The sequence below is a fragment of the Budorcas taxicolor genome, chromosome 8 (genome assembly GCF_023091745.1).
Source record: "Budorcas taxicolor isolate Tak-1 chromosome 8, Takin1.1, whole genome shotgun sequence".
Taxonomy (NCBI): Eukaryota; Metazoa; Chordata; class Mammalia; order Artiodactyla; family Bovidae; genus Budorcas; species Budorcas taxicolor.
In genome coordinates this window covers 80,108,274-80,252,452 of record NC_068917.1, presented here as the reverse complement: position 1 = coordinate 80,252,452, position 144,179 = coordinate 80,108,274, and the positions used below count along the sequence as shown (strand labels likewise).

General features: G+C 41.8%; 1 protein-coding gene and 1 non-coding gene across 2 annotated transcripts; one reads left to right on the top strand and one right to left on the bottom strand.

Moving 5' to 3' along the window:
* Positions 1-39,231: 39,231 nt before the first annotated feature.
* Positions 39,232-103,653, top strand: SLC28A3 (solute carrier family 28 member 3). The gene is made up of 18 exons (XM_052645327.1): positions 39,232-39,309; positions 68,865-68,963; positions 72,484-72,566; positions 75,482-75,573; positions 77,428-77,617; positions 78,671-78,815; positions 80,068-80,181; positions 81,892-81,969; positions 84,672-84,752; positions 88,186-88,266; positions 90,164-90,289; positions 91,931-92,061; positions 94,032-94,200; positions 94,597-94,794; positions 100,612-100,693; positions 101,342-101,440; positions 101,677-101,797; positions 103,527-103,653. The coding sequence occupies exons 1-18, from the start codon at positions 39,232-39,234 to the stop codon at positions 103,651-103,653; spliced, it is 2,094 nt and encodes a 697-aa protein (XP_052501287.1).
* Positions 51,821-51,893, bottom strand: TRNAG-UCC (transfer RNA glycine (anticodon UCC)). Its single transcript has one exon. It is a non-coding gene; the product is annotated as a tRNA-Gly (tRNA).
* Positions 103,654-144,179: the final 40,526 nt, after the last annotated feature.

Here is a 144,179-nt window from a genome sequence, read left to right as displayed (position 1 = left end):
AGGAACCCTAAGAAGGCTGAGAAAAACTTTTTCCTCCTTCATAATTCTCAAGCACACCAACATTTAAAACTGCTAGTAAGCTATTTTTGGTTATTTTAATAGTTAATATTCTTACAATGCAAAAAGTTCCAAAAGTGCAATAAGATTTTGGCAGCTGGCTACACCTAATATAGAATAAGATGCTATAATTAATAAAGCATATTAATAAATGCTACTATTAATAAAATTAATAAAATGCTAGCAACCCAACAGAAAAAGGGGTAAGAGTCATGAACAGACATTTTTTAGAACTGCCAACAGCATATGCAGTGAAAGTCACCCAGTCGTGTCTGTTTCTTTGTGACTCCATGGACTGTACAGTCCAAGAAATTCTCTAGGCCAGAATACTGGAATGGTTAGCCTTTCCCTTCTCCAGGGGATCTTTCCAACCCAGGGATCGAACCCAAGACTCCTGCATGGCAGGTGGATTCTTTACCAGCTGAGCCACAAGGGAAGCCGATAAACATATGAAAAGATGCACTATCTTGACAAATTAAGCACACATCAGTCTGTTCCTTAAATATATATACCCTAAGCATTCTTGCACTTGGGCACCAAACATACTCAAGATCCCAGACCAGAGATCGAACTTGGGCCCCCTGTACTGGGAGCACAGAGTCTTAGCCACTAAACCACCAAGAAAGTCCCAGTAACTGATGATTGTTAAAAAACAAAATTTGACTGAGTAAATTTTTAAAGATCTTATTGGCTTTATTCACTGGTTCATGAATCAGCAGCATCTCATCTAGCAGACAGAAAGGAGCTTTGAATAGCTCAGAAAATAAAAGTTTTATAGCAGAAGAGGGGAGGACAATGAAGCTACTAGCAAAGAGGGGATTGTTTCAGGCAAGGTTATGTGTTTATCCAGCACTATTCACTAAATAAACCAAATTTTCCCCATTGATTTGATGATATGCCATCTTTTTTGTATAATAAATTCCTATTTGTATCCGGGTTTGAAGAATCCATTCTTTCTCCATCTGTAGCCAAAGATAACCTGTAGCTTTGGAAGACAAAGCAAAAATAAAAAAGTAAATATTCTGCCCACTTTATTCTACATTAGCTCCTTAATGACTTTGCTAAGACAACTAACTGGTTTTGAGTAGCTAAGACAGCTAGTTAGAAGTATTTGGAATGTAAATGCAAAATCCACCTAAAGATGGTCCATGAAGATCAGAAAGCCCTTCCCAGTTGCATTTCAACAATGCCCAGCACAGTGTTGGAGCCCGGGGCAGACCACTCCCAAATATGCCTCATGGCATATTCATTGTTTTGAAGGAGGAGAAGGGGACAACAGAGGATGAGATGGTTGAATGGTATCATCGACTCAATGGACATGAGTTTCAGCAAGGTCCAGGAGTTGCTAATGGACAAGGAAGCCTGGCGTGCTGCAGTCCATAGAGTCACAAAGAGTCAGACATGACTGAACGACTGAACTGAACTAAAAGTTACTTAAAAGATGTGATACACACACACACACACACACACACACACACACACACACACACATATATAATACTACTCGATCATAAAAAAGAATGAAAGTTTGGCATTCACAGCAGCATGGATGGACTTGGAGAGTGCTATTATAAGTGAAGGTCTTCCCTGGTAGGAATCTGCCTGCAATGCAGGAGATCTGGGTTCTGATCTCTGGCTTGGGAAGATACCCTGGAGAAAGGAATGGCTACCCACTCCAGTATTCTTGCCTGAAGAATCCCATGGACAGGGGAGTCTGGTAGACTACAGTCCATGGGGTCGCAAAGAGTCGGACATGACTGAGTGACTAACACACACGCTCACACACACACACTCTCTGTGAAATAAACCAGACAGAGAAAGACCCATACTATATGATATCACTTATATGTAGAATCAAAAAAACATGACAAATTAGTAAACATAACAAAAAAGCAGACTCACAGATAGAGAGAACAAACTAGTGGTAACCAGTGGAGAAGGGGAGCGGGGCAACATGGGTGGGCGAAGTGGGAGGTACAAGCTATTGAGTGTACGACAGGCTCAAGGATGTACTGGACAACACAGGGAACACAGCCAATATTTTGTAATAACTGTAAATGGAAAGTGGCCTTTAAAAACTTCATTAAAAAATAGCTGCTTAACAAACAGTTGATGCAAGAAAGGCACTTTGACCATTCTCTCTGTTCCTTGAAAGCAGGAAATAAATCTCCACGTGAAAGGTGCCCTCCCTACATCTAGAAGTAGAGGACACCCTTATTCTCAGAGATGGGGAATTTGAACTGGGAGGCTTTTTTAAGCAAACCTGGCTACATCTTTAATTTACTACTTCAAGCCCAAACTCTGTTTAGTTTCTTCACTAAGAACCCAAAGCCAAAATGTCTTGTTCCATCAATTCCTCACAAATTTATTGGTTCTTTGTCTAAAAAGTACAAAAGTTGCCTGCCTTAACCACTTCTTAGGTTCATTTTCCACCAGACCTCCACACAAATTAATTAAAATTTGTATTAGTTCAGCCACAAGATGATCAGAAAGAGGTAGAGAGAGATAGTTCCCCCTCCAGGACAACAGCTTGATGCTGAATTAACAAAGCACATAATCTCCAGGCAGTCAGTTTGCTTCAGTTTGCCAGCATGAGCAAAAATTTCATCTGTAAATGGGGTTTTTGTCTCAACCCCATGAAAACAGGACTTCACGGAGCAAAAAACTTGGCTTTGAACCCAATGTGAGCGGATGCCTTCCTTAGGCACCTCCACCCACAGGAGCATTTCCTTCTTCCTTAACCTCAAGGGCCAGTCTGAAAAAAAAAAAAACAAAAAAAAAAACACCTTTTCAGATTTCCTTGGCAAATTTTGCTTTCAGTTCACTTCTCCCACAAATCTTATTAAAATGCTCTTCTCTGTTGAAGGATGTGAAAAACCTTGAGAATTCTAAGTGTGATAGTTAGGCTTTCTAACTACTGTTCCATCACCCAGTTAGTGCACCCTTGCTATGTAAAAGGGACTATGCCAGTAATTATAAACAATATAAAGACAAATGCGATATTATCCCATTTCTGAAGATTACAGCCCACTGGATAAACAAACAGCCACAGTACAAGTCATAACATGATCAAAACCATTCTGGCAAGGGCAAGGGGCTTGGCTGGAGAGTATTTTTATATCAACTTTAGCATGCAACTCAGTTTTTCTGGGTCTCCCTTTTCTCATCTGAAAAACAGAGGAAAATCCATATCAACCTCATGTAAGTATGAGAGCATTTCTCCTAATGAGAGAAATAAATGAAACACGCACATAGACAGTATGCTACATTGCCTAGTACACAGAGGGCACCAGATACAGGAACCATTCTTATTTCGAAGAGCTATAGGAGTCTGCTGAATGGACCATTCATTACATCTTGGGCCTTTCAGAACAAATAGTTTTCACAAAATTGGAGACATAGAATCCAGATAAAGGCTACAATTTGGGAACCAGACTGAGGCCAGTTAGGGTAATTCCAAGGTGCCTGAAGGGTGTGCTCTGCTTTCTGAGAACAGTCTGCAAAGGCAGCAGAGGACAAGAGAAGACCAAAAAGGATGAAATTAGTGTTAGGAAAAATAAAAAGTTACCCGCCATTCCAGTCTAAAAGGATCAAGCCTTTAGCTACTGCAGCTGCCCAGGACAGTGTGCCCTGAGGGGAATTCAGGATGGAAAAAAAAAAACAAAACAAAACAAATCAGGAAGCAATCTGTGCTTTAAATATACTAGCCCCTAGATAGTTAAGATGCATATCTAAGGGAAATTGTCAAATGACTCCAATTTCTTGCATCTTCCCATACACAGAAAAGCACCGAATGATTAACCTGAGATGTCTGGTTTTTTTAATTAGCAGTAACAATTTGATGCTTGACTACATGCTTTTTCTAACCACTAGCCACCCTTATTGACCCTTAAAGTATGGTTAACATGATCAAGGAAGTGAATTTTTTATTGTATTTCACTTTCATTAAGTTTAAATCTAAACAGCCCTTAGGTAACTAAAGGCTACCACATTGGACAGCAAAGCTCCGTCATATTGTCAAACCTGCCTTGAGCACACTATTCATGGAAGATGGTGGTCAGATCATCAAAAAGGAGAGAGCTGGGACTTCATAAAGATGCCAAGACAAGCTGTGCAAACTGTGTTTACGGCAGCTTGCTAGTGACTGCTCATTTTATACATTGAGAAGAAGAGAGAAACAAACAAAAACTTCAATCAGATCTGTTCAGAGCAGTTTTCTTTAAGAAATGGGCTTACTATTTTTGCGCTTGTTCATCCAGTCACTTCCCACACTTTAATCAGAATCCTGCAGGCTGTTTCTTACACACACACATGCACACAAACACACAAATGGGACCAAAAAAAAAGATGAACATGGACTTTTTTGAGATTTGTCAGACATTTTTCTTAGATGGCTCTAAACTCTGTTTTATCTAGTCTTGCAAAAAGTCTGTGCTCCAAAACAATGAAACTATGGTCTAGCCTCTCACCTTTTATCAAAATAATCTTTCAATAATATATTCAAATAATTATGTCAGACTATCATAAGTATCAACAGTGTCTTGGATACAGAGTGTTGAGTCTAACTCCTCCAGAGATAGAAAGTGATGAATGGGTCCGTTTCCAGCAGTTGTCCTGGAACCTTGAAACAGCAAATAGTGTCAAGCAGAGATGGAAGCAGGTCAATAGAACAATAAATCATGTCTAAACAGGGATTATAAACAATCCTCATAATGTGGATGAGACAAAACTGAGATCTAAAAAAGGTTAAATGACATGTCCAGAACAGAAATATCACCTCTGTAAAATGAACTGGGTCTTCTGACCCCAGATCCAGGGTTGCTGCTGCTTTTATTTTTAAGCAGAGGATGGAAACAAGGGAATTTATCTTTATGATTTGTTTTTTGGAATGTATACTCTCTTGCATCCTTGATAACTCAACTGAAATCATAGAAATCTAAAATGAGATTATCATAACATTCAATTATGACATTTATAAATGGGATTATGGTGACATACGAAGTATGAAAGGAATGTTGTATTGATTTTATTATTATACATATTATATAATTAAGCTATGAAAAAGTAATTTTTTTAATCCTGGATGGTGCTAGGTTTCAAATTTTGATCTGTGCCAGGACTTGTGCTGTTTGTTTATTTATTTATTTTTGCCCACACCAAGCAGTCTGAGGGACCTTAGTTCCACAACCTGTGCCCTCCATAGTGAAAGTATGGGGTCCTAACTGCTGGACTGCCAGGGAATTCCCACTCGTGCCATTTATTTTAAAACACAGTGGGACATGAGTACCCTGACCACCCATTCTGACTCAGAATATCTGGGGTGAGGCCCATTCATCTTTTTTTTTTTTTAATTCTTAACAAAACCCACAGTTCTATATAGCCCAAAATTTGAGGATTCTTATATAAGGTATAGGTGACTGAGAAGGAGTAGTAAGGTAGGAGGGAATCCAGGAAAGTGATGAGTCACAGACGCCAGAAGAAGGTCCTTCAAAAAGTAAAATGGAGGTTGAGAGATAAAGAAGAGATGCCGAGAAGTAGCCATTGGCAAAGTGAAAGAAAGAAAGAAAGTGAAGTCGCTCAGTTGTATCCGACTCTGTGACTGCATGGATTATAGCCTACCAGGCTCCTCCATCCATGGGATTTTCCAGGCAAGAATACTGAAGTGGGTTGCCATTTCCTTCTCCAGGGGATCTTCCTGATCCAGGGATTGAGCCCAGGTCTTCTGCATTGTAGGCAGACAGTTTACCTCACATTGTAGGCAATGTGAAGATCGTGGAAATTTTGACAAGAGTAGCTTTGGATAAGTGAGAACATCAGCATGTGCTTGGCATGCAATGAGGAGGAGAATGAGGGAGACAGAGGAAGCAAGGTGACAACAAGCAAATTTTGGGGAAAAGCTGAGCTGAAAAGGGGGCAGAGAAATAGGATCCTGCCCAAAAGCAGAACAGGTTCCAGTAGCTTGCATTGCAGTGAGCATGCTTGGTTTGATCATCTCCAGCCATCTCCTGTTCACCTTGATGAGGTTGTTACCTCGTGAGCAGTGTACCTGGGCCATGGCAGTCGTCTTGAGTCCGAAGACTCACACAGACTGCAGAGGGCCCTCAGACTGCGTGGCTATGGGTATAGACAAGCACTCCAAATCTGCAGAGATGCAGCTGGAAAAGGCTGAATGTTTCATTCATGCATAAAGGAATGTAAGTACAATAATACTGCAGTACCTGTGGCTTTGTCATCCACAGAAACCACAAACATTTTCATATTACAATTGTTCCAGATATCTAAAGATATTGATTCCTTTTCTATTACTTGGAGGTCACGGTTGCTAATTTCTCAGGTCTCAAATGATTAACAGATTTACCAACTAGATCTGTTATTTAATATATTATAATAATACAGGAATATATAAAATGACCCTAGTAATTTCACCAGACTATCAGAGGGGTGCTCAGCAGAAAGTTAATCACACCCAATTTAAATGACGGTAACTCCTAAATTTCTGTCTTCAACTCTGACTCTGCCTTAGCTCCAACCTTGTAAATTCAGTTACTTCCATGACTCTTCCACGTGGGTATCTAGTAGGCATCTCAGTATGAACAATACAGACATGGCTTTGGGGCTGTGTTCTGGGGTTTCACACTTGCTCCTCTCCCTCACCTCAGAGTTCTTCCCATATCCTCCCAGTTGTTAAAGCCCCATTTTATTTATTTATTTATTTATCTATTGGCTGCGGAATGGCTTGCAGAATCTTAATTCCCCACCAGGGATTCAATCCCTGCTCCATCAGTGAAAGCACCTAGTCCTAACCAGTGGACCACCAGGGAATTCCCCTGAATCCCAAACTCTAACACCAAGTTAGTGTACTCTGCCTTCACTTATCTTCAGAATATCTAAAATTCTCTAGTCAATAAGCTTTAGTCACAAAATAAGGGACAGAGGACAAAATGTTTGGATGACATCACTGACTCAATGAACATGAGTTTGAGCAAACTCCAGGAGATAGTGAAGAACAGGGAAGCCTGGTGTGCTGCAGTCCGTGTGGTCGGAAAGAGTCAGACATGACTGAGCGACTAAAAAACATCAGCACAAAACAGTGATAAGCCAGATCTCCCCCGGAAAAAAGCAAATGCATGCATGCTTAGTCAGTCGTGTCTAACTCTTTGCAACCCCATGGACTGCAACCCACCAGGCTCCTCTGTCCATGGGGATTCTCCAGGCAAGAATACTGGAGTGGGTTGCCATGCCTTCCTCCAGGGGATCTTCCCAACCCTGGGATCAAACCCGGGTCTCCCTCATTGCAGGCAGATTCTTTACCATCTGAGTCACCAGGGAAGGCCAGAAAAGCAAATGGATTCTTATATTTGGAGAAAGGGGTATAATAAGATTGAATAACTAGGATGAACTTCTTCAGCAAATTTCCAAACCAGAAATTTCCCCTAGTAGTTACTACAAATAATTTTTTTTTTCCAGAGTTGAAAATCTACTATTGTCTGTTCTTTTGAGATCTACCCTAGTACCTAGGGTGGGACAGATCAAGGAGGGGCAGAGTGGAAGACAGAAACACGTTTCTTTAAAATGGGTTTATCCACGCCCAGTCAGCAAGAGTCATTAAGGCACTCTCCTAGGTGAGCTGGGGAGAGAACTTGGGGTCTGGCCCCCCACTGGGGGAAGAAGTACCAGGGATCATCTGCAGTTCCCATGGTAGGTACAGAGATCACAATTTCCTGTTCCTTTTCTGAAATGCTTATATTTGTATAACTCAACAAGTGTGCAATGGCTGTTGCACTGAATTAGCCCTGTGACCCTATTTGCAGGTTTATTCTTACAGGTCAATCTGTGTTTTTAAAGATAATAATTATTATTGATCTATTTTTGGTTACATTGTGTCTTGGTTGCTCCACTCAGGCTTTCTCTAATTGCAGCGAGAGGGGGCTGCTCTATCATTGCAGTGCATGGGCTTCTCATTGCAGTGGCTTCTCTTGCAGAGCACAGGATCTAGGTACATGGGCTTTAGTAGTTCATCACAGCGTCTCAGTAGCTATGGCATGCAGGCTCTAGGGCCTGCAGGTTTCAGTAGTGGCCCATAGGCTTGAGTTGCCCAAGGCATATGGAATCTTCCCAGATCAGAGGTCTAACTCATGTTCCCTGCCTTGGCAGGCGGATTCCTATCTACTGTGCATGCCTGCTAAGTAGCTTCAGTTGTGTCTGACGCTTTGCAACCCTATGGACTATAGCCTGCCAGGCTACTGTGCCATGACTTCCTCCAGCGGATCCTTCCGACCCAGAGATTGAAACCACATCTCATATCTCCTGCATTAGCAGGCAGATTCTTTACCACTAATGCCACCCAGAAAGCCCAACCAGGAAAGTCCTAAAAGATCAATCTTGTTTGGGATTAATTGTTGACAATCAGCTCATTTAAAAAATGTTTCTTGGGAATTCACTGGTTGTGCTTCATTACGGTGGGCCCAATTCAATCCCTTGCCCCAGGAAGATCTGCAAGTGGTGCAGAGTGGCCCCCCCAAAAAAACTTTCTTGAGAAAAAATAAAAAGTAAAAAAAGAAAGAAAGAAATATAAAAAAACAAAGCAAAATAAAAGCAAAAAGTGTTTCTTGAGAGGAAGAAAACTAACATTTACTGAGTGCCTACTCTGTTCCAGCCATCTTGTTGGGGGTTTTAAGTGTGTCATTCATTTAATCCTCATAATGAAATGTCAGAGCTCTTGGGATTACCCTTGATCAGTTTTCATCCTCTTCACTCTACATGTCTATATATAGCCAACTCACATTTCTATCTCCAGCTTGATTTCTGAGGGCCGCTATCAGAACTCACTCAAACTTTTCTCCGCATCTCCACATCTACATGACCCATGGAAAATCTCAAATATTTCCATGACCCTCCTGCCCATCCCCTCACCTCAGCCATTAAACTCTGGTATGGTCTATCTCAGTAAATGACAGTGAAATCAACTTCAAGGCTCTGTATCTTTTTTTCAAATTGCCACTCCCCATACCTTCTTCTTTAATGAAACTCTCCCAGTAGCTTCTGTGGTTCTTAGACTAGAATACAGATGCCTAAAGGGAACACTTCCAAGACTTTTGCTTTGTTTTCTCCCATTCTAGCCTCAAAGACCTTGAAGTTCTAGATTCCTTTCCAATCCAGGAACTTTATCACCTCCAGCCCCATAGAGATTTAACATGAGATTAGTCTCTAAGTTTTTTGCAGTTTAATACGGGGCCTGAGCATTCATTCCTAGGCTCTAATATATGTCATAGCTTAGACATATATATATGTCTAATATATGTCATGCCTTAGTCTCAAAGACATTTTAGTATGACATCCCTTATTTGTGGAATCTAAAAAGAAATGATACAAATGAACTTATTTACAAAACATAACCAGACTGACAGACTTCAGAGAATGAACTTACGGTGGCCAGGGCAAAGAATTATGGGAAGGGATAGTTAAGGAGTTTGGAATCGACATGTATACACTGCTATATTTGAAATGGGTAACCAACAAGAACCTACTGTATAGTGCAGGGAACTCTGCTCAATGTTATGTGGCAGCCTCAATAGGAGGGGACTTTAGGGGAGAATGGATATATTTATATGTATGGCTGAGTTCCTTTGGTATCTACCTGAAACTATCACAACATTGGTAATTGGCTATACTCCAATGCAAAATAGAAATTGGGTTTAAAAAAAATAAAATGTTAAAGTTTTTCCAAAGGTCACCCCCCCAAAAAAATAAAAATTAAAAAATTAAAAAAGGCATTTCAATTTGAGTACTCTGGTTTAGTTCAGTTCAGTTCAGTCGCTCAGTCGCGTCCGACTCTTTGCAACCCCATGAATCGCAGCATGCCAGGCCTCCCTGTCCATCACCAACTCCCGGAGTCTACCCAAACCCATGTCCATCAGGTTGGTGATGCCATCCAGCCATCTCATCCTCTGGCGTCCCCTTCTCCTCTTGCCCCCAATCCCTCCCAGCATCAGGGTCTTTTCCAATGAGTCAACTCTTCGCGTGAGGTGGCCAAAGTATTGGAGTTTCAGCTTTAGCATCAGTCCTTCCAATGAACACCCAGGACTGATCTCATTTAGGATGGACTGGTTGGATCTCCTTGCAGTCCAAGGGACTCTCAAGAGTCTTCTCCAACACCACAGTTCAAAAGCATCAATTCTTTGGCACTCAGCTTTCTTCACAGTCCAGCTCTCACATCCATACATGACCACTGGAAAAACCATAACCTTGACTAGACGGACCTTTGTTGGAAAAGCAATATCTCTGCTTTTCAGTATGCCATCTAGGTTGGTCATAACTTTCCTTCCGAGGAGTAAGCGTCTTTTAGTTTCATGGCTGAAATCACCATCTGCAGTGACTTTGGAGCCCAGAAAAATAAAGTCAGCCTCTGTTTCCACTGTTTCCCCATCTATTTCCCATGAAGGGATGGGGCCGGATGCCATGATCTTAGTTTTCTGAATGTTGAGCTTTAAGCCAACTTTTCACTCTCCTCTTTCACTTTCATCATGAGGCTTTTTAGTTCCTCTTCACTTTCTGCCATAAGGGTGATGTCATCTGCATATCTGAGGTTATTGAGATTTCTCCTGGCAATCTTGATTCCAGCTTGTGCTTCTTCCAGCCCAGCATTCCTCATGATGTACTCTGCATAGAAGTTAAATAAGCAGGGTGACAATATACAGCCTTGACGTACTCCTTTTCCTATTTGGAACCAGTCTGTTGTTCCATGTCCAGTTCTAACTGTTGTTTCCTGACCTGTATATAGGTCTCTCAAGAGGCAGGTCAGGTGGTCTGGTATTCCCATTTCTTTCAGAATTTTCCACAGTTTATTGTGATCCACACAGTCAAAGGCTTTGGCATAGTCAATAAAGTAGAAATAGATGTTTTCCTGGAACTCTCTGGCTTTTTTGATGATCCAGTGGATGTTTGCAATTTGATCTCTGGTTCCTCTGCCTTTTCTAAAACCAGCTTGAACATCTGGAAGTTCACGGTTCACATATTGCTAAAGCCCTTCCTCCCAAACACATCCACAAATGGGATAACAGTACAAATATAAAGTTCTGCAACTCACTTTTTTTTTCACCATACTCTGCAGAATCCTTTTATATCATAAGTCCTTATAGACATGCCTTATTCTAACTTCTACTTATTCTCTAATGGTATGAAATACTATAATTCACCATTTCTCCTATAAACCATTCTAATGTTTTTCTGTTAATAAGTCATCATGAATACATTTGACCATCTATCCTTTAAGATTTGTGTATTTCTGTAAGACAGATTCTCACACATGTAATGTTGGATCATATGAAATGTGAATTTTAAAATGTTTATCTGTTCTGTTCGGCTGCCCCAAACCAAAGTCGAGAGTTGGAAGACATATTAGAGGGCATGGGGTCAATTATGCTAACAGAGGAGGAATCTTGGAACAGAAAGGTGACACATGGAGATCAGAACAGGGTTAGGATGAGAGCACAGGTTAGAGATACTGATTTGGGAAGTGTCACAAAGGTAGGGGCAGGGGCGAACTGGGAATCTAGAGCAAGATGACATCCAAATAAGCAATCACTCCCGCCCCAGGGGAAGCAGAAGGACAGTAGCAATTGGAATGAAGAGAATCAGGCTGGAGAGAAGGTCAAGGAAAGTGTAGCGCCATCAACAGAGCCAGGGGCAGAGAACTTAAGGAGAATGAGACTTAGGGAAAGACTCTTGGATTTGGCCAGGAGGGTTTTTTTGTTTTTTTGGCAGAGTAGTTTGGTCGGATACTTATCAATGATGTGTTCGAGATTTCAACACAGAAACAAATACCACTTATTGCCTATGTTCTTTTGAAGCCCTTTAACCCACCCAAGATAGAGGGTAAGGAGCCAGGGTCACCCAGATGGTGAGGGGCTGAAGCCCGTTTTCTACACTGCCATGTTCCCCTGCCTCCTGCACCACAGGAAACTGCTTGTCTCTCCTGAATCACAAGGATCTGACTTCCAAACATGTTGAGTCCGCAAGTCTTCCCCTATCCCCTTCTAAGGGCTTATGGGGTGTCCAAAAAACTCACTTAATGCCCAGGTACCACCCACCCAGCCAGCCTCACAGACCACGCCCAGCAGGACATGCCCACTCTGGGCCACATTCACAGCCTCCCGCAGACCTTTGAGCCAGGCTGACCTGGAGCCCCTGATTGGCTCATTGCTTGTATCTAGTGCCTGCTAGGCACCCTGCTTACTAAAGGCATGATGAATGATCTCTATAAGAATTATTAGAAAATGTCTCCTTTCTGGTTCTTTATTTTGCACATTCATTCAAAAAACTTGCTCAATTCTTAATAGTAAGAGGCAGTCCCACCTCCCATTGATGGAGAACTTGTGGAGGTCTCTGCCTACTGCTAGGCTCAGAGGAGAAACATCTGAAAAGACATAGCCTTAGCATCCAAGGATTTCAGAGACTAGCAAAAGATTTAAGAAAAGTAGATAATCACTGCAAAGTGCATTTAGCTCTGGATACAATACCACTTTGCTAATCTTGTTTAATCCTCACAGCCTCAAATAAATATGTAACAGGAATCAGTGGTACAAATGAAATTAAGCAAACTCCACATGTGAGTTTTAAAATTCTCCATATAGCCCCTTCACTTCTTTTTTAATGTTAAAAAATATTTATTTGGCTGTGTCAGGTCTTAAATTGTGGCAGGCAGGATCTTTGTTGTGTCATATGGGATCTTTCATTGCAGCACATGACTCTCCAGGTGTGGCCTGTGGGCTTAGTTGCTCTATAGCATGTGGGATCTTAGTTCCCTGACCATGGATTGAACCTGTGTCCACTGCACTGGCAGGTGAATTCTTAACCACTGGACCACCTTTTACTCCCTTTTTGCTTAGAGTAATTGGCTGCCCAGCTCTCTGCGTCTAAATTTTTCTTCCTTCCATTGATCTTGCTTTGATTCTCTATACATAGAGCAAGTATGCTGCCTTGTGCAAATCATTAACGATGCTGAAAGTCAATGCAGTATAAAATGAAAGCACAGTATAAGAGGGGTGTGAAAGTTGGAGGTGGGTAAGTAGGTGGGTATACCTGAGAGTAGGTGGATCCCAGAAGCCTGGCCCATGTCACCTGGGGAAGCCAAAAAGTCATCACAAAGGAGGAGGCCCCTGAAGGGGAGAGGCTTGAAGGGCGGGGTGAGTTTTGCCTTGTGAATTACAAGTGGACAGTAAATGAGGACGTGAAGGTGTGGGGGTGATGTTCCATACAGAGGAATCACATGTGCAAAGCATGACCTCAAAGGACCTGTAGCATGACCTCAAAGGACCTGTAGCATGACCTCAAGGAGTTCAGCCTGGCTGATCACATTGTTGTTGAGAGATAAAAGACAATCCCTTCGGGGGGGTGGGGGGTGGGGGGGAAGGACCAGGACTTTACCTATTTGGCTTAGGTGTTTTATTTCCCCTGTGAGCAATGGGGAGCTGTTCTGGAATATTGGATGAAATGTCACATGTGAAATACTTCTTGGGCAGTCACATGAAGATAAACTATTATAGAAAAGAACTAGAGGCAAGAAGTTAGCAAAAAGTTATGGCTATACTTTAGGTGAGAGGAGGTGATTGTCTGAACTGAGCAGGTACTAAAGGTAATTGAGTGTAAGATGTGAGAATAAACTTTCCCCCAAAGTTCTGACTTGGGAAGCAGGGTGAATGGCAGTGCCACATACAGATAGATGAAAGGAGACAGGAAAGGGAACCTGTTTGGGTGGTTGGTTTCAGGGTTGGTCACACTGAGTTGGTAGTGCCTATGAGACAGCCAAGTGGAGATGATTCCAAATATGGGTGTGGAGCATCTGCCTTCTGCAAGTTTGGACTTTATTTGCTTCCTTTGGGGGCTTCACAGGTAGACCTAGTGGTAATGAACCTGCCTGCCAATGTGAGAGACATAAGAGACGCAGGTTCTTCATATCCTCCTTCTCTCTCTCTCCACTAGTTCTTATGGGATTATGGATCTTTAAGAATGATGCTGAAAGCTCAAGATGCTTTCTCCAGAACTGCATGTGTGGATGTGTGCATAAGCAAAATCCTCCTGTGTTTTTCCCTGATTCTCACACAAGGAACATTCTCATAACACTTCTGTTAAACTGTCCTACAGTTTAACTCAATTCTGATACTGTCTACCTGGAGACAGCATCAAATCCCATAGGTTAAGGGCTCAGTCCTTCAAGACCTCCCACCCTCCCATTTCAGATGCCAATCACGAGTCCATGATGTCACCTGTGCTTCTGGTCAGTACAGGTTCCCATGGCACTTTTATCAGGTTGGATTAATTAGAAAAACCCCAAGAGTCTCCATGGCTTGATCTTTCTGGCGACCAGCCTTCATCCTGGAGCTGCCCAGGAGCCCACCCAGAGTTGCCTCAGTAGAACAAAAGATGTTCTTCATGTTTAGGAATTTACAAGAGTTTCAGGAGCTCTGTGCTCGGAAAGGGGGACCAAATATGTATGTGTTACTATAAATCACCATATCACAACTTGCATGCAGAATGTTTGGATGACTTCTAGAGATTCCTTTCAGAGAAAGTCTGTAAATCAGTAAATCATACATCTGTGGCAGAAGCCCTGGGGACACTAATTCCCCACAGAATTGGGTGGGTGGAGGAAGGGAAGTGACAAAGGCAACTAAGAGGGAGTGGCCAAGGGAGGAGGAGTACCAGGAAAGGACAGCGGAGTGCAGGGTAACCGCAACCAAAGTGGGCCAAGATTCAGCAGCACAGTAAGGATTGCCCAGGGCTTATGGATTTGCAGGAAGGAGGAGTCACTGGTGACCTCATTGGATGAGGCTCCTATAGTGTGATCAGGCTCAAGATGTGGAGACGTGACCTGCAGAGGAAGTGGATTTAAGGAGTGAAACCATTTCTTTCATTAAGGGTCTGTTCAGATCTGAGGTCATTATCCACAGATCGGCACTGAGTGCCCTGCGCATCTGAAATGCTTTTACCAGTGACAAACAACCAGTAGCCTAGATATTTATCTAGACAGTTCGTCTCTTAAGAAATGAAAATTGGGCCTAAGAATAGAACATTTGGAGGAAAGAGTGAGGAGATCTGAGAGGGCAGTGAGTAGAGAAGAAAAATAAAATGAACAAAGAGAATTGTGAGTTGGTCTATGTGGATTGTTGGAGGATGGAGGGAATGAAAAGAGCTCACCCAACTGGAAAGGTATCTTGAAACCATATAATCAGTGGTAAGTTTAGGTGGGGTTGGGTGGACCATGACCTAGAAGCATTCACAGGTGCACTCCACACCCCCAGGGTCCATTAAGACAATTTGATAGTTAACCTCAGGTATGGGGGTAAATGGGCTTCCCTGGTGGCTCAGTGGTAAAGAATCTACCTGCCAGTGCAGGAGATGCAGGAGATACGGGTTCAATTTTTGGGTCAGGAAGATACCCTGGAAGAGGAGGAAATGACAACCTGCTCCAGTGTTCTTGCCTAGGAGATCCCATGGACAGAGATGGTCTGTGGGGTCGCAAAAGGGTCAGACACGATTTAGTGACTAAAAACAACAATGAGGGTAAGGGCTTGGAAATAGGGTGTGTGCTCTCGAGTCAAGATAACTGAATGGGTAACTAGTCTCATGCGTGCCAGGAATACATTCTCAAAGGTTTTCATCATTGTTAGGGGACTATCAGAGCATAAAAGCCACCTGGTCCTCATGATTAATAAACAATATCTATTATCTACAAAGCCATTGACAACAGAGAAGTGATTCACTGCACAGCACATTTCTGGGTAGGATCAGCAGAAAGATAGGGAGGATTATTTGGGCCCAAGATGGTGTCCATTATGCTAACAGCCACACATGGGTTCTCATTTTTTTTTCCTTTAGAGACTAAAATTTGAGTTATTTTCTATTTTACACATGAAATCAGAAATTAATAAACTTGTTGGGTAAAGTCATTTCACTTAGAGACAATAGACACGTAAGATATGACAGTTTCCTGTCAGCAAAGAGAGCAGAAATGTGTTTGGCTTTAATTAAAGGATAAAAAAATTATTACTCAGCTTTAAAAATATACATGCATTTAAAATAACCCACATCTGCAGTGAGGCTAATCCACTGCACATGGAGGTTATAATTGTAAAATGGATGAAAGAGCAACAGAAAACTTAAAAAAAAAAGAAGAAGAAAGAAAAAACCTTATTGTACAGAAGAGTGTGAAAAAACAGCCTTGTGCCTTGGTTCTTGGAATTAATGCTTCCTGTTTATGAATTACTAATTCTTCTCAGAACCATATGGAAAGTCCCTTTGTTATTGGGTGTCACTGTGTGGACTCAAACAAATGCCTGAGCACCCACACTTCAGAGTTTGTCTCCACTTCTTACTCATCATCTGGATCTCCTGATCCACTCCATATTATCAGGCTCACTTCACAGGCGTCTTGGGGCCTTAGCAGAACTTCTTTGATGAAGATTGCAAACTTTCTGTGCACTTAGAAAATCCTATGTATCATTTTAGTTGATCAATTTATAATTATTTATATCTATATTCTTAGCTATAAGAACAGCACAGTTAATACTTCTACGATAGTTCAACCATTAGCTGAAATGCTTTTCTTACCAATTCAGTCAATCTTTATAACATATGAATAAAGAAAGACAGGCTGAGTCGATAGGTGACAGAGCTAGAAATGAGCCCATATAATCTGGTTGTTAACCATGACCACCTTGTTCTAACCTAAATACTCACCACCCAGAAAGTGCAAGAGTAGCATAAACAACAACCATGTCCCCACCAAGAAAAACTAACAACTTTCAATCCAATTTGCTTTATGACATTTCTTTGTTAAAGAACCCAAATAATGCACACAGATAGCCAACTCTGTTGTCAAGGGTCCCCACAGCCACTGACCAGCCTTGCTTGTATTACTCTGAGACAATCACTGTCATAAATTTAATGCTGTTCTTCCAATCTGATCTGTAGTGATGCCACAGGCACTTTCAAGTAAACCAATGTCCTCTATTATTACCTGTTTCCTACCTGTTTAAGGAACTCTAGACTTCAAAACTTCCCCACTAAAAAACCCTACACTGTTTCAGTCAGTCAGTTCAGTTGCTCAGTCAGGTCTGACTATTTGCGACCCCATGAATCACACCACACCATGTCTCCGTATCCATCACCAACTCCCGGAGTTCACTCAAACTCATGTCCATCGAGTCAGTGATGCCATGCAACCATCTCATCCTCTGTTGTCCCCATCTCCTCCTGCCCCCAATCCCTCCCAGAATCAGACTCTTTTCCAATGAGTCACCTCTTCACATGGGGTGGCCAAAGTATTGAAGTTTCAGCTATAGCATCAGTCCTTCCAATGAACAACCAGGACTGATCTCCTTTAGGATGGACTGGCTGGATCTCCTTGCAGTCCAAGGGACTCACAAGAGTCTTCTCCAACACCGCAGTTCAAAAGCATCAGTTCTTCGGAGCTCAGCTTTCTTCACAGTCCAACTCTCACATCCATACATGACCACAGGAAAAACCATAGGCTTGACTAGATGGACCTTTGTTGGCAAAGTAATACCTCTGTTTTGAATATGCTATCTAGGTTGGTCATAACTTTTCTTCCAAGGAGTAAGCATCTTTTAATTTCATGGCTGAAATCACCATCTGCAGTGATTTTGGAGCCCCCTAAAATAAAGTCTGACGTTGTTTCCACTGTTTCCCCATCTATTTGCCATGAAGTGATGGGACTAGATGCCATGATCTTCGTTTTCTAAATGTTGAGCTTTAAGCCAACTTTTTCACTCTCCTCTTTCACTTTCATCAAGAGGCTTTTTAGCTCCTCTTCACTTTCTGCCATAAGGGTGGTGTCATCTGTATATCTGAGGTTATTGAGATTTCTCCCGGCAGTCTTGATTCCAGCTTGTGCTTCTTCCAGCCCAGCATTCCTCATGATGTACTCTGCTATAAGTTAAATAAGCAGGGTGACAATATACAGCCTTGACGTACTCCTTTTCCTATTTGGAACCAGTCTGTTGTTCCATGTCCAGTTCTAACTGCTGCTTCCTGACCTGCATATAGGTTTCTCAAGAGGCAGGTCAGGTGGTCTGGTATTCCCATTTCTTTCAGAATTTTCCACAGTTTATTGTGATCCACACAGTCAAAGGCTTTGACATAGTCAATAAACCAGAAGTAGATGTTTTTCTGGAACTCTCTTGCTTTTTTGATGATCCAGCAGATGTTGGCAATTTGATCTGTGGCTGCTCTGCCTTTTCTAAAATCAGCTTGAACATCTGGAAGTTCATGGTTCACATACTGAAGCCTGGCTTGGAGAATTTTGAGTGTTACTTCACCAGTGTGTGAGATGAGTGCAATTGTGCAGTAGTTTGAGCATTCTTTGGCATTGCCTTTCTTTGGGATTGGAATGAAAACTGACCTTTTCCAGTCCTGGGGCCACTGCTGAGTTTTCCAAATTTGCTGGCATATTGAGTGCAGCACTTTGACAGCATCATCTTTCAGGATTTGAAATAGCTCAACGGGAATTCCATCACCTCCTCTAGCTTTGTTCGTAGTGATGCTTTGTAAGCCCCACTTGACTTCACATTCCAGGATGTCTGGCTCTAGGTGAGTGATCACACCATCGTGATTATCTGGGTCATGAAGATCTTTTTTGTACAGTTCTTCTGTGTATTCTTGCCACCTCTTCTTAATATCTTCTGCTTCTGTTAGGTCCATGCCATTTCTGTCCTTTATCAAGCCATCTTTGCATGAAATGTTCCCTTGGTATCTCTCATTTTCTTGAAGAGATCTCTGGTCTTTCCCATTCTGTTGTTTTCCTCTGTTTCTTTGCACTGATCACTGAGGAAGGCTTTCTTATCTCTTCTTGCTATTCTTTGGAACTCTGCGTTCAGATGCTTATATCTTTCCTTTTATCCTCTGATTTTTGCTTCTCTTCTTTTCACAGCTATTTGTAAGGCCTCCCCAGACAACCATTTTGCTTTTTTGCATTTCTTTTCCATGGGGATGGTCTTGATCCCTGTCTCCTGTACAATGTCACAAACGTCCGTCCAGAGTTCATCAGGCACTCTGTCTATCAGATCTAGTCCCTTAAACCTATTTCTCACTTCCACTGTTTAATCATAAGAGATTTGATTTAGGTCCTACCTGAATGGTCTAGTGGTCTTCCCCACTTTCTTCAATTTAGGTCTGAATTTGACAATAAGGAGTTCATGATCTGAGCCACAGGCAGCTCCCTTGTCAATACAGTTCAGTTCATTTCAGTCGCTCAGTTGTGTCCGACTCTTTGTGACCCCATGAATTGCAGCACGCCAGGCCTCCCTGTCCATCACCATCTCCCAGAGTTCACTCAGACTCATGTTCATTGAGTCCATGATGTCATCCAGCCATCTCATCCTCTGTCGTCCCCTTCTCCTCCTGCCCCTAATCCCTCCCAGCATCAGAGTTTTTTCCAATGAGTCAACTCTTCACATGAGGTGGCCAAAGTACTGGAGCTTCAGCTTTAGCATCATTCCTTCCAAAGAAATCCCAGGGTTGATCTCCTTCAGAATGGACTGGTTGGATCTCCTTGCAGTCCAAGGGACTCTCACGAGTCTTCTCCAACCCCACAGTTCAAAAGCATCAATTCTTTCGCGCTCAGCCTTCTTCACAGTCCAACTCTCACATCCATCCATGACCACAGGAAAAACCATAGCCTTGACTAGACGGACCTTAGTTGGCAAAGTAATGTCTCTGCTTTTGAATATGCTACCTAGGTTGGTCATCACTTTCCTTCCAAGGAGTTAGCATCTTTTACTTTCATGGCTGCAATCACCATCTGCAGTGATTTTGGAGCCCCAAAAAATAAAGTCTGGACATTGTTTCTACTATTTCCCCATCTATTTCCCATGAAGTGATGGGACCAGATGTCATGATCTTCGTTTTCTGAATGTTGAGCCAACTTTTTCACTCTCCTCTTTCACTTTCATCAAGAGGCTTTTTAGCTCCTCCTCACTTTCTGCCACAAGAGTGGTGTCATCTGCATATCTGAGGTTATTGATACTCTTGTTTACTTTTGCTTAGATTACCATTCTTGAACCAGGGATTGAGATAAAACCTACACGGAGCTACAAGAACTAATGAGGCTTCAGTTTTAATGCTGAAGCCAGATGGTTATTGTTGTTTAGTGCCTAAGTTGTGTCTGACTCTTTTCAATCCTGTGAGCTGCAGCACGCCAGGCATCCATGTCCTACACTGTCTCCCAGAGTTTGCTCAAACTCATGTCCATTGGGTCGATGATGCCATCTAACCATTTCATCCTCTGTTGCCCACTACTCCTCTTGCCCTCTTTTCCAGTGAGTCAGCTCTTCACATCAGGTGGCCAAAGTATTGGAGCTTCTGCTTCAGCAACAGTCATCCCAATGAATATTCAGGACTGATTTCCTTTAGGATTGACTGGTTTGATCTCCTTGTAGTCCAAGGGACTCTCAAGAGTCTTCTCCAACACCACAATTCAAAAGTATCAATTCTTCGGTGCTCAGTCTTCTTTCTAGTCCAACTTTCACATCCAGATTATGTGCAGAATATTCAGATTGGACAGGGGAGAAGCAAAGAGTGCCTTTACAGAAGTTGGCTTCTGTCTCTGCCCCTAAGGCAAGAGCTCAAGGCAAAATTCTTGGCTTGGTCTCTGGGTCCTTCTCTTGGTTGTAGGCCCCACAAATTAAGACGGGGATCTTTGTTTTGTTCACTGATAACACTTAAGTGTCTAGAATAGTGTCTAGTTCATGACAGGCTCTCAATAAATGTTTAGGAACTGGAGATGCCAAAAGCAGAAGAGGAACAGTGGGGAAATCTCAAGTCTTCAAGGCAGACAGCATAGATTGGGTTGTCTGGCTCTAGCAGGTTCTAGCTCTGTGACCTGGGGCATGGTGTTTAACTTCTGAGGTCCTTGTGATTCTATAGGCCTGGACAGGGAAGGTGTTCCACCATGGTTCACTGGGGGGACAAAGCAATTCTGCCTGGGGCACCCATTGCCCTGTCTCTGCTGTTTGCCAAGGCTGTACTCAGTCTCCACTCCCTGATCACCTCCTCACTCAACTCTGAGACGCGGAGACCTCAGCACTGACAGGCTCCTTTGTAATCAGCTGCCGTCATTTAGGAGGAGCAAAGAGAGGCAGGGATTGGAATCTGAATTCCTATTTACTTCCTGTGACTAAACTGCACAGAGAGAGTCATGGGGAAAACCCAGTCTGCTACGGCTAGTGACAGGCACTGCACGTATTTACAAAGTCCTTGCTCAACTTCGACGTTTCCCTGACTCAAATCAACCCTGAACGGAGACAAGTAAACGTAGCCCTTTCACAGAACCTGAGCCCCATGTTTTACAGAAACATTCAATATCCAAGCTGATAACTTTGTAAGGATTTTTGAACAATTAAACTAATATTTATCAAATATTTACTATATCTGAGGCACTGTTATAGGTCCTGAAGTTGCATCAATGAACAAAAACAAAGGTCTCTGCCGTAACAGAGCTTATGGTCTATCAGGCAAGCGGGTAATTGGTGTGGTCAATAAGTACATTTTACTGTTTTGTTAAGTGACAGTGCCATGGAATTTTTATTCTGGAATAAGAATTATGATCATAACAGATTTAAAAGATTTAGTAAACAAATATTTGTTCACTAAATCCTGAAAAGAGTAGAATCAGGGCAGCCCTCAGTTTTATTTTAGAAGATGTTAAGAAAAATAAGACCAGTGTGCTGCCCACTGACAGGGAAACATCACTTTTATCTTACACGCATGTGTCCCAGGTTTTAAATCACAATCATGCTGAACAACATCTTAATACCCTGTTTTGTGTCATCTTTCTTCCCCACATGGCACACATTTAAGGTCCCCTTCACCCTGCCCACCTCTGTTCCCAGGCTCATGGTGAGAAAATTGAGAGTCAGAGTCTCTGAGCAACTGACTCATTCAGGTTCTACAAGGAGTTTATTAATGGAAGAGTCTGGAACTTGGGTCCTGACACTTTAATGGGTTCTAGAAAATTCTGAGAGAGATGGGAATACCAGACCACCTGACCTGCCTCTTGAGAAATCTGTATGCAGATCAGGAAGCAACAGTTAGAACTGGACATGGAACAACAGACTGGTTCCAAATAGGAAAAGGAGTACGTCAAGGCTGTATATTGTCACCCTGCTTATTTAACTTATTGCAGAGTACATCATGAGAAACGCTGGACTGGAAGAAACAAGCTGGAATCAAGATTGCCAGGAGAAATCTCAATAACCTCAGATATACAGATGACACCACCCTTATGGCAAAGTGAAGAGGAACTAAAAAGCCTCTTGATGAAAGTGAAAGAGGAGAGTGAAAAAGTTGGCTTAAAGCTCAACATTCAGAAAACTAAGATCATGGCATCCGGTCCCATCACTTCATGGGAAATCAGTGAGGAAACAGTGGAACACAGTGGCAGACTTTATTTTTCTGGGCTCCAAAATCACTGCAGATGGTGATTGCAGCCATGAAATTAAAAGACGCTTACTCCTTGGAAGAAAAGTTATGACCAACCTAGATAACATATTCAAAAGCAGAGACATTACTTTGCTGACTAAGGTCTGTCTAGTCAAGGCTATGGTTTTTCCAGTAGTCATGTATGGATGTGAGAGTCGGACTGTGAAGAAGGCTGAGCGTGGAAGAATTGATACTTTTGAACTGTGATGTTGGAGAAGACTCTTGAGAGTCCCTTGGACTGCATGGAGATCCAACCAGTCCATTCTGAAGGAGATCAACCCTGGGATTTCTTTGGAAGGAATGATGCTAAAGCTGAAGCTCCAGTACTTTGGCCACCTCATGCGAAGAGTTGACTCATTGGAAAAGACTCTGATGCTGGGAGAGATTGGAGGCAGGAGGAGAAGGGGATGACAGAGCATGAGATGACTGGATGGCATCACTGACTCAATGGATGTGAGTCTGAGTGAACTCCGGGAGTTGGTTGATGGACAGGGAGGCCTGGTGTGATGTGATTCATGGGGTCACAAAGAGTCGGACACAACTGAGCGACTAAACTGAACTGAAACTTACACAACTGGAAGTCTAGAATCTCATGGGCTGGATTGGGATGAGGGCAGGAGAGGGGAGATTATACAGAGATATATACAGAAAATACAACAAGAATAGCTAATTTATTGAGTCCTGAAAGTGTCAGGCTCTGGTCCAACAATTTCACAAATATTATTATTAGGTCCTCAAAAAACCCTAAGAGGTCTAAGAAATTGAGTCTCTGAGGGACAGCCTAATCGCTCAAGAACTCAGCCTTGAAGAGGGAAATTTGGGTTAGAACCAGGTAATCTAACTTTAGGGCTTCCAGGTGGCTCAGTGGTAAAGAATCTGCCTCCCAATGCAGGAGACACAGGCTCGATCCCTAGGTCGGGAAGATCCCCTGGAGTAGGGAATGGCAACTTAACTGCAGTATTCTTGCCTGGGAAATCCCATGGGCAGAGGAGTCTAGCAGGCTACAGTCCATGGGGTGGCAAAAGAGGCGGCTTCTGTTTTAGCAACTAAACAACAACCTAACTTTAGAGCTTTTATGAAAAGTGACACCAAGACATCCATATGCAAAAATAGAAATGTTGTGTACTTCACATTGTCCCACTTCAGAAGTTCATAATATCCGGTGGACCCACTTAAAACAAATTGTCCATTTGGACTGAGATTGGCCTGATCTTTTTTGTTTTTTAATTTTTTAAAATTTATTTATTTTAGTTGGAGGCTAATCACTTTACAAGATTGTAGTGGGTTTTGCCATACATTGATATGAATCAGCCATGGGTGTACATGTGTTCCCCATCCTGAACCCTCCTCCCACCTCCCTCCCCATCCCATCCCTCTGGGTGATCCCAGTGCACCAGCCCTGAGCACCCTGTCTCATGCATCGAACCTGGACTGGTGATCTGTTTCACATATGATAATATACATGTTTCAATGCTATTCTGTCAGATCATCCCACCCCCACCTTCTCCCACAGAGTCCAAAAGACTGTCTATACATCTGTGTCTCTTTTTCTGTTTCGCATATAGGGTTATCGTTACCATCTTTCTAAATTCAATATATACGCATTACTATACTGTATTGGTGTTTTTCCTTCTGGCCTACTTCACTCTGTATAATAGGCTCCAGTTTCATCCACCTCATTAGAACTGATTCAAATTCTTTTGAATGGCTGAGTAATACTGAGTAATATTCTTTTTAATGGCTGAGTAATACTCCATTGTGTATATGTACCACAGCTTTCTTAGCCATTCATCTGCTGATGGACATTTAGGTTGCTTCCATGTCCTGGCTATTATAAACAGTGCTGCAATGAACATTGGGGTACACGTGTCTCTTTCAATTCTGGTTTCCTCGGTGTGTATGCCCAGCAGTGGGATTGCTGGGTCATATGGCAGTTCTATTTCCAGTTTTTTAAGAAATCTCCACAGTGTTCTCTATAGTGGCTGTACTAGTTTTCATTCCCACCAACAGTGTAAGTGGGTTCCCTTTTCTCCACACCCTCTCCAGCATTTATTGCTTGTAGACTTTTGGATCGCAGCCATTCTGACTGGTGTGAAGTGGTACCTCATTGTGGTTTTGATTTGCATTTCTCTGATAACGAGTGATGCTGAGCATCTTTTCATGTGTTTGCTAGCCATCTGTATGTCTTCTTTGGAGAAAGGTCTGTTTAGTTCTTTGGGGCCTGGTCTCTTTCTTCTGCCATTTCACTACGCCCCATGCCAGTGTGTTACCTGTGTCCCACGAACTTGGCTCCATAGAATATCCCGCACCCCATCTACTGTCCACTCACTTATTTAAGACCAGCTGATCATCTTTGCTCAAGAGGTCTCCTAATAAGGCTTTTCAAATCCTGTCATTCCTTTTATACTTGCATTGTATAAAATGTAGCTTCTCATCAACTGGGGCTATTTTGTTGCCTTGAAATGCTGTTCCTATTGGATGATATAAATGCTTACTTTTCTCCATAACTTTCACCCTAAGGAATTCTTCCCTGGTGGCTCAGACAGTTAAGCGTCTGTCTACAATGCAGGAGACCTGGGTTCGATCCCTGGGTCAGGAAGATCCCCTGGAGAAGGAAATGGCAATCCACTCCAGGACTATTGCCTGGAAAATCCCATGGACATAGGAGCCTGGTAGGCTACAGTCCATGGGGTCGCAAAGAGTCGGACACGACTGAGCGACTTCACTTCGCTTCACTTAAGTGGTTACAAGCATGAGGGGATTTTTCTAGAGTTTTCTTTTTAAGAATGGTTATGAACTCGTGAATTTTTGTAGACGTGATATGGTTCCACTGTAGTAAACATTGCCCCTTTGGATGTTAAAATCGTCTTAACTTTGATTACTTTTCAGATCATGTTTAGATGCAACCTCAGGTTTAAAAACATCCTTGTTTCTAGAAGTCATAGGTGCACCTGTCTGGTTCTTTTCAGGAAGATGCTATGTAGAAGCCTTCCGAGCCCCTGTATAGCTGTGCTGTCTCTGCACTCCCTCCAGGCCAGGCCCTGTGCCCTGTGATACCCGAGTCAGTCAGCACCTTCAAGAAGATTGGATGGCCCCAGGCAGCTCACCTGAGGAGCTGAGAGTCGAACTGTGAGAATGAAGCAGTCCAGGGACTGCTCCAAGTTCAAGCAAAAAATGCTCCAAAGCCAGAACAGAGCCGCAAAGCCCTGGCAGATTTGTAAGCAAGGAAGAGAGTAGAACAAAATGAGGCAGACGAGGGCCAGGCAACCTCCCGGGTTCCTCCACTGGCAGAACAGTGATGAACAGTTTCTCAGTACCTGCAATTCTCACTAGAGACACTGGGAGTAGGATTTCTTTTTTTTTCTTTTCATAATTAAAATTTGTATTGAGTGAATGAGTGAAAGCTACCCAGAATGACAGGTTTTGATGACTGTTAAATCAGGTGGCGGCTGCTGCTACTAAGTCACTTCAGTCGTGTCTGACTCTGTGCGACCCCATAGATGGCAGCCCACAAGGCTCCCCCATCCCTGGGATTCTCCAGGCAAGAACACTGGAGTGGGTAGCCATTTCCTTCTCCAATGAATGAAAGTGAAAAGTGAAAGTGAAGTCACTCAGTCGTGTCCGACTCTCAGCAACCCTATGGACTGCATTCAATAGGCGCCTCCATCCATGGGATTTTCCAGGCAAGAGTACTGGAGTGGGTTACCATTGCCTTCTCCGTTAAATCAGGCTAATGAGTGCTAATAAAGCAATTGGTAAGTAAGAAACTAAAGTTAACAGAAAAACTCAGAAACAGAGGTTTTCTTGCATATTTTTACATAGTTTTCTGTGTTTGTGAGTGTTACACTACATACGTAGGACATTGTCCTTTCCTGCACAGTAGATTGAACAGACTTAAATACCAGTATTTCCCTGTGTTCCCAAATAATGCTGCAACTTCCAGATGTTCTACCACTGCTCTAAGAGCCCTGACACTATCTCAGGCTTCTGCCAAAATGTGAAATAACTGGGTAATGATGGTTGAGGCTGAAAATATGAGCTCAAGGTGTGTTTTAAACATTTACTTTTAGAATTAGAGCAACTTTTAAGGGCCACTTACAACTTTTGGGGTACATCCTTAAATTTTTAAAGTTCAATATCACCCACATCCAAGGTAAGAGAAACCCAAGTAAGATGGTAGGCGTTGCAAGAGGGCATCAGAGGGCAGACACACAGAAACCATAATCACAGAAAACTAGTCAATCTGATCACACTAGGACCACAGCCTTGTCTAACTCAATGAAAATAAGCCATGCCCTGTGGGGCCACCCAAGACAAGCGGGCATGGTGGAGAGGTCTGACAGAATGAGGTTGACTGGAGAAGGGAATGGCAAACCACTTCAGTATTCTTGCCTTGAGAACCCCATGAACAGTATGAAAAGGCAAAATGATAAGATACTGAAAGAGGAACTCCCCAGGTCAGTAGGTGCCCAACATGCTACTGGAAATCAGTGGAGAAATAACTCCAGAAAGAATGAAGGGATGGAGCCAAAGCAAAAACAATACCCAATTGTGGATGTGATTGGTGATAGAAGCAAGGTCCGATGCTGTAAAGAGCAATATTGCATAGGAACCTGGAATGTCAGGTCCATGAATCAAGGCAAATTGGAAGTGGTCAAACAGGAGATGGCAAGAGTGAATGTCAACATTCTAGGAATCAGCGAACTAAAATGGACTAGAATGGGTGAATTTAACTCAAATGACCATTATATCTACTACTGCGGGCAGGAATCCCTCAGAAGAAATGGAGTAGCCATCATGGTCAACAAAAGAGTCCAAAATGCAGTACTTGGATGCAATCTCAAAAATGACAGAATGATCTCTACTCTTTTCCAAGGCAAACCATTCAATATCACAGTAATCCAAGTCTATGCCCCAACCAGTAATGCTGAAGAAGCTGAAGTTGAATGGTTTTATGAAGACCTACAAGACCTTTTAGAACTAACACCCAAAAAAGATGTCCTTTTCATTATAGGGGACTGGAGCAAAAGGAGGAAGTCAAGAAACACCTGACCTAACAGGTAAATTTGTCCTTGGAATACGGAATGAAGCAGGGCAAAGACTAATAGAGTTTTGCCAAGAAAATGCACTGGTCATAGCAAACACCGTCTTCTAACAACACAAGAGAAGACTCTACACATGGACATCACCAGATGGTCAACATCAAAATCAGATTGATTATATTCTTTGCAGCCAGAGATGGAGAAGCTCTATACAGTCAACAAAAACAAGACCAGGAGCTGACTGTGGCTTGGGTCATGAACTCCTTATTGTCAAATTCAGACTTAAATTGAAGAAAGTAGGGAAAACCACTAGACCATTCAGGCATGACCTCAATCAAATCTCTTATGATTATACAGTGGAAGTGAGAAATAGATTTAAGGGACTAGATCTGATAGACCGAGTGCCTGATGAACTCTGGACGGAGGTTTGTGACATTGTACAGGAGACAGGGATCAAGATCATCCCCATGGAAAAGAAATGCAAAAAAGCAAAATGGTTGTCTGGGGAGGCCTTACAAATAGCTGTGAAAAGAAGAGAAGCAAAAATCAGAGGATAAAAGGAAAGATATAAGCATCTGAATGCAGAGTTCCAAAGAATAGCAAGAAGAGATAAGAAAGTCTTCCTCAGGGATCAGTGCAAAGAAACAGAGGAAAACAACAGAATGGAAAGACTAGAGATCTCTTCAAGAAAACTAGAGATACCAAGGGAACATTTCATGCAAAGATGGGCTCGATAAAGGACAGAAATGGTATGGACCTAACAGAAGCAGAAGATATTAAGAAGAGGTGGCAAGAATACACAGAAGAACTGTACAAAAAAGATCTTCATGACCCAGATAATCATGATGATGTGATCACTCACCTAGAGCCAGACATCCTGGAATGTGAAGTCAAATGGGCCGTAGAAAACATCACTACGAACAAAGCTAGCGGAGGTGGTAGAATTTCAGTTGAGCTAATTCAAATCCTGAAAGATGATGCTGTGAAAGTGCTGCACTCAATATGCCAGCAAATTTGGAAAACTCAGCAGTGGCCACAGGACTGGAAAAGGTCAGTTTTCATTCCAATCCCAAAGAAAGGCAATGCCAAAGAATGCTCAAACTACTGCATAATTGCACTCATCTCACATGCTAGTAAAGTAATGCTCAAAATTCTCCAAACCAGGCTTCAGCAATATGTGAACCATGAACTTCCAGATGTTCAAGCTGATTTTAGAAAAGGCAGAGGAACCACAGATCAAATTGTCAACATCTGCTGATCATCGGAAAAGCAAGAGAGTTCCAGAAAAACATCTATTTCTGCTTTATTGACTATGCCAAAGCCTTTGACTGTGTGGATCACAATAAACTGTGGAAAATTCTGAAAGAAATGGGAATACCAGACCACCTGACCTGCCTCTTGAGAGACCTATATACAGGTCAGGAAACAACAGTTAGAACTGGACATGGAACAACAGACTGGTTCCAAATAGGAAAAGGAGTACGTCAAGGCTGTATATTGTCACCCTGCTTATTTAACTTCTATGTAGAGTACATCATGAGAAACGCTGGGCTGGAAGAAACACAAGCTGGAATCAAGATTGCCAGGAGAAATCTCAATAACCTCAGATATGCAGATGACACCACCCTTATGGCAGAAAGTGAAGAGGAACTAAAAAGCCTCTTGATGAAAGTGAAAGAGGAGAGTGAAAAAGTTGGCTTAAAGCTCGACATTCAGAAAACGAAGATCATGGCATCTGGTCCCATCATTTCATGGCAAATAGAAAGGAAAACAGTGGAAACAGTGTCAGACTTTATTTTAGGGGGCTCCAAAATCACTGCAGATGGTGATTGCAGCCATGAAATTAAAAGATGCTTACTCCTTGGAAGGAAAGTTATGACCAACCTAGATAGCATACTGAAAAGCAGAGACACTGCTTTTCCAACAAAGGTCTGTCTAGTCAAGGCTATGGTTTTTCCAGTGGTCATGTATGGATGTGAGAGTTGGACTGTGAAGAAAGCTGAGTGCTGAAGAATTTATGTTTTGAACTGTGGTATTGGAGAAAACTCTTGAGAGTCCCTTGGACTGCTAGGAGATCCAACCGAGCCATTCTGAAGGAGATCATCCCTGGTTGTTCTTTGGAGGGAATGATGCTAAAGCTGAAACTCCAATACTTTGGCCACCTCATGCGAAGAGTTGACTCATTGGAAAAGACTCTGATGCTGGGAGGGATTGGGGGCAAGAGGGGAAGGGGACAACAGAGGATGAGATGACAGGATGGGATCACTGACTCGATGGACGTGAGTCTGAGTGAACTCTGGGAGTTGGTGATGGACAGGGAGACCTGGCGTGCTGCGATTCATGGGGTGGCAAAGAGTCAGACACAACTGAGTGACTGAACTGAACTGAACTGACAATTACTTGAGGCATCTCTATTATTCTAAGTCACATAACTTGACCTAGAAATGACAAGTTTTACTGGTTTAAAGATATATTATGTAAAAGAAAACCCCTATTCCAAAAACCTTAATCTTTTTAAGTAGCATAATCTTTGCTGTTGTTAATAAGTCCATCCCAACTCTGCACATGAATAGTAAAATATGTTTGGAATCTGTATTTAACCACATGGGGTGGAGGTGGGGGCAGGAAATACATGGAGTAACGTAGTTTCAGAGATGTAAAAAATACAAATTAGGGTTTCTGAGTTCTCTGGATGTCCAGTTGTTGGGACTGCATGCTTTCACTGCTGAGGATGCAGGTTCAATCCCTGATCAAGGAACTAAGTAAGAATCTGCAAAGCTGTGTGGCACAGCCAAATAAATATGAGTTTCTGGGGCAGGGAGCAGCCAGGCCAGGGGGAGGGGGTTGCACAGTATGTTCTGGTGACACCTGGCTGTCTGTTGGCCCCAGCCCCACAGATCTACTTCCTCAAAGGGGGATATTAGACCTTTTAACTGGAATATCCTGAGCATTGCATGGACATAATACTTATTTCACAAGACAAGGTTGAAGGTAAGAGAGCCCTCAAGAGACAGAGTGGGAACCAGTGCTCACATCGGCTATTGGCCAGCTGTTGAACATGGCAGCCCTGTTAACAGTCCTTCTGTTCCTCAACCTTGGAAACGCCTGCCATGCATCCAAGTGTGTTATCCTCACCAATCTGCATTTCACAGCCCCACTGAATGTCTCCTACAGATCTACGAGGCCTGCCCAGCCCATCTACACTACAAAGGGGTCCCTGCAGAAGACAGTCCCAAGTCTGACATTAGCTCCCACTTTCAAGAAGCCATAGGCTTCACAGAATGTCAGGGAAAGAAAGGAAAGGCCCTGGTCCACCGTGAAACTGGGCTCCTCCATTCACCTACCATCTGCAAGGTTAACCTCACAAAGACCAAGCAGTTCTGCCTGATGGAGGCCTTCAATCCCATCAAGAAGAGGAGGAGTGACTGCCTCCTCTTCAGCCTCCCAGGCCAGCTCCTGCACTATGGCTCTGAGATCCTGCCTTCCGAGCCACCCCTCAGCTCCTTCCTGCGGAGGGAGGCAGTCGGTTCTTCATTCATGGCCGCCTCACCATCACTGAGCCCTGTCGTGCCGGGCTCCCGCTGCATGTGCCAACTCCATGCTGGTACCAGTGCTGACCCTCCTCAGGGTCTCAGAGCTCAGCGGGAGCCCACAGCCACAGCACTGCCGTGCTAGGACTGGGTTGGGGCACCAGCCCAGCCAGGAACAACTGTGGTTTTGTTTTCTAAACTCACAGATATTTCAGACCCGTGCAACACTGAAAACCTCAGGTTTTCATGTCATACTATCCCCGTGGAAGAGTGAGTGGTCACCAGGCTTGCAAATGAGCTTTACTGACTTCAGGGATAGGTTCTCAGGACTGAAGGCAGGCCCAGCCGTTATGAGAACACAGTGTATGTGGCTCCTGGGCCTCCAGACGTCCTGTCCTTAGGACTGCCCAGTTCTTGAACTTCAAAGTTCACTTCTTCATTGCCTTAAGCATAAGGCAATAAGTACCTGCAGGAACAGAGGGTGGGGAGCCAGGAGGGGAAAGCTGTTGTTAGACTAGAAGAAAAGGAAGCTATGAAGCCAATTCATTTTCCACCTTATTTAACTTTGGAAATCTCTGTCTGTGCTTCTTCAGGGCATAAGCTGTCACCATCTGGTCAGGCAAGTAACCCTACAGGGTTTGTAAGGACACCATATATATGCTGATTTGAACTCTCCCTCAAATGCTATTGAGATTCCTTCATGGGTCCAGTGGAGGTGGTTGGCTGAATCAGCAAGACATCAGCTCTCTGACTTTGCTTTTCACTGTGGGTTCTTTCTGGGACCTAGACCTTTAGAGTGATTCTTATTGTTCTTGAAACTTTCTTGTTGTATGTCTCCTCAAAGCAGCTCATGTGTCATTTGAAGTCATTCTTCAGACTACAGACCACAAATCACCCTTTAAAGTGAAGAAGGAAAAGTGTAACTACTGTGTGTTCTGAGTCAGTGGCATTGGAAACATTCATTTCCCCAGCTTGCCCTCCTTATGCCTGCCTGCCTCTTCTCTCATGACACTTGTTTTTTTCCCTGCCCCTGGGAGTAGGTTTCATGCTATTGACTTCTGAGGTTCGCAGATTTCACAATTTGATACTATTTGTTTCATCTATAAGCTATTTCTCCAGGATAAAAAGCAATTTCTTAAAATCATACAGGTGTGAAGAAAAGCAGTATGTTACTGATTGTTGTTGTTTTTATCGTGCAAAATAAAAAAGTAAAAGGGAAACATGTATATACAAATTAATTTCCCTGTCCACACACATGACACAGAGGTTAAATTTATAATTAGCATATATGAATAATTCACATCTTTTTGTATCTTTTTATTTTGTAACACCTCATTAGCTTTATATAATACCTCAATAGCTCTCATATACATTTGCGTGTTGCTTTGCTCTGAACCACTAAGGAATAAATTATAGACATCATACCCCTTTATTCCTCCATATTCCAAAGTCTATTTCCTGAGTTCATTCTAAAGCATAACCATAGTATCATTATCAATATGAGGAAATTTAAGTTTATACCTTACTATGACCAAAATTCAAATGTGCTCAATTGTCCCTATGTTGGTCTTTATAACAAACCTTCCCCTTGGTACAGGACTCAGTCCAGGATGATGTACTGCATTTATCTGTCAAATATCTTTGGTAGTCTGTAATCTGAGATGGACTCTCTGTCTTCTTTGTCTTCTACAAACATAACAATTTTGAGAAATATAGTCCAGTTATTTTGTAAAACATCCCCCAACTGGCCCCAATTAGACTCAGGTTATACATTTGGGGCAATAATTCCACAAAAGTGATGTGGTGTCCTGCTCAGTGCTCATATCAGGAAGCACAGAATGTCACTTTCCCCCATTTCTGGTGACTATTTGGTAAGGTGGTGTCCTCCAGGTTTCCCCATTGTAAAGTTTCTCTTACTTTTTCTTTGATTAACACATACTTTGTGGGGAGACACAAAGAAGCACATAAATGTCCTTCTCATCAAATTCTGCCAGCCACTAACTTTAGCATCCATTCATAATTCTTGCCATCACAGTTGCAAAATGGTGAAGAAAACACATTTGAGTGGTCTCTTCTCCACAGATTGCAATATTTTTTTATAGTAGCAGCCTTATTTAGCTGACCATCCAAAACCACCTCCCATGGCCTTGCAAACCGTGTCTTGTTTTCTCATGCACTGAAAAAGAACGAAGAATGTTTCCCCTGGGTTGCCTTTTGGGGCAGCTGCTGGCAGATTTGCCCTGGAATCTTGAGTGTGTGCCTTCTTCCTACAATGCACCAGACACTTTCCATGTGGTACCCCATCAAACTCTCCCAGTAGGCCTGTTAGACGTTTTGCAGGTAACAACAGATATTTAGAGAGGTTTCTGGTGAGTAATTTGCCTGAGGTTCCAGCTAGTTAGCGTTAGTAAGAGGCAGAGCCTGGGCTGGCAGCTAGACTGAGCCCAGAGCCTACATGCTTAACTGCTACCTTACACTGATCCAAAACAAACTCAGGGCTTGTTCGTGGCAGGACCAGGAGTAGGGTGAGCTGGGCAAGGGGTCTGGGGTACAACATTTAAGGAGGCTCTCACTCTCAGGTCCTGACCCTGTACTCACTGAGGGTGAATGGCCCCTTAAAACATGCACCCTAGATTCTGCTTATTTCACCCTCCTCCCTGTGCTGGTTCTTGGGCAGGGCCAGCTATGGGCGCTAACCTCCTTCTCAGTTCATTATACAGTTCACACAGATTCCTGGGACAATGGGAATGCAGGGGTCTCCAGTTTCCTCCTTTGGTCAATAGACAAGCTATTCAGCCTTGAGTCTGCTCTGCTCTAAGTGATGCTAAATACAGAGACTAAGGTGGGTACCATCCCTGCCCTCCTGTCATTTGCAGGTCCAAACATTCACTTCCAGTGGAATCAGATATGACAGGTCAACTCTTGGGGCTTCTTAGGAATTACCTCAGTGAAGCACTGGCACATCTTTTGGGGATTTTGAAGTATGCAGATGGATTAAACTCAGCTTTTTTTCCATTTTATTAAGCTTTTTCCATTCATCTTGGTTGTAGTTTGCTTTTCCCACTAGTAGACTGAACACTTTTGGGTATTAACTCAGTTGTGCTTCTCTTGGGCTTTATTTCCTTCCAGAACTTAGCTCTTGACAGGTCTAGGTTTCAGACACTTAGGCTCAAATCACGATGTTGCCACTTACTAGTTATGTTCTTGGAAAAGTCACTTCGTCCCCTGAGCCTCAAGTGTTTCATCTGTGAAATGGGGCTATTAGCACCTCATTTGTAGGGCTGTTGCAAAGATGAAATGGAAGCACTATAAGTACCTAAAAGGTGCATGACAATGATCAACAGATGCTAGTTCTCTTCCCTTTTGCTTTACTGGCCCACCATTGTACCGAGATCATCTGTCTAAGGATTATAACTAAAGTGATCCATAAGGCCAAGTAATTGTAAATCATGTGTGGGCATTATCCAGGCAGCAGATTCTACACCTGGCCTTTCCTATAGCAGCTCTATAGTGGGGGTGTTGAAAAGCAAAATCTAACTTCAAAGATGATTTTGTTGGAGAAACATCTCAAAGTATTTTCTATTTCAAACACACATTCAGTTCAGCTCAGTCGCTCAGTCATGTCTGACTCTTTGCAACCCCATGAATTGCAGCACGCCAGGTCTCCCTGTCCATCACCAACTCTCGGAGTTCACTCAGACTCATGTCCATCGAGTCAGTGATGCCATCCAGCCATCTCATCCTCTGTCGTCTCCTTCTCCTCCTGCCCCCAATCCCTCCCAGTGTCAGACTCTTTTCCAATGAGTCACCTCGTCACATGGGGTGGCCAAAGTATTGAAGTTTCAGCTTTAGCATCAGTCCTTCCAATGAACACTCAGGACTGATCTCCTATAGAATGGACTGGTTGGATCTCCTTGCAGTCCAAGGGACTCTCAAAAGTCTTCTCAAGTTCAAAAGCATCTTCTTCACAGTTCAAAAGCATCAATTCTTCAGTGCTCAGCCTTCTTCACAGTCCAACTCTCACATCCATACATGACTACTGGAAAAACTATAGTCTTGACTAGACAGACCTTTGTTGGCAAAGGAATGTCTCTGCTTTTCAGTATGCTATCTAGGTTGGTCATAACTTTCCTTCCAAGGAGTAAGCTTCTTTTAATTTCATGGCTGCAGTCACCATCTGCAGTGATTTTGCAGTCCCCCAAAATAAAGTCTGACACTGTTTCTACTGTTTCCCCATCTATTTCCCATGAAGTGATGGGACCAGATGCCATGATCTTCATTTTCTGAATGTTGAGCTATGAGCCAACTTTTTCACTCTCCTCTTTCACTTTCATCAAGAGGCTTTTTAGTTCCTCTTCACTTTTTGCAATAAGGGTGTGTCATCTGCATATCTGCAAAGGCGGTGCAGGAGCAGCTGAGAGGAGCTACCCCATGCCCGAGGCCATGGGCGGTGGCAGGGAGGTGCTGGCCAAGAGGAGCTACTCCACGTTCAAGGTCAGGAGGGGCGGCAGTGAGGAGATACCCCTCGTTCAATGTAAGGAGCAGCGGCTGCACTTTCCTGGAGCAGCTGTGAAGAGATACCCCACGTCCAAGGTAAGAGAAACCCAAGTAAAACACACATTATTGCTTTTCTTTTTCTCACTCTTGGATTCTCTCTTAATCTAACTAACCAACTCAAAAATTCAAGTTGGTTAGACTAAGGTTTGTAGCCATCACAGGATTACATTTTTAGTTTACTAAACTACTTCAAGATGTATATAAAAAAAATGTTAATCTGTAGTACGTGAAATGTCCTTCCAGGGATGACAGCAGGAGCAGATAAAAATCATGCTGAAACATGTAATACATTGTTCTCCACATGGGAGAAATGTTATGGACAATTTTTTTAAATTCATTTTACTCTTTTTGGAAGTATATCACCAAAAGGAAAAGAATGATCTTACTATAGAACTACATACATGAAGCAAAGTCTACTATCATGTGTTTATAATTTTTTACTTGCAAATTTTTAATAAATTTGAAGGGGCTTGGAAGGTTTTTTGTTTTTCTTTAATATTTGAGTTTGTATATACAGTCCATGGTTTTGGGTCTAAAAGCCAACTTTTATGGAATGGAATAGAACATAGATCCCTTGATTAAAAAGTCTAGTGATTTGAGTATTCTTGCCTGGAGAATCCCAGAGACAGTGGGCCCCCGTCTATGGGGTTGCACAGAGTCGGACACGACTGAAGTGACTTAGCAGCAGCAGCAGCAATGAAAATAGCTGATGCAGTGGAATTAAGAGACAATTTCCCAGGCCTTGGCACAAATTATTCCTTACAAATAATGATTCTGCATAACTGGGGAATGATTTAATATGTGGTCTTGGTAAGCTGCAAGGGTCTTTCATCTCATTTTCTGATCACAATGTCTATCTCCAAATTGTTTAAAATGCGCCTTAGCTTCTACCAAGGTACCATCAAGTGATAGTCCCATGAATAGTCCCAAGTTAATTCTTGTGCTGCCAAGAAAGTCAGAATTTTCATTACTTCTAAAAGCTTTTAACCAAAAGTTTCAGATACATAGCATTTTAAGTTAAAACTTCTCTGGAAATGACTATTTTTGCATTTTAGCATCCTACTTGTACATGCAATTTGCCCTAAGTAGCTCTCAAGTTTTCCTTTTAGCTGGTATTGCCTTAGAATGAAATGAACAGGTCATTGTGCCTTTTAATCAACACTGTAGTGTGATCTTGCTTGCACTGTGACCTGCTCTCAAATATGCTTGTATCTTTTCAAACATGCTGTCTACAGCCTAGGGGAAGAGAAAATACTGGGTTGTTGCCTTTTAAAAGTTTCATATAACAATACCTGTAAGAATGTCAAGACATTTGAATCACATTTCTGCAATTACAACCATAAACAGAAGAATGAAGGTTTTTCTTTTTCTTTGGAGAATAAGGATCCTCTCCAACTATAAACTAGATTGAATCTTGAGCAGCCATAGACAATACAGAAATGAACGGGCATGTTTGTGTGCAAACAAAATTTTATTTATGAACACTGAAATTTCAATTTCATATAGTTTATATATGTCATGAAATATTCATCCTTTCAATTTTTTCAACTGGTTTAAGATCTAGAAACCATTCTTAGCTCTGGGGCTGCCTAAGGACAGGCAGAAGGCTGGGTTTAGATCTTGAGCTGAGTTATAGTTTGCTGTAGTGAGCAGCAGAGCCAGGATTTGAACCCAGGCAGTATAGGTCCAATGAGCTTTTAACATACACACACACACGTGTGTATATATGTTCATATCATCATATTGTATATATGTATACATGTATATGTGTTCATATATACACATATGTGTGTATACATATATTCAATATGATGATAATGATAGTAAATCACACTTTTATAGAAAATTTAGCAAAGGATGAAAGAGAAAATAGCAACCACCCATAAAACCACAACCCAGGACTTCCCTGGTAGTGGTGGTACAGTGGATAAGAGTCTGCCTGCCAATGTAGGAGTCACATGTTCGATCCCTGGTCCAGGAAGATCCCACGTGCCATGGAACAGCTAAGCCCATGCACCATAACTACTGAGACTGAACTCTAGAGCCTGGCAGCCACAGCTCCTGAGCCCACGTGCTGCAATTACTGAGGCCCGTGAACCACAAGGATGAGTAGCCCCCATTCACCACAGTTAGAGAAAATCTGAAAGCAGCAATGTAGACCCAGTGCAATCCCAATAAATAAATAAAATAAAACATGCAGAGGATTAAAAAAAAACCACAACCCAGAAATAACCACTAGTAATATTTGATACAGAGAAGGCAATGGCACCCCACTCCAGTACTCTTGCCTGGCAAATCCCATGGATGGAGGAGTCTGGTGGGCTGCAGTCCATGGGGTCGCTGAGGGTCAGAACTGAGTGACTTCAGTTTCACTTTTCACTTTCATGTATTGGAGAAGGAAATGGCAACCCACTCCAGTGTTCTTGCCTGGAGAATCCCAGGAACGGGGGAGCCTGGTGGGCTGCCGTCTCTGGGGTCACACAGAGTCGGACACGACTGAAACGACTTAGCAGCAGCAGCAGCAGCAGCAATATTTGATATCTTCTTCCATTCTTTGTCTACTGTACACAGCATTCAATTTATACATTTTAGTTTTTCACTTAACATAAACATTTTTCACATTTCCACACAGGCCTCATAATTATAATAATGAATAGATGCACAATAGTTCATTTTAAATGTACTAGGGGAGATTGCTGTTTTGGGGGGAAAAAATCCCATAGCTAAAAATTTCATAGAGGAAAGAATCTTTTAAGTTGGTCACTTTTCATTTACCTGCTACATCTTTGCATTTCTAGGAGCTGGATTTATTTTTAAGATATTTTGATCTAGACCATTTTTAAACACTTAGAAGTCTTAAACACTAGACCACCAGGGAAGTCCCTCTAGGAGTTGAATTTTTTGAAGCGACCCTGTTTGCTGGCAGGGGTAGAGTAAGAAGGCTTTGGAATCCACCAGACCTGAATTTGACTTTTCATTGTCCATTCATTAGCCAAATGGCCCTGAGCAAACCATTAACTTTTGTTACTCCGAGATTAACTGAGGTGATGTTCAGGGACACCTCAGTTTTCCTTTGTTTCAAGATAAATCAAGACCACCATATGTAATGTCTAGAACACAGACCCAGCACAGAATCCTGGTCACTTGGTAATAGCCAGCCCTTATGTTTCCTGCCACTCACCACTCCCAGTGCCCAACACTAGCCCAGGAATTAGATTCTTTCACTCAAGACTGTAGAGAAAATGTTCTTTTCAGTTTTGAGCACCACAGGAGTCTTCTTCCCTGAGTGAGAATGGACCGGCAGGAATGGGGATAATGAGAAGGATTAATAAGGTAGGTGGACCTGCCCTGAAAGCGTCCACCCCGCCCCTCGCCACTCCTGCCCCACCCCCAACCAGGAGATTTAGATCAAAGTTCCCAAACTGAATCGATGGCCTGGTGCCTATGACAGCAGGTGGCATTCTGACTTCAGCAGAGGCTGTGTTTGATTTCACAGGTACAGCGGATCTCCAGCCCAGACGTCTGAAAAGACTCCGGAGCCGAAGTCCATGAGCAGCCAAAGCTCTGTGGAGCTGCAGAGGGTGGCGGCCCTCCCAGCCCAGGGTTGCAGCAACAGTGGCTTTCAGGTGAGCAGAGCTTTTGTTTTATATTTAAGACCAAGTAATTAATGTTCTTTCCTGGCCTTTCTGGCAAGTTTCTTCACTAAAGCAGAGGTCTTATTGTAATGCAATAAGGTTCTTAATGGTTCTCTTTAAGCCTATTATTCTTTCCTTCTTGGGTTGACAAACCTGAAAAGTCTCTCAACTGAACCTGTTTTGATCCCTGACCTGCCCTATCACCTGAAAACAACACTTTCCTCTCCTGCTTGTGTTTAGGGCTCATATGGCATGGATATAGTATTTACATACAGTTTCCCAAAGAACTGGTGAGTGGGGAAGAATGGGGAAGAATCTAGATCCTGAACGTAGTCAGCACCTCAGAGTTCCTTCCTCTCCCTCTTTCTTTAAGTATACATGTGTATTCTTTTTTTCCCACCAAAGTTCAAACTTTTTATTTTGTATTGGGATATAGTAAATTAACCAGATTGTGGTAGTTTCAGGTGAACAGCAAAGGGACTCAGCCCTAAATATCCCTCAACCCCTTCTCCCACCCAAGCTGGCATATAACATTGAGCAGAGTTCCAATCCTTGCTGGTTATCCATTTTAAATACAGCAGTGTGTACTTGACCTTCCCAAACTCCCTAAGTATACCTTTCCCCAGCAACCGTAAGCTCATTTTCTAAGTCTGTGAGTCTCTTTGTTTTGTAACTAAGTTCATTTGTATCATTTCTGTTTTGATTCCACATATAAGGGGTGTCATACAATATTCCTCCTTCTCTGCCTGACTTACTTCACTCAGAACGGCACTCTCTAGTTTCATCCATGTTGCTGCAAATGGCAGTGTTTCATTCTTTTTAATGGCTAAGTATTATTCCATTGTGTGTATGCACCACATCTTCTTTATCCACCCCTCTGTCAATGGACATTTAGGTTGCTTCCATTTCTTGGCTTTTATAAATGGTGCTGCAATGAACACTGGGGTGCATGGATACTTTTGGATCATGTTGTTTTTTTTTTTTTATGAGTATATGCCCAGCAGTGAGATTGCCGGGTCATATGGTATCTCTATTTTTAGTTTTGTAAGGAACCTCCATACTGTTCTCCATAGTGGCTGTACCAATTAACATTTCCACCAACACTGTAGGAGGGTTCCCTTCTCTCCACACCCGCTCCAGCATTTGCTGTTCGTGGATTTTTTGCTGATTGCCGTTATGACTGGTGTGAGGTGATATGATTTGTATTTCTCTAATAACTAGCGGTGTTAAACATCTTTTTTGTGTGCCTGTTGGTCACGTATATGTCCTCTTTGAAGAAATGTTTATTCAGATCAGAGTTCCTTTTTCTTAAACCAGGTATTAAATCCCCTGTCAGATCAGGCCTGGGTACCTGCCCCACACAGCTGGGTTTTGCAAACTGTCTTATGTCATCAACCAAAACTCACTGAGTGAGTAATGCTGCTTGGCCCAGGTCCATATGCCACAGGAGACTGTCTCCAGAAAATACCAGGCTTTCTGACTGGGTCTGGGACAGGGATTTTTCAAGGCTCTTCCCAAGCATGCTTCCTTTCCTAAGCTGACACTCAACCTGCGAAGCCATGTGAACAGATGTCAGAAATCCCCTAGGTTTTAACTTCAACACACAAGCAAAACAAATGTTTAAGCAATAGCAAAGAAAGGAACAAGGAAGGTAAAAGCGTTTGACTCAACCCTGAGTTGTCCTGAGTCTTCCGCAAGTTATTGTAACTTCCCTGATCCTCAGTTTCATCATCTGCGTATTTATCACAGTCATGCTCATCTCACAGGGTGTAAGTATAGGGGAGAGAAAATCTTTCCCTCTTCTGTCTTAGATTCAGCTCCTAAGGTCTGTGACTTAAACTGACAAATGGGAGATTAAATAGTAGAAAAGGCATACAAAGTGTATTAATATTTTTAATTTTCTGTACACATAAATTTCACAGAAAGAAAGTAAAAATCCCAATGAAGCAGTAAGACTCAGAATTTTTTAAAAGGATGATAAATTGTGGAGAAGTGTATAGACAAAGGAAAGCAGGATTGCGCTTCTAGGGTCAATAAATTGTGGAGAAGTGACTAGGAAATATGTGGCAGTAACTACTGGAAGACAAGATTAAGATACCTGTGAGATGTCTCCTCACAATCTCTGCCTCCAGTGGTACAGATTGTTCAAGTACTGACCAGGTTATCTGTCCAGTGCTAGACCTTCAATAAGAATTTCCAGAGACACCTATTTACTCAGCATGGTTGTTAACTGCCCCCTAGATATGGCCACCACCAGGGAGAGAGCCAATTCAACAGGAATAACAAACTATTCTGTATCACAGATGTTCAGAGAACATCAGGTGTCGCTTAAGGGTAGGCAAGGATTTCCCAGATAAACAGGGAAGGTTGTGAACAGAGCATCTCAAACAAAGAGAACTGCCTGTGCCCTGGCCCAGGACCTGAAAGAGCCTGTGTGCTCTCGGTAGAGAGGATGTGGAGCTGGTGGGGTGAAGGGAGTGGGGGAGGCTGGTGTTAGACCATGTGGCCTCCAGGTGTGCTCATCAGATATTCAAGAAGGAAACGATCAAAATTTATATGATCAAAGTATTAAAGTGCTCCAGCACTACTTAAAGGTGAACAGAAATGGGAAGAGATTTGTGTGTGGTTGAGATACCAGTTAGGTTAGTCTGATGGTCAGAACCAGGTTATAGGCAATGGAAACTGATGCTGGGTGACAGTATTAATACTAATTAGAGGCCCCCCTGCAGTGGGATTGTCAGGGAGTGGAGTAAGAGCTCCCCTGCCCGTGAATATTTCCACGACTTCCTCTGTAATATACGTAAACGACGTATGTACTATATGGTTTCTTTAAAAACGGTCTTAATTCACTCAGGCTGCTGTAACAAAATATTGTGTTGGCCAAAAAGTTCATTCAGGCTTTTCCCATAAAATCTCACAGGAAAACTCAAACGAACTTTTTGGCCAACCCAATATCTCGGACTAGGTGGCTTGCTATTGTTCAGCTGCTAAGTCTTGTCTGATTTTTTGCAACCCTATGAACTACAGCACGCCAGGCTTCCCTGTCTTCACTGTCTTCTGGAGTTTGCTCAAACTCATGTCCATTGAGTCGATGATGCTATCCAAGCAACTCATCCTCTGTTGCCCCCTTCCCCTGCCTTCAATCTTTCCCAGCATCAAGATCTTTTCCAACGAGTCAGCTCTTTGCATCAGGTGGTCAAAGTATTGGAGCTTCAGCTTCGGTCCTTCCATGAATATTCAGGGTTGATTTCCTTTAGGATTGACTAGTTTGATTTCCTTGCAGTCCAAAGGACTCTCGAGAGGCTTCTCCGGCACCACAGTTCAAAAGCATCAGTTCTTCGATACTTAGCCTTCTTTATGGTCAAACTCTCACATCCATTCATGACTACTGGAAAAACTGTAGCTTTGACTATACCAACCTTTGTCGACAACGTCCCAAACAAACTTTTTGGCCAACCCAGTATCTTGAACTGGGTGGCTTATAAACAGAAATGTATTTCTCGCAGTTCTGGAGGATGGGAGGTCCAAGATCAAGGCATCAGCAGATTCAGTATCTGGTGAGGCCCCCATCCTCACAAAGACAAAAAATACCAGGGAGCTCTCTGAGGTCTTTTTTTATAAAGACACTAACCCCATTCACAAAGGCTCTGCCCTGTTGAGTTAATCATGTCCCAAAGTTTCCATCTCCTGACATACCACTCAGGGCATGAAATTTTCAAAATAGGAATCTGGAAGTGGGGGGCAGTGAGGCATAAAGTAGCAAGCCTAGCACAATGTGCACATAATAATAGAAGCTCTTGGTACTCAGGTTAAAGAGAACGACACATCCACATTTCTAGCTTGAGATGTCAACTTAGAAGTGATTCCCTTTACAGAGATAGAAAATCTAGGAATCAGGTTGGAGCAAGGAAGAGAATGACTTCATTTTGAGGCCTGTTGTTTGAAATTCAGATGATACTGAACATTCAGATAAAGATGGAGATGAAGCAGGAAGCTTCATGCACACCTGCAACAGAGCCTGGAAGGGACACTAAACTTTGGGGGGGCTGTTAGCAGAGAGGTGGGCAAGGGCGTGGATGAGACCATGGGAAGGGAACCCAGGGAGCGCCAGTGTATCAGGAACTGGAAAGTCACAGGAAGAGAGGACAGAACCAGGTGAGGGGGGAGAGTCTGGGGAAGCTGAGGGGAAAAGAACTGCAAGGTCAAAAGCAAAGACTCCTCCATGGAGGAGACAAGTTCATTTGATTTGCTAACTTGGATATCACTGATCACTGGGGGCAGGGTGGGGGCTGGGGACAGTTTGTGTTGTAAGTAGGCATTAAGAGCCTGGAGAAAATGAGGATAGAAAAGACATTCCTCTGGCAGAGGGGAGAGAGGTGGGCTCAGAAGAGGCAAGATCAGAGTTGCAGGCAGGGTTTTTCCAATCACTGTAAAATGTAACATGCAGAAAAACACATGAAACCAGATAGACAAGGTATGAAAAAATACCAACCAGGTCAAGGAACAGGACATTGTCATCCCTCAGCTCGGACAGTCCCATCCTGCACATTTTGTTCAACTGCCTCCCTCCCTCAGTATAGCAAAATAAAATAGGGAACTCTAGCCAACATCTGGTAATAACCTACAGTGAAATAATCTGGAAAAGAATATATAGAAAGAACTGAATCACTTTGCTGTACACCCGAAACTACCAAAACATTATATAAATCAACAATAATTCGATTTAAGAAAATGAAATAATGTGGTGATTCTGAAAAACAAGTACCTCCCCCCTTTTCCGGGGTTTGTTGTTGCTGGTTGTTGCTGTTGCCATTATTGATCCTATTGGTTTGTTTATTGAATTAACTGAACTAATTCTATGGAGTCTGCATTTATTGTCATGTGTAGCCACTCAAGGCTCTGTTCAGTGAGTTTAATAATTAGTTATGGATCTGACATAAATTCCCAAGTGCCTGAAACCAATCAATGTCCCCGTCCATGCTAGGGGCTCTGTGACTGCTGGGGAGGTTGTCCACAGTCCTCCGGCAGGCCCGCTCCAATTCCATGCTTACTCGACTCTGCCTCTGTTGAGTTTCCACATCAGCCAGAGATGAGAAGTTTTATTTTTCTCAGGTCTTTCTCAGGCATCCCTGGGCTTCTAGTTTTCCTTATGGATATCTCATTCTCCAACTTTTCCTTTACATTTTTGTTTATCTTGCTGTTTTCTCCAACAGTCATCACCATCTCAGGCAGCTGCCTCCGATGTTAAACCATGGCCCTCAGGGAAATAGTATTGGGTGAAGGATGACTCAGGAGACACAGGTTTGATCCCTGGGTTGGAAGATCTGCTGGAGGAGGGCATGGCAACCCACTCCAGTTTTCTTGCCTGGAGAATCCCATGGACAGAGGAGCCTGGTGGGCTACAGTCCGTAGGGTCACAAAGAGTCGTACACGACTGAAGTGACTTTGCATGCATACACATACACGAATGCAGACTCAGATTAAATAAAAACAAGCCTTGTGAGCGGGAATTGCCAAGGAACTGCAAGACAGGTCAAATAAGGGCTGTGATCTTGAAACTAGACTTTGGGAGGGTGACATTCCCATTTTTTCTCTTCCTTAGGATGCTAGGCTGCTTAGTTTTCACTGCTATTTCAGTTGTTTTTCAAGGTCATCATGACTCTGGGGAGAGTGGAATAGGACCAGAGAGTTCAGACACCACAAAGCCTGCAGTACTGAGATTCAGTCATTGTATTTGGAAAAAATACTCTCTGGATTGTCATAAGCCTTTGGTTAACTTCCAGAGCTCCAAAAAAGTGATTTTGACAATTTTGCCAGTGTTCTTGTTGCCTTTGTGAAGGTGAGGAATTTGAGATGTTCTTACTCCATCATTCCTGCCAATGGTACCAATAATCTTAGTTTATATATATATATATTTTTTAATTTTGGTGAGGTCTTCTTTTCTGCATGGGCCTTCTCTCCAGTTGTGGCAAGCAGGGACTACTCTCTAGTTGCAGCTCCCTGACTCTAGAGCATAGGCTCAGTAGTTGAGGCACACGGTCCTAGTTGCTCCAAGGTGTAAAGGATCTTCCCAGATCAGGGATTGAACTGGTGTCTCCTGTATTGGCAGGCAGACCCTTTACCACTGACCCACGAGGGAAGCCCAATAACCTGAGATTTAAATAGCAAAGCTAGACATGTCATAAAGGAGTATGTGTATGATTAAATGATGAATGGTTCTAGCCACATCTGAGGTTTCAGGAGAGTGAGAGTAGCTTTGGGAGGCACGCACCGTATGATCAGTCATGAGTTCAGCAAGGACTAAGGTTCTGAGGCTTTCAGCCATCATGGCTGCCTTTTACCAAAACTGGGGAAGAATTCAGGCATCTAATGATCACAGGAAAAGGAAAGGAGAAGAGGGAGATTAAATGCTTTATTTTCCTTCCATGAATATCCCTTCTGATTCTAAGAGGCTTCTTTTGAGGTTCTACATGTTGATTGCATGGAGTAGAACCTGATTTGTTATCTATCTCTGGTCCTGATTGTCATGCAGATGTCATGTCAGTGATGACTGAAAGCCCTTGATCAGTCATGGGAACACCAGTTGAAACTGGCTCACAGGGTACCGTGTGCTGCCAACACAGCCCCAACCTCCAGACCTCTAAAGGATGGGCTGCCAAGGTTTTCAGGAAAATGTTCTTACCTCAGTTAAGACAGATCCAAGACTGGTTACCAGCCTTCCTGACTCTCTCTCTCTTTTACTACTGATTATAAAACTTCCACTCCATAAGCTCTTAATTTAAAAGGAAGACAGTGATGCTTGCAGACCCATTTTATCTAGACACTGTTGGTGTTGATGACAAACTAGGCCCCGGATGCTAACTGAACTGTTATTTGTCAAAAAATATCAAAGGTGGGAGAATTTGAAATTTATATAGAACAGATTATTGGGAGCATGAACCCCAAATCTCTATCATGCCACAGAAATTTGGAATTTTGTCTTCATATTGCAGATTTAGGCAGACGAAGAACAGCATGATTTTCACTTAAAGCCAGGCTCTAGAGTTGGAGACATCTAAATTCACTCCACACATGGGCTAAGACCTTTGGCCCAGAAGCCATTTATAATCATGGCATGCCTGGTCATACTTTCTTTTTCCTTTGAAAATCAGAAAGAAAGAGAAGGTAAATGTCTTATATCCTTTGACAGTAAATAGAAGTTTCTTATGAAAATCCTGGGAGTCACAATGTTAAGAAAACTCTCATGGGTTTTCAGGAACAAAGGAGATGATTACTGGGAATGATTGTCAGGAAATATACCTGAAGACATCTTGGTGTTCCTTCCAATCTCCTGGTTTTATAAATTCAAGCCTTTGTTTGTCTCATTCCTTCCAAGAGCCAAAACTCTTTCAACATAAAGCATAACATTTATTGATTCAACAAAAATTTATTGAGTTCTGACCTCGTGCCAGACATTATGCTAGGAGCTGAAAACAGGGAGCCTCTGTTAGGTTAAATTAGGTAACAATGGCAAAGTAACAGAACATAGTATGTAAAAAGTGCTATTCATGATGCAAGGAGGTGATCTCCCCTAGACTGGGAGTTGGAGAAAGTTTCCTAAATGTTCAAAATGAGTATCTACAGGCTTTCATTCCCTCACTAACTCATTCTACAAATATCTTTTGAGCACCTACTCTGAGCTGTTGCTGTTTGGTGTTCAGTCGCTATGTTGGGTTCGACCCTTTTCCCTGTCCTTCACTATCTCCCAGAGTTTGCTCAGACTCTGAGTCCATTGAGTCGATGATGCTATCCAAGCAACTCATCTTCTGTTGCCCACTTCTGCTACTGCCTTCAGTCTTTCCCAGCATCCGGGTCTTTTGCAATGAGTTGGCTCTTCGCATCAGGAGGCCAAAATACATGAAGCTTCAGCTTCATCATCAGTCCTTTCAGTGAATATTCAGGGTTGATTTCCTTTAGAATTGACTGGTTTGATTTCCTGGCAGTCCAAGGGATTCTTACACATCTTCTCCAGCACCACAATTCAGAAGCCATCAGTTCTTTGGTGCTCAGCCTTCTTTATGGCCCAATGCTCACATCCATCCATGACTACTGGAAAAACCATAGTTTTGACTATGCAGACCTTTGAGCTGAGTGGAAGGAAAATGCTCATTAGGGCCCAAAGTGTATAATTCCCCAGGCCACCATGTCAAGAACTATTTTTCTCATATGACATTATATGGAGAAGTCAAGGCCCTGAATGAAAAGATATGAGAGACACGAACAGGAAGATGGAGAGGGTGGTAACGAGAGGAATACAGGAATAGAGGACAGTTCTTTATTCACCTCATGGCTCTTTGCTAATTTCAAAATCTTGGTCCCAAGAATCTAAAGCCAATACATTTACATTTAAAACTGATTTTCTATAGTCTGTGGACTTAGGAACATTCTCAAATAAGTTAGCCAGCCAGATTATAAGAGGTTGCCACTAAAGTCATGGAATAAATTCCTCATTAAGAGGGAGGGATAAATTAGGATCACATGTACACACTACTGGGCTTCCCTTGTGGCTCAGCTGGTAAAGAATCCGCCTGCAATGTGGGAGACCTGGGTTCAATCCCTGGGTTGGGAAGATTCCCTGGAGAAGGAAATGGCTACCCACTCCAGTATTCTGGCGTGGAGAATTTCATGAACAAAGTCCATGGGGTCGCAAAGAGTCGGACATAACTGAGCGACTTTCACTTTCACTATACACACTACTATATATAAAATAGATAAACAACAAAGACCTATTGTATAGCATAGGGAACTATAGTCAAAATCTTGTAATTATACATACATACATACATACATATATATATATATATATATATATATGAGTCATTTTGCTCTACTCCTGAAACTAACATGCATTATAAATCAATTCAGTTCAGTTGCTCGGTCGTGTCCGACTCTTTGCGACCCCATGAATCGCAGCACGCCAGGCCTCCCTGTCCATTACCAACTCCCAGAGTTCACTCAGATTCACATCGATCGAGTCAGTGATGCCATCCAGCTGTCTCATCCTTGGTCATCCCCTTCTCCTCCTGCCCCCAATCCCTCCCAGCATCAGAGTCTTTTCCAGTGAGTCAACTCTTTGCATGAGGTGGCCAAAGTACTGGAGTTTTAGCTTTAGCATCATTCCTTCCAAAGAAATCTCAGGGCTGATCTCCTTCAGAATGGACTGGTTGGATCTCCTTGCAGTCCAAGGGACTCTCAAGAGAAGCAGAAGATATTAAGAAGAGGTGGCAAGAATACACAGAAGAACTGTACAAAAAAGATCTTCACGACCAAGATAATCACGATGGTGTGATCACTCACCTAGAGCCAGACATCCTGGAATGTGAAGTCAAATGGGCCTTATAAAGCATCACTACGAACAAAGCTAGCGGAGGTGATGGAATTCCCATTGAGCTATTTCAAATCCTGAAAGATGATGCTGTGAAAGTGCTGCATTCACTATGCCAGCAAATTTGGAAAACTCAGCAGTGGCCACAGGACTGGAAAAGGTCAGTGTTCATTCCAATCCCAAAGAAAGGCAATGCCGAAGAATGCTCAAACTACCGCACAATTGTACTCATCTCACATGCTAGTAAAGTAATGCTCAAAATTCTCCAAGCCAGGCTTCAGCAATACATGAACCATGACCTTCCAGATGTTCAAGCTAGTTTTAAAAAAGGCAAAGGAACCAGAGATCAAATCGCCAACATCTGCTGGATCATGGAAAAAGCAAGAGAGTTCCAGGGAAACATCTATTTCTGCTTTATTGACTATGCCAAAGCCTTTGACTGTGTGGATCACAATACACTGTGGAAAATTCTGAAAGAGATGGGCATACCAGACCACCTGACCTGCCTCTTGAGAAACCTATATGCAGGTCAGGAAGCAACAGTTAGAACTGGACATGGACCAACAGGTAGGAAAAGGAGTATGTCAAGGCTGTATATAAATCAACTATACATCAATTAAATATATATGTATATTTCTCCATGAAACATGATCAGAAAGTAACCCATTAATATGAGATAAGGCTCTTTGCATCATGAGAAAGTGTCAGTCATAGTCTAAAAGGGGCCAGAACAGGCATTAACAGCTCCCCTTCTGGACCACACAGTTACCTTACTCTGCTGACCTGCTCAGCTTTGGAAATGTACTGATCATCCTACACTGTTATCCATATTACTTTATAACTTTGCCAGCTTTTTAAAAATCTTTATTTTTCTAATTCTAGTTATTGCTTTCTGAGTCTCTCGTCCACTCAAGACAAGGTTCAGGAACATTTACAAGGAGTAAGTTGGTTAGAGAGTACTGGTCTGACTTGGGCAGCCAGGGAGGTTTGAAACAAAATATTTGCTTAATTGAGGGGCAGATGCAGGCAAGCAAAGCAGGAGAGAAGCAAAGGTCTAGAAACAGGGTATGTTGGATCCAGCAAGGAGGGGCAGATTCAACAAAGGACGTTTCCAAAAGACTGCATATTTGTGGCTTTCTGATGCTCCACACAGCCACTTCCTTGTTCCCTTGCAGAGCACAAGGTCTTTAGGTCAGGGAAGAGGGAAGAAAGGAGTAGGGAAGGAAGAATTTAGAAAAGCACAGGTGGGAGTAAGAAGTAGACTGCAATGTTCCAAGCACTGGCCATAGCATATGTGACTTTGACCTTGGCTGGAGATGGCAAAGGGCCCCTCATTAAGGAAGAAGTAGGAGAGAGAAAGGGGGTGAACTCTTGAAAAAAGCCAGACTGTTGGGGGTTGGGGGAAGTGAGGATAACAGGGCACAGATACTGAGGTTAAAAGCTACATATTAAATTATTCTAGGAGGACAAAACCCCTTGGATTGAAACTTCAGAACTAAACTACTAGTTCCGTGATTTGGGCACACTACCTAACTTCTTCTTTTTTTTGTTTTTTGGTGCACTGGGTCTTCACTGCAGTGTTCAGTCTTCTCTAGCTGCTGCTCACAGGCTTTAGAGCGTGGGCCCAGTAGTTGAGGTACGTGGATTTAACTGCCCAACAACATGTGAGATCCTAGTTCCCCGACCACAGACTAAACCTGCGTCCCCTGCACTGGAAGTCAGATTCTTAACCACAGGACCAGCAAGCAACTCCCAAGTTACATAACTTCTATACCTATTTTCTCATCCAAAAATAGTTACTGATACCCTGCATCATAAGACTTTTGTGATATTAATGTAAAGAACTGCTGCTGCTGCTAAGTCACTTCAGTCGTGTCCGACTCTGCGCGACCCCATAGATGGCAGCCCACCCGGCTCCTCTGTCCCTGGGATTCTCCAGGCAAGAATACTGGAGTGGGTTGCCATTTCCTTCTCCAAATGTAAAGCACTGGTACCTAACAAATGCTCAAGTATTTATTACTAATGCTCAAGTAACTATTATTTAAACCATTTAGGTGGGGAGGCTATTTTGGTGCAGGTGAAACCAAATTTTGAACTCTAAGTGTGAAGTCTGTCTCTTCTTATAGCAAATCTTGGAATTCACTCATGGAAAAACTGTGAGAGATGCAAGCAAGCAGATCTGAATTTTTACCATGTCAACTGAACATAAAACCTTATGTCCCTGAGGTCCCCCAGCACACTGGAGAGCTCAGCTCTCAATACCTGGGGCTCTTCACAGCACTTTAAAAAGTGATTTACAAATATTTTGGTTTATTCTGGAGCTTCACCAGTGGCTCAGAAGTAGAGAATCCACCTGCAATGCCGGAGTTGCAAAAGACAGAAGTTTGATCCCTGAGTCAAGAAGATCCCCCTGGAGTAGGAAATAGCAACCCACTCAAGTATTCTTGCCTGGAAATTTTCTTGGACAGGAAGAGCCTGGGGGGCTGCAATCCATGGGGTCACAAAGAGTCGGACATGACTGAGTACATGCAAGCCCTACAGATATTTTGGTTCATTTTGATTCATGTTCTGTTTAGTCAAATGAATTTCTTTTTAAAATTTTTTGTATACTGTAAGTTTCTAGAACTTAATTAGCACTCTGTGGGAAAAAGTGCTTAATGGCTAACATAATTTTGAAGTGAAGTGAAGTGAAAGTCGCTCAGTCATGTTCAACTCTTTGAAACCCCATGGACTATATAGTCCATGGAATTCTCCAGGCCAGAGTACTAGAGTGGGTAGCCATTCCCTTCTCTAGGGGATATTTCCAACCCAGGGACTGAACCTAGGTCTCCCACACTGCAGGCAGATTCTTTACCAGCTGAGCTACCAGGGAAGCCAAAAACCCAAAAATTTTCCAGTTGTGAGCAAATTCAAATGCCTATGACATAATGATATGCTATCCACCAACAAAAAATACTGCAGTTCTAAGTACGGATAATATTTAGAAATAAATGACCATAATGCCCCACAATAACTCAAGAATCAGGCATGACTGACCCAGACTTTATCCTGTAGGTGATTCAGGCTTTGGCATAAAACAGCCTGCTTTGTTGTTGTTGTTGTTTTTCCCCCCACACCCTAGAGCTTGTGGGATCTTAGTTCCCTGACCAGGGATTGAATCTGGGCCCCCTGCAGTGGAAGCTCAGAGTCCTAACCACTGGACCACCAGGGAAGTCCCTGAAACTCACCTTTACATGAAGAGGGCTGGAGAGTGGCTGAAGCAGGAACTGAAAGTAGACTCAGGGTTGATTTCACTGAACTTGCAGGAAGGTCCCAAGTTGTAATACCCACTATATAAACCAATGGTTGCAAAAACATAGCAGGATTTTGAATAGCTTAGGGGCTACTCGAGGTATGACAAGATGAAGTTACAAGATGAAGGTATCATTAATGATATCCAATGTCTCTTGATACCACCTGCATCTCTTCTTCCCTCTTTCCCTTTTCTTCCTTCTTACTCTGTCTTTCTCCAATAATAGACATTAATGAAGAGCTGAAGCTATGTTTTCTGAAATGAAATGAAATTAAGAAATTAATTGAAAGAATAAAGTCATTTAGTGATTTGTCTGACCAAATTGGTTCACAGACAAATGTTATATTCTTCACAGTTTTTGTATACGTATTAGACCATACTTAATTTTAATTTTTCTGTGTGTATGATTAACAGGTCTTTTATTGGTAGTAAACAATCAGAATAGTACATATGCAGTATTTAGTAGACACAATAAAAGTTAAGAAATTCTAAACCTGTGTAAAACAAAACACTGGAGAAAAAAAATCAGACAGCTCAAGAGATACAGTGGGAAAGGTCCTCACCATCCTTTGATTGCGCCTTGTACTCTGTACCCAACAGAACTTACCATACTTACCAAAATAAGAAATATAGATTTTTAGTGTTGAGTATATTTAAGAGGATTAAACACATTTTCTAAGAATTTCACAATGACAAATAAGGGATCCTTTTGCTGGTAAAGCAGACTGAAGTAGGGAAGAAATTAACTTGTATTCTGTAACCATTTTAAATAATTTCTCATTGTTCAAGCTACTTTCATAGCAGAAGTACTTTACACTTGCACAATATTAATTACTTTGCTGTACATGAAAGCCTGTGGTAGGCTGATTATACGATAAGACTACAAACAAGCAGGGGTACTTTTCTGATGTCAGAAGAGTACACAAGACTGAAATATCTCCAAAAGTACATTAAAAACTCATCAGCATAAACATCAAAGTATGTTACAAATATAATCAGGAAAAAAGCACAATCGCTAAAATGTGGTTTAGAGCAGAGCCACTGTCTACCCATGGCTTCAAGTGGCAATTAAAGTTCATAGCAGGTTTAGATGCCTTTACATTTTTCCAGTGGTCTTGTATGGATGTGAGAGTTGGACTACAAAGAAACTGAGCACCAAAGGATTGTTGCTTTTGAACTGTGGTGTTGGAGAAGACTCTTGAGAGTCCCTTGGACTGCAAGGAGATCCAACCAGTCCATCCTAAAGGAGATCAGTCCTGAGTGTTCATTGGAAGGACTGATGTTGAAGCTGAAACTCCAATATTTTGGCCACCTGATGCGAAGAGCTGACTCATTGGAAAAGACCCTGATACTGGGAAAGATTGAAGGCAGGAGGAGAAGGAGACGACAGAGGATAAGATGGTTGGATGGCATCACCGACTCAATGGACATGGGTTTGGGGTGGACTCTGGGAGTCGGTGATGGACAGGGAGGCCTGGCGTGCTGTAGTTCATGAGCTTGCAAAGAGTCGGACACAACTGAGCGACTGAACTGAACTAAACAGGACCCCTCTACTATATTGACTCATGCACCCTTTTAAAATTACTTTATACAGCCCGAAATTTCACAAAGAGGTTCTGATGTCATTACTAAATGAGACACTCTTACTCCTTACATCAGCTTTGTCACCAACTGAAAATGCCACCTTACTAATAGCCACAGCTCTGAATATGTGGGGCTTTATTATACCTGGGTATCTGCGTGGGTTCTGTTTATAAAAGGGGGAAGCGGGTGTTTATCCTTTCGTTTGGTGTTTGGATGCCATGCTGCTGCTGCTGCTGCTGCTCCTAAGTTACGTCAGTCGTGTCCGACTCTGTGCGACCCTGTAGATGGCAGCCCACCAGGCTCCTCTGTCCCTGGGATTCTCCAGGCAAGAATACTGGAGTGGGTTGCCATTTCCTTCTCCAGTGCATGAAAGTGAAAAGTGAAAGTGAAGTCGCTCAGTCGTGTCAGACTCTTCCCAACCCCATGGACTGTAGCCTACCAGGCTCCTCCATCCATGGGATTTCCTAGGCAAGAGTACTAGAGTGGGGTGCCATTGCCTTCTCCATTGGATGCCATGAAGCATAGGAAATGTATAACAAATTACCTCTTAGAATGTGAATCATTCTAAAATTGAAACTGTCTGGATAGGGAGAAGAGAGAACCAAGAAGGCCCAGAACTCTGAGAGGACAGGTTAACAACAAAAATAACAACAACAACAAACCCTAGAAGTGTGGGTGACAGGTAATAACAGAGACAGAACAATGTTTTTAGGCCATGTATAATAAATAACACAGACCCCAAATTTCAAAGAACTATGTAATTCCGACTTGGGTTCTAATACCAGAACCAACAGCCACTTGGGCTTCAATATTGATGGCACTCTTGATGGAGTCACAATCTTATTACAGTTGGGATAAGGAGAAAGTGATTTTATTTTTTTGCCTTCTATTAAAGCTATCATTCCAGGTTTTAATCAAAGATCCAAGAATATTTGTCCTACCAGGCTGGAATGATGTGGTTTGGAAGTTCAAGGTACATTTAAAAGTTGCAACAAAATATAGATAGCCAACATGTCTTAATCTTTTGATCTTTGACAATGACAATCAGGAGCCCTACAGAAAGACCACCAGCAGCCTTGTGGCACAAGGTAGAAGCATTTTTATAAACAAAACACAATCTGCAACCACCTCGCCACCTAAATTTTAATTTGATCCGTCCAGACAGACTAGAGATTTACCTAGTGAAACACTCCAGAGAAGGAAATGAGAGTAAGAAGAACCTCAATTTCAACTGAGAAATTCAAAAGGATTTTATTCTTGTTTATTATTTTTTTTCTCAAATGTGAGAAGATGTTTTGCTTATAAGAGCATTTCTGGTTCCCTCTGTGATTAAATGGGTTGAATCTTTGGAATTTCAGACACAGCCAAGTTTATTCCAATTAACCTGTTGACATGGTACCTTGAACTTTCCAATAGTCCTTATACCAACTACGGGGCTTCTCAGGTGGTTCTAGTGATAAAGGATCCACCCACCAATGTAGGAGACACATTTGATCCTTGGGTCAGGAAGATCCTCTGGAGGAGGAAATGGCAACCCACTCCAGCATTCTTGCCTGGGTAATCCCATGGACAGAGGAGCCTAGCAGTCTACAGTCCACGGGGCCACAAACAGTTGGCTAGCTAACATACTGGCTCTAATGAAATGATCAGTTAAATAATTTATGGTTGACAGCTTTCCCTCTAAACTTCCTGAGAAGAAGGACTGTATATGCAATGCCGAGTAACTAATGCAGGGTCTCTGGCTTAGTAGGTGCACAGTAAGTATTTGGTAAAGGAGTAAATGAGAGTGCTTGGGAGGGAGCCCCAAGGAACTGTGCATAGCAGTTAAGGGTTGAGTGAAAAGGCTTGTACAGTACAAGAGAAGAAGCCCAGATGGTAAGGGAGAACTAACAAAATGTGATCACAGAAGTCAGGGACAAGGATATTTCAAAGAGCACCTGGTCCATTGTGTACGGCGAAAACTGGCCTTAGGGAAACAGAAGCCATTGATTTACTTTAGCAAGGGTGATTTCCAGCATGGTAGGAATGAGAGCCAGTTCAGCATGGGTTAAAGAATGAATATGAGGCAAAAAGTAGAACCAGTATCTTATCTAATCAGGCTGCTGTAACAAAATACCACAGACTCAGTAGCTTAAAGATAACGGACATTGATATCTGGAGACTGGAAGCCCAAGATCAGGGTGTCAGCATGGTCGTGGTTCTAGTGTGAGCCTTCTTCCTGTTTTATAGTCAGCACCCTTGAAATCCCTGTGTCCTTGTGTAGTGGAAGGGGTGGGGATCTCCGCGGGCTTACTTTCACAAGGGCACTAATTATTCCCAATCATTAGAGCTCCACCCTCATGACTCAAGCAACTCTTGAAGGCCCCACTTCCTAATACCATCATCTTTGGGAGTTAGAATTTCAACATGATGAGGTTTGAGGGGATGCAAACATTCAGACCATAGCAACCAGTAAGTGCAGATAGAAAACTGGTTTTTAATGGGACAAGAATTCTTGACTTCACATAACAAAAAAATTAATGAAGATGCAAATGTTAGAAAATCAAGGGCAAAGGAGGTTGAGTACAGTAGTTCCTGGGAAAGCACAGAGCCCTGTGGCCAACCCAGAATAAAAAGTACAGAAGTTGTCATATTATTGTTCGTATTATTAGCTTCTCTGTGGGTGTCTTGAGACCTCTCCCTCTCAAGTCTATCTTAGGAGTCCTTGTAGGAGTGTCCTCAAATATTTAAACAATCAATTTAATTCAAAGAAAGGCAAAAGAAACAATAACAGGAAATTGGAACCAGGCTGAAATAATCATAGATTATCACGTACAGGTATCAAACACTAAGATAAGAGTGAAAGACAGCTCATCAGAAGGGCAGTGATGTCTAGGAGAGTACAATTCTACATGTATATGACTTTGAGCTAGTTCCAGGATCTAGAAACCATATGTGATAAAAGGAAAACATACACATATGTGTGCTAGAGAAATTAAACTCCACTATTGGGATAACTTGGTAGACTATTCCATTATGAAGTTACATTTTTTTCTTTCTAATTAGTAAGTGATCCTTCAGGTCCCCAGTACATTTCACCCCATGGTTTTTGCATCCATTGATGGCCTTTTCCTCAATCAATGATTACCTTAGGAGCTGCAAAATGTTGACTTTCATTTTGTCAATATTCCTTACCTTATTCTTTTCTTTTGAAAAGAATGAACTTCCCTTTTTTTCATATTTCTTTCTTTTTGAATATCACTGTGGACTAATATTCCTTTTTATTCATCATTTTATAATTAATTGCCAACATTATATTATGAAATTTTTCAAACATACAGAAAAGTTGAGAGTTTCGCAGTGAACACATCACCTACAATCTATATTTTACTGCAGTTTATCACATATTTTTTCATCTATGCTGTCCTTTATCTGTCTGTCATTCCACCTTATTTTTTGATGTAAGTTACAGACTTTATTCATATTTTTTTACTTTTTGATATTCAATTTGTCCCAGATTTGGTCAGTGACCTCAGAATGCTTTTTACCAATGACTGGATTTATTTATTAGATATAATCATCCTAGAAAGGATATTAAGTAAGCATTCAGAGTATATAAAAATGAGGTCACGGTGATGGTTTTACCAGGTTCCAGCTTCCAGACTTCCAGGATCAGAGGGGCCCTTGGGTTGGCCTTGGGTGGCACCTCTATCCAGCAGCATTAGGGGAGTGGCACCACCAAGTGGACGCTGCATGCAACAACCACTCTCTAGTCTACCTGAGCTTGGTCTGGTCGGGTTCCAGAATTAACACTGGAAAATAATCTGCATTTCATCTTTTAAATATAACCCAGAATGCTGATGATTTCTGATAGAAAAAAAGTCATTTAGAAAAATCATATGATGTCAGCCTCAGACAATTAAGCAGGAAGCTTAACCATCGCTCATTTTCTCATTTCAAGAATCTATAAGAATCAAATGCAAAGTTCTTTATTCCTAGGCATTATGTGATTTATCTCACTAGTAGATTTACTGGATGTTAATGTGAATAGACGGAGAAGGCAATGGCACCCCACTCCAGTACTCTTGCCTGGAAAGTCCGATAGACGGAGGAGCCTGGTAGGCTGCAGTTCATGGGGTCGAGAAGAGCCAGGCACGACTGAGCGATTTCACTTTCACTTTTCACTTTCATGCATTGGAGAAGGCAACAGCAACCCACTCCAGTGTTCTTGCCTGGAGAATCCCAGGGACGGGAGAGCTTGGTGGGCTGCTGTCTATGGGGTCGCCCAGAGTCAGACACAACTGAAGCAACTTAGCAGCAGCAGCAGCAGAGATGCATATATGTTATCCTATCATAAATTAATTTCAATATCTTAATAACTGGCATTTCAATATAATTGGCTTCCTTTTAATTCTATATATTTAATTTTATGTTTTTAAAAGCATCCTGAAATGGCTCCGTCAGCTCCATCCACTGTCCTGCCCTAGAACAGCTCCCAGAAGTCGCACATAACTTCAATCACAAAGGCAGACTTCATCATAACTGCTGGGAGTTTAGGAAACATGCCCTTTTCTGGGAAATCATAGGTCCTGCTAAAATTCAGAGTTGTATTTCTAAAGGAAATAGGGAAGAATAGATTTTGGGGACAACTAGCCATCTCAGCCACAATATATTTTTTTTATTGGAGTTCAAGAGATGTTAGATTTCTATTCTCTGTTATTTTGGTTTTCCTTTATCCTTACTTTCCATTTGATTTGTCATAGACTGAAAGTGTTCTCTTAACCTCTTTCTAAACATGTCTAAATTTTTCTCCATGTTTCCCTTATTAATCCATGCCGCTTGTATATAGATAGCCATACATTAAAGAGTGTGAGTGTACCTTGACCACTGGCATTTTTTTGGACATAGTCATTGACTTTTTTGTGCTCTATTCAGCCTGGGTTGATTAAGATGATGACCACTGAGTCATTTTCAGTATATGGTTGTGTTCTGTTATTCTATTTGACTCAAACTGATTTGCTTGCTGTTCGCTCCTCTCCCTGATAGCTCAGTTGGTAAAGAATCCTCCTGCAAAGCAGGGGACCCCAGTTCAATTCTTGGGTAGAGAAGATCCGCTAGAGAAGGGATAGGCTACCCACTCCAGTATACTTGGTTTTCCCTTGTGACTCAGCTGGCAAAGAATCCGCCAGCAATGTGGGAGACCTGGGTTCAATCTGGGTTGGGAAGATCCCCTGGAGAAAGGAAAGGCTATCCATGCCAGTATTCTGGCCTGGAGAATTCCATGGACTGCATACTATCACAAAGACTCCGACACAACTAAGCAACTTTCAAAAAAAACACTCCTCTCATCATATTTCAGTTTGTAATTGTTTTTTAATCTTTTCATTGTTTGGTTTGGTTTATTTTTGCTTGGTTTCTTCTGAAGATGTATTTGGTTTTTTTTTATTTTAATGGTTCCTTTTATAACCAACTTAAAATTATGAATGATCACAGAATTTCTATATTTTCTACTTTCCTTTATTTTATTTCCTTCTCTTCCATCACTTGATTTTAGCTGACTATATATGTTTTAGCATTTACCTTTCTACGTTAAACACTGCTACTTAAAATCTCATCCAGTTCCAGAAATTAAACGTTGAGGAAACAGGCCTACTTAGCCTACCATTGATCTTTTTATTTCCTCCTCCCTCAAGCGGCGCTCTGATCACTTTTTCTACATTAGTAGGAGTTATAATGTTTATAATTTATTCTGGAATCTTAATCCCTAAATTGTTTTGGGTTTTGATTCATTAAAAAAAGATTCAAAACATACTATCACTTGTTTTGCCAAAATTTCTCCATTTGGCTATTTTTTCTTCAAGAAGTTTCCTCAGCAAAGCTCACCAGGGAATTCCCTGGTGGTCCAGTGGTTAAGACTTCACCTTCCAATGCACCGGGTATAAGTTCGTCCCCTGGCTAGGGAGTTAGGATCCCACATATCTCATGGCCAAAAAACTAATTCATGTCAATGAATGGCAAAACCCACCACAATATTGTAATTAGCCTCCAACTAAAATAAATAAATAAATTTTTTTAAAAAGAAAAAAAAAAGCACATAAACCAGAAGCCATTTTGTAATATATTCAATACAGACATTAAAAATGGTCCACGTCAAAAAAAAAATTCTTTAAAGGAAAGTTCACAGAAGTCATAATCCATGAGTATTTGCATGTTTAAATGTATTCTTTTTAATCCAACAAATTAAACCTTCCTCTAATTTTTCTCCTCCAGGTATAGAACTCTGCCTCTTTCTACTTTTCCTTATATTTCTATCCTTAGAGGTTCCCCTTGCCCCTGGCTCACAAAGATCATGAGGGGAGAATGTCATCAGTATTCTGTAGCCCTGACACCTTGCGCCCAACTCAGAGCTCCCATTAGAACATTCAGAGGTAACAGAGGATTGTGCCAGGGCAGTGTGACAATGAGCCCCAGACTGGTCAGGTGTTTTCCTCCCACAATATTGCACCCAATCTGTCAACCCACACAGGCTTGGTAGGAAAAACTGAAACATTTCACAGAGGAGCAGTCTAGCCAGTGCACATCACCTCACATTAAGGATTACGTAAACCCAAGACTTGAGCCAGATGTTACATGAGTCAAGAGGGTCAGGAGCAATAGGTAAAGTTTATAGGCTTCTGGAATACTGCCTTTGAAAATGCAACCATTCCAAGGCAATGCTCATGCAACTTGGAAGAAAATATTAGAAAGTAATGGCCTTTTTAAAATTTTATTTTATTTTGGTTGCACCTCAAAGCATATGGGATCTTAGCTCTCCAATCCAGGATCGAACCCATGCCCCTGGCCTTGGAAGGCAGTGTCTTAAGCACCAGTCCACCAGGGAAGTCCCAGAAATAGTCTTAAAATAGTTGACATTTGTAGATTTTTTTTAATAGATGATAGATAGATAAGTGGATAAGTGGTTGGGGGTAATAATGGTAATATGAAGAAATTAGATTCACAAAACAGATGTTGACTTTTACAAGCCAAATTTTGATAAGAGGACAAAGTGACTAAATGCCCCAGAACTAGCAAGCAAGTAGCAAACTAAATCATCAAATTGACATGAAAAAAAAAGAAAGTCAATAAGTACTTACTATGAGTGGCACCAGACTGGTCACACGGCCCCCCTAGTTAGGTAAAGAAGGCTGCGTTCCCATGTAATAGAGTATGAGGCCTCAAGAAATTAAGGCTGGATTTGAGCCAAAGTGTGACTATGGAACTCAAGCTTTTTAATCATAATGCAGCCACAATTCATATAGATAATTTATCAATATCCCAAGAAGCAGTTACCTGAGATTTATGCTGTCATTGCCTGTGGTCTATTTGTATTGCATTTTGGAATTTTAAGTTACTATTTGAAGTAGTTGCTCTATAGTTCAGTCGCTCAGTCGTGTCCAACTCTTTGTGACCCTATGAATCGCAGCACACCAGGCCTCCCTGTCCATCACCAACTCCTGGAGTTCACTCAAACTCATGTCCATCAAGTCAGTGATGCCATCCAGCCATCTCATCCTCTGTTGTCCCCTTCTCCTCCTGCCCCCAACCCCTCCCAGCATCAGAGTCTTCTCCAATGAGTCAACTCTTCTCATGAGGTGGCCAGAGTATTGGAGTTTCAGCTTTAGCATCACTCTTTCCAGTGAACACCCAGGACTGATCTCCTTTAGGATGGACTGGTTGGAGTCTAGTCCTAATCCATTTTCAGAGAAATGGATACAGAAAGGTTAGATCACTTGAAAAAAACTCAGAAAAGCAGCTGAAATTGGAGATGTATTACTGACACCTTCACTTCGACACTTTAGGCTAAGAATATCAGAACACAAGACAACCTTCTTAAGCAGGGAGAGAGAGCAGTCTTGTGCTAGTCCTCACCACTGGGAGTGTTAGTCGCTCAGTTGTGTCCCATTCTTTGCAAACCCATGGACTGTAGCCCACCAGGCTCCTCTGTCCATGGGATTCTCCAGGCAAGAATACTGGAGTAGGTTGCCATGCCCTTCTCCAGGGGATCTTCTTGACCCTAGGATGAAACCCCGGTCTCCCGCATTGGAGGCAGATTTTTTACCATCTGAGTCACTTCAAGTGGGTTACCACTCGTAGAGACACTGTTTTATCTGTTGGTGTATGATTCTAAAACAGTCACCGAGCACTTCTGAGCCTGGCACTGTGCTGGGCACTTGGTACCCATCAGAGAACAAAGGACAGAGTATCTGGCTGCTCAGCTCAGAGTCCAGGGGTTAAAATACAGATTTACCCCGTCCCAAGTCCAAATGACATCACGTTCCCAATTTTCACTGCAGGCATTGGGACTTCAACACCTGTGGCAATATTTAAGGTGTCCTGCCTCTCAGAATGTACCACATTGTTGCTTCTGTTACCAAGTTAGACACAAGGCCACCCCTCTTGGGGCTTTAGTCAAACTGAAGCACTCCTGGCTTGGTCAGGGAGTTCTTTGCTGCCCAGGTTTATGCTGCCAATAATGAAACTGAGTTTGGTGCAGGCAAGACAGGCTTTGCCAGAGAATAGAGAAGGGGAGCTCACATTCTAAAGGTACCTTCTTCCCAGAGGGAGAGCAGTCAGGGAATTCCCAGGACCAGGAGGCAGACAGGTCATCGGGCTCTAGGAAAGGGGTAGAGATTTCTAGGGGCAACCAGTGCATGCTCAGTCTTCCATGCTCCTTTGCACATGGCACCAATTGCACCTGCTGCTGCTGCTGCTGCTAAGTTGCTTCAGTTGTGTCCAACTCTGTGCAACCCCACGGCCAGCAGCCCACCAGGCTCCCCCATCCCTGGGATTCTCCAGGCAAGAACATCGGAGTGGGTTGCCATTTCCTTCTCCACCAGTTGCACCTAGCAGAGTACAAATCCCAGCTTTGGGTGGTGAAGCAAAGGTAACCCTTGGATACCTCCAGGTTTCCTCTTTGCAGGTGCCTTCCTGTGGTCACGTCAGAGCCAGCTCTGGGTGGTTGACCACTGTATATCTCTCCAAGTATATATCTCCCCCAGCACAGCTACAGAGTATTTCTGCCAAACACCAGGTACTTCGGAAACAAACACAGAGATAAATCAGGTAAATGTCCTTCAGCTCTCAGGTGTTGGTATGGAAACATGGGGATTAAATCAAAACAAGGAAAGCAGTGACCCTCAGCCTGCTTTGTCGACTATCTGGTTTTGCTGTGGGCCTTTGTGGCATCCTATTGAGAAAATACAACTAGCCTGTACAGCTGAAAACCAGTTTCTATGCCTAGGGCCTGGGCTGCATAGCATGAATGACACTTTGAGGAAGTTTGCATTAAAGGTGGACAGAGATTTGGAAATAGATACACACATATTAGAGAAGGAAATGGCAACACACTCCAGTATCCTTGCCTGGGAAATTTCCATGGACAGAGAGCCTGGCGGGTTACAGTCCATGGGGTTATAAGATTAAGACACAACTTAGCAACTAAACCACCACTACCACCGCACTCTTATATACATATTAAATACATGGAAAATAAAATAAGCAACCTAGATCACCAATCTAATCTGTTTTGGCAGTATAAAACCCTCCACCCAAGGTATATTATCAAACACCTCCTAAAACTTGCTATGTAATGCCAAGCCCTAGAACAAATTAAGGAACTTCACAGCAACTCCTGGAGCTCCTTGTCAACATCACTTTGCCTGCTGGGAAATCTCATCTTTGATAAACCTATATGCTCTACGTCCAGCCAAGGATTAGGCTCAAAGTCTCCTTGGAAGAAGATTTCCGTTCTTGCTCCTGGTCTCAGCCAAGCTGTGCCCCCCTCAGCAAGGTCAGTTCCCCAGTCAGAGCACGTGAGGCCAGAGCAGTTTGTATAAGGAAAGTGGAAAGAAAGGCCCTCCTGGCATAGTGATACTGAGTCTCGATAGAGACACTGCTGCTCAGAAATGGCAGCCGTGTTGGTTCAATCAGGGGCACAGTGGGAGAGAGAGACCAAGTGAGTGGAGCAGGCATGGTTAGAAGAAGAAAGAATATTACACTCATCGTGGAGACATGTGCTGTGCTGAGCTTAGTCGCTCAGTCGTGTCCGACTCTGCGAACCCATGGACTGTAGCCCGCCAGGCTCCTCTCCATGGAGTTCTCCAGGCAAGAATACTGGAGTGGGTTGCCATTCCCTTCTCCAGGGGAATCTTCCTGACCCAGGGATTGAATCTGAGTCTCCCATATTGCAGGCAGATTTTTTAGCATCTGAGCCACCAGGGAAGCCCCCCATGGAGACATGACCTGCCCACAAATGCACGAGTGCCCACTCATGTTATTTAAAGGGCAAAGTTGACTTAGAATCTGTCTAAGGTAGGAAGGCCATCATGCTGGCATAAGAAATGACCACCAGAACCTAAAATAAGTTTAAAAGTGACCCCAGCCTTTCTGGAATCTTAAGGGTCTCTGTCATATCTACTCTGAAAGTGAAAGTGAAGTCGCTCAGTCGTGTCCGACTCTTTGGGACCCCGTGGACTGGACTGTAGCTTACCAGGCTCCTCCATCCATGGAATTTTCCAGGCAAGAGTACTGAAGTGGGTTGCCATTGCCTTCTCCAATTTCTACTCTAATCTAATGTTAATAGCTATAGTCCAAATCAGTCTTTCTTAATTGAAAGGGAATTCAATCTGTAGGTATACTACTATGTCTGTAGACATTCCAAAGGCCAAAAGGCCTTGGCCCACTGGCTAAACTCTATGAGTATATTATGGCCTGAGGTTGGAAAGTCTTAACTCAGATTCCATCTCCTGTATTTCTGATTGTACAACCTGAGTCAGGGAATTTACTTATCTTTGCCTTAGTTTCCTCATCTGTAAAAAGGGTGATCCCAATAGTCACCTCACAGGCCTCTATAGATCAAATGCAAAATGCTGTAAAGGTTTCATGCAGTGTCTTGAACCCACTAAATATTATGTAAGCTCAGGTGTACATAAAAGCAAAAAGCAGAAGTAACAAGGGAGAAGTGTGTTTCCTGCAGGTAAGTCAGGAGGTGGGTTTGGCAGAGGCAGAGTGGGAGCTAAGGTTTCCAGGGGCCCAAGGCCCCTCTAGTTCACCACTTTGACATCACAAGGATGGGGCCTTTGTGTTCATGACCCAGTTGGAACCATCCACCACCAGGCAGCAGGACAGAGGAGAGTCTAGAAGGAATGACGAGGACCTGCCAGCCATCTCTTAAGGAGCATCCCCAAGTTGCCCAACTCAGGGCTCCACTTCTATTTACATTTCATTGGCCAGAATCTAGTTAAAAGGGAAGCTTACAATTGTCACCTTTATTTTGGGTGGTGATGTGTTCAGCTAAAATTCTATAGGAGACCCCTCCCATCCACAAATAGATGCCAGTGGGGAGGAGGGTGATTTCAGTTTTCAGGACTATGTTCTAGAAGTTGTGTGGTTTAGAAACTGAATGAAAGGAAGAAATTAACTTAAAAGGCTTCTGTCCATCTGTACTCCCTGCACCGACTGTGGATCTATATTTGCTTGAACCGCATGGAAGTGCAAGATTAAAAAGACAAGGTAGGGGAATAAGCCCAAACACCAGGTACTCCTGGCTCAAGGATCTGCCCTCCAGCGGGGACCCAATCCAAGATCATCCCCTTAGGACACACAGCCACTAAGGTTAAGTAGAGAAGTTAAAACTGCTGTGCTGTAAATTGCTTAGAAGTACTCATACACCACACCCACAACGTTGCTACCTATTCAGGGAGCAGGTATGCCCTCCGAATACAGTCATGGTTGTAGGAGTCCAGTGTACTATGATATCTTTCAATCCTAATTGCTAAATAGAAGGGGAACAACAACAATGGGCTAAGAAGTAATTATGGGCCACCTATTATAGCACGTAGGACTCCAATTTAAAAAGAAGCAGATAAACGGGTATTTTGAGGGTCATTTTTCAGGCACCAATTAACACCCATAAACACCTTTGCTTCTGTTGAAAATCCCCAACTGGGAGATATTGTTCTTCTGAACAACGCTGAAAAGCCAAAGCATGTACTATAGTGGGGGTAAAACAATCCCATTACATGTCCAGAGGTGCCCACTCTACCCCTCAGTCAACCCCTACACTGCCACGCCCGCCCCTCTCCTCTTGCATTAACCCTACAAAGGTCAGCTCCATCCTGCACAGAGCTGCTCAAGGAAGTCTCCAATTCTGCCACTAGATGGCAGGAGTAATCAGCACCTGGAAGCAGAAGCTCTTGGAGCCAGGAGTTGGAAAGGGACCATGAGAATACCAAGTCGAAACTGTCGTGTAGATGGGTGGACAGTGTGGTAGAAAGATGTGACCTGCCCTGTGTCACCTGTGTATTTAGGGACCCAAAGGACCAAGCCCCCTCAGTTACTGAGGTCCTTTTTTCCAACTCCTGTTGGGTTTTATTTTTAGCTTCTTATTAAGCAAATTTTCAGCACTCATGAAAGTTATAAGCAAGGAGCTGGGCTAAAGTAAGGTGTAAGCATTCATAACACACACACACAAAAGCAGTTGGGCCATAAGACTTTTATGCATATATCAGGTGGTGCTGGAAGTTAGACTTTATTCACGTTTATATAGTCCTATGTTTCAATAAGGGATTCCCAGATGGCTCAGAGACAAAGAATCTGCCTTCCAAGCAGGAGTTGCAGGTTTGGAACATACATTACAAGTTGGAATTGTACTTTTTTCCCCTAGAGGTCTAAAGTTAAAATGAAACTCACAGAGGGACTTGCCTGATGGTGCAGTGGGGCACAGGTCAATCCCTGGTGGAAGATCCTACATGGCTAAAAATAATCAAACTCACACACTTGTTTCTTTTTCAAATTAATGTCATACCTGACAAGGCTAGCAGGCAACATTTCTTGAAAAGATAAAAGCACCTATCTGACACTGTTTATCTATCTGCAGCCTTACTTGGAATGAAGTGCCATCTAAAAACGCTAGTTGGGGAAGAGATGGGAGAAAGATTGGACCCATCCCAAAAAGGCAAAGGAAAAATGAGCCAAGTGTTTGTCACATTTGGGAAAAACAGCTAGGGGTCAAGACACACCTCCCAGAGCATACCCTGCTGCTGACCATACATGACCACTGGAAAAACCACAGCCTTGACTAGATGGACCTTTGTTGGCAAAGGAATGTCTCTGCTTTTGAATATGCTATCTAAGTTGCTCATAACATTCCTTCCAAGGAGTAAGCATCTTTTAATTTCTTGGCTGAAATCACCATCTACAGTGATTTTGGAGCCCAAAAAATAAAGTCTGACACTGTTTCCACTGTTTCCTCATCTATTTCCCATGAAGTGATGGGAGCAGATGCCATGATCTTAGTTTTCTGAATGTTGAGTTATAAGCCAACTTTTTCACTCTCCTCTTTCACTTTCATCAAGAGGCTTTTTAGTTCCTCTTCACTTTCTGCCATAAGGGTGGTGTCATCTGCATATCTGAGGTTACTGAGATTTCTCCGGGCAATCTTGATTCCAGCTTGCTCTTGATTCCAGCTTGTGCTTCTTCCAGCCCAGCGTTTCTCATGATGTACTCTGCATATAAGTTAAATAAGCAGGGTGACAATATACAGCCTTGACGTACTCCTTTTCCTATTTGGAACCAGTCTGTTGTTCCATGTCTAGTTCTAACTGTTGCTTCCTGACCTGCATACAGGTTTCTTAAGAGGTAGGTCAGGTGGCCTGGTATTCCCATCTCTTTTAGAATTTTCCACAGTTTATTGTGATCCACACAGTCAAAGGCTTTGGCATAGTCAATAAAGCAGAAATAGATGTTTTTCTGGAACTCTCTTGCTTTTTTGATGTTCCAGCAGATGTTGGCAATTTGATCTCTGGTTCCTCTGCCTTTTCTAAAACCAGCTTGAACATCTGGAAGTTCACAGTTCACATATTGCTGAAGCCTGGCTTGGAGAATTTTGAGGATTACTTTACTAGAGTGTGAGATGAGCGCAATTGTGTGGTAGTTTGAGCATTCTTTGGGCATTGCCTTTCTTTGGGATTGGAATGAAAACTGACCTTTTCCAGTCCTGTGGCCACTGCTGAGTTTTCCAAATTTGCTGGCATATTGAGTGCAGCACTTTCACAGCATCATCTTTCAGGATTTGAAATAGCTCAACATCTCACAAATCAAGCGTCTAAGAATAAAATTATCCAGCCCATAGTTAACTATATTTTGTTTCATTTTATAATTTAAAAGTCTGTGTGAAGTGTTGAAAAGAAGGTTGGAAAGCTGCACTCTCATCTCAGCTCTGCTTGTTGGAAGGCTACATAGCCTAGTCCCAGGATCCTTCTCCCGTCTGTCTTCTTCAAGTTGGACCACACCAATCTTTTCCATCATAACAACACCAACCAAAATCATGCATGTTTCAAATATAGGTAATGACTTCCAGTGCAACACGTGCATTTTTCAGATCATCATCTTTCATAGTTGAACCATGCTTTATCTTTAAATCTTGTTTAGAAGGAACTGCTAATATTTTATAGGATGTTTTGCAGGATAGAAAACACAAGGCAAGAGAACTTAATCTGGGCCTGGAGAAAGGCACATAGTTCTGTTTGGCTGGGTTTTCCTTCATGGTGCCTGCAAGGGGAGCAGAGTAAGATGAATGAACAGGATTGAGCAACCCTGAACTGAGCCGAGCGGTGTGCAATTGACTCCAGAGGCCAGGAGTATCATTTTATAATGTAGAAAGAGTAGCATAGAAGGAATTTATATACAGATATGAAGGAAAGAAAGATTAAAAGCAGAGAAACCGATCAGGAACATGTATAATCAAAGAAGTGGAAAAATGCAGAACATTTAAGTTTTTGTTAGTCTTGTACTTAGAGCATTCATATCTTTCAGGGAAAAAATATGTGAAATATAAGTCATCTAAATTTTTAACTAAAACATATTTTTGGTACCAGCAACCATATGTACCATTAGATTATATTAGAAAACAAAAGGATTTAGAGAACTTCCTGGCTGTCCAGTAGTTAGGGCTCCGTGCTTCCATTGCAAGGGGCTTGGGTTCAATCTCTGGTCAGGGAACTAAGATTTCACAGCCAAAAAAAAGGAAAGAAGACAAAAGGATTTACATTTCTAGATTGAGATAATCTTTTTCCTTATGTGGCTTTTACAGACAGTAAATTTTCAAAATTTTTAAGTCATTTCTATTTCTTTAAGTACTAAGATTCATTGTTTCTTTAATCAGCTGACTCATCTAAACACTCGTCTTTGTTGTCTCATCCCTCAAAAGTCTTTGGGTATCATTCATTGAAAGAACATTTGTTTTTTGGCTCTGAAATTTTACTTTTGCAATCCTGTACTTTTTCTTAGAATGATGAAGATGGCTTTGAAAACCAGAACACATCAGGAAATGACCACTCACTAAGGAACAGAGCTGTGCAAAACAGAGAGCATGAAAATGGCAAACAGGTATGACTGGAAAACAGCGAGTGAATCTGTCACCATGGCAACTGCTGTGCAACAGCTATGGGGACTGAAAGCTGGCACTCAGAGGAGCAAGTTAAATGGTAATTGGGGTGGCTATGGCAGGGTCATGAGGAAAATACATATGCACAAACAAAGATTCTGTGTTTATACACCTGTTCTCTCTGATGGAGAGAGTACCCAGGCTTGCTCTGACACTTCGTGATTGCACATCCAAATTCCATCCCAAGACAGAAAGCACTGGCCTCAACAAAAACATCTCAATTTTAAAGTAAATGAGGCAGACAAGAGGAAGGTTTTAAGACACGGTTCTAAAACTGTGTTTGTGACACCCTGGGGCTCCTCAATGACATCTAAGTGTACACAGCAAGTTGAGGTGCTCTGTGACAAAACCTCTTATTTCTTTTATATATTGAATTCTGGGTAGGATCTTATTTTTTTGTTTGTTTGTTTGCCTGAAAATATCTGTATTATGTCTTCATTTTTGAAGGATATTTTCACTGATTATAGATTTTTTAATTAAATGTTTATGAAGTATAGTTGATGTACAGAATTATATAAGCTACAGGTGTCAGGATCTCATTTGGAAAAAACCTGCTGCTAAAAAGGGTGCAAATTACCCATGTATATCATCCTTTAAAAAGTAATTTTGTTTGGGTGCCATATTTTAGGGGAAGTTTGCTCATGATAAATAAATAGCTTATTTGAAGTAGAAAATTTGAAATACTATTGCAGCAAAATTTGGAAGACAAATAATGAACTGTAATTCCAGAAAAAAAAAAAATCAGTGTCTAACATATTGGAATATAGCTTGTTTCAATCCAAGTTACATATACATCTATGTGCATGTCAGGTATATTGGGATTGTGCTTTCATATTATTTGGTAATTGTCTATTTCACTTAATATATTCTAAAGTGTTCATATCAGTAAGTGTTCTTCAACCAAAAAAAAAAAAAAAAGAGAGAGAGAGAGAGAGAAGACAATACTTCTTTTCAGACAAAAGCCTGCACACGGATGATTATACAAGCTTGATTCATAATCACCAAAACCTAAAAGCAACCATCCAGACAATAAAATGTTATTCAGCACTAAAAACAAATTAGCTATCAAGACATCAAAAGAAATAGGAGACCGTTACATGTGTATTACTAAGCAACAGAAGCAATCTGAGAAGACTCCATACTATGTAGTTCCAACTATATGACATTCTGGAAGAGGCAAACTGTGGGAACAGTAAAAAGATCACTGGCTTCCAAGATGGGAGGGAAGATGGGAGGGAGGGAAGGACAAATAGGCACAGGGGATTCTTAGGATGGTGAAAATACTCTGTATGATATTATAATGGTTGATACCTGTTATTAAACATTTGACCAAGCCCGTAGAATGTACAACATCAAGAGTGAGCCCTGATGTAAACTATAGACTTCATGGGTCCATCAGTTGTAACAGATGTACCGCTTTGGTGGAGAAGTCAATAATGGGAAAGGCTGCATGAGGTAGGGGGCAAAAATATGTGAGATAACTGTACCTTCCTCTCAATTTTTCTATGAGCCTAAATAAAAATGCTCTTAAAAGTCTTGGTTTAAACATTGTTTCACTAAAAAAGTCAAAAACAAAAATTAAGTATTATTATAAATAGAAATATGAAGACTGAGAAGTAGCTACTGGTTTGGTCACAGTGGTCCTTAGGTGACCTTGGCAGTGACCTTAGCAGAAGCCATCTCAGTAAAAGTTTGGTCACAGTGGGTTGAGAAGTGAACAGGATATGGAGTGTCTCTGAATGTAAGGACAGTTCTTTCAAGTGGTTTGACTGTGAAGGGAAGGAGGGAGAGTAGATGTCCCATGACTGTGGAGCCAGGAAGGTTTTGCTTTGTTTTGGTCTTGTTTCAAAGATGAAAAGGGGTTAGAAAAAACAAAAGAGAAAACAAAGAAATGCTAGACATTCCATATGGTAAGTAACTTGGGACAATTTTACTCAAAGAAAATAATGATGAAGATCATTTCAGTGAAAATTTTACCAAACTTTTTCTCTTGGCCAAGCTTGGTGTTAGGTAGGGGAAAATAAGAAGGGCTTCTCTGAACCCCTGACCTTTGCAGCTGCAGCCTGGACTCAGCTGGTCTCTATTACAACCATCCTTGTGCCTGAGGCCCAGCCCACGACCTGGAGGCAGCCTAAATCAGGAGCATAATGGGAGTTTGGCCTCAAAGGACAAGATAATCTTTGAGGATCCTTTCAGAGACATGCTAATAACTAATTTCCATGGGTTTTGTTGTTGTTGTTAAAGACAAATCAAAGCCTCATGGGATCTGACAACAAACTAAGTCTGAGACTTGGCATTATACGTCTTGAGCACGTTCAAAACTGCTTAACAGCTGCCTACTCCCTCCCAACCTTCCTTTGCCTTTGCTTACAATAGCTGGACCTGTTTGAGAGGTTATCTCAGAATGATGGGAGGTAGGAAATCCTTCCCATCGTCACAAGAATAGAATGGGTCATGGATGCTTAAGAGCTCCAACAGTACTTATGAAGATTGTTCATAAAAGACAGCCCTGGTTGGAACTTCCCAGCAGGACAGTCCAGTGGTTAAGGTTCTATGCTTCCAGTGCAGGGGGCATGGGTTCCATCCCTAGTTGGGAAACTAAGATCCCACATGCTGCACACCTCCCCCACCCCCCGCAAAGAAAAAGCACAGGTACGAAAAAGCAAAGGTGAAAGTTGCTCGGCCGTGTCTGACTCTTTGTGACCCATGGACTGTAGCCCACCAGGCGCCTCTGTCCATGGAAATCTCCAGGCAAGAATACTGGAGTGGATAGCCATTCCCTTCTCCAGGGGACCTTCCTGATCCAGGGATTGAATCCGGGTCTCCTGCGTTGCAGGCAGATTTTTTACTGTCTGAGCCACCAGGGAAGCCCAGGCATATACATCACTCAATAACTAGAGCAAGGGCTAGTTGAGTGAGGAAATATTTCCCCTTAACCCAATTGATAGAAGAACCCTAGTTCCCAAGGGTAGTTTAACAGCTTTGGAAGATGCTGAGCTACTGTTCATATCAGAAGACCAAGCCTTGGGCTGCCAGGAAAATAAAAACAGCCTTAGTCTCAGTTTTCTGGAAACTGGGGCTGACAGAATATAAAGGGAGATTTATGTAGCCTCTGGTATTAACTTCATTTAGCACTTGTCTGAAAACAGAGCAGGAATTCAATGATTACAGTAGAGATAGGAACTAAAAGCAGAGATATTAGCCAATTGGCTGAAGAAATGGAGAAAATACCAATGGCTCCTTTTAAGTAAAGGGAGAGATGAACGAACCTAGATTTTTTTGTGACAAGGGGAAAAATCTCTGAGCAGTTGATAATTGGAGACATAATCTTGCATAATAATTTTAAAGTAATTTAAATCATTTGGAAAAATTTCCTTACCAAAATTCTGAGCAAAAGAGATCAGAGTCCATTATGCTCAGCATTCTCATCATTCCACCTCTGTCCCCATGTTTGATTTCCAGGTAGAAGAGCACATCACCATCGAGCAGGATTCTCTAAGAAAGGATGAAGAAGAGGAGGATGATCGAGAAACACATCGAAAAGGGTACAGGTTCAAACCACAGAAATATTCTTGGGCTTCCCTGGTGGCTCAGACAGTAAAGAATCCACCTGCAATTCAGGAGACCTGGATTTGATCTCTGGGTTGGGAAGATCTCCTGGCAGAGGGCATGGCAACCCACACTAGTATTCTTGCCTGGAGAATCCCCAGGAACAGAGGAGCCTGGCAGGTTACCGTCCATTGAGTAAATGACTAAACACAGCACAGCACCTCCTAAGCAAAGTGGTTTTGCCACTTTTTTATTCTCATCTAATTTTTAACATTAATTATGATTTGTCAGAGATAGTCACCACCAATCGCCCCTCCCTACTACCCACCTAACAGCATTTTCAGAAAAATTAATGAAACTCTAGTATAATCAATGTGGTAAATTCAAATTGCTGATGTCCTAGGAACCCAATATCCAGGAAAATCTTCTAATTAAAGCTGTAAATTGCCAACTAATTGCCCCAGTCCATGCAAAAGTAGTTAATTCATCTTCTCAATGTTCAATCAACGAGCAATTATTTCTCAAAACCCAATTCACTTTAAGTCCCAACAAACTTGCTCTTACCTCATGGTATCATGAAAATATTCCAGTCCTTATCACTCATTAGCAGGAGAGGCAAATTATTATTTTTATTTTTTGGATCAGAAAAATGAAGCCCAGACTTAGCCAAGGGTTTGTCAGCTGGGAAAAAGCTGATTTAAATTTCAGCTTCTGATTCCTAGTCCAAGACTGTCTCTATCATAACACTAAAGTATTTGTAAATTTTCTAAATTCCTGTTTAAATTTGGTGTTAATTCCTGAGTCTCTGAGGAACTTGTTGTGTATCAGAAGATAGAGCTGGTCAAAATTCAGATTGAAAGTCCTTGTCACATATGCATCATAAGGAATTTTTACCACCATGAGAACCTACTGTTTAGCACAGGGAGCTCTACTCAGTGCTCTGTGGTGGCCTAAATGGGAAGGAAATCCAAAAAAGAGTGGTTATATGTATACATATAGGTGATTCACTTTCCTGTACAGCAGAAACTAACACAACATTGTAAAGCAGCTTATACTCCAACAAAAATTTTCTTTTTAAAAAGAATTTTTACCACGTTGGAAATCTGAATTTGGTTTCATCCTCATTTTAGTTCAAGAATCTCTGACCCTTGGGGCCAAGAGATTCTCTTGGGTGGTGAGAGGTACTCAGGTTCCATCAGTGTTAATGGATGGAAAAACAACCACCAAGAGATTTGGAGTCATTCAGCCTAGATAACCAAATGGCCAAAGTGACTATTTGTAGCCACTTCCTTTTTTTGCAGTGTCAGGTTGCTGTAATGGACTATACACACTCCCTGCAATTAAACAGTCTGATAAATTTGACCTGGAGTAGATGGATGTGCTCTATTGAATGTTGCTGTCTGACACTGCTGCTTTATAACACTATATCCACAACTGAGGACAATGTATCAGCAGCCTGTCCTAAATTAAACCATGAAAAATTTAGTCTTTAATGTACTTATATTCCCTCAACATGTTCTAGAACAGTGTCACTAATTCTCAGTACGCCGATTCATACACACACATAAGACAAATTTTTCATGAAATAATGCCTGTCATCACTATGTGTGATATACTCTGACATGTCCTATTCTTTTGTTCAAGGACAGTTGTCACATGCTGTATGACAAACTTCACAACTCACAAATGGGTCCCAACCCACAGCTGTAAAATATTGTTCCAGAAAAGCAATAAGAAATCCCATTTCATTTATCTAAGAATTCAACAAAGGCCTGTCAAGCACTCAGTGTCCAAGCTGCTGATGTTGGGCTCAGACATCTATTCTCCATGAAGTTACAGTCAGTCAAGGTTTCATAACAAAACATAATTAAAGGAGATAGTAGGAATAGGTTGCAGAGGACTACCTCTGTCTGAGGAAATGCAAGAAGGCTTTGCGGAAGCGAAGGGCTTGAGCAGTGCCCTGAACCGTGAAGGGGACTATGACATGGACACGTGGGCATGACTGCTGGAGGGAGGGAAACTGGAGAATGTTTACCAAGGGGATGGGAGGTCCTAGATGGGGGCTGAGTCCTTTGAGATCCTGGAGATTGTGAATCTTCTATACAGGAGAAAGGGTTATTTTAGAAATCCTGTCCAATGGCCTGAAAGTGGTCATGATTAAATGTGCAAGTAAATTCCTTCCATTTAGCCTCAAGTAGGAGAAGAGAGGCCTGCGTTGGGAGGAACACTGAGGAAAGAGGTGTATGCAGGGAAGCCAGGGTTCAAAGCAAGCATGGGGGACTGGGAACACCTGGGAGAAGAAAGGACAGTTGTTGTGGGTACCACCCTGGGACCTCTCCAGACTCCCTTACTGGTGTACACCATCTTCCTTGGAAGAAGTGATCAGATGCACACATGGCTTGCACACTCCACACCACCCTGTAACAAAGCTCTGGGCAGATACAAAGACATCAACAATTCCAGAACCTTCTGAGAAAAGCTATATCACAATCCATTGGTTGACAGCCCTCAAATCCCCAAAATCCTAATTCACTTTTCAAGCATCTTGTGAAGACAGTCACCCTTCCACTAGGGGGTGATCTAGCCTAGTGAGAAACAGTCTCAGCCTATGATTCATTCTCAGCTTTTGGTTGGTTACCCTGTCCCCTGCTTTATTTCTGGGAGCACATTTTCTGCATCTCCATAATCTCTCAGAGCTTGGCACAGCCATTCAGCAAAGGTTGAGCCAACCATGGATGATTTTGGTCTAAAATGAAATGAGTTTCTTATTTCTATTTTGTAGGACACAAACCTCATGAATATGTTTACCTGATGACTTACAAAGCCTAATCTACTATAGCTTTAGCATGCCAGGATATGTCGTGTATGTGGTGTTTACATCTGCCTACTTCTTGCCTTTGTGTTGTTACAGGTGCCTGGAAAGGATGTGTGGGAGGATGTCTGATTTTTGTAGGGAACACAAAAAAACCCTTCGGTACATCATCTGGGGCATTTTAATAGCAGGTAAATAGCAAAAGGGAATGGGATACTAGTGTCTCTTTTCCAGGTTCTCTCAAATATCAGTTTTCTGTAGAAAACAAATAAGTCTTCCATTCCCTGAATCATCTCTGAGTCATCCAGGGAGGAGAGAATTTCACCAGAAAGCCCCTGAGTGGTGGGTCTCAGCTTGAAATGCCCATGTAGATAGCTGTTCTGCGTGAGAAGTCACTTCAGTTGTGTCCGACTCTTGCGACCCTATAGACTGTAGCCTGCCAGGCTCCTCTGTCCATGGGATTCTCCAGGCAAGAATTCTGGAGGGGGTTGTGATGCCCTCCTCCAGGGCATCTTCCCAACCCAGGGATCGAAGCCAGGTCTCTTGCACTGCAGGCAGACCCTTTGCCACTGAGCCACCAGGGGAAAGCCCCATGTCCTGTTTATGCAGCCAGCAGCTGACTTTAGATTACCTACTCCCATGGTCTTTATTATTGTGTTAAGGATTTGAGGGTTGGATAATGCAAATTCAGGTAACTGGAAAAATGGTGATAATCACAAGGCAGCAACCTAATTGAAGGGGTGATATAACCGATCAATTAATGCTTTATATGAACACAGAACAAGGAGGAGCCTAGGGTCACAAAGCCCTCTTCTCCTACCTGAAAGCAGGACCAGGTGTCTTCACAGATGAGCAGGTGTCCTGCTTTGACTCCCTCCAAACAAAGGGTTCCAGGGCCCATTTCAAGGAACATTCCTGTCTATAAAGTGTGAGCCCTCCCACTCCAGTCCATGGACATTAATCCAAGATGGCTGACCCCAAGAGGTCAGTGGTTTTCCGGTCTCACACTGCCAAAACAGGGAGCATCAGGGTTGAAAACATGCTTGCTTGCTTTCTACCAGCCCAAATAGTATTTTGCAGACCATACTAAAAACCACACAGCTATTCCATTGTAGTACAAAGTAAGCAGATGGTGTGGCCATGTGCCAAGGCAATTTTATTTGTAGACTACAAATACAAATATACAAATACAACTGTACTTGCCACCTACAAAAACAAGTGGCAGGCCAAATTTAACTTGCAAACAAAGCCATGTTTGCCAACTTTTAATGAAAACCTTGTGTTCTTATCCCAGAATCTCCTCTTCTAAAGCTATCAGCCTGGTCATCACCCACCTCTTTCCTTTAGAGATTCCATAGCATGTCAGTGTTGTGGCATTCAGAGATTTTCCTACTCAAGTTTAGGCCAAATCTGGGCCACAAACCAGGAGACTCAATAATTTTTGCCAGTGGTTGCTTTGGTGCCTGGCCTTTCTCTGTAGAAGTTCATCTGCTGAGTCTGGGTATCAGAAAAAGTAGTCAGTACTAAGCAAGAGGCTTCCCTGGTGGCTCAGATAGTAAAGAATCTACCTGCAGTGCAGAAGACCTGGGTTCAATCAATAGGTTGGTAAGATCCCCTGGAGAAGGGCATGGCAACCCACTCCAGTATTCTTGCCTGGAGAATTCCATGGACAGAAAAGCTGGGGAGCTATAATCTATAGTGTTGCACAGAATTAGACTTAGCACTAAAGTGACTTTGCATGCACACACTAAGCAAGAGCCCCACTGATCCAGCAACAAGATTCAGGAATTCAAAAGTTTCCTTAAGAAAAAATCTGGTACCCTGTGCTTCTAGCATTCTTGGAGAGACTATTTAAAAAAAATAAATAAAGGAATTTAACCCACAATACAATCCTTATCATCAGAAGGGCCAATAGCTATGTCAAGAGCACCACTGTGTTCAATGGTTTCCTGGTGGGCCCTGCCCTTGGCTGAGCCAGATCAGTGCTGGAGGCTGGTCCCCAGCTGACTGGTGATGTTCACTGTCTGTGTTTGCTTCCTGCACAGGTTACCTGGCCCTGGTGATCGCAGCCTGTGTGATGAACTTTCACAGAGCCCTTCCTCTTTTCGTGATCACCGTGGTTGCCATCTTCTTTGTGGTCTGGGATCACTTCATGGCCAAGTATGAGTCTCAGATAGCCAGGTTCCTGTCTCCAGGCCAAAGGCTACTGGACAGCCATTGGTTCTGGCTGAAGTGGTAAATGCACTCAGTTCTTTTCTTGTGGTTGAGTGGGATGTTAGTCTTTTCCAACACTGTTCCATAGATTCATTCTGAAATTGCTTCCTCATTGATGGGATATTGAAGCTAGAAACAACCTAGGGAGTAATCCATTAAAAATTTTTTTTAAAACCTTCATTTCACAAGCAGGACACGAAGGCCTAGATCAGGCAGTGATTCATGCAAGATGTGCTCAAATGCCCCTACAAACTGCTTTCATTTCAAGTGCTACTAAATGATAAAATGTTGTCCAAAAGTTGGGATGGTTCTGACTCGAAGGGGTGACTTTCTGTCTGGGCATCTGTAAATTAATAAAATCAACTCTCTCTTATAGGACCCCTGTCCTGCAGGTGACTGTTCAGGGCTTTTCTTTCAGCCTGTCTCTTTGGGAGCCCCCCTGTCTCCAGGTGGCCCTACAGGGTAGGACCCAGAACCCATTCTCCTCAATATGGCCAACATGGGATCTACGAGGAAAGTTCACACATTCTTGGCCTAATGACCAGGATTGTACAATCCCAATAGAGCATCCTCTCCAGCTCTGCCATTTACTGAATCACTCCTGTTGTGCCCACTGGGTTCTCCAGGGAGTCAGAACCAGGTCTAAAATCCAACTTAGCTCTCCGAGGCTTGGGTGGGTCCCCCAATGCAGAGGACACATTTCAAGTTCTTCCTTGAAAGGAAGAAGGTAATACTTCACCCATCTCCCTAAATGGAGGAGAGAATTCCCAGCAGCTCTCAGGAAGAAATCACCAGATTTCTTCTCTAGGCATCCTTTCTCCTCTCTGACCCCTTTATGACTACTGCGCCAGCAAAGAATCCAAGTGTTTGGAATATTGGGGATACATTGCTTCATTTTTTGACTATGTGCCTTTCTAGCTACACCCAAAGAGAGTCTCTTGCAATTTCTAGAAGCATAATTTCCGAGTGCCAGTATGTGTTACTCAATATGTTTTGTTTGTACATTTAAGCCTAATTAAGATTTCCATGTTAGCACAATAAATGATGCCAAAGCACCCTTCCTGGTTTTCTTAGGGTGATATGGGGCTGCCTGATCCTGGGAGTTATTCTCTGGCTGGTGTTTGACACTGCCAAATTGGGCCAACAGCAGCTGGTGTCTTTTGGAGGACTCATAATGTACGCTTCCCTGACATTTCTATTTTCTAAGCACCCAACCAAAGTAAGTATGAAATCAATCATTTTTTTTCTCCTTTTCTTCCCCCATGTGTAAATTGCTCAAAGTACTGAGTATGAAAGAATTGAACCGCTATTCCATATTTTTCTTACCTTGCTATGATATTTTAAATGGCTAAGGTGCTCTTTTCCTGAATGTTAATAGTTCTATTACTCTACCTTTTTCATTCTCAGTAATTTTCCAGTTGTTCAACCAGTGAGATACTCTCTTCTGTCAAGTCTGATTTATACTTCTGTACCCCCACCCCCCTGTTACATACAAAGAAAACTCATCCGTTTTGATCCAAATTTCTTCAGGCCAGTAAATAACAATATTCTACCATTGGATTCTGCAGTTTATCAAATTTCTATTTGCCATTGAGGCTATTGTACTCCAAAAATTTGTCCTTAAGCAGTTTTGTTTACATTGAATTCAATTCTCATCCTTGTTTTATCATCCTGGAACCCACTAAATCAGCAAGAATTTTCAGATATTAAAATTTTCACATATGATTCATAACAGCAAACTTTACTAGCTGAAAGTCTGAAAACTTTACTGGCTGAGTGATTGATCCAAAAAAAAAGAGAATTAATCAAAGACCAAAGCCACTTGATAAGATCCAAATTGCTTTCCCTGTTTCGGTGAACATCCCCACTGTTTTCTGTGCCTCCAGTCCCATAGTTCTTTGCAGAGCAGTCATCTCTGCACCAAAAATGAAAGCACTTGATTGTCCATTTACATGCTGCCTGCTTTTGGACTGCATTAGAGTTAATTGTGAAATTACAGTGAAATGAAAGCCCCACCACAGGGTGGAATTTCACTTAATTCACTTACAAATTGTCATATCAACAAACCCTGGACACACAGAGAAGTCATGTTCAGCCTTTCCATTTTCCAGATGGGAAATAATTATATGTATCTAATATTTACCACATGACCAGAAGACCGGATCCTTCCTCCTTTAATGACTCTACTAAAACTAGTCTTCATGCCTAAGTGATTTTATCATGACAAAATGGTTACATATGTTTCCAGGACTGAAGGCTTAAACTCGGGTTTAAGAAGAAGTAGTACAATTCTGAGATTTTTAGTATAATTCTAAGGAGGGATTCTTTGCTCACAGCTGCTTTGGCCTCTGAAAGAAGGTGAGTCACAAGCTATATCTGAGAAGCTTCCAATAAAATAGTGATCCTCTGGTAATTTATGCTGAGTTTAGCATTCATTTTCTAATAAGATATCTCTTCTTCTTTCTGTATAGGTTTACTGGAGGCCTGTCTTTTGGGGAATTGGGTTACAGTTTCTTCTTGGCCTTTTGATACTAAGGACAGAACCTGGATTTATGGCTTTTGATTGGTTGGGCAAACAAGTTCAGGTAAGTTCGGCTCAAAGGACCACCTTGTTCTTTATAGTGCTTTTAACATTTGAATATAATCCTTAAGATATGTCAGAAATAAGTTTATTTATCTGCATTCAGTTCAGTTCAGTCACTCAGTCATGTCCGACTCTTTGAGACCCCATGAACTGCAGCATGCCAGGCCTCCCTGTCCATCACCAACTCCCAGAGTTCACCTAACTCATGTCCATTGAGTCAGTGATGCCATCCAACCGTCTCATCCTCTGTCATCCCCTTCTCCTCCTGCCTTCAATCTTTCTCAGCATCAGGGTCTTTTCAAATGACTCAGCTCTTCTCATTAGGTGGCCGAAGTACTGGAGTTTCAGCTTCAGCATCAGTCCTTCCGATGAACACTCAGGACTGATCTCCTTTAGGATGGACTGGTTGGATCTCCTTGCAGCCCAAGGGACTCTCAAGAGTCTTCTCCAACACTACAGTTTAAAATCATCAATTCTTCTGCACTCAGCTTTCTTTACAGCCAAACTCTCATACCCGTACATGACTACTGGAAAAACCATAGCCTTGACTAGATGGACCTTTGTTGGCAAAGTAATGTCTCTGCTTTTGAATATGCTATCTAGGTGGGTCATAACTTTCCTTCCAAGGAGTAAGCATCTTTTAATTTCATGGCTGCAGTCACCATTTGCAGTGATTTTGGAACCCCCAAAAATAAAGCTAGCCACTGTTTCCCCATCTATTTGTCATGAAGTGATGGGACCAGATGCTATGATCTTAGTTTTCTGAATGTTGAGCTTTAAGCCAACTTTTTCACTCTCCTCTTTCACTTTCATCAAGAGACTCTTCAGTTCTTCTTCACTTTCTGCCATAAGGGTGGTGTCATCTACATATCTGAGGTTATTGATATTTCTCCCGGCAATCTTGATTCCAGCTTGTGCTTCTTCCAGCCCAGCATTTCTCATGATGTACTCTGCATATAAGTTAAATAAGCAGGGTGACAATATACAGCCTTGACGTACTCCTTTTCCTATTTGGTTGAGTCAAATTTTAATTCCATAGCATGTGTTAGACAAATAATTTTGTTTATGTGGAATACGTTAATCTGCCAAGTTCATTATTATTTTGGTTGTCCCTTACCCATATCAGGGGCTTCCCTGCCCATGGGAGACCTGGGTTCGATCCCTGGGCTGGGAAGAGCCTCTGGAGGAGGGCATGGCAACCCACTCCAGTGTTCTAGTCTGGAGAATCCCCATGGACAAAGGAGCCTGGCAGGCTACAGTCCATGGGGTAGCAAAGAGTCGGACACAACTGAGTGACTAAGTACCCATGATATCCCTTCTCTGTCTCATTTGACCCCTGCATCCTGTCCCAGGGCCACTCTTCTAAGATGCTTCCCCAAACAGAAAAACCAACTACTATGCATCCAGTAGTAACTAGTACCCTCCATGTACCATCTATGTTTTCTGGAGCAAAGTATCACACCCAGCTTATTCTTTAGCACCCTAGAGTCAGAGTGAATGTCAGAAATGCCAGGAAATCTGTATGCAGCTACAGTCCTAAAATATACTTCCCAGCCATCTACTGGTGGGGGAAAGTTAAGAAAATTAACTCTCCAAGTCTCTCCGCAAGTTTTCTGGGTCCTCACCCTCTGCAGAGCCTGGTTGGTCTTGTGGATGTTAACTACTGTTTCAGTGTTTGTAATGAGCTGCTCTTTTCTCTTCTGTAATTCAGACATTCCTGGGGTACACTGATGCTGGTGCTTCATTTGTCTTTGGTGAGAAATATACAGACCACTTTTTTGCATTCAAGGTAAAACCAAACACTTTTTTTCTGTGTAGACATTTCCTTTTCAGTGACTTCTTCACATGCAGATGTTCAGATAGACCCTAATTGACCAGACCCAGGCATGTCACAGGGGCACAGCACAGCACCATCCTTTCTCCTTTACAATTTACCTGAAGTCAATGGGCTGAAAATACATTATTTTGTTATTATAACATTAAGGAAGACTTCCCTAGTGGTCCAATGGCTAAGACACTGAGCTCCCAATGCAGGGGGTCCTGGTTCAATGGTCAAGGAGCTAGATCCCACATGTCGCAACTAAGATTATGCATGCCACAGTGAAGATCAAATATCCTGCCTGCCACAGCTAAGCCACGATGTGGCCAAATAAATAAATATATTTTTTTGAACATTAAAGAGAACACGTAGAGGAAATCAGAAATATCAAAACATAGGCAGATCTCAGAGATGTTGCAAGTTCAGTTCCAGACCACCACAGTAAAGTGAATATCACAATAAAGCGATCACACAAATTTTTGGTTTCCCTGGTGCACGTAAAAATTATGTTTACAACTCTACTGTCATCTATTAAGTGTGAGATAGCAGTATGTCTAAAAAAAAGTACATACCTTAGTTTAAAATCACTCTATTGCTAAACAATGCCAGAACAATCACAACAGTAACATCAAAGATCACTGATCACCATAACAAACATAGTCATAATGAAAAAGTTTGAAATATTATGAGCATTACCAACATGTGACCCAAAGACACAGAGTGAGCAAATGCTATTGGAAAAATGGCGCCAATAGACTTGCTCAATGAAGGAGTGCCACAATCTTTCAATCTGTGAAAAATACAACATGCAAGAAGTGCAATAAAGTGAAGCACAGCAAAACAAGCTATGCCTGTACCTTGGGGAGTTGCATAACATTTGCTGATATACTTATGAAAGCTCATATGGGGTAATAGGATCTGAGATTTCAGGGGAAAGAACATGAGGTACCTGGCAATGAATAGACATATGGGTACCAATGCCTTCCTGGTCCAGGCTCAGGGACAGCTCTGCACTCAGGAAGCTTCTTAATCCCAGACAGACTGGGACAGCTGGTCACCCACATCAACCTTTGTTCTTACAGAACCATCCCCGTGCTAAACCTTTCCCCTCTTTGCTTCAGTACTGCCTTCACCTTGGCAGGCCTTCAGGCCAGGCCTTCTCCCAACCATAGGAAGGATGTTATTTTACAGGGGAAAGGCAGCTTTGTGACTTAGCCCCACGGTCAGGCTTAATCAATTCTCACAGCCCCAGGAAGCTCACCTTCCTCTGGGAAGTCCCTACAAATCCTTGTTGATGAGTCAGAAAAAGCATTTGGCTTTTTCTTCAGATTTCTTTTTTATGGCATGCTATTGTTCCTACATTTTTTTATTGTTTTCTCACTCATGGACTCCGTTTACCTCCAAATTACCTCGGCCAACTGCTATGCTGAATCTTTTTTTAAACTACTGATTTGATACTTTGGTGCTGAAACAACTAAGCCATCTCTGAAAGGTCCAGTGTTTGCAAACTGAGATAGAAATATGTTCCTATCATAAATTGAATCCAGAATTACAAAAAATAAAATCACAAAGAAGGTGGAACTTGCTGTTCAGGCTGCACCACTGTCTGCAGACCTCCCCACCACCACCACCACCACCACCACCACCACCAAGAACAACACCTGTCCTCTCCCCCAGGGCATCCTTTCTGCCAGAATAGATTCCCTGTGGGAACATTAATGAGATGAGCCCCTTTAACTCCTTGAAGCTTTCAGGAAGGCTCTGCCTGCCCATTAAAGCCAATAAAAGCACATAAATGAGTGCATTCTGAATAATGGCACAAACAGCCTTTTAATAGATTTTTCTAAATTAGATCCTGTACAAATTGTCCTCAGTCCTTCTGTGTCTCTGGTGGCAGCTTGTTCCTGGCCATTTAGCTAGGAACAGAGGGAAAGGGAACAATGGAGTAGGGGTGGTGAAGGATCCAGACCACAACCCAGTGTGGTTCACGCAGGGTAGAAACCGCTCCCTGTAAAAACGCAAGCTGCACGGAAGGCATCCAAAGAGCATCAGTAAAAGGTCTAGAAAAAGACAACCTTCATTAACACAGAAGTAGACTAGTTCCAAAGTCTAATCTTTGTATAATGATTCAAAAGTCTATAAGTAAAATATTCATTATTCTAAAAACTAAATGCATGAATTCTTGCTCTATAGGAGGCATTATTTAAGTACCTACTGGGTCACTACTATAAATAAAGACCTGAGGTTGCTCGCAGTTAACCTTGATCCAGGTTGTTCTGATAATAAGTAGTGAATCCTATGTCTGTTGAATATCAGAATGACAAGGATATCTGCCAGTGGTTTTCAGTTTCTTGATCTAATTATTATAAGTTTCCTCCCCAAAATGTCATTGCTTCTCTAGAAACTGAAGTAAGGAAAGCCCATCATAGTAGGATTTTTTAAGTTTCCTATGAAATACACTGAAGTTTACTCTGAACAAATTAAAAGAGACTGTATGTAGATGAGGAGGTTGCCTGATAAAAGTGTTCTTTATTCAAGAGAAGTTTCCAGTATTTTGATGACATTTCAGAGGGGAAAAAGGAGGCAGAAAGAAGGAGATTGATCTGAAACCTACTAGTACTGCTGGGATCAGTGTTAACCTGTGGCCACTCTTGTCCTCCACCCACCCCCAGGTCCTGCCCATTGTGATTTTCTTCAGCACTGTGATGTCCATGTTGTACTACCTCGGATTGATGCAGTGGATCATTAGAAAGGTACCGGGACTAGAAGGAAGTGGGTGACAGGGGTCGAGCTGATTATCTCAGGGACAAAGTCTTGAATGTCTTTTATCTGGATTTTTACTAAGTGCCTTTCCCTTCATACCAAGATCCACTCCTATCCCAAGGTATTAGATTCAAACCCCAAACTCCTCCATGGATCTACAGAGGGGATTTTATCTCCAGGACTTCTAATAACGCTGTGACTTGTGACTCCCTGGACATCTTCATGAAACCTCAGCAGTTACTCCATTAACCAAAGAACTGACTTCAAGAAGTCAGGACCAGATTGTCCTTTCATCTTGACTATCCAGCCATGCCTTACACAGAGTCACTGCTTACCCTCAGATGATAACCCAAATGGATCCTCCTTGTTTAGGAGTTGCTAGAGAATCAAAGGAAGAAAGGAAAGCTGCTCTTCTCTCATGAGGGGCTTTTGTCAGCATGCAAAATTTTTTTTTTTTAGGTCTGAAAAGTTCATCTCAGTCCTGCTGCCCCAACAACTGTCAGTCCTACATCATGTTATATCACAAAACTCAGTAATTTGTAAGTTAGTTTAAATGCACTCGAGAGCAAGGCAGCGTATAGAGGTTTTTGGCAAAGCCACAACCCTCCTTTGATCCCTGTAAATAAATAAAATGGAGAGAGAGCCAGAATAACAGCAGGATTAAAGGTTTCAGCAAGAGTGCCAGAGTGCATAATTTTCTGACTGTCAGTTGAAACACTTAGTATTCCTGTGTTTCATGTCGAAGCAGGAAGGAAGGAGAGAGGATGCAACAGAAAGTCCCCATTCTCAGGTGGGCACTACAGTCTCTGGTTGGAAGATCCACTACAAAAGTGGGACTGTCAACCATGTTTGAGACTTAGGTAGAAAAGACCAAACCTCAACTACATCCCATTACTTATTAGCTAAGCAATCTCTGACAGAACAACTAAACCGTTCTGTGCCTTGGTTTCCTCTTCTGTAAAATGTGTCTAACTACAGAACCTCCCTGAGAGGGCTATTATAAGGATTAAATTCACTAGAACAAGGGCTTAAAATAGTCCTTGGAATGCTGTGAAGACTGACATGACTGTTAGAAAATATTAAAACTTATTACTTGAAAAAAAATCAAGACATTACTTATACAAAATAGACATTTCAAGAGACATTCATTGTATAGTGTTCAAAGAATATACAATGACTCAGACTTCAGTTCAGTTCAGTTCAGTCACTCAGTCATGTCTGACTCTGAGACCCCATGGACTGCAGCATGCCAGGCCTCCCTGTCTATCACCAACTCCTGGAGCTTGCTCAAATTCATGTCCATCGAATCAGTGATGCCATCCAAATACCTCATCCTCTGTCAACCCCTCGTCCTCCCACCTTCAATCCTTCCCAGTGTCAGGGTTTTTTCCAATGAGTCAGTTCTTCATATCAGGTGGCCAAAATATTGGAGTTTCAGCTTCAGCATCAGTCCTTCCAGTGGATATTCAGGACTAATATCCTTTAGGATTGACTGGTTTGATCTCCTTGCAGTCCAAGGGACTCTCAAGGATCTTCTCCAGCACGACAGTTCAAAAGCATCAATTCTTTGGTGCTCAGCTTTCTTTATGGTCCAACTCGCACATCCATACTGGAAAAACCATAGCTTTGACTAGATGGACCTTTGCTGACAAAGCAATGTCTCTGCTTTTTAATATGCTGCCTAGGTTGGTCATAACTTTCCTTCCAAGGAGCGAGTATCTTTTACTTTCATGGCTGCAGTAACCATCTGCAGTGATTTTGAAGCCCAATAAGGAAAGTCTGTCACTGTTTCCATTGTTTCCCCATCTATTTGACATGAAGTGATGGGACTGAATGCTATGATCTTAGTTTTCTGAATATTGAGCTTTAAGCCAACTTTTTCACTCTCCTCTTTCACTTTCATCACGAAGCTCTTTAGTTCTTTGCTTTCTGCCGTAAAGGTGGTGTCATCTGCATATTTGAGGTTACTGATATTTCTCCCAGCAGTCTTGATTCCAGCTTGTGCTTCATCCAGCCCAGCATTTCGCATGATGTACTCTGCATATAAGTTAAATAAGCAGGATGACAATATATGGCCTTGACATACTCCTTTCCCAATTTGGAACCAGTCTGTTGTTCCATATCTAGTTCTAACTGTTGCTTCTTGACCTGCATACAGGTTTCTCAGGAGGCAGGTCAGGAGGTCTGGTATTCCCATCTCTTGAAGAATTTTCCAGTTTGTTGTGATCCACACAATCAAAGGCTTTGGAGTAGTCAATAAAGCAGAAGTAGATGCTTCTGGAACTCTCTTGCTTTTTTGATGATCCAGCGGATTTTGGCAATCTAATCTCTGGTTTTTTCTGACTTTTCTAAATCCAGCTTGAACATCTGGAAATTCACAGTTCCTGTACTGTTGAAGCCTGGCTTGGAGAATTTTGAGCATTACTTTGCTAGCGTGTGAGATGAGTGCAATTGTGCAGCAGTTTGAACATTCTTTGGCATTGCTTTTCTTTGGAACTGGAATGAAAACTGACCTTTTCCAGTGCTGTGGCCACTGCTGAGTTTTCAAATTTGCTGGCATATTGACTCAGACTTACCATTCAAATAAGATTTGATCAGCCTGCTTTATGCACTATACAATGAAAACACTGGGTGATGTTTTGAGGGATTCCAAGGAGCTCCAGTCCTTTCTTTCTCAGTGCAGAAAGAATTCAGTGAAAGGCATGATTTATTAGAATAGGATGCTTACGAATTTTACAAGCAGACAGGCAAGAAGGCGCCACGCCCTGAGAAACTAGTGGGCTACAGTCTTATAAGCAAAGGAAAAGTGCAGAGAGGGAAAAGACCATGTTCTTCCTCATTCTTGAGTAGACACCATGCTTCCTGCATCAGTTCCTCCTCCATGCTTGTCAGAGGAGTTTTTTGTCCCCACCGGGTCAAGCCAAAATTGTCATGGCACTACGTAAAATTATTTCACATCTCAGTACAATGAGGGTCTTTCATTTTGAAGTGTCACCTTTCCATAAATTATTGTTTTTATGTGTGCAGAGAGCATGTTGCTGAACTCGCTGGGCAGGATGTGGGTCTCACGCCACCATTGTTTCATTGTTTGGGGGCATGTCTTGTACTTCTGTTGCAGGGTTTGTTGCTAAGCAAGCTTGCTTGGTTTTATGCTTAAGCAAATCTGCTTTCCTGAGTAATCATTAACTTACAGGAATCTCCCTTTTTTTTTTTTTCTATTTGCAATCCCTTAGTGTGATTTGCTATTTAATCACCTACTTTGTCCCTTTATCGTGTCCCTATCAATAATGTATGTATATTCAAGCTTAGTACAATTGTTGAAGTCCTCCGTATTTTCCTCCATTTTAAAGATTTTTATCCCTACTTTGAAGTTCTGTGTGTACAAACAGTTCTTTACTGACTCTATCCTTGTTTGCCTTTTAGGTTGGGTGGGTAATGCTAGTGACTATGGGAACATCTCCTGTTGAATCTGTAGTTGCTTCTGGCAATATATTTATTGGACAGGTAAGTTACAATATCAAAAAACAAAACATCTGCTAAAATGGATCCTCTTTCCAGAAAGAGGGAAAAAAAATTTTTTTAATGACAGTGTTATTTCCTTTACTGTAGGAGGAAGATATCAAGATAAGGAACCCTCAATATTAATAATGTGCAGACTCCAAGGGGGAGAGAGAGAGACAGAGAGAGCTCTTCTAAAAGAGTCCATGCCCTAGGGTGGAATTTGGGTTCTTGGAAGTTTATGGAGAGGAAGAAAAACTGAATCATTTTATCAAAGCATAGGGCTTCTCATGTATAGATGCTCAACAAATCTTTTCTGAATTAATTGAGTTGTTGAGGTTTCTGACCCACCCGTCAAAGGCTCATCTACTCAAACGGAGTTCACCATTCGTCTTGAAGCTGCAAATATGTAACAGGCAGCCTCGCATTCTCTAGTACTAATATAAAGCTTGTGGCAATGAAAGAGACCAAGGAAGGCTTTCCCCCGGGAACCATGCAGCCATATCAGTACTTAAGCTCATTCTCAACTTATCTGAACCATCCAACAGTCTCTTTGCTGAGCCTAAAGAAAAATGCTGATGAGCAAAAGCATTTTCACCTTTCTTATCTATCACATGCATTTTTGCCTGAAGTCCATTTAAGCAGAGAAATATGTTGCCAAGGGGCATCTCTCAAAATGGCAGCATTCCTAAGGGATATATAAGTAAGAAATCCTCATCACTTAGGATACACAACTTCAGGCAGAATGGAATCACACACCAAGGAAACCAGGTATGAATACTTGCTAGTATGGCTATGCAAGGAAACTGAATTTGAAGCAAAAATCAAGTCACCCCGAAAAACACATGGCCCCAAATTAAAAAGCTTACAATTGCTCCAGGCAGCTGAGCCTTCTGATCGGTAAGCCTAGCTTACTAGCCTAGAGCAGAGTTCTTTCCCTAGTAGTTGAAATTATTATAATTATAGTCATAAAATCCCTGAGGACTAATTAGGGCACCATCTTGAGCTGATTACTCCTACCTGCAGGGTAAGAGGGCTCATGTACTGAGTTTCTATTTAGTCCATAAATTGAAGCTCAACACACTCAATCTTATAGAACAATTAGAAATAATGAGGGGAAAATTGTAAAATTGCACACATGCTCCTGTTGTGCTCAATTTGACACTTAATATGTACTTAATATGCTAAAAGTACAGCTATTATTTATGGAGAGTCCCACACCATAGGCCACCTGCCCTTCTTAATGGAACTCAAGCCTTTACAACTATATTCTAATCGATGCCTTTCCATGCAAGTAGAGGTTGTTCTCTGATTTTCAATTAGGGAAGGGCCCGTGGGCACCTGTCTTTGTTTTTGCTGGTATTTTTTAATACTTATGTCTTTGTTTCCCTATGGTATCAGCAAAGAAGTTAGGGTATGTTGAGATGAAGCTGGGAGATGGGAAGTCACAGAAGTTTGGAAATCATAGTTCCCAAAGCCAGGCCAGTGGATAGAGAGTTACTTGGCCCATGGTTGTCCAACTTTAGAAAAGAGTACCAAGTCCTCAGAGTCCAATCCTAGGGTAGGCAGGAGCCTTACACAAACTGGCCTTGCAAACTTCACATATGACTCTGTATATACACTGCCCTAGAGTCCAGAAGACCCAGACATTGATAGTATAGGTTCTTAAACATGAACACTCATCAGAACCACCAGCAAGTTTGTTAAAACACTGCTGCTGGACCCAGCCCTAGAGTTTTCCATTAAGTAATTCTGAGAATCTGTGGGTCTAACAAATTCCTGGGTCAAGCTGATGGAACTGGCCTGAAGTCCACTCTTAGAAATACTGCTGTAGAGAATGGAATTTTGAGTAGTAGCCTCTCCTCCTCAGGGAACGTTTAATCTGGTCACTTTGTATTTCCAGACCGAGTCTCCTCTGCTGGTCCGACCGTATTTACCCTATGTCACCAAGTCTGAACTCCACGCGATCATGACCGCTGGGTTCTCTACCATTGCCGGAAGTGTCTTAGGTGCATACATCTCTTTTGGGGTAAGAATGTTTCAGGCTTAACTTATGGAAAAATTCGATCTTTTTTTTTTCTTTGCTATTGTTATTTCAGTTCTTTCCTTTACTACTGCTGCCAGATAAGGAGCCGAAAAGAGTATCCCTTTTTGCTGTATAGATGGTCACAGTTCTTTTGGCATTTGAATAGAGTGACCCCAAGGAGCTTTGGTGTTTCACTTTCATATCCCAGCCACCTAAACACGAACTATATCCAACCATACCAGAATGAAATCTGGTATTTCAATCATAACCTCATATTATGAGGTTACTTCAGGTGAAAATTTAAATATGTAAAAAAAAAATTTAACTATTACAGACACTAGTTAAAGGCCATCTAGGTCAGGGATTAGCAAACTGTGGCCCAGGGGCAAATTTAGATCACTTTGGTTTTTTTTTTTTTTAATAACTACAGTTTAATTGGAAGCCAGCTATTCCTGTTCATTATCTAAGCAGCTTTTATGATACAGAGTTGAGCAGTTGTGGCCCCAAAAGCCAAAACTATTTACCCTTTACAAAAAGCTTTTCCTGACTCCTGGCTTACAGCAGAGATTCTCAAAATCTACTTCACAGTAGAATCACCTGGGATTTTTTAAAAGCTTTTAAAAGCCCTAATGCCCAGGTCCATACCCCAGAGTAATTCATCCAGAATCTCTTGGGATGAGACCCAGGCATCAGTATTATTTTTCAGTCCTCAGATTTCATTGTATAGCCCAGTTTGAGAGCAGCTGGTCTATGGGATGGGGCTGAAGAATGTTATGGTAACTGGTGCACATGCCTCGAGCACAGAGCTTACAGCCTCCAATGGAGAAATGGAATAACATAGCAGTTGCGTGGTCCAGCTGATGAGGAATTCTTATAAGATAGGCAAGTTTCAATCCAGGACTTCATCCAAATCTTACAGAGCCAATCAGTGGGAAGAGGAAAGACAAAAAGGGTGGTGACCTCAGGAACAGCAGTTTGACTCATGCCCCAGATGGTTGGCTGTAGGAATTCTGCCACAAAACTGTGCTGGATGGAATGGGAGTGGGGAGGGAGGAGCAGATTCTATAATTCTGGAAACACAGGGAAGAGAATCCAGAAACAAGATGAGGTTGTGGGAGGGAAGGGGAAAGAGTTTAAGCAGAACTGCAGTGAGGAAAACAAAACCAACTTACAGATTAAAAGGACTCTGAATAAACGGATATTATGTAGAGGCACAAAGGACATCAGGAAACCAAAAGGGAGATGGAGAGGGGTGTATCCATGCCTGCACCCCAGATACCCATCACCTAAATTGATGACATAATGAAATAGCTTTAGGGGCTATTTGAACATTCGAGAAAACAGAGAGGTAGAGTTATCTTCTTTGAAAGTTCCTAAACACAGGATTAATTCTCTTCTGAAATGGTAAACTTTTGGTTTGTGCTTCTCCAAGAGGATGTGGTCAGTTGATGCCATGTCCTTCCCTCTCTCAAGTTGATGCCCGGGAGATGACTAATTGAGCTTTTCCAAGCCTCCAAAGAAACACTGATCTCTAGCACAGAATCAATGCCTGCCCATCACCTCCCTTGTAAGGCGTTTGGGTCATTCATTCTAAACACAACAGAAAAGCTAAACCTTAAACTGGTCTTTCTCTTGAAATCACAGGTTTCATCCTCTCACTTGTTAACTGCTTCAGTTATGTCTGCACCTGCAGCATTGGCTATTTCTAAACTTTTTTGGCCTGAGACAGAAACACCTAAAATAAACCTCAAGAATGCCATGAAAATGGAAAATGGGTAAGTGGGACAAGTTCACCTAGTTAATAGTTAATTACTACCCAAGTAGCAGGCTGGGGGTGGGGAAGGAGAGTTTTGTTCCAGTCCAAATTCAAAGTGCAGCAAAAATTTTATTAGCAGAGAACACAGTGAATTAAAGTGAATTTAATTTCCCATAACTATGTAGACTTCATCCAAATATCTTCTTTCAACACTCAAGGAAATCTCTCCCAACTACCAGTACCTAAATGTCAATACATTTCCTTGACTGTTCAGGTCTTTCATTTAATTAACTTCTTTTTAGATTGAAGTATAGTTGGTCTGTGGTATTATATTAGGTTCAGGTGAACAGATAGGTAATTTTAAATATCATGTAGAGTTCATTGTGGCCCCCCTGGTAGCTCAGCGGTAAAGAATCCGCCTACAATGCAGGGGACACAGGAGACATGGGCTTGATCCCTGGGTCAGGAAGATCCCCTGGAGAAGGAAATGGCAACCCACCCCAGTATTCTTGCCAGGAAATTCCCAGAGGACAGAGGAGCATGGCAGGCTGCAGTCCACAGGGTCACAAAGAATCAGACACAACTGAGCAGCTGAACCCACACATGGGCTTCATTGGGCCATGATTTAAGACTGTAGGAGAATCATAGGATCACCATTTCCAGAAGTTTCTTATATAATAGGGATGATGAGATGTGATATTAGTATTCCTAACCCCTCTTAGGTTCATTTACTATTTGCTCTTTTTGAAAGAAAGAGAAAGGGGTGGAAAAAATAAGGAATTTAGGGTGTTCAAAAGTATGTCATTATATAACAGAATTTCAGTTCAGTTCAGTTCAGTCGCTCAGTCGTGTCCGACTCTTTGCGACCCCATGAATCGCAGCACGCCAGGCCTCCCTGTCCATCACCAACATCCAGAGTTCACTCAGATTCACATTCATCGAGTCAGTGATGCCATCCAGCCATCTCATCCTCTGTCGTCCCCTTCTCCTCCTGCCCCCAATCCCTCCCAGCATCAGTGTCTTTTCCAATGAGTCAACTCTTCACATGAGGTGGCCAAAGTACTGGAGCTTCAGCTTTAGCATCATTCCTTCCAAAGAAATCCCAGGGCTGATCTTCAGAATGGACTGGTTGGATCTCCTTGCAGTCCAAGGGACTCTCAAGAGTCTTCTCCAACACCACAGTTCAAACACATCAATTCTTCGTCAACCAATGTTTCTGAGATTCATCCATTGTTTGTATATAGAGAATCATAACCATGCATGGAAAAGGAAGTTGCCAAAGTATATATATGGAATACGTGGATTTCAATTATAAAGCTAGCAAATGTGTAAACTAACACAATATATTATTCAGGGGTAAAGAAAATTAAAAAGAAAGGGAATCTTAAGCAAATCCTAGTGGGCCAAGTACCTCTGAGATTAGAGAGAAGATGTGATTAACGAGGGAGTGCTCAAAGCTGATGTGACATTCCATTTCTTAAATGAGATGATGGATGCATACACAGACCTTCCTTGAATTGTTACTTCTTATACTGTGAACTCCCAGGTGAACTCCAGGAGTTGGTGATGGACAGGGAGGCCTGGCAGGCTGTGATTCATGGGGTCGCAAAGAGTCGGACATGACTGAGCGACTGAACTGTCTGACTGACTGATACTGTGAATATTTTATAAATATTCTCTGGAAGCCATCAAATATAAGTGTTTAAACCTATAGTATTTTATTCTTTCCCATTTTTTTATTATAAATTATTTCCCCAAATTAAAAGAGTGGTATAACACTTAGACACTCATATGCCCATCACCTACACTCAAAAACTAAATCCTTTCATGATTTCATGGAATTCAGGTGAGTGAGTATTTCAGCCAGGACATGGGTCTGAGAGTTTGTCTCTCCATTCAGATAAGCTCCGATTATGCCATTTCTACACCAAGGATGTCCATCCACTGACAATCTTTTAGTAATTCTGCAATTGCTATTTTTTGATAAAGTGATTCAAGGAATCTCCTAGAAGCTGCAACACAGGGAGCATCCTCATCCATTTCCCTGGTGGCGAACATCGCCGTGAATTTGATTGCCTTCCTAGCCCTGCTGTCTTTTATGAATTCAGCCCTGTCCTGGTTGGGAAATATGTTTGACTACCCACAACTGAGTTTTGAGGTACAATTCTATCATATTCCTCATCCTTTTTGTTTCTGCCAATCTTTGTTAAAAATAAAGCTGATTTATGAACTGTCTATAATATACTCTAACTGGCTATAGTGCACTCTTCTACCATGTACAGACTTACCAGGAACCCCCCAACTTCCCACCCCTCTCTCCTCCTTCCCCCAACACAGAATCATTCATTCCTGACTCCTTCCCTCAAATCCTTCCTTACTTCAAATGATCAGTTTCAACCTTTACTCCTAAAGGATAAAGAGAGGCTAGAGGAGGAACAGGGATTTCTGTGCCTAAGGACACAGAGGGGATGGAAACAATCTGGTCACAGGCATGAGGCCCAAGAACTGGAAGCAAATCACTGCTCTAATGAGGTCTTCTTTTTTTTGTTTGTAGGTAATATGCTCCTACATCTTCATGCCCTTTGCCTTCATGATGGGAGTAGACTGGCAGGATAGCTTTATGGTTGCCAAACTCATAGGTTATAAGACATTCTTCAATGAATTTGTGGCTTATCAGCAACTCTCAAAATTGATCCATTTAAGGCAAGTGGGTGGACCCAAATTTGTGGATGGTGTGCAGCAATATATGTCGGTGAGTACATTTCCTTCCCAATATACTTCAATACATACATACATTCATCAAATAGCTGCTGGTGCCTCTGTGTGTCAGGTACCATGCCAGGTATTTGGGGTACATCAGAGAAGAAAACAGGCCCCAAATCTTTGACTTCACAATCGGGTTACGTTGAGTTAATCACAGGGTATGCATGTGCACATGAATGTATGTGATTGTGTGTAGAAAGAAACACAGCTAATCTTTACCACTGTGATCATTTACTTTTGAGCCACTATCAGTGCAAATCCATGAGCTGGGATTATAACCAATAGCTCAACTGGTAAAGAATCCATCTGCAATGCAGGAGACTCCGGTTTGATTCCTGGGTTGGGAAGATCTGCTGAAGAAGGGATAGGCTACTGACCTCAGTATTCTTGGACTTCCCTGGTGGCTCAGCTGACAAAGAATCTGCCTGCAATGCAGGAGACCTGGGTTTGATCCCTGGGTTGGGAAGATCCCCTGGGAAAAGGGAATGGCTACCCACTCCAGTATACTGGCCTAGAGAATTCCACGGACTATATAGTCCATGGAGTTGCAACGAGTCAGACACAACTAAGTGACTTTCACTTTCACTTCACTTTCACATCAGATATTTATGGAATGTCTTCTTTGAGCACTGTGCTATGGATGGCTGCCACAGTGTTAAACGAGTGATAAAGCTTCTGTTCTCATGGGACTCATCATCTAATGATCATGAAGTTCTCTTTCTTCTTGTTTAAGAAACTGTTTGATTTCTGAGAAACTGCCTAAGTGCTGCCTAGTGACTGGACATATTAAAGGCAGTGAGACACAACAACTATCCCCCAAGTGAATGAGGGAAGAGAAAAAGCTCAGGCCCTATAATTATGTCATGATTTCAGGTCCATAGCCTGAAAGGAGATGCTCATGTCTACTTGGCCTTGAATGGGATAAGGGCATCCAGGTGAGGCTGTTATTTCAGCCATATTTGCAGCTAAGTCTCCAGCTTCTACTTTTCTGAAGAACAGAATTGTCACACATGGAAACTCTGAGGGAAATGGCAAACATTTCCTACCACCACCATTACTCATCAAAACAATCTGCTTGGAATTAATGTCCTAGGCACATATTTGGCTTTAAAGGGAAAGGGAAGGAAAAGCATGCTGTTCAAGGTTCTAACTGAGACTGCCCACCTCTGACCATCTCTCCCAGCCTCCCAAACACCAAACACACAGATTACTCCCACATGTTACACAAATATAACAGCATACTCTAGGGCAGTATTGATTTGTACTTATGGTCGGGGGCATTCTGACCCACACATCGGAGATGAACAATAGCTCTGCAGGTCTCCTGTTTGTCAAATGTTCATTCTTCAACTGACCACGCAATGGAGCTTGGCCAAACGTCCTCATCGTTTGGATGCTGCCACAAACTAGCTGGCTTCCCTGCCAAAAGTAAAGAATAGGCTAAATTAAGTGAAATGTTTTCCATCCCCTACTGCCGGTTGCCTGGAAAAAGTAGTTTTGTTATTAAGCAAAGTGAGCTCTCAGTTCTGGCTGTACTAAGCAGGTTTGTGAACAGGTTATTAAGAGGATAGAAATAGAACAGTAGAGCTGATGTGGGTTGGGAGTGAGCCCAACCAGGAGCAGACTCACAGAAGGATATTTGGAGACAGGAACTCAATGGCTTTTGCTGTTGTTGAGTCACAAAAGAGAAAGCATTTTGTTTTTCCAAATGTCTTATTTCCAATCAACCAAATGGGGACAAGTTCTTACAATTTCTGTTTACCAACCAACAAGTGGTGGGAGTGTCCCACCATCTCCTGGAAAAGGTACAATGTGACTAAAGCATAAAACCTGGGTCCATACGGCAAAAACCCAGTGTTATCCATTGAATTATGCACACTGATGACCTTCATCTAAGTGTTCAGAATGCATATGTAGAGATGGCCAACTGACACATGGAAAGATGCCCATCACTAATTATTAGAGAAATGAAAATCAAAACTGCAATGAGCACATCCGCACACCAGTCAGAAGGACCATCATTAAAAAGTCTACAAATAACAAATGTTGGAGAGGGTATAGAGAAAAGGGAGCCATTTTACACTGTTGGTTGGAATTGGTACAGCCACTATGGAAAATAGTATGGAGGTTTCTCGATAGCTCAGTTGGTAAAGAATCCACCTCCAATGCAGGAGACCCCAGTTTGATTCCTGGGTCAGGAAGATCTGCTGGAGAAGGGATAGGTTACCCACTCCAGTATTCTTGGGCTTCCCTTGTGGCTCAGCTGGTAAAGAATCCACCTGCAATGCAGGAGACCTGGGTTCGATCCCTAGGTTGGGAAGGTCTCCTGGAGAAGGGAGAGGCTACCCACTCCAGTATTCTGGCCTGGAGAATTCCATGGACTATATAGTCCTTGGGGTCGCAAAGAGTCAGACACGACTGAGAGACTTTCGCTTTCACTTTTCCTCAAAAAATTAAAACTAGAGTGAACCTACGATCCAACAATCCCACTCCTGGGAATATACTCAGAGAAAACTGTAATATGAAAAGATACATGCACCCCAGTGTTCATAGCAGCACTATTTACAATAGCCAAGACATGGAAGCAATCTAAATGTCCATCAATGGATGAATGGATAAAGAAGATATGGTACATAAACACAATAGAATACAACTTAGCCATAAAAAATAATAAAATAATGTGATTTGCAGCAAAGTGGATGAACCTAGCTATTATCAGACTAAGTAAAGTAAGTCAGAAAGAGAAAAACAAATACCGTATGATGTCACTTATATCTAAGTGAAATCTAAAATATAACACAAATGAAATTATTTATGAAGCAGACACAGGCTCACAGACATGGAAAACAAACTTACAGTTACCAAAGGGGAAAGAGAAAAGGGATAAATTAGGTTTGGTATTGGCAGATTAAAAACTACTATACATAAAGTAGATAAACAATAAGGTCCTACTGTACAGACCAGCAAACTAAATTTATACCCTGTAATAAACCATAATGGAAAAGAATACATATCTGTATATAATATATACATATCTATATATCTGAATCATTTTGCTGAGCAGAAGAAACTAACAAAACAGTGTAAATCAAATATACTTCAGTTTAAAAAAAAGAGGAATACATATGTAGCATGTTACCCCCAGAATGAGCTCTTTATCACTCCATCATTTTCACCATCTTCTTTTTCTTAGAATAAAGATAATACTTTGCATGTTTGTTTACACAAAAAACATACCATGGTACAGAACTCAAAAGGTACAAGAGGTGTACAGGGAAAAGGAAGTCATCCTCCTTATTTCTCTACGATTCAGCTCCTCTCCACATTTCACATCATGCTCTCTGTTGTTAGCAATGCTCTTTGCCCTTGGTAACGTATCTTGGATGCCTGTGACACAATATGAGCACATCATAACTTATTTCAACCAGTCCCTTGTTGATGAACACTATTACAATTTTTTAGCTATTAGAAGTAATGCTACAATGACTTTCCTTGTACCTGTGGCATCTTTGATCCAGTACAAGGAGAGCTGAAAGAACTATTATTAATTTCCTAGTACAGTGCAGCTCTTTCTATCACATAACCCTTGGGCAAAGGCTAAGTGGAATCATCCCAGCCTACTTTTCCTCTTATTATAAGACCCTACATGGCCACATCTGTGTCCCTCCTTCCCCTAGATCCTCAGAAATGAGGAGGGAATCTTAAGCACTTTTTGCCATCTCCTGCCCCATGGCCTCTTAACAAGCTTGCCTATTTTTGAAGCCAATTGAACTAAATGAAAAAGCAATAGACGGAGCAGGGGACAAGAATGAGCTTTTCCGCAAACAGTGGACTGCCCAAATACTTGAAATATATTTTTTTTTTCCTGTCTTCATGATGATGGAGAATATCAACAAAGGAGTTCTCAGAAATTGTGAAAGAGAAGAGGAGCTTTATAATCAACCAAAAAACTTACTGTTACCACTTGAACCTTGAATGTGAGCTTTGAAAAATCCGGTTAATGAAAAAAAAAAAGAGAGGAAAAACAAAGTCACTGCTACTTTTGATAGAGTGTTAGCCTGGTTTGTTCTTCAAACCAAATCATAGATTTTTCAGGATTTTGGTAAAGAAGATTATTGCCTTGGTCATGTGGGTGCCTTTGCCAGTTTGGCTGTGCCTCTGGTGAGCAACTGAGCCCACTGAGTCTTCCAAGCCTCCCACAGTCAGCTGCTCAGTCTGAGGAGGATTATCTGGACTGAGCAGCCTGTCATGTCCACTGGAACAGAGAAGGAGGGTCACGCTCATGCTCCCAAGAATCCACCTGCCATCTTCTCATCTTTCCCTGTGAAAAGACTATTCACTCTCCTAGCACCTAACATCCCTATGATCTGGTCAGAGCTGAGGAAAAAAGAAAGGCAAGCACACACCACAGACAGCTGAAAGGAGCCTCTCTGCTATCTGTGAGCTTCCTTTTTACTATGATAATTCCTTTTCACTGAAGTATAATTTACATACCAAAAAAGGCCTATATTTTGATAAATCAGTCACCTTTGTAACCACGCCCACAATCAAGATAATGAACATTTCCACCACACCTAGAAAACTTCCCTTTGCCGGTTGTCAACAACACCTCATCCCACCCCAACCCGGTCCCAGGAAACCAGTGATCTTTCTCCCACTATAGATCATTTTTGCCTGTTCTAGAATTTCATATAAATGGATTCAGGATTCATATTGTTGCATGTGTTAGTTTTTTCCTTTCTATGGCAGAGTAGTATCCTATTTTATGTATGCTGCTGCTGCTGCTAAGTCGCTTCAGTCGTGTCTGACTCTGTGCGAACCCATAGACGGCAGCCCACCAGGCTCTGCCGTCCCTGGGATTCTCCAGGCAAGAGCGCCGGAGTGGGCTGCCATTGCCTTCTCCAATGCGTGAAAGTGAAAAGTGAAAGTGAAGTCGTTTCCACACTTCATTTATCCATTTGGCTATTGAAGGACATTTGAGCTATTTCCAGCTTGGGGCTATTGTGATTCAGGCTGCTTTAAATACTCATGTACAATCTCCTTGTAGGCATACATTTTTATTTCTCCTGGGAACATTCCTAGGAGTGGTATTATTGATCATACAGGCTGTTATGTTAATTCGATTACAAAAAAAATCCCTGCTAGGTATGTTCATATTTTACGAACAGGCTGTGTCACTTTACATTCCCACTAATAGTGTATAAGAATTCCAATTGCTCCACATCCTTGTCAACACTTCGTGTTGTCCATCTTTTTTTGCCATTTTAATGGATGCATAGTGATAGTTTATTGTTTTCATTTAATTTTCATTTTCCTGGTGACAATTGATGTCAAACATCTCATGTGCTTCTTTTGGCCACTTGCGTATCTTTCATGAAATCTTTTTATCTGTTTTTTATTGGGTGCTTGTCTTCTTAATGAGTTATAGCATTTCTTTATACATTCTGAATAAATCCTCTGTCAAATAAACGTAATGTGAGTATTTTCTAGAACCAATTTTGTATCATCAGTAGCTAATACTTGGCCTGACACAATATAAAAGTTATCATTGAGTAGAAAATAGCATTTGTAGAGGTCAAGACTACAAATCTAAGAACTTCATGAAGTCTCTGAACCCACACAGCCCCTTTTCCTTCCCCCAAATTCAAGGGGAGATGGAAAAAACAACGGGTGTTTGATACCATACACTGTACATTTATCTGTCAATAGTGATTTCATAGTCAGAATTGGAAGCCCAGTTAGGATATCAGATTTAATAAACTAGGTCACATCATGTATACATCTGTGTGTTTATGCTTATTTCCAGATGCGTTCTGAGGCAATCTCCACTTATGCTCTCTGTGGCTTTGCCAATTTTGGTTCCCTGGGAATAGTGATCGGCGGACTCAGTAAGTGAAAAGAATATTCTTCATCTACAGATACGGTGTAAACGTGCTTCTGATCTCCATGTTGCTCTGTAACATTATTTGTGTTAGAAAAAGAGACACTGCAACAGCAGCAAATTCTTTGGGGTCTATTTTTGCCCCCGCTCTGCAATGTAGTTTTCCTATGTGTGTCCTGGCTAACATCAGGAAGAATTTGCTCAAATGTACAGATATTATTACCCCACTCAAAGACAACAAATACATTTCACTTTGCATACCAATTCCAATAGATTTTTAATGACCACCTGGAGAAGGATTCTGAGGGCCAGTGGAAGTTCAACGGGAAAAGGCTATGATTAATTAATTCTGTGCCACCATAGGCAAAGAAGGGGATGGTGAGAGATGGCAGATATTTGGGATCCCTCCTTGCAACCCATTTGCCTTGCCATGCCCTCAACACACTGTGAGGTCTCCTACACCAGAGAAACTTCTCTGGGTGTGGAGCTCATCACTTAGCTCTTGAATCTTGAATTTTCCCAGTCAGTTTACAAAAGGAAAAGAAAAGTCAGCTGACCTGAGACTCCAACCCTAGAACTCTCAGAGGCAGGGAATTTGGAATTGAAATCAATATCCTCAACATTAACCTTTCATACTTTCTCCCACGTTCCCCAGGTTCCATGGCTCCTTCAAGAAAGCGTGACATCACCGCAGGAGCAATGAGAGCTCTGATTGCGGGGACCATCGCCTGCTTCCTGACGGCCTGCATTGCAGGTATTATATTGTGTTGTTTGTGTCCTGTCTCCCTGTGCTCACAGGATGGCAACTTTGGGGGCACAGTGCCCACCACCTACATACACAGCATACGTTGCTGTAGAGAGCTGGGAGGTAGAGCTGCTCTTAAGCATACTGTGATGTGAAATGTGCAGAGCATGGTGGAGAAGTCAAGAATAGAAGAAGAGTTCAGTGACATCATTAATTAAATAAATGGCACTCTGTTCCACTTCTAGGCATGCTTACCAACACTCCTGTAGACATCAACTGCCACCGCATTTTGGAGAATGCCTTCAACTCCAGCTTAGTCAGAAATACAACCAATGTCGTATCTTGTTGCCAGGGTCTACTGAGCAGGTATTGTACTTTTGATGATAACTTCTTTATAGACATCATTAATAATAAAAAAAGAGCATCCACTTATTATAACTTCATATCTCTTAATATAAGACCCTGTGTGGCAGTTCTAACCACCTTTCATCTTTTTATTTATTTATGACTATACTGGTTCTTTGTTGCTGAGTGTGGGCTTTCTCCGGGTGCAGCCAGCAGGGGCTGCTCTTTGCTGTGGCATTGTGGTGCATGGGCTTCTCACTGCAGTGACTTCTCACTGTGGATCATGGGCTTTAGGTACCTAGGCTTCTGTAGCTGAGGCACACTAGATTCTAGAGAGCAGGCTCAGTAGTTGTGGCACACAGGCTTAGTTGCTCCACCGCATGTGGAATCTTCCTGGTCTAGGGACCAAAGCCATGTCCCTTACATTGGTAGGTGGATTCTAAACCACTGGACCACCAGGGGATCCCAAAACACCTTTCATCTTGACTTTTCTCAACTAAGACTAGAAATCAGAACACTAACCAATGCTGCTCAGACATTTTAATATGCCCCCAGCTGTGTGTTAGGCACTTTGTATGAATTAGCTCAGTTAAACCTTGCAACCACTGTATAAATTGGGCACTATTGCTTTTTAAGCATTAGGTAAAATCAGGGCTTGGAGAAACTATGTCACTTACTGAAGCAAAATGAGTGCAAGCAAGAGTAAGATAGAAAGAGCCAAGAAAATTTGAGTCTTTCTGCCCACAGAGCCCAGACCCTTATCTAAGACCCTAGTACTAGTTACTAGATACTGCCTCCCTTTCAAGAGTATCGAGCAGTGCAGGCTACCCTGACAGCATGGTGGTGATGAGCCTCAGTGGACGAGGGGCCCATCAGTGACTCATGCCAGCCCCCCAATCTTGTACAGTTTCTATCCTCAAAATCAGTATCACCACTCCATCTGCTCTTCTTAAGGTGCAAGTTTTGGGGGTTTTTTTTTGAATATAATTTTATTTATCTATTTGTTTTTGGCTGTGGCATGGGCCTTTCTCTAGTTGCAGTGAGCAGGGGCGACTCTCCATTTTCAGTGCATGGGCGTCTCATTCCAGTGGCCTCTCTTATTGCAGAGCATCAGCTCTAGGGCACGTGGGCTTCAGTAGTTGAGGCTCCCAGGCTCTAAAGCACAGATTCAGTAGTTGTGGTGTATGGGGTTAGCTGGTCCGCAGCATGCAGGATTCTCCAAGCCCAGGGATCAAATCTATGTCTCCTGTGTTGGCAGGAGGATTGCTTTCCACTGAGCCACCAGGGAAGCCCCATGTGCAAGTGTTTTATAAAGATTGATTCTATCCTTTATTTGTTTATTCTGGAAGAAATAAGAGGAGTCTCTCAGGCCAAACAGGACTTAAGAGTCAAAACTACTTTGTCCTTAACCCACCCTAACCAGAATGTTAGGCTTCCCTGGTGGCTCAGATGGTAAAGAATCTGCCTGCAATGTGGCAGATCCAGGTTCGAACCCTGGGTTGGAAAGATTTCCTGGAAAAGGGCATCGCAATTCACTCCAGTATTCTTGCCTGCAGAACTCCATAGACAGAGGAGCGTGGTGGACTATAATTCATGGGGTTACAGAGTCAGGCACGACTGAGTGACAAACACTACTGGAATGTGAGGGAAGAAATCAGCTTCCTACCCTGTGCTATTTCTCATGTGTCATCTTCTGTTCATCTTCTGTCTTTGAAGTCTCAACTAACTGTTTTATTCTCCTTTGCTCCAGCGCTGTTGTCAAGGGTCCTGGTGAGGTCATCCCAACCGGAAACCATAGCCTATATACTTTGAAGAACTGCTGCAACTTGTTGAATACACCAACACTGAACTGCAGTTGGATTCCTAATGTACTTTGAGTCCAGCCACTCCTCCAACAGAATTCTAAGTACAGGTGCTGAATTTTCTGCTTTGAGGAGAGTGGGGAGAAACAAGCTATTTCCACAGATCAATACTTCTGTCATGTAGTTTCAGCTTTAAAGAAGAAAAACAGGAATGAATGCTTCAGATCTATAGTATCTTCCTCCTCCCCTTTTTTCTCCCCACTACTGAGAATTACTCATTTTGGTGTCCCAAAGTGACAAGTTGTCTCCAAAAATGTTTCCTATCTCAAAAGGAGATTCTGGAGACGATGCGAAGATGCTTTTTAGTGAAGTGATCTTAATGGCATAAAGACCACACTATATGAGGAAACACAAATACTAATGACTGGATTAAAGGGGTTTCACCCAAAAGAAAGAATGTGAGAAAGGTTTGGAATACCTTAAGTAATTTATTTGTGTTTTCATTTTTGTTCATACACAAGAGTAATTTTTTTAAATCCACGTGTGAATAGTTGACTTGTATGTGTTGTGTGTGTATGTGTGGTGGTGATGAAGTGGGAACATAAATGGTATTAACACGTCCTTTCCCTCTGTTCTGTAGGTTCTGGTGTCAGCCTTCATAAAAGCCTATGGCACAGTGTGTGAGGGATGCCAGTTAGTCATATGTTGGTTCTCCTCTGTTTACTATGACTATTATTTTTCTCTCTCACTCTTTTTTCTTTTTTTAACTCTTTGCATTTTTCTACTCTGTTTATTCCTGAGAGTTAAAGTTTTCCCCTTTTCAAATTCAAAAATTAATAAAATTCATTTTTAATAAAAGTGGCAATATTACACACATACCCCTTTCTCTCCATCCTATTCACTCCAGTCTCTTTCCAGTATCACACTCGGAAATTAACTGTTAATGGACTAGTACTGAGGGAGGGAGATATTATTTCTGAGTCATGTGGTGAGAATAGATAGTAAGGGGGTAAGGATCAGGCAAATGAGCTGGTGAGCACTTGAGGCTTGCTGCCTCCAGAAATCTTATCAATACTCTGTGAACTTTGTGAGTGGCGCTGGGCTAGGTGGAAGATTCCCTTTTCCCAGTGAAGCTACTCAGTCGAAGGTTTTGGTAGACAGTGATGTCTTCACTCTTCTTTGGCACACATAGATACTGAAGAGCTATTTATTCCTCATAGTATATCCTCCACCCACCTGTAGTCTTCTGAAATGGCAAAGATGGAGTGTCTTTGTGTTTCCTGTGTGTTTCCTTGGCTGTTGCCCAAGGTCACCCAGCGCTATTTTGCGCTCACCCAGCACAGAACATTGCTATCAGTCTATGCACGCTGACCTTGTTTCAAGCCAAGGCTGTGAAATGAAGAATTCTGCATTCTGTCTTATCTGTGCCTGGAATCCAAAGTCTCCACCCTTCTTTCTGAGTCTATCTTCACACTGATACAGTTTTCATTAACCTGAAAGTCCTTTTTCAAATACAGTATTATGAGTCCAGATATGAATGTTTCCTAATCTCAATAAAGAGGGACATTTACTGCTTCTTATTCTCCTTATTATTTCCCACTGATTTGCAAGCAGAGAACGGGTCAGAAGTGGCATTTCTCTGTCCAGTCCAGAAGCTGTGGTTACAAACAAATTCTCTGACACCACAGAAGCCTTAAGGTCACAGCTAAGAATAGACTGGAGTCATGAAATACGGAAATTTTTCTTTGATTTTTCTTTCCATTGATAAAATCAGCACATCCAAGCAGTTAGGTCTGAGTGAGGTCTCTGTAACGACACAGATTACTAACATGCATTCATTTTGCAAATCCTCCCACCTAATTGTTCTTATGCTCCTGTAGTTTAATTAGGCTGATAGGCCATTAGGCCATTGTGAAGAGCTTAAGACATGCACCTGCCCAGTGAGGCTGATTTCCAATTACAGAACCATTCCAAAATCAGGAATGATTATAAAGAAGGTATTGAAGGACAACAGTGTTCCAGGAAGGATTAAACTACACTGAATGTACTGGAGCAGGGGAAGCAGAAGCAATCATTCACATTTTAAACAGTCAGGAGCACAGGATTAAAGAAGACATGCTTGGAACAGGTGCACCATATGGTGCTAATTGTCCTAAAAAAACTTACCTTTTTGCAGCTGTGTGTGTGCGTGTGTGCACACGTGTGTGCTCAGTTGTGTCTCTTTGTGACCCCGTGGACTGTGGCCCACCAGGCTCCTCTGTCCATGGAATTTTCCAAGTAAGAATACCAGAGTGGGTTGCCATTTCCTTCTCCAGAGGGTCTTTCCAACTCAGGTATTAAAGCATCTCTTGCATCTCCTGTATTGGCAGGTGGATTATTTACCACTTGTGCCACATTTTACAATCTGTTAATAAAAACAACTTTTCATTTAAACTAAAGCAGGAAGAAAAGCGTGCCATTGTCCATTCTTCTTCTGACTCTAAAGACGACAGCCGTTCATGATGATGAGTGTATTTTCCTTTATATGATGAAGGCCCTGTGACTGCCCTGGACGTAGGGTTCTTCCCACCCTGGTCATTAGTGGGCCGCTTGGCGTTTCTGTTACAAGAGACTCTAGAAAGTAGGCAGCAGTCCAGTCCAGTCCAGCCGCTCAGTCATGTCCAACTCTTTGAGACCCCGTGAACCACAGCGCACCAGGCCTCCCTGTCCATCACCAGCTCCCAGAGTCCACCCAAACCCACGTCCATCGAGATGATGACGCCATCCAACCGTCTCATCCTCTGTCGTCACCTTCTCCTCCTGCCTTCAATCTTTCCCAGCATCAGGGTCTTTTCAAATGAGCCAGCTCTTCTCATCAGGTGGCCAAACTATTGGAGTTTCAGCTTCAACATCAATCCCTCCAATGAACACTCAGGACTGATCTCCTTTAGCATGGACTGGGTGGATCCCCTTGCAGTCCAAGGGACTCTCAAGAGTCTTCTCCAACACCACAGTTCAAAAGCATCCGTTCTTTGGCACTCAGCTTTCTTCACAGTCCAACTCTCACATCCATACATGACCCCTGGAAAAACAATAGCCTTGACTAGACGGATCTTTGTTGGCAAAGTAATATCTCTGCTTTTTAACATGCTGTCTAGGCTGGTCATAACCTTCCTTCCAAAGAGTAAGCGTCTTTTAATTGCATGGCTGCAATCACCATCTGCAGTGATTTTGGAGCCCAGAAAAATAAAGTCAGCCACTGTTTCCAGTTTCCCCATCTATTTGCCATGAAATGATGGGACCAGATGCCATGATCTTAGTTTTCTGAATGTTGAACTCTGAGCCAACTTTTCACTCTCTTCTTTCACTTTCATCAAGAGGCTCTTCAGTTCTTCTGCACTTTCTGCCATGAGGGTGGTGTCTTTTGCATATCTGAGGTTATTGATATTTCTCCCAGCAATCTTGATTCCAGCTTGTGCTTCCTCCAGCCCAGTGTTTCTCTTTTTTCTTTTTGATTTTCTGTAATACTTTTTAATTCTTTTTTTTTAAATTTTTATTTTTACTTTATTTTACTTTACAATACTGTATTGGTTTTGCCATACATTGACATGAATCCGCCACGGGTGTACATGAGCCAGTGTTTCTCATGGTGTACTCTGCATATAAGTTAAATAAGCAGGGTGACAATATACAGCCTTGATGTACTCCTTTTCCTATTTGGAACCAGTCTGTTGTTCCATGTCCAGTTCTAACTGTTGCTTCCTGACCTGTATACAAGTTTCTCAAGAGGCAGTTCAGGTGGTCTGGTATGCCTATCTTTTTCAGAATTTTCCACAGTTGATTGTGATCCACACAGTCAAAGGCTTTGGCATAGTCAATAAAGCAGAAATAGATGTTTTTCTGGAACTCTCTTGCTTTTTTGATGATCCAGTGGATGTTGGCAATTCGATCTCTGGTTCCTCTGCCTTTTCTAAAACCAGCTGGAACATCTGGAAGTTCACCGTTCACGTACTGCTGAAGCCTGGCTTGGAGAATTCTCAACCCAGTTCCTCTACTCACTCTGCCTCTAGCAAAATAGGAAGACAGTGACTGAAGTTAGGGATACATTCCATAGCCATGGAACAGAGAAAAGCACTCAAACATCAATCTCGCAGTTTAGTTCTCTGACAACTGCCAACTACTTTTTTTTTTCTTTTTTCAACCATATCCTGTGGCTTGCAGGAGCTTAGTTTTGTGACTAGGGATTGAACCCAGGTCTACTGCAGTGAAAGTGTGGAGTTCTAACCACTAGAGCACCAGGGAATTCCCCAACCACTTTAGTATGAGAAACCAAGATTAGGAAAAAAAAAAAAATGATGCCTTGCAAGTCATGTTTACATGCAGAATCATCTCCATATCTTCCATGTACTGGGCATGCTTCCAGTAATACTCATAAAATAAGAGGACTATAGAATCCTAAGTCACTCAGAAATATCTCATTTCCTTGCACTCCCCAGCCCACCCCCACCTGGAAGTCATGTAAAGCTACCTATGATATAGTAATCTGTACATTACTGTAGCTAACAGGGGCTTCCCAGGTGGCTCAGTGATAAAGATTCCATCTGCCATTGCAGAAGACACAAGAGATGCAGGTTCAATCCCTGGGTCACAAAGATCCCCTGGAGTAGGAATGGCAATCCACTCCAGGATTCTTGCCTGGAAAATTTCATGGACGGAGGAGCCTGATGGGCTACAGTCCATGGGGTCGCAAAAAGTGGGACATGACTGAGCGACTAAACAAAGGCACATAGCTAAAAGGAGAATTGGGGCATTATTCCCTGGTCTAATCTAAGTTCCTTCAACTTCAAAGTACCTACGTCACTTCGTAATTATTCACTCATGTCTGTCTGACCCGCTAGATAGACTACTAATTCCTATATATCTCCAGTACTAGTACCTGGCATCTAGTAGACAGTCAGTACATGTTTTTTCAATGTATGATTAATGCAAAATTACTAACCTTCACATAAATAGGGATAGTTAATTCAATCACTGTTAAAAAATTTTTAAAAATAGCTCATCCAGAATGCATACTTAGAGTAAAAATTGCAAATGATATGCCAGCATATAACCGAAAAATTAGAAATCTTCCTCCCAGCTCAGTTTCATTCCTCACAGTCAACTACAGTGAACACTGGTGTCACTGTTCATTTTTCTCAGCATATAATAAACTATACAGTGAGTTATAACTATCAAACTGGAGTGAATGAGTCTTCTTTCAAATCTTAATGCCAGAATTACTTTCACCTTCTATTTCTTGGCAACATCAAGCACAAGGTTTTGCTTATCTTATAATAAACTGTACTGAACAATGATTAATGAACAAAGTGCAGGCAACTGGTCTTCATGGTAATCAGCAAGGCCAGTCTGCAATTCAGGTGTTGTCTCCCATGAAGCTAAAGGGAATCATTGAAACACCCCAATGCCCAATGTGAATAGGTGTACTTAAGTAACCAGATTCTTTCTGCTTATATGAGCAAATTTGAAAAGCTGTTATAGGAAACAGGAAACAGCAAGCTGGCTGCCACTGCTGGCAAGTGTGAAATATGATTCAGCAGCTAAGCGTCCACCTCTGGACCCGAACTATCCCTGTTTGAATCTGTTCAAATCCGGCCCCTAGTTCAAATCCCAGCCCCATTGCCTTAGATATTTATGTAACCACTCTGTGCCTCCGTTTCCCCATTTGTAAAGTGCAAATAAACATATATTTTCCTGTATAGTTTTGTGATAGTAAAGTTAAATCATGTAAAGCACTTAGAAAAATGCCTCACAGAGAAAGGCTATAAAATACACTTGTTCTTCATCAAGGTATAATTTATAGACAATAAATGTATAGATTTTAAGTGTACATTTTGACGAATACATACACCCATGTGACTATCACCCCAATCAAGATGGAGCACATTTTCATCATTTCAGAAAGCTGCCCGGTCCACTCTGCCTCACCCCCATACTCCCATATTCCCAGGCAAGCCTGACAGATTTTCTTTCCACTAGAGATCAGTTCAGATAAACGGTTCAGCTGGAACATCATATAAATGGACTCATACAGCACATGCTCTTTTGTCTCTTGTTTTTCTTGTCCAGGATAATGAACGTAAGTTTTGTCTGTCATTCTGTTTTCATCACTGTTCCTCCATTCGATAACTACACCACCATTTATATGTCCCTGCTACTCTTGATTGGCATTTAGCTTGTTTTAGTTTTTGTAGAATATTTGTTTTTCAGAAAAATTTCTATTTGCTGCACACTGTTAAGGAGTTTCAGGACATGTTAAGCTTTGCATAGATAAACTGAAATGTGAAGAATGCATGATTTACCCACATGGAGGTTTGCTCCTTTTTATTTTTTTTCTTTTTCTTTTTTTTGGCCATGCCACTTAGCTTTCAGTATCTTAGTTCTTTAACCAGAGATCGAACCTGGGCCCTGGGCAGTGAAAACATGGAGTCCTAACCACTGTACCGCCAAGGAATTCCTGGAATTTTGCTCCTTATCATCCTTCCTCTCTCTCATAATCTTGCTGAATCTTTTTACTTATATGTCATTCTTCATGGGGACTTTCAAGATGGTTGGCTTCAGGCCACAAACTGATGGTCACTCTTGGTTGAATAGGGTGTTGATTAGCTGCTCCTACACAGCTCGCAACAGCACTGTCACTCTACGGCACTCTGAGAAAAATCATTTGGCTTTCCTAAGTCTCCAATAAAAGTAAGAGTTATGCTAACATTTAACTTCATGGAATTCTAAAGCAAGAATATGAATTAAAAATATATAAGAAATGTAAGAAACACTTAGTAGTTTGCAAGTATTATAGGAAAGTACCATGCACCTTCGAGGTGAGCTTTGGTTATACACAACAGATCTAGGCTCCAGTAGTTTGCAAGGTCAGAGAAGGCAGTGGCCCCCCACTCCACTGTTCTTGCCTGGAGAATCCCAGGGATGGGGGAGCCTGGTGGGCTGCTGTCTATGGGGTCGCACAGAGTCAGACATGACTGAAGCGACTTAGCAGCAGTAGCAGCAGCAGTTTGCAAGGTACAGAGGCATTGATCAGCTGAAAATGTTGTTACTTAGGAGCCATGATAAACTTAACCCCATTTATGGGACAGATTGGCCAGTTCTTCATCTGTGCAAAACAAAGACTCAAATTCTCATTAGAATTCATCCATCAAAATTCCACCTGCCCTTTTCTGAGATGGGCATCTCAAACAGTTGGGAATTATTTGCTCTCTTTGACCATCCGTTCATCAAGGTCTGGCCACAGAGAATAGGCCATGTGGAAAGTGAGAGTTTCTGCATCTACTTAAACCAAAGGAACCAAACAGAAGGAAACAATATGTTCTTGGGGACTCAGGAGAGGTCCTCCTGTTGCAGTCTGACTTGAGTATTGCTTCCATAGCAACAGACTTCAGAGTTCTCAAACAAGAGCCAAGTGCTCAAAGGAGGCTGCAGCTGGACACTCGAAAAAGTTTTTTCTCAAAAGCTACAAAAGTACTCAAAAAGAATTCAATTAAAATTTCATCTAAAATTGGCGGGGCTGGGGGATCGTCTAGATGATCTGAAGATAAAGTTAATTTCTTAAATATTCTCTTTTCCATCTTCCCATTAATACAGGATTATGTTTCAGGAGAATTTCATTCAGGTTATAGTTTTTCACAAATGCCTCTGGTCAAAAAGGACAGGCATTGTCCAGATATCAATAGCAAGGAGTAGGTCAGAGACCGAGAGAATTGTCCCAGCAAGCTGGCCAGAGCCTGGGGCGCCCTGAGAGGAAGAGGTGAGATTGGGGCTCCAGAAGTGACTCCCTATGGTGGCCTGCTGCAACTGTATAGGGACAGGTGTTTATTTCTCTACCCCTTCTTATAATAAGCTTTTATAAATGCCTGATTGCAGAAGTAATCAGCTGTATTTTGTAGAAAAATATTCATAACTGAAGAAGAAAATAAAAACATCCATATCCCATCACAAAGTATAACAAGTACTAATAATCTGTGGGATATAGTCATTCAATGTGTCTGTGTGCATGTGTGTGGGTGTGGGTGTGTGTGTAAGACTTTTAAAATAGACCACTACTATGATTTATTTTGAGGCCAGCTTTTCCCTCGTAATATATCACGGACACTTTTTTTAAAATATTTATTTGGCTGCACTAGGTCTTAGTTGCAGCATGTGGGATCTTCAGTCTTCACTGAGGTACTAAAAAGGGGATCTTTTTCAGTTGGGGCATGCAAAACCTTTAATTGCAGCATGTAAACTCTTAGTTGTGGCATGTGGGATCTAGTTTCCTGATCAGGGATAGCACCCGGGCCCCCTGCCTAGAAGCATGGAGCCTTATCTAGTGCACCACCAGGGAAGTCACTACTATAAACACCCTTGATTTTGAAGTATTCTCCTACATCATCATTTGTAAGTGGCTGCTGTATATCCCACTGTATCACTGTACCAGAATCTAACCAATCTCTTACAGTTGACTATTCCAGATATTTCCCATTTTTCATGAGTATCAGCAATACACAGTCTTGTATTCAACTCTCTGCACACTCATGATTAGCTCCTTGTAACACATACAAAAATGCTACAGACACATAGAGATTTTATCTCCCAACATATTTCCTTTTTAATGCTAAGACTCAGGACAAAGCCAAATGATCAAACTATGAATGGATAATGTATTTCCAGTACAAATTCAGCCTACTAGCTCAATTGCTGGCAATCAAGAAGGTCACTGAAACGTAATAGCAAGTCAGGACTTGTGTAGGATTTTATACACTACTGCCATCCACTTTGTGAAAATCCTGGGTAAATGACGCACCAGGTTATCTTCATCCAATTAAAGATTAATTTTCTAGTTTCTTATTTGAAAGTGAAAATGATTTCTCTATTTTTTTCAATGGGTTTTTGTACTGCCAACACAGATTAACCGGATATGAATAAAACAAAAGGAAGTTTTAGCGCTAATTCCTGACCCCACTTAAAGCTAGTCCAGAAGGAAAGAAGTCCTAGTCCATGGAGAATCAAAAAGTATGGTTCCCGCTGGTACCGCTGAATACAGGGCATGCTGATGGCAGAGGACAGGTGAGCACTGCCTAGGTCCTGGGGCCTGGGTCTGTTCTTCCAGTTAGGGAAGGATCAGCAGTTTCACCAGCAAAAGCAGGATCCAGAATTGTGTCCTGTCTCCTCAGGATGCACAAGAGAGCAGCCATGGTGCCTTGTTTGCAGGGAGAGGGAGTCAACTCCCTGTACCAATGGTTCACAAACAACCACACTATACACCTGTTCTGCACTTAGCTCTTGGCCACTCCTTTGCAGGAGAAGCCATCCACAGAACCCAGGAGGTAGAGGAAAGGATCCTTTCCTACCCCTACAATCTCTAAACTGGAGATTATAACAGCTACCCTAAAGAATTAGCTTTAAGTATTAAATAAATGGGTGGTGTTTGGCCCATAGAAGAATTCAATAAATTTTAGCAGTGATGATAAAGAGAAGGAAAATATTGCCTAGCTCACTCCTCTGCAAAGAAATGCAGATTACCCAGCATGTTCACATTAATGATGGTTCAAAGATTAGTCTTTCCATTACACTCTGCACTAAAGATTTCTCTACATGCAGAAAGTGACATTAGCAATGATCTTGATAGTGATTTTACTGAACTTCTCACTAACCCAGTTTGCAAGGAAATTTCTAGGACTGTTATTCTCCTGAAACTTGTCTGCCGAAGCAAAAATGGCATGTAAGACCAGGTTTGGATTCTAGTTTAGCCACTTAATCTCCGAGACTCTATTAGGAGATAACTGTACCTCCTCATTCTGACAAATAATGAGATAGTAAGATAAGAAAAGTGGCTAGTACTGTTTGTCATATACCATATGTTCAATCCATGGGCTACTTTTGTAGTTATCACCATCATGTTCTTTGTCATAATCATTAAAGATGATGGCTTTCTGTGAATGAGGACCAAAAAGGAGGGTAATAAGCACCAGAACTGGAAAGAAAGAAAGGACACATGATCAGAATATTAAGTTTTTAAAGGCAGAATGTGTTGATGGAGAATAGAGGGGTACATGTGAATAATATGTGATAAAGTTGGTAAAATCAAATAATACTAGAGTCTAAGTAGTACAAAATTATCTCGTTTGCTGTGCGTTTGAAAAAAACTTTGTTACTGTAAAATGTTTGGAAAAATTCAAGGCTACCATTTCTCTCTCTCCTTCTCATCCTCATTTTACTGTAAACCCTACAGCATTCCCATTGCCCCCACCCCCCGTCCACACACACACACGCACACACAAAGACTTAAAGGCAAGGATGATTGATTTTTCCTTGTGCCTTGATGTTTCACATAGAGTGAAGAACTTGTAATTCACTTCCTGGCCTAAATTGCAAGCTGTTTTTATGACAGTGGTTCCCTCCCTTCCCCCAGAAGTCATACTTTTTATTTCCTTCTGGTTCAGCTGACAGCTCCAATTTGTCCACGTCAGCAATCAATGTCTCTCACATCCCAGAACCCTCCCTCCCACCCTGTTGCTCTCAGGCCCCCAACTTCTGGAGTCAAATAGTTTCTCACCAGAAAACTACAGAGAGGAAGAAGATGGGGCCTGGGATTGGAACCCTCTTTCCAGAGCACATGAAATGTCAAAGTCAACTGCGGTTTTCTCTTGTTGCTATGGCACAGGCAACCCTGTAGAGTCGCCAGCCTGGAAACTGACAGACACAGATCAGCATGCACTGGTTGCCATGGTGAGGAAGAACCTAGGCATGCTTTCTCCATGCCCATTGGCACCTGGCGTGTCAGGAACCCAGAGCTGCAAGAGGGTGCTAAAAGCCCTCATCAAATCATTAACATTTAGGCAGGAATTCAATTGTGCTCGACTGTCTGAGGGTAATGCTTCACTAAAGAGATTGTCACAGGGAGGAGAAATGCTGGACCCTTCAGAAACCTGGACAACGAAGTATTAAAAGCAAATTCCATGATTTTTTAACTGACTTGTTCTTGTTCTTTTTCAAAGGAAAGTTTAATTAACTCCATAAAGAAATGTTTAATCTTTGGCAATCAACTTCCTTTAGTCTAATATTTGTCGAAATGCTGTCCCCAAGCTAACAAATCAGAAACAAAGATCACAGCATCCAGTCCCATCACTTCGTGGCAAATAGATGGGGAAACAAAGGAAACAGCAACAGACTTTATTTTCTTGGGCTCCAAAATCACTGCAGATGGTGACTGCAGCCATGAAATTAAAAGATGCTTGTTCCTTGGAAGAAAAGCTATAACCAACCTAGACAGCATATTAAAAAGCAGAGACATTACTTTGCCAACAAAGGTCTGTCTAGTCAAAGCTAAGCTTTTTCCAGGAGTCTTGTATGGTTGTGAAAGTTGGACCATAAAGAAGGCTGAGTGCCAAAATATTGATGCTTTTGAACTGTGGTGTTGGAGAAGACTCTTGAGAGTCTTTGGACTGCAAGGAGATCCAACCAGTCCATCCTAAAGGACTGTCTGAATATGTATTGGAAGGACTGATGCTGAAGCTCAAACTCCAATACTTTGGCCACCTGATGAGAAGAACTGACTCATTGGAGAAGACCCTGATTCTGGGAAAGATTGAAGGTAGGAGGAGAAGGGGACGACAGAGGATGAGATGGTCGGATGGCATCACCAACTCTAGGGACATGAGTCTGGGCAAGCTCCAGGAGTTGATGATGGACAGGGAAGCCTGGTGTGCTGCAGTCCATGGGGTTGCAAAGAGTCAGACATGACTGAGCGACTGAACTGAAGCTAACAAATCAAAATCTGTGAGGGTGGGGCCCAGGCACCAGCAGTTTTAACGATGTCCCGAAGGTCTTAGGTGCACCGATGTTTGAAAAATACTGCTCTAGTTTAGCTGTATAACTTTAAAGTTTCGTAATAAAACAACAATTCCTGTCAGTAGCACCAAAACATGGGCTTTCCAGGTAGCGCAGTGGCGAAGAACCTGCCTGACAATGCAGAAGCTGCAGGAGACACAGGTTCGATCCCTGGATCTGGAAGATCCCCCAGAATAGGAAATGGCAACCCACTCCAGTATTCTTGCCTGGGAAATTCCATGGTCAGAGGAGCCTGACAGGCTACAGTCCATGGGGACACAAAGAGTAGAACACGACTGAGCATGTAGCATGAGCACCAGCGAGCACCAAAATACCTCACCATTCTGGATCCTTTTTGTCATGTCCTTACAACACCATGGCTCCCTAAGAGCTGCACTCTTTTTAAAGATATTTGTCTACCAAACAAATTGCATGTACAGTCAGCCCTAGGTATCCTCGGATTCCACAACCACAGATTCAACAGTCCTGGCCTCAGGCAGTTGAATCAGTGGATGCAAAATCCATAGATTTCGCTGACAGTACTGTGTCATTTTCTGTTGGGAACTTGAGCATCAGCAGACTTAGGTGTCTGCCAGGGGACTCAGAACCAATCTCCACGGATACCGAGGGATGACTATATTGAATGATAGTGATTTCCCCTTTTTATCAAATACTCATGTAACCTCCTTCAGCTCAGGTGAATGCATATTGCTTACTAGACTTTCAGAGATTAACAACAATCATTCAAAGCCTTCAGTCCTACCTTCACTGACCCTTAGTGATCTGAGCATCCCAAATCAAGATTACAGAAATGGCTGAAGAACTCCATCAAAGAGAGGTTCTGAGATTCTGACTCATGTTAAACAGAAGCAATAACAAGATCCACCCTCCTCCTAAGGAATGTAAACTTATTCATTCTTTCATTACTTATAACCACCCCTGTCCCATTGTGGATAGAATTTAAAGTAATTCACAAAGATTCATAAAATAACCTAAATTGGCACAACCTTCTACTTGTTTCCTAATAGCGCATTTTCCTTTCCTTTACAGTATTACTATTCCTCATTTTTAGCTGAAACACATGGCTACCCACATTTCTCAGCTGTCCTTATAGCTAGGTGTACCCAAATGCCTAAGATCTGGTCTCTCTGTGTGTCTATGTGTGTGCTCAGTCATGTCTGACTCTTTGTGACCCCATGGACTGTAGCCCACCGGGTTCCCCTGTCCTTGGAATTTCCCAGGCAAGAATACTGGAGCAGGTTGCCATTTCCTTCTCCAGGGGATCTTCCTGAAGACCTGGTCATTGGGATGTAAACGAAAGCTCTTTGCACAACTTCTAGGAAGTATCCTTAAAAGAGAGGATTTGTGTGTCCTTTCCTGATGATTGTGGACATGATGGTAAGAGTAACCTTCTTGGATTATGAGTTAGAAGTTGTGTGTTGAAGATGACAGAGCAACACATTAGAAGTCTGGGCTCCTAATGATTGTGGAACTGCCATTCCAAACTTGGACTACTTACCCAGAATTCTACCTGAGAAAAAAATGAAGCTTGTATGGTGGCTCAGACTGTAAAGAAACTGCCTGCAATGCAGGAGACCTGGGTTTGATCCCTGAGTTGGGAAGATCCCCTGGAGAAGGGAACGGCAACACACTCTAGTATTCTTGCCTGGAGAATTCTATGGCCAGAGGAACCTGATGGGCTACTATCCATGGGGTTGCAAAGAGTTAGACAGGACTGAGCACCTAACACTTTTACTTTCACTTCCTCTTGATTAAGCTGCTGGCATTTTGAGTTTTTCATTCCAAAGGCAAATCTAATACTTACCACTAAGGCAAATGAGGGAAAAAAGGTTAACAAACATGCAGTAAAGAGAGAAATAAACTTAGGACAAAAATAAATACCATTAAGTCTTCTGTATTTGCTGTGAATAAGTTGCAACTTTAGCTTCAAGCTTTCTAATGGTCAGTGCAACAATAAGACCTTTAAGGACACATCTCAGTGTCATAAGGTTTTTTGTTTTTTCCATTGCTCAGGAGAAAAACAACTGTTCCTGATGCTAAGAGCAAATTAATTTATCTTAAGAGCTCAACATTCAGAAAACGAAGATCATGGCATCTGGTCCCATCACCTCATGGAAAATAGATGGGGAAACAGTAGAAACAGTGTCAGACTTTATTTTGGGGGGCTCCAAAATCACTGCAGATGGTGACTGCAGCCATGAAATTAAAAGACGTTTACTCCTTGGAAGAAAAGTTATGACCAACCTAGATTGCATATTCAAAAGCAGAGACATTACTTTGCCGACTAAGGTCCATCTAGTCAAGGCTATGGTTTCTCCAGTGGTCATGTATGGATGCGAGAGTTGGACTGTGAAGAATGCTGAGCGCCGAAGAATTGATGCTTTTGAACTGTGGTGTTGGAGAAGACTCTTGAGAGTCCCTTGGACTGCAAGGAGATCCAACCAGTCCATTCTGAAGGAGATCAGCCCTGGGATTTCTTTGGAAGGAATGATGTTAAAGCTGAAACTCCAGTACTTTGGCCACCTCATGTGAAGAGTTGACTCATTGGAAAAGACTCTGATGCTGGGAGGGACTGGGGGCAGGAGGAGAAGGGGATGACCAAGGATGAGATGGCTGGATGGCATCACGGACTCAATGGACGTGAGTCTGAGTGAACTGCGGGAGTTGGTGATGGACAGGGAGGCCTGGCATGCTGCGATTCATGGGGTCGCAAAGAGTCGGACACGACTGAGCAACTGAACTGAACTGAACTGAAGAGTCTCCATAAGGAGGGTGTCCATCCTGTAATATAGTAACAGCAACTTCCACAACTTCCTTATGGTAGAAACAATTGTTTCATGATGTTCTTCAATACAGGCCAGGAGAATCCAAGTTTAGGTAATTTGACATTGCCCTGTCCACCAGTTTACATAGTGTGCTAGACTGATGGCCCTCCTATCTCTCGCAACCACTAGCTAGGTAGGACTTAAAGAGGTAACAGGTGAGAGGATAAGAAGTGGTTTAAGAAGCCAAATTCTTATACACTCAATCCATCTCCACCTTGTCTACCTCCCACATCACCACCATCAACGAGAAATGAGCAGAGTTGATATATCTTCTCTTTCATATTCCCCAATCTTTCTTTTTCTCCTTAAAAAGAAAAAACCTTGAAGTTATTTTAATTTAAATTTTATAGATTATTTTAAACCTGTTAAAATTTGTGTGTGTGTCTGTGCACTGGAGGAGGAATTCAGTGTGTAATTTTTCCATTTCTAATCCCTACATGTCTCTGAATTGTACAGTACAGGTAGATAATGAATAAAATTCAGGTATGTAAGGCAGTCATTTACCAAGGGAAAAAAAAGGCCACAGGGACTAAGAATTTAACTTATGGGTCATGTATCCTAACTATGGATACAAAGTGGCAAACATTAGCAGTTTATATCCCATAAAACAAACCAAAATGTTTTCCAACACAACATTCTTTTGCTAGGGGCAGAAAAGTCACAGAGACACAATTTCAAAATTTCTAGTGAGATGCCTTCTGATGGAATCTCATGCCTGCTCCATTGATTCTCCAGCATTTCAAGCAGGATCTTGCCCTGCAAAGACCTGCTACTCTTGCCTGGGTTTCTTTCTGGCTTTATCCTGTTGAACGAATGATTTGTGAGAGTGTGTGAGGGAAGTGAGTGGTGAACATGGGCTACCTAGACCATTTGGTTACATACTTCACATCCAGTGTGTTCCCTTTATATACTTTGGCTAGGTTTTGTTAAGACATGCTTTCCTATCACCCAACATCATTGAGAACAGAAGGATTCATTTCATGATGCAGATATTGTTCTTAATTTGGTAGAGAGCTGAGAAGTCTATCTGCAATCATTCCAAGTAACTCAAGTCCCAGAGAAACAACACAAAATGAATTCCTCTTGATCCCTCAGAGAGGATGATGGAACATCTATTTTCCCCCATTTAATTTAAATTAACTGTCCAATTCCCCTAGGCAGCTACAGGCAAACATCTCAAAATTTTTATCACACTGGTCTAGTTGCTATCCCCCGGTGGTTCCAAGCCACCTTTTCATTTATACATGGAATTCACAAAGAAATTCATTTCCCACAAACAATCTGTAATTAGGATCAGCTTAGTCTGAAAGTGTGCAGCAAATAGGAAAATGAGAGGATTAGAAAATATCCTTTATAGCAGCTACAAATAACTTTTTAATCAATCTGGATATTCCTCTCCAAGAAGTCACTCTTCTCTTCCATCGAGGAATTACGCAATTTTTGCCTGTCATTAGCAACAATCTCAGCATCATGCATAATAAAAGTAATAGAGCTAATTTTTTTAAATGCCAACCAACATCTGGACAGATTTTTCTCATTTAAAACAGCTTTCATTTGCATTATCTTCTCCTGTGATCTTACATCTGCTTTGTGTGCAGTAAAGTGGGTGTTTTTATTTCATTTCACAGGGACAAGGCTAAGGGGTTCGCTGTGGAAACTCATGTTACTGTGGTTTTTCTGCTCAACCTTAGACAAGCTGATGATGATGTCTCTGAATCTCAGTAAATCTATAAAATGAGGATAAAAATAGTACCTGCCACAGACCGGTGCTGTGATGTGCAGTGACAGACATGCAGTAACCCTATAAAGTCTCGTAACTGCTGGTTGAGGATGGAGGGGCGAGTTGGTCTTCCCCAGGACGGACAGTTTAATCTGCAGAACCAGGAAGAACCTGGCCTCTCAACTCCAGACCTGGGGCTTCCCTGAAGCAAGAATCTATTATGGAGTGAAACTGGGGCTTCCCTGGTGGCTCAGTAGTAAAGAATCTGCCTGCCGATGCAGGAGACATGGATTCAATCCCTGATTCAGAAGATCTCACAGGTCACAGAGCAACTAAGCCTGTGTACCACAGCTACTGAGCCCACGCGCTAGAGCCGGGGAGCCACGACGACTGAGCTCTCACGCCATAGCTACCAAACGCACACGCCGTACAGCCTGTGCTCCACCACGAGAAGAGCCACCGCGCATCGCAACTAGAGAGCAGCCCCACTCACCACAACTAGAGGGAAAACCACCGAGCAGTGAAAATCCAGCACAGCCAGAAGTAAATGTTTTTAAAAAGAATTTTTTATAGGAGCAAAACCCAAGGTCAGATCAGACATTTACAACACTTAAACACCTCTCTTTCTGCCATCCCATCAGCTATATGAGCTGATGCGACCTTAAAGAATGAAAGGATTAGATAACTGACTCTTCTTTGGGGCTGCAATGCCTCACAAACATTTGATGATCAAGGGAAGAGTCTGTAAATAATAAACAGAACTCGCAGAATGGTGCTTGGAATCCTAAAGCCTGGAAAATCTGTCGCGTATTGCTTCTCTGATCCACCACGCATAGGGACAAAGCACAATGCTGAATTCCCCAGATGGCCACAAGGTGGCAGAATGTCACCAGCAAGGACTCTCAAGCCCGTCCATCATGATGGAGCAAATCAGGCCAGGGCGCTGATTGCTGTCTGACACCCAAGATGACAAAAGAAATAGTCCAATTAACATCAGCCCTAAACTAAAGTTAGTGCCAAACATTCTGCAAATGCTATTCTTCTGCCTAAATGCTCAGCTCTTATTCCAGACAGTAACATAGGCACCTCATCAATCTTCAGCCACAAAAAGGAACTTTGAGGTGACCATTCCAACACATATGACTACTTCTACTTATATTAATCCCAACTTTTAAACATATAACTTTAGGTGTTGGGAGCCATCCTCCAGAATCCCCAGAGCTCTCTTATATAATATTTTCTTATAAAGATGAAGATATCTAAAAAATTAAATTATTTCCATATAACTCAATTACCATAGAGACTTTAAAACCTGAATTTTCCTTCTCACCTACCTGCTATCTTCTCTTTTACTCTCTACAGAAGTGAACGTTTCAACATTATAAAGCAATTATTGTTCAATTTAAAATAAATTAAAATGACAAAAAATAAAATTTTTTTAAAGTGAATTTTAAGGAATAATGGAATAATTTAAATAATAGCCTAACAATATACAAGATTTTACACAGACTTGTATTGTTTTAGAGTTAGATGGTAACTGGGAGATTATTTATGAATTCTTTAATGCTCTTCTTTTCCCATGGCAGAAAGTAGTAGTTCCAGAAGTTAGGTAACTTGCCTAAGATAACACAGAAAGTCAGTTCAGAACTGACACCTGAACTTTTGTCATCTGACTTTCAGGATTGTTGTTCAGTCGCCCAGTAGTGTCTGACCCTTGGGACCCCATGGACTGCAGCATGCCAGGCATCACTGCCCTCACCATCTCCTGGAGTTTTCCCAAGTTCATGTCCATTGCATCAGTGATGCCGTCCAGCCATCTCATCCCCTATTGCCATCTTCTCCTGCCCTCAATCTTTCCCAGCATCAGGGACTTTCAGGATAGTTTGGACTAATTTTGATCTTTTATTTAACTATGTCAGAAAATTCGTGATTGTCCTTTACCTTATAGAATAGAAAAGCCACTTGTAAGAAGAGAAAATTCCAGTCCAGTATCATGTCATGCGTTCTAGCAGTTCAGCTGGTTCTGTGATAGAAATTCAATAGCAGTTAAGACAATTTCTGAGAAGTATCATGATTACTACAGTGATAAAGATCCCGCCACAGAAAAAGAAAAAAATTAAAACCCTAACAGATAATCTAGGAGTGAGTCTCTCTAGGACTTGAAAAAGAACCTACCGGGTCACAGCCACTCCACTGAGATATGAGATTGAATAAAATTCAGGCAGAAGGAACAAAATGCCTCTCCAGGGACTCTGGAGACCCAGAGCTTGTCTTGGAAGGTGTGATTATAAAGTAATGAGTCTGATTTTAAAAGAAACACAACCAGTGCTTACCCATCTAAGTGAGCAGTCACTTTGGGAAGCTGTGTATTTCTGCCAGAAATGCTGCAGCCACTTAAACACCAACTCTTCTTTGGGACTTGCCTTCAGAGTTTCACCATATTCTGCCAAATCTCTACCATGGGCATCAATCTTGGTCGTATGAGGGTGGATTTGTTTCTGAGAAAACCTCCAGTCTGCTCTTGGAAGTAAGATGGGTAGTCAAGGCAGACAGTAATATTTTGGGATAAAACTGAGTTGCATATAGTCATTGGGTCAATTCCCCCTGTGGTCTATAAATTTGACCAGATGGTTCATCTAAGGGAAAGATTCACCTATTGAGGGGAGTCAGGGAAAAAAAATTAAGGTATTACAAATTTATGTATTACTGATTTCAAAATAAAGACTTCTTAATTCCAGTTCTTAATCATTTTGCATCCACTGATGAGTTACTCTTTGTCTCTCTACTCATGTCTTAGTTCCTCTAAGGGAAAAAGCCGATTATTAGATTAAACAACATGAAATTGCACACTCAGCCATACTTGATCTACACAAATCATGCAATTCAAGCTCATACATTTGACATCGTAATCTTTAGCAAAGTAGCAAAAAGTAGCCAACAGTGTGAAGCGGTATCACCATGTTGAGATGGATGTCAACACTGAATCACCAGAAAATGCTCCTGAGCAGCCCCATGAGAGGTAAACATCAGTTTCCACCCTCCATAGTTCTAGTTTCTACACATTTAGGGGATTTTTCACTCTCTAATTTAAACTGCATACTTGAGGGTGAAAATGCCAGCCATGCATGCCAGCAAAGAGCCTTTCACAAACAGGACTATTCTCAGTCTCATTCTAAGTCATAACCGACACATCATGGCCTTATTCCACACGTTTGGAAGCAGATTTACCAACCTGGTCTCTCTAGGTCCTGGGACTCAACTAGATAGGTCAGATGGTTCAATTTGAACTTAACTGATGTCATTAAGGAACAGAGTGTACACTTGGCCTTTCCACCTCCCTACACTTGGCCTTTCCTCCTCCCTCCGCAGGGCAGATGGGACCTTGTACATTAAGACTGAAGTCATTGTTCTGTGTTATCTTTCCCTTCTGATTCTTTCTTTTTCTTTGCAAGAGTAATTTTTTTTAGATATTTGGCTTCATTTTAAGAGTAAACTTTTTGTCCCAATTTTGAGATATAATCCTCTGGTTTTTCTTCACTTCATTTTTAGTTTCATTTTTTCCTTATCCTATATTTACCATCAAAACAGGATTAAAGAAGCTATTCCACCATCCCTTCATTTGAATATTCAGGAAGTGTCATTCAGTATCACTAACCTGCCCGGGAGAAAAGACTAAGGGATTAAAGCAGAGAACTCCTGGATGTTATTTCAGCATGTATGTCATTTAATGTTTGAGTGGAAACTGTGCCATCCATATGCCTCCTACAGAATTCTCCTCTAGGGAAAAGCTTTGACTAAGGGGAAATGTCACTGGTAAAACCTGGCCCTGAGGAATTAACCAAGTGATGCACAAAGTTATGAAGATCCCATGCCGAAGAGATGCTTCCCATTCAGAACACGGCATAGCCGGAGAAGACAAAGGCTGATGACAGAGCCCAGCACCTCCCACGAGGCTCACACTCCGAGCCCCCATCCCGTCACCCTCAAAAATCATCATCGGTGGAAAGTCAATCGGCACGTTCAATTATATTGTGACAAATTTTATGGTTCACCCGTGCCTCAAAATGGAACAAGCGGGGCTACACGACTGTAGAATTATGATCTCTGCTGGGGACTTCCTGATGAGCCACAGGGTGGCCTGGAGGCGTTCGCACATCCTTTGTGTTAGCCCAGGGGCAGCCTGACTGGCCTGAATTCCTGTCCCTTTTCATCACTGCTGCCTGGAAATGCATTTCTTGGTTTGTTTTCTTTTTAACAAACTTTTGTGATTACAAAAGCAATATGTTTTCACTGTTACAAGAAAATTAGATCTCATGTGTATTGGATCATCACATTGTACATCTTAAATAATATTATGTGCCAATTATACCTCAATGAAGTTGGAAAAAATGAAAACTGTCAATAAGGAAAAAACAGGAAAATTCAAAACATCATTTTCTTATTCCTGAAGGTTACCACAGTTAACACTTCTGTGTATATAGCATTCCATACTTTCCTTCTATGCATATATATCCCATATACATATATAATCATTCATCTTTCCATGTTAATAAATCTTCTTCTAATACAGTACTTTTCAACCCCTCACTCCCATTGTATCCAAAATGTGTTACTGCTAGTTTAGCTAACCCAGCATCCAATCCAGGACCATGCATTATATCAGATCATTATCTTTAATTTTCTTTTAATCTAGGACTCTCATCTTTCGTTACACATCATGAAGTCCTTGAAGACAGCAGGCCAGGTACCTAGCAGAAGTCCTATCCTCTTAAACTTGTCCTCCTATCTTCATATTCCCTGTAAACTGAAAATTAGATCCAATTGATGAGACACAAACACTTCCTGGCTAGGATCCATCAGAGAGCTGTAGTGTACTTCATATTGCCCCACACCAGGAGACAAGTAACACTTAGTTCCCTACCATTAGTGACGCTATGACTGACCTCAGGATTAAGGGAGACAAACTTAATCCACTCAACCAGGAAATAATCTGTGGGGTGTTACATTAGCAAATAATTTTTGAGACTCTAAACCTTTGTAGCTAATATCCTGATCCTATATATATCATAAGTAAATGGAAAAGAACAGAGTGCACAAGTTAAAGACCAAGAATGGAGTTAGAGTAAGAGAATGGGCAAGACCAAGACTTGAGGTGTGAGTACTATTAGGGCATTCATGGCGCCTTTCCCTTTCCAAAGTAATTGATAGACATTCTTGCAGCTTGTCGTAAACTCATGAGCCCCAGGGACATTGACGGGACATTGATGAGACTAAACACCTGGTAAAGGCAGCACTGGTATTGTGCAATTTTTTTTTTTCTTTTCCCTAGAAGTATTCTTCACAGATCGAGGGTTCTGATTTCTCTTTCCACACTTATTAATTAGTCCAAGTTACAATGCCAAGCTCACATGTGCAAGTTCTTCAGAAACAAGAGCTGGATTTAATTCTCCCCAGAGGAGCCTGATCTAAACCTGATCGGAGCGTGATTGCTTCAGCTGAAATCCCATTTGCTGAGTATTGTCCTAGCAACAAGGCAACAGCAGGATCTGATCCCACCTCCCCACACACTCGCTTTAGCCCCACTCTCCATCGTGGGGGCCACAACTTTGTGACAATGACCTCATGCAGTGAGGTTTGTTGTTGAGCTATGGTTGCTGAATTCACTGCTAGACAGGGGACATCAAATGGAGCCCTCTCAGGAATAGGTAGTATGAGGCACCCATCCCCAGGAACAAGGATGACTGGTCCTCTTGTTAGTCACGATAGTACATGTTGTACTGCTTTGCTGCTGGCTTTCTGAAGATGAGAGTGGCACACTGTTTCAGACAGCAGGAAAAACCTGAGTTCGTCAGTCCTTTAGGCAAGTATAACTGGAAAGGCTCACAAGAAGATGCCTCTGGATATGTTTACCTCTGTGCCTCTGAGCAAAACATTTATGTGGTAACTCAAGGTGGCTTGTCTGACTACAAGGATGACCTAATTTCCAGAATAATAACAAAAATGTCCAATTAACCTGGATAAGGTAAATTGGCCCAGAGTGTGAGAGGAAGAGAAAACAAACACCACGTACCCCAGAACACACACACACACGCACACAGAGGCAACTTTGGCCTCACGCGAATATGATAGATTTGGACAGTCTAGTTCAAGGGAAACTCTTAGGGCAGCTCCAATAAGTCTTCCTGTCTTTCCAACTGTATAGAAAGAAGACTTGAAAGCGCTCCTGGGACCACTGCAGAGGTCTTACGAGAGCTCAGAATTAAAAGGGGTTTCTTGCACGGCTGGTAGAAGATACACAGCCTTTGGCCAAATGGAAACTCGATAACTTCTGACTAAATGACCCAACCAGGTAATCTCCTCCTAATGGCCATCAAGTGGAAAATTAAAAGGAAAAAGAATGCAATATGTAGAAAAGTGAGTCCCAGAGGCTGTTCTACCTGCTGCTTCAACTCCAAGAAGGCTCCTCTGGTCTCTGCGTTTTAAACCAGTTCAGCTGGAAGAGTGCCAGCCACCCTGCCAGCCACGCCTCGTTGGCCACCTCTGACATGTAGAAAGGCTGAAAATAGAAACTTGAGCCATTTTCTCTGCAGCTCAACCCTATAATTCTCTGTCTTTCTCCCCATTATGCCATAGATTTAAAAGTATTTGTCCCTTTTGTGATTTGGTTTTTGGGTTTTTTTTTTTTTAGGCAAGCATGACCACTGCACTACTTTTCTTTGGGAAACAGCTTTTTATGTAAAGAATGAAGTGCCTTTTTATTTGCTTTTCTCCCTATGTAGCTAGGCATGCATGCTACATTTTTTTCATGATGGCTTTTATACTTGGTTAAAATCACCCAGAAAAAATCAGTAGGGAAGAGTAGAGTATTTCCTTAGTTACCCATTGGCCATAGTAACTGAAGTCCATAGAAATCCATTTCCCATTTCCTACTATAAAATTTTATATGCATTTAAAATAATCACTTGGATGCGCTCGCTGTGTTTTCTTTTCAGCTTCTTTTCCAGCTTGAGGTATTTGATTTCCCTCAGTTGCTTTCTTGTTTAAAATAATTTTTTTTTTTTTACTAATAAATAAACACTCAATTCTGTTCATTAAGCCAGTGACCTTTGCGTTTTCTAATAAAGTTCTCCAAACCTGAAGCTAACACTTGACAATGCTTTGTTTGATAGGCACAAACAGATTAAATTGTCTGCCCTGGGATATCTTTTTCTCCCTGACTTAGAAGGATTCCCCCTACATTAGATGCTGGGCTACTTACAATCGTAACCACAAATTACTGCAGCTTGCCCTTTCCAGCCTTAAACCAATACAAATGCCCTTTCTGACACATCAGTGGAATAGAATTTCTCCAGAGCCCCCAGCCCTCATTCTCTAGATCCTCACTTTAGGGGACCTAATCTCAACCAGGCTGAACATTCTTTGCAAATCCCTAGAGGATCTCAAAGATCTGATCTAAAACTAGATTCCCAGGCATTACCTCCCATAGAATCTGACTCACTAGGTCTTATTGGGGTCCACGAATTGGCATTTTTCAACAACCTCCTGTCCCTGCCCCAAGCAAATGGTCCTTGGAACTCACTTTAACATACACCTCTCCAAGAGTGCTCATCTCAATGGCTTTTGATCAATGCTGTGTTCATTCATTTACCCAACAGTGACCTGCTGTGCGTAGGTTGTCCCTCAAGGGGCAGATAGATTTCACTCGGGCCCTACCCTCAAATACTAACTTATGGTCTAGCATGAAAAATGAGATGTGAGCATAAATGTCTACTCAAAGGGAGTAAGAGATTTGTCATAAGAAAAGAGTCCAGAAGAGGAAGAGGTAACTTGGAGCTGGAGAAGGCTGGGGAGCTTGAGAGCTTTGTGGGGAGGTGACATAGACACTGAATCTGAAAGAATGCATAGTGTCTGGGCACATGGAGGTAGAATAGGGGCTTCCCTGGTGGCTCAGTGGTAAAGAATATCCACTTACAATACAGGAGACACAGGAGACTCCAGTTCGATCCCTGGGTCGGGAAGATCCCCTGGAGGAGGGCATGGCAACCCACTCCAGTATGCTTGCCTGGAAAATCCCATGGAGAGAGGAGACAGGCAAGCTACAGTCCATAGGGTCACAAAGAGTCAGACACGACTGAAGTGACTAAGCACAAGCATGCAGGTAAAGAATAGAGGAGGCATTCTGGAACACAGCTGGTGCGAGCAATGGCTCAGAGTGGGTTAGTATGAGGAAGTAGGGGAAAGGAAGTCATTTAACAGGTGGGGAGCACAGGGAGCAAGAAAGGGCAGAAGGGCAAGCAAGCTTGGAGAAGAGAAAGTAAAAGTGAAAGTCGCTCAGTCGTGTCTGACTATTTGCAACCCCATGGGCTATACAGTCCATGGAATTCTCCAGGCCAGAATACTGAACCATTCCCTTCTCCAGGGATCAAACCCAGGTTTCCTGCATGGCAGGCAGATTCTTTACCAGCTGAGCCACAAAGGAAGCCCAAGAATACTGGAGTGGGTAGCCCATCCCTTCTCCAGAGGATCTTCCTGACCCAGGAATCAAACCGGGGTCTCCTGCATTACAGGCAGATTCTTTACCAACTGAGCTACCAGGGAAACCCTTAGAGAAGAGAGTTGTGGCCAATCCTGGAGAACTTGGAATGCCAAGTACAAGTTACAAGTTACCTTAGTTACAAGAGTGTGAAGTATACCTGGCAAAGTATGTGAGCAGAGTTGCAAGCAGTCCCAAGCTGCCCCCACCCTGTAGTCCTAAGATGATCCCAGAGTGTTGCAACATGGTTGCCCTGGGCATTTGTCCAAGAAGGTGAGAAGAAAGTCTGCTGAGGCTGACAGTGCCTTAGCCCCACTGTCCAGGAACCTCATACACGATTTCTCAGAATAAGACATCCAGCGTCAGCTCACACCTTGCTTTACAGGAATCCACTAAAGTCAGAAATGGACCAGGGCTTTCAGCAGTGGATTTTACCACCACAGAACCTGTAAATGCTCCTTGAGTTGGAAGGAAGAGAAACCATGTAGAGTGAGAATACTCCACGCTCTCACACTTTTATCCTCTTGAGAACACTGCTACATCTCCATCATGTACCACACACACACACACACACACACATTTAAAACTGTGCTATAATCTGCTGGAGGTTAAAAATAAGAACACAGCACTATTAAGACTAGACTTTCCCTGGCAAAATTTCCCATATCCAGTTTAATGAATAATTTTTATTCATGTGGATAGCACTTTGTAGACTTGCCAAGGGTTGCAATTTCCCTATCTAGACCATAACCTTGAAATGAATCATTCTTTCTGCAGTCTTAATAGCTCCACACACACCATACCACCACCCCCCTCAGATGCAGGTTGTCTCCATCCACAGCTGACCAACCACACATCATAGAAATCTGTGAAAATTCTTAATCAGAAGGCCAGTACCTCTGAATGCACTTCAGAATTACCAATAGCACAGAGTACATGAGCAAATTATACCAATAAATTCACCTCTTTTTCACCTTAGTCTAATCAGAAATACAAACAACCTGTGCCAGAGAGAAATGAATTACAGTCAGAAGCAGAGACCCGGAAGAAACTGATGGACATTAGGATTACTTGCCCAGGTGATGGGTCATTTCTCTGGGAAATCTAATCAGAGGCGATAATAACATGTGCTTTTTCAGGACAGGAGAGTTTTTTTTCTCTGCTTGCTTTGCAACAGCAGCTCAACCTTCAGCAAGTGCAGTATGTCTCTTGTGACATTTTTGCGCATCTAACATTATAAAGAGCCATTATATGGGGGAGTTAGGTATTCAGCGCCCACTGCTCTCTGTTGGTTTTACTGACAGGCTGTGCCAACAAACCAGAGAGTGGGTGCCTAGCCCTACGGCCATACTGGCCCATTCCTTGTGTGACCTGCTTATTGTGGATCAGGCTCTAGAAGAGGCCATGAAGAATGACCTAAATGCTCATACCCCCTTGGCATGAATGGGCACCGAACTATCTTCGGTTAGAGCCTCCTGTAACTATCTCTGCCTGTTTCATACAGGTGCACGGGAAAGCAGATAAAAATGGGGTGTGGGACTGGAGTTAACAATACTGTACTGTACACTGGCAAGTTCCTATGAGAGTAGAGCCTCAATGTTCCCACCATAACAACAACATTAAAAGAGTGAGGTGAAACGTGTGTGAAGTAATCTTATTCCAGTAGACATTTCATAACATACGAGTCTTTCAGATCGCTGTGTGCCTTAAACTCACAGAACGTTCAATTATATCTCAACACAGCTAGAATCAAAAAAAATTTTTTTAATTAAAAAATATGGAATGCAGACCTTCCATGAGTCAACACTGGTTTCTGTGGAGACCCGGAAATAGCTGCTGGCCAAGGCCGGCAGGACTTAGAGCAGTGATAAAGGATCTTTAGCAGGAGATCAGTTGGCAAGCTGGTTCCTGCTGGGAGGACAACTAGGACCTGCAAAAAATGTCCCTTTTTCCCCTGGGCCATGTGGGATGTCTGCCAAGGCTGCTGGCCCTGCCCCACCACCCACAGGCACAGCTTAAATGCTCATGGAGTTAACCCACATGTACACACACAAGCAAAGTGCCACTGGCTGGAAATAGAACACTGGAAATAGGGCTACCCTAGAAGGAGTCTCTGCAGATGCTTCAAGCTGGGATAAATCAGTGCTGGGAAACTTAGATTTCAGAATCCTGGAGCTAAGGGTCTAGAATTGTGCTTTTTGGTGTAGTAGCCGCTAATCACATGTGGCCACTAATGCTGGAAATTTTGAAAGCCTGAATTGAGATCGGAGCTGGGCTTTAAAGTCTAAAATATACAAGGGACTTTGAAGACTTAGCATGAAATATAGAATGCAAGAAATCTTGTGTATAATTTTTATACGATCAAGTGTTAAAATGAAAATATGTTGGATTATGCATGCATGCTAAATCACTTCAGTCATGTCCTACTCTTTGTGACGCTACGTACTTGTAACTTGCCAGGCTCCTCTGTCCATGGGATTCTCCAGGCAAGAATATTGGAGTGGGTTGCCATGCCCTCCTCCAGGGGATCTTCCCGACCCAGGAATCTAACCTGCATCTCTTACATCTCCTGGATTGGTGGGCGGGTTCTTTACCACTAGTGTCACCTGGGAAGCCCATGTTGGATTATACTAGATTCTTATTGCTAGTGTAACAAATTACTACTAAATTTACTGGCTTAAAGCAACACCAATTTCTTTATATGACAGTCATGGAGGTCAGAAATCCAAACTGGGTCTCACTGAACTGAAATCCAGGTGTGCTCCTCTGTAGGCCACAGGGGAGAAGGTGTTTCCTTGTCTTTTCCAGTGTCTAGAGGCTGCCCACAGTCCTTGGCTCATGGACCCCTTCATCTATCTCCAAAGCCCACAGGGTTCCACCTGTCTGGCCATTCTTCTCTGACTACAGTCAGAAAAGAATCTCAGCTTTTAACAGTTCATGTGATTAGCTCTTCCCTGGTGGTTAAGAGGTTAAAGCGTCTGCCTCTAATGCAGGAGACCTGGGTTCGATCCCTAGGTTGGGAAGATCCCCTGGAGAAGGAAATGGCAACCCACTCCAGCACTCTTGCCTGGAGAATCCCATGGACTGAGGAGCCTGGTGGGCTACAGTCCATGGGGTTGCAAAGAGTCGGACACGACTGAGCGACTTCACTAGAACAGGCCCAGATAATCCAGAACAATCTAGATTTATCTCCCCTTCTCAAGGTCCTTCACTTAATCATATCTGTTAAATCCCTTGTATCCTATAGGGTAACATACCACAGGTGGCAAAATTAGAATGTGAACATCTTTGGAGGCCCGTTACTCTGCCTTCCACATGGAATGAAATACAATATATTATTAGGATTAAATTCATCAGCTTCTTTTTTACTTTTTTAATGTGTCTACTAGAAAAAATTTAAGTTGCATGTGTGGCTCTCATGTTATATTTCTTCTGGACATTGCTATTCTAGGACTTTTTAATCACCAAAATTCACTACATGGATCACTGTAGGGTGCCCAGACCTTGTCTAGGGCACATGGGTACAGCCCTGAGGTGACTTCCACTCCTAGGGCACAGCTACATGGCATATACAGTATGCTCCCAGAGTGACAACAGGCCGATTTGCCAGGGTGTAGGGAGAAGGGGACGACAGAGGATGAGATGGCTGGATGGCATCACTGACTCGATGGACATGAATCTGAGTGAACTCCGGGAGTCGGTGATGGACAGGGAGGCCTGGCGTGCTGCGATCCATGGGGTTGCAATGAGTCAGACACGACTGAGCGACTGAACTGAACTGAGGTCTAGTTTACACTGTGGTCCCAGCAAAATTAGTACCAGTGCTTTGGCTCACTCAAAATGCTATGCTTTGGATGATGCATTAAATGCTTGTCCTGCTCATGTGTACTAGCTGCTCACATTATCAAGCAGAGCCTCCACTCGATTTGCTCATGGAAGTCATGGGTTTACATCGGTCTTCACATCCCATCCCACTGGACTGTCTTGGTCTTCCTCATTAGCATGGCTCCATCAGCAAGTACAGCTGACACATCACACTAGTCAGCTGTAAGCTAATCAGTTTCTGAGTTTTTACACTTTGTTATTAAATTACAAAATAGCACTATAATTATAAAAATAAATTCCTATAAAAATCCATAATGTAGAACATGTGTGTATCCTATAACTCTCCACACATGTCCCCATAGATACCAGTGTCAATAGTTTGCCAAATATTCCTTCAGATATTCTCTTCTCTGTGCAACAGTTTTGGTTGAAGAGTCTCAGTTCAGTGAAACAAGTGTGAGGCTGATTCATTAACAGGCTCTCCATGCCCATACAGTATCAGGAAGACTGAATCTAGTTCAGCCAGTTAAACTCAATTGTCCAGTAACGATTAAATCCAGTTTAAATTTAATCTCTTTCTTTAGTTAACTAACACTGAGTGAAATTCAGAAAGTATAATTATTAGTGCTCAGTTCAAAGTCTCAGTCCAGAGGTTTGTCTGAAGATGCTAGAAGCAGAGAAGGGAATGTCAGACCCACTTTCCCAGGCCCCCTATTCTCCACTCCAGTGCAACTTTTATTGGTGTGTGTGTGTGCATTTGGAGGGAGTACCCCCCTTTCTGCTGGTCACTGCTACCGCTGTGCAGCAGTGGACATGGAAAGGTGGTGCTGTCTATTGAATGGTTGGTCCCACAGTGAAGTCTTCTGCCCAGCATGTTTTTGTTTAGGCAGTAAGGGCTACCAGGCAGTGTGCTCACTCATGGGGCCCAAGACATGGCACCATTGCTTTTCCTCTCCTTTCTAAACCACCCCAGTGGTAGGCACTGTACCTCTCTAAGATACACATCTTCCACTTGATCAGGTGCATCCCCCTCACCCAACATCCTCAGTCCTCAATTTTCACAAAGGAATCTCCCACCTGCTCTACTGTACTCCCCTGGGAACTGGGGGAGGGAAGAGGCTGGTGAACCAAGGGTCTAACCAGCACCTCCAATCCCACAATTCTTTAAGGGGTTTTACTTGTTGAGACAACCCACAAATTCCAGGAGCAGTGTGGGCCTGATGGCTGGGCTCCAGGGTTACCCTCAAACCTCAGAAGCAAATTTTGAATGTCCTTTCAGAGGAGTTCAGGTCTTTAGAGCATTAGCTGCCCATACTCTTTTCTTGGCCTTGCAATAAACACTACACTTTCCTTCACCCCAACCCAGTGTCAGTAGATTGACTTTACTGTGCACAGATAAGTTGACACCTGTTTGATTCATTAGTATGAATATTACTGTCCCAAGAATCCTGTTGCCCCCTGTCTGCCTCCTTCTCCAGCCATCATTGTAAATGGAACAGGTGGTAATATTAAGTTCTTCTGGAACCCACTTCAGAAAGCCTGTGTGGTTGCTGGATGCTGAGAATCTCTCATTGTCACCTGGGGCTGATTCCTCAAGAATATGTAAACTTGGAAGGAACAGAAAAGTTTCTCCACAGGATTTACCCTTTCTGCACATTCTAATGGACTTCCCCAGTGGCTCAGTGATGAAGAATCTGCCTGCAATGAAGGAGTCACAGGAGAAGCAGGTTCAGTCCCTGGGTCGGGATGATCCCCTGGAGGAGGGCATGGCAACCCATTCCAGTGTACTCACCTGGAAAATCCCTTGGACAGAGAAGCCTTGTGGGCAACAGTCCATGGGGTTGCAAAGAGTCGGACACAACTGCAGCAACTTAGCGCACATACACACATCCTAACAGATTTTTCTACTAAGGTGTCCCTCCAGACAAATTCTCTCAAGTCCTAGCATTGGAATGAAATCTACACAATTACTTCAATTGTAAAGTAAAACACACATAATAATTTCCAGTGTTTATGTAACTGCAACTTAAAGGCAAAACAAAAGAATACTGACAGAAGAAATGAAATTATGCAAACTCTGGCCAGATTATACCCATTATAAACAAACAAGTCACAAATTGTCTAAGGGAGAAGTGATGCCCCAAGTCACTCAGTGACTGCCTTTGCAGCACTCAGCTGCTGGCAAGACCAAAACATAAATAAAACTCACCAGAAATGTTATAACATGGAGTCACAGAAATTGACCAGAGAGAACCAAAAACAACAACAACAAAAAGACAAACTATAAGAAGGGAAAGACAAGGGTTCCAGAGAATCAACTCAAAAAGTGAAACATCCAATGAAGAGAAATTCTAAAAAAGAGAATGAAAAAAGTGGAGGTGCAGAAATTATGAATAATCATAACAATAATGATAATATACTTCAGATTGAAAATTTTCTGCACAGAAAGTGAAGAATCATGAAAACTGAATTTCAAAATGAAATCCTAAGAGAAAAATGATGACTCATGCAAAGAACTGGCCATCAAGTTAACATCAGCTTGAAGATACAAGGCGCAATGCCTTCAAGAGTTCTAAATGAAAGTGATTCTCAACCTAGAACTCTATCTAGTCAAAATCAATCAAAGAAAATGAAGGAAATACTTTTAGATAGGTTCTCAAAAATTTACTTTTTAAGAAAGTTAAATGGCAGCAAATATTGAAATAGTTAAAAACACTTTTAAGCATTTGCCTTTGGGAAGTAGGATATAGAGTAAAAAAGGAAGGGAATTTTTAGTACTAATATTTTAATAAATCTTGTAAAATATACATTAGTTATCATACTTTATTATTTTTTCAATTATATTATAAGAATAAGGTGACTAACAAGAATTATCAAAAAAGACTATTGACTCAAATATATCGGGTCTGATCTGTTCCAGATTTCCCATATTCAGTTATCTTAATGATTTTTTCCATATACAATATAATGTGTGTGTGTGTGTGTGTGTGTTAGTCGTTTAGCCATGTCTGACACTTTCCAACCCCATGGACTGTAGCCCACCAGGGTCCTATGTCCATGGGACTTCCCAGGCAAGGATACTGGACTGGGTAGGCATTCCTTTCTTCAGGTATATTATGGAATATTGAATATGATATAATATTTAGGAAGTTTAAAACATATCTAGTGAAATTTCTGAAGATTCCTGAAGCTGCCTGGGCATCCGGGGCTTGCCCAGCTGCTCACATCCCCACAGTTGGTGGTGGCCTTGGGTTCTGCCCCTGTGGTGGCCCAGGGAGCCACTAAGTGTGATGATGGGACAGGACTAATTAAAAGAATTCACTATATATCTTAGGACTTTTTACTAGAGCCTTGGGAGATAGTTCATGGGAGGTATGGGATTTCATTTTCTGGACATTGACCTGGTATCTGTGAACATCTCTTTGAACTTGGTTATAGATTTGCTCTTCAGAGAGGAGCCTGGTAGGCTACAGTCCATGGGGTCGCAAAGAGTTGGACACAACTGAGCGACTTCACTTCACTTCCTTTCAGATAAAAATGAATGCCATGTCTAAGTCAGCACTGAAAACGTGGAGTTTAGAAGATGTTTGCAAAGTGGAGTCAACTCACAGATCAAACCCTGAGCTTTTGGAGTGGAAGCACTGTCTCCAAGACACTTGACTACCAGAGAACTAACCCTAGGGAGTATCAAATAGTGAGAACTCACATAAAAGAAACCACTTTAATACAAGACCTGGCATCACACAACCACCAGTAGCACCCTGTGCAGGAAGCCTCATCTAAACAACAAACAAAACAAAAATACAAACCCAAGCATCAGCAGATAGGTTTACTACTTCACTCAGCCTTGCCCATCAGAGGAAAAAGAAACAAAGAAACAAACAAAAACTCAGCACAAATCTCACCCTATAAGAAGCTTACACAAACCACTGGACCACCTTAGGAGGGCAGAAACCAAAAGGAAGAAAGAATTCAACCTTGAAACCTGGGAAAAGGAGACCTCAAACGTAATAAGTTAAAAAAAATAATGAAAAGGCAGAGAAATACTACACAAATGAAGGAACAACTAGAAACACAGAAGTCCAAATAAATGAAGAGGAAATAGGCAAACTACCTGAAAAAGAATTCAGAATAATGATAGTAAAGATGATCAAAAACCTTGAAAACAAAATGGAAGAAATTCAAGAGTCAATTAACAAAGACCTAGAAGAATTAAAGAATAAGATGCAGAGACAAACAACACAGTTACTGAAATTAAAAATACTCTAGAAAGAATCAACAGCAGAATATCTGAAGCAGAAGAACGAACCAGTGAGCTGGAAGATAAAATAATGGAAATAATTTCTAAAGAGCAGAATAAAGTAAAAAGAATGAAAAGAACTGAGGATAATTCCAGAGACCTCTGGGACAACATCAAATGCACCAACATTCGAATTACAGGGGTTCCAGAAAAAGAAGAGAAAAAGAAAGGGTATGAGAAAATGTTTGAAGTGATTATAGTTGATAATTTCCCCAACATGGAAAAGGAAATAGTCAATCAAGTTCAAGAGGCACAAAGAGTCCCAAACAGGGTAAATCCAAGGAGAAACACACCAAGACACATACTAATCAAACTAACAAACACTAAACACAAAGAAAGAATATTAAATGCAGCAAGGGAGAAGCAACATGTAACATGCAAGGGGAACCCCATATGCTTAGCAGCTGATCTTACAGCAGAAACTCTGCAGGCCAGAAGGGAATGGCAAGATATATTTAAATTACTAAAAGTGAAAAATCTACAACCAAGATTACTGTATTTGGCAAGGATCTCATTCAAAATTGATGGAGAAATAAAAAGCTTTTCACACAAGCAAAAGTTAAGAGAACTCAGTACCACCAAACCAGCTTTACAACAAATGTTAAAGGGACTTGTATAGTCAAGAAATATAACAGAAGAAAAAAAATCTACAAAATCAACCACAAACAATTAGAAAATGGCAATGGGAACATATATATCAATAATTATTTTAAATGTAAATGGATTAAATGCTCCAACCAAAAGACACAGACTGGCTGAATGGATACAAAAACAAGACACTTATATATGCTGTCTACAAGAAATGCACTTAAGACCTCAAGACACATATAGACTGAAAGTGAGAAGATGGAAAAATATATTCCATGCAAATGGGAAGCAAAAGAAAGCTGGAGTAGCAATCCTCATATCAGACAAAATAGACCTTAAAATAAAGAAGATTACAAGAGATAAAAAAGGACACTACATAATGATCAAGGGATCAATCCAAGAGGAAGACATGACAATTGTAAATATCTATGCACCCAACATAGGAGCACCTCAATACAGAAGACAAACACTAACAGACATAAAAGGAAAACCTGATGTAACACAATAATAGTAGGAGACTTTAACGCCCCACTCACACCAATGGACAGATCATCAAAACAGAAAATTAATAAGGAAACACAAGTCTTAAATGATACTTTAGATGAGATGGATCTCATTGATATCTTCAGGACATTCCATCCAAATGCAGAAGAATACACCTCCTTCTCAAGTGCACGTGGAACATTCTCCAGGATAGATCATATCTTGGGTCACAAATCAAACTTCAGTAAATTTAAGAAAATTGAAGTTGTATCAGGCATCTTCTCTGACCACAACGCTGTGAGACTAGATATCAATTACAAGAAAAACCTGTAAGAAACACAAACACATGGAGATTAAACAACGCATTTCTAAATAACCAACAGGTTACTGAAGAAATCAAAAGGGAAATCAAAATATTTCTAGAAACAAATGACAATGAAAACATGACAACTCAAAATCTATGGCATGCAGCAAAAGCAGTTCTAAGAGGGAAGTTTATGGCAATACAACCCTACATCAAGAAATAAGAAAAATATCGAATAGACAACCTAACTTTACACCTAAAGCAACTGGAAGCAGAAGAAGAAGAAAAAAATCAAAATTAGTAGAAGGAAAGAAATCATAAAGATCTGAGTAGAAATAAATGAAAAAGAAATGAAAGAAACAACAGTAAAGATTAATAAAACTAAAATCTGGTTCTTTGAGAAGATAAACAAAATTGACAAACCTTTAGCCAGACTCATCAAGAGAAAAAGAGAGACAAATCAAATCAACAAAATTGGAAATGAAAAAGGAGAGGTTACAACAGACAATACAGAAATACAAAGGACTATAGGAGACTATCACAAACAACTGCATGGCAATAAAATGGATAACCTGGAAGAAATGGACAGGTTCTTAGCAAAGTCCAATCTTCCAAGACTGAACCAGGAAGAAATGGAAATTATGAACATCCCAATTACAAGCACTGAAATTGAAGCTGTGATCAAAAGTCTCCCAAAACACAAAAGCCCAGGACCAGATGGCTTCACAGGAGAATTCTATCAAACATTTAGACAGGAGTTAATGTCTATCCTTCTAAAACTCTTTCAAAACATTGCAGAGGAAGGAACACTTTCAAACTCATTCTACGAGACCACTATCAGCCTGATACCAAAACCAGACAAAGACAACACACAAAAAAGAAAACTATAGGCCATTATCCCTGATGAACATAGATGCAAAAACCTCAACAAAAATTTTTTGCTAAAAAATTTTAGCAAACAGAATTCAGCAATACATCAAAAAGCTCAAACACCATGATCAAGTTGTGCTTATTCCAGGAAAGCAAGGATCATTCTATATATGCAAATCAATCAAAGTGATATACCATATTAACAAATTGGAAGATAAAAACCATATGATAACCTCAATAGATGCAGAAAAAGCCTTTGACAAAATTCAGCACCGATTTATGATTATAATTCTTCTAAAATGGGCATAGAAGGAACCTACCTCAACACAGTAAAGGCCATATATGATAAGCCTACAGCAAACATTAGTCTCAATGGCAAAAAACTGAAAGCATTCCTCCTGAGATCAGGAACAAGACAAAGGTGTCCAATTTCACTACTATTAATCAACATAGTTCTGGAAGTCGTAACTACAGCAATCAGAGAAGAAAAAGAAATAAAAAGAATGCAGATCAGGAAAGAAGTAAACCTCTCACTGTTTGCAGATAACATGATACTGTACATAGAAAACCATAGAGATAGTATTAGAAAATTACTAGAGCTAATCAGTGAATTTAGCAAAGTTGCAGGATGCAAAATCAATACACAGAAATCACTTGTATCTATATACTAATAATCAAAAATCAAAAAGAGAAATTAAGGAATCAATCCCATTCACCATTTCCACAAAAAGAATTAAATATCTAGGAATAAACTTACCTAAGGAGACAAAAGAACTATACACAGAAAATTATAAGACACTGATGAAAGAAATCAAAGACAACATAAACAGAAAGAGAGATATTTCATGTTCCTAGGTAGGAGGAATCAATATTGTGAAAATGACTATACTACCAAAGGTAATCTACGGATTCAATGCAATCCTTTTCAAATTACCAATGGCATTTTTCACAGAACTAGAACAAAAAAACTTCACAATTCATATGGAAACACAAATGACCCCAAATAGCCAAAGCAGTCTTGAGAAAGAAGAATAGAGCTGGAGAAATCAACCTTCCTGACTTCAGGTTATACTACAAAGCTATAGTCATCAAGACAGTATGGTACTGGCACAAAAACAGAAATATAGACCAATGGAACAAGATAGAAAGCCCAGAAATGGATACCTTATGGTACCTTATTTTTGACAAAGACAAGAATATACAATGGGCAAAAACAGCTTCTTCAATAAATGGTGCTGGGAAAACTGGACAGCTACATGGAAAAGAATGAAATTAGAACACTTCCTAACACCATACACAAATATAAACTCAAAATGGATTAAAGACCTATATATAAGACCAGAAACTATTAAACTCTTAGAGGAAAACATAGGCAGAATACTTGACGACATAGATCAAAGCAAGATCCTCTATGATCCACCTCTTAGAGTAACGGAAATAAAAGCAAAAGTAAACAAGGGGACCTGATTAAATTTAAAAGCTTTTGCACAGCAAAGGAAACTATAGCAGGGGAAAAGTAAACCCTCAGGATGGGAGAAAATAATAGCAAATGAAGCAACTGACAAAAAACTAATCTCAAAAATATACAAGCAACTCCTGGAGCTCAATTCCAGAAAAATAAATGACCCAATCCAAAAATAGGCCAAAGAACTAAATAGACATTTCTCCAAAGAAGACATACAGATGGCTAACAAACACATGAAAAGATGGTTCACATCACTTATTATTAGAGAAATGCAAATCAAAACCACAATGAGATATCACCTCACACCAGTTAGAATGGCCCTCATCAAAAAGTCTACAAACAATAAATACTGGAGAGGGTACGGAGAAAAGGGAATGCTCTTGCACTGTTGGTGGGAATATAAATTGTACAGCCACTATGGAAAATGGTATGAAGATTCCTTTAAAAACTAGGAATAAAACCACCATATGACCCAGCAATCCTACTCCTAGGCATATACCCTGAGGAAAGCAAAATTGAAAAAGACACATGTATCCTATTGTTCACTGCAGCACTATTTACAATAGCTAGAACATAGAAGCAATCTAGACGTCCATTGACAGATGAATAGATGAAGAAGTTGTGGTACATATACACAATGAAATATTAGTCATATAATGGAACACATTTGAATCAGTTCTGAGGATGAACCTAAAACCTATCATACAGAGTAAAGTGAGTCAGAAAGAGAAAGATAAATATCACATTCTAATGCGCATATATGGAATCTAGGAAAATGGTACTGAAGAATTTACTTACAGGGCAGTAATGGAGAAACAGACAGAAAATAGACTTATGCACATGGGGAGAGGTGAAGAGAGGATGAGATATATGGAAAGAGTAAGTAAACTTACATTACCATATGTAAAATAGAAACTTACATTACCATATGTAAGATAGACAGCCAACAGGAATTTGTTGTATGGCTCAGGAAACTCAAAGAGGGGCTTTGTATCAACCTAGAGGGGTGGGATGGGGAGGAGATGGGGGGGAGGTTCAAAAGGGAGGGGATATATGTATACCTATGGCTGATTCATGTTGAGGTTTGACAGAAAACAATAAAATTCTGTAAAGCAATTATCCTTCAATAAAAAAATAAAGTAAAAAGAAAAAAAAACATATCCAGTCATTAAAGCCCTTTATTAAGATCCCCTGGAGAAGGAAATGGTAACCCACTCCAGTATTCTTGCCTGGAGAATCCCATGGATGGAGAAGCCCAGTAGGCTACAGTCCACGGGGTCACAAAGAGTCGGACATGACTGAGCGACTTCACCTTCACCTTCGCCTTCGCCTTCACCTTCACCTTAACATGCAAATCAACTGTTCAATCATAAACATGTACCATATGGCTTTGATGTTTCTTATGTTTAAAATGAGAGGTGAAGTTACCATTATAAGAAGAATGTTATAAGAATGTTATAAGAAGAATGCTGTTTAAATTTTTTCCTTTAGAACTTTAAGCGTTTTTCTAAATTTTCTTCAATTAAAATAGACTGCTTTTCTAATCAGAAAAAAGTTTAAAGGAGAGACTTTTTAAAAGATGATGTATTTGAGTTTAAAAATAGATTCAAATGCTGTTATGATAAATACATAAATTTAACTAGAAAAGAAAGAATCTAAAAGAGGAAAATATTTTTTTAAAGAGAGAGAATAGAAAGGAACAATATCCCTGTATCATACAAGTACATTTGGTTTTTCTAAGAGACTCAAACCTAACATAACACATTCCAAAAGAATTTATTTCACATGTTTTGTTGTATGAGATTCTCAACAATGTTACTCAAAATGCTAGGCCGTGGGCTAAGGATGGGAAACTCTCCATTACCTAAAGCCTGCTCGTTGTGATGGTAAATGTTATAATATAAAATGAAAAGAAGCACTGGGCTGCTTCCTCCCTAATGCAGAATCCCAAGCAGGAGGGAAAGAGAAGAGAGTAAAGCGATGACAAAACTCCCTTCCTTCTGAAACTGTTGCCTGTGTATGGACAATGAATCTACAAAAAGCTGCCAAGAGTCCCTGTGAACATGTGGCTCTTCTTTGCCCAGCAAGGCTGTTACACAGAGAATTACTGAGAGTTTCATGTCAACAGGTGACTTGATGGAACCCTTTTCCCTCACCTGTAATTTACTTAAATGCCAAGAATCTTAATGCTGACTGTCAACAGCTCCATGTAACATTTAACACGTGACCTCACTTGAGTCCCTATCTCACTTTAAGTACTTTAAAAATGCATTATCATCTCACCTCAATTTACTGCAGGATCTTAAAGAAATACCGTTTCTTGAAATGAATTGTTACATAAATCACAGCTGCAAAGTGCTATGACAAAGCCAGCCTGATTGCCCAACACCCCAGAGCACACATAAAGGCAGGAAATCTGCTCTGAAAACAAAGAGAAGACATGTCTGTCTGTTACAGAATTCCCAGCATCAAGCCATGCCATTGAAGGGTTTCAAAAATTCCTGTTGGGGCTTCCCTGGTAATCCAGTGGTTAAGACTTTGCCTTTGATTCCTGGTCCGACAGCTAAGATCCCACATGCCTTGTGGCCCAAAATACCAAAACATAAAACAGAAGCAACACTGTAACAAATTCAATAAAGACTTTTTAATAAATGGTCCACATTTTAAAAAAATCTTTAATAAAAAAATTCCTTCCTTAAAAAACTAGGAATAAAACTACCATATGACCGAGCAATCCCACTACTGGGCACATACCCTGAGGAAACTGGAATTGAAAAAGGCACATGTACCCCAATGTTCATTGCAACACTATTCACAATAGCTAGAATATGGATGCAACCTAGATGTCTATCAGCAGATGAATGGATAAGAAAGTTGTGGTACATATACACAATGGGATATAACTCAACTAAAAAAAAGAATGCATTTGAGTCAGTTCTAATGAGGTGGATGAACCTAGAACCTATTATAGAGTGAAGTAAGTCAGAAAGAGAAAGACAAATATCATATATTAACAAATATATATAGAATCTAGAAAGATGGTACTGACCATCCTACATGCAGGGCAGCAAAGGAGACACAGATGTAAAGAACAGACTTTTGGACTCAGTGGGAAAAGGAGCAGGTGGGATGATTTGGGACAATAGCATTGAAACATATACATTAACATATGTAAAATAGACAGCCAATGGTAGTTTGGTGTATGATGCAGGGAACCCAAAGCTGGTGCTCTGTGACAACCTGGAGGGATGGGAAGGGAGGTGGGAGGGGATTGGGAAGGGAAGTGGGAGGAGATTCAGGAGGGAGGGGACACATGACTATGGCCAATTCATGTTGATGTATGGTAAAAACCATCACAATATTGTAAAGTCATTATCCAATTAAAATAAATAAATATGTTTTTAAAAAATAAAATTAAAAATTCCTGTTTAAAAGTAAAATGCAGGTTTCTGGGGCTTCTTGATACGTTCTGCAAATCACCACACAACCACCTGGTCCAAGTGGTGGGGAAACGTGGAGAATGGCCCTGGAAGCTGGGATGATTTCAGCACCTCAAGACTGCCTCAAATAGAGGGATGTGGCTTAATTGTCCCCAGGATGCTGGGTCTAATATCCAAGAGCACTTACACCAGAGCACCTTGGACAAAGGTCTGAAAAGACGGCTGTATTGAGCCTGAAGCAGACCCTCTGGTATGTATGTATCGTATGTGTTAGTTTCTCAGTGTGTCTGACTCTTTGCGACCCCATGGACTATAGCCCCCGCCAGGCTCCTCTGTCCATGGAATTCTCCAGGCAAGAATACTAGAGTGGGTTG

Coding starts and splice junctions, on each gene's coding strand:
- SLC28A3 (XM_052645327.1), top strand. CDS start 39,232: ATGAGCAGCCAAAGCTCTGTGGAGCTGCAGAGGGTGGCGGCCCTCCCA. Junction 94,201..94,596: donor ACCCACAACTGAGTTTTGAG/GTACAATTCTAT, acceptor TTTTGTTTGTAG/GTAATATGCTCCTACATCTT. Junction 101,798..103,526: donor TGCCAGGGTCTACTGAGCAG/GTATTGTACTTT, acceptor CCTTTGCTCCAG/CGCTGTTGTCAAGGGTCCTG.